Source organism: Bos taurus, chromosome 1 (assembly GCF_002263795.3).
Source record: "Bos taurus isolate L1 Dominette 01449 registration number 42190680 breed Hereford chromosome 1, ARS-UCD2.0, whole genome shotgun sequence".
NCBI lineage: Eukaryota > Metazoa > Chordata > Mammalia > Artiodactyla > Bovidae > Bos > Bos taurus.
Window position 1 is genome coordinate 86026916 of NC_037328.1, and position 144179 is coordinate 86171094.

Here is a 144179-nt window from a genome sequence, read left to right on the forward strand (position 1 = left end):
AATCTGCCTGCAATGCAGGAGACCCAGGTTTGATCCCTGGATCAGGAAGATCCCCTGGAGAAGAGCATGGCAACCCCCCCTCCAGTATTCTTGCCTGGAGAAGTCCATGGATAGAGGAATATGGAGGGCTACAATCCATGGGGTCACAAAGAGTTGGACATGACTGAGTGACTGAGCACCTGTAAGAAAACAATTATTCAGCATTATATGCCTAGTCTAAATGATGTTGCTTACTTTAGCTTGTGATCAAGATATTGCCTCTAGTTGACTGACTTGTGTCCTTTTATCTGGTTAATTGACAACTGTGATCACCAGTTTATCCAGATTAACAACAAAATAAATAACTGCAGTTAGTTGCTTTATTAATTTCCTTAAGTGGTTGTACATATTAAAATGGATACCTATAACTATCTAAGGTAAACAATCAATGTCAGCTTCTGCTATTATAATTTTATTGTTCCTTGCACCCTGGCAAACCAAGTAGCAAAATAATATTATTATTAAGTAAACGATCTGAAAAACCAGGAAAGTAAAATTGAGATATATCAAGAGAAGAGCTAGTATTAAGATCATGCTTCTCAGCCTAGACTGCAAAGTGCCACAGGAGCTATCTTATCCACTGATGTTTTCCCAGAGATTTGCATGTAAAAAGTGCTGAGTGATTCAGTTCAGTTCAGTCACTAAGTTGTATCCTACTCTTTACAACCCCATGGACTGCAGCATGCCAGGCTTCCCTGTCCATCACCAGCTCCTGGAGTTTACTCACACTCATGTCCATTGAGTCGGTGATGCTATCCAACCATCTCATCCTCTGTTGCCTCCTTCTCCTCCCCTTTCAATCTTTCCTAGCATCAGGGTCTTTTCCAATGAGTCAGTTCTTTGCATCAGGTGGCCAAAGTATTGGAGTTTCAGCTTCAGCATCAGTCCTTCCAATGAATATTCAGGACTGATTTCCTTTAGGATGGACTGGTTGGATCCTCCCAGTCCAAGGGACTCTCAAGAGTCTTCTCCAACACCACAGTTCAAAAGCATCAATTCTTCAGTGCTCAGCTTTCTTTATAGTCCAACTCTTACATCCATACATGACTACTGGAAAAACCATGGCTTTAACTAGATGGACCTTTGTTGGTAACGAAATGTCTCTGCTTTTTAAAATGCTGTCTAGGTTGGTCATAGCTTTTCTTCCAAGGAGCAAGCGTCTTTTAATTTCATGGCTGCAGAGACCATCTATACTGATTTTGGAGCCCAAGAAAATAAAGTCTCTCACTGTTTCCATTGTTTCCCCATCTATTTGCCATGAAATGATGGGACTGGATGCCATGATTTTAGTTTTCTGAATGTTGAGTTTTAAGCCAACTTTTTCACTCTTCTTTTTCACTTTCATCAAGAGGCTCTTTAGTTTTTCTTTGCTTTCTGCCATAAGTGTGGTGTCATCTGTGTATCTGAGGTTATTGATATTTCTCCCAGCTACAATGTTTAATAAATGAAAACAATATTCTATGTCTAATTACCAGTTCCACTTATGGTGCTCATGGCCATATTAATGGTTCAGGATCTGAGTAGAGGTAGAAGACCTACCTATCAGAAAATTAAAGGCTTGGAAGAGTTGTTGGGAAATAAGCTATGTTCTTGCTGGGAGATCATTTAAATAATTTATGCATTCATTTAATAAATACCGTTTGAGTACTCTCTGTGTTCAGATACCGTAATAGATGTTGCAGGGGATAAAGTACACAAGATATGATTTATACTCTCAAGAATCTTTAGTTCAATAGAGAAGATACTTGTATACCAACAATTTTTATACAAGGCTAGGCATGGTAAGTGGTATACATAACACAAATGAAATTGTACAGAACTTTAGAGAGAGCAGAGACCACTCTAGACCACAGATTGGCTAACTATGGTCCATGAACCAGATTTACCCTGAGGCCTATTTTTAAATGGACAGTGAGCTAAGGATAGTTTTCACATTTCAATAAAACAGGAAAGAATACAGAAGCTGTATATGACAAAGCCTAGAATTCTACCATTACTTTACATAAAAAGTTTGTGGATGCCTATTGCAGACAAATGAACAAAGAAAACTTCACGGAAGGCACATTTAGTCTGGGCTTTCAACTGACAGACACAGCTGGGATGGGGGAAGGGCACTCGGAATGGAGGGAATTACTTTTACTCAAGTCCAAGGGGCAGTGGACTGCAGGACATATCTGGAGAATAATGGTGACAAGTCCATTTGGCAGGACTGTGAGTTTTATAAATGAAGAAGTGGAGGAGTCTGGAAGGGTTGTTTGTGATGAGTGGACTTTGGTACCTGACTATTCATTTACTGAGGACATCACAGTAGCCAGAAGAATTTTATGCAGTTTTTGCAATGGCCTCTTTTCAAGAATTTTAATGATGGAAATGATTATTTTTCATAGTAGAGCACTACCATAATGTAACTTCTATGACAGTTAACCAGAGTGGAATCTCATTTTTCACTCCAGCTACCAAAGAACTCATGACAGCAATGCATATTCTCTGAACTATAGCCAAGGTCACACTGAAACTCCCAACTAGTTGCTTAAAGACACCTTGCTTTATTATTTCTCATCTCCTCCACCAGCTAGCTCCCTGAAAGTGTAATTTAAAATGGGATTTCAGAAAGACCCAGTGTAGCTTTGTTTCACATGACACTATGCTATTAATGCATGACACTATATTATTAATAATATTCACCAACAAGTCTCAGACCCACTATTTCACCCTCATTTAGTGGCAATCTCCAGCAATCAAATAATTGCACTTGTCTGTCTGGCCCAAGCACAAGACGCGCTTACACAGACTGTTCTGTTGGTCAGTTCCATTTGCTGACAGCTCAGCAGGAAGGGTTCGCTTTATTCAACACATAAAGCTGCTGCATACAAGTGGAAATCTGGATAGGGAAGGGAGTAAAGAACTGAGAAAGGCAATGGAAAAAGATGTGCAACAATGGAATGAAATAGAGGGTTGGCTGGGAAATCTCCATTATCTAGTTTTTACCCCAATTTCCAACTTTCCCCTGAAATCCTGAGTGCCTCAATTTTCTTCCCTACAGCCTGAGAAGATAGCAGAGTCTTTATCCAGAAATACATGCCATTACTCCAGTCAAACATATTGCAATTCTTCAGTCCTCCCCTCCACTTACATTCTCTGGACTTTATTAATTAGGACAATGGTTCATGTAATTAGAAAGGAAAGTAGGAAGTCAGACTAAAACAGAAGCAGTGAGGAAAAAATAAAGCAAGATAAAGAAAAAGGAAAGAAAATCACAGGAGAAATAGTTATAAATTATTTTATAACAGGCACAAGGGAGGGTGGGATCACCTGACTTGGATGCAGATGAATCCAACGGGAGGAAAGGGTGGCTGGACTTCAGCCTTCTGATTTTCCAGCATCCCCTCCACTTCCCACTGCCCTAGGCCCTCACATTCCTACCCAGACCTGTCCTCCATCTCACTTACTCTAAACTATCTCCTTTCTTCCATCCATTCTGTACCAGCATTAGAACATTCCTTTTACTAGTTACAACAGCAAAAGAGACTCTTAAAACACTTCATGAAGGAGTCTGTTGATCACAGCTCAGTATGATAATTATACTAAGAATATTGACTTCCAAACAGGGGAAAACAGGAGGAATTCCCAGTGGTATATTGTCAGATCATGGTAGGATCACTGGAGATAAACAGGAAGAGGATAAAAAGGGATAGAATGAAGGAGAAGGGAAAGGAACTAAATATTTACTGAGTGCTATTTAGTTTTACATACAGCAATGTATGAGCAGCTGTCTACAAGAGAAAGTGAAAGTGAGGCTCTCAGTCGCGTCCTACTCTTTGTGACCCTATGGACTATACCATCCATGGAATTCTCCAGGCCAGAAGGAGTGGGTAGCCTTTCCCTTCTCCAGGGGATCTGCTCAACCCAGGGTTCGAATCCAGGTCTCCCACATTGCAGGCGGATTCTTTACCAGCTGAGCCACGAGGGAAGCCCATCTACAAGAGAATCATGGGTTAAATGGCTGCTAGTCAGGAACTTGGACTCCATTGACCCAGATGTGAGTAAACTCCTAAAGGGTGGTAAGGAAATACAGGAAAAGGCAATTCTATGACCCTCTTATGACCCCAAACATTATATACATCTGGAAAGCGGACAATAAGGGTATGCAATTACTGGACACTATCAGGGCTTTGGAAAAGTTAGTCTACCATTTTGAAGCTCAGTTTCTTCATTTATAAAACAAAGCTGTTGTGGGGAAAATGATCTCTATATTTTCTTCTCATTCTTAAATTAGATGATTCAATGAATTTGGTCCAATTTTTTCCCTCTGTAAGATCATTTCTATAGCAGGTAAACATGCTTTTATTTCTTCCATCTGAAAAAAAAACAAAAGCAGAGAAGCATGCTTCTCTCTCTGAGTACTGTCATATTTCTCTAATTCCCTTTTCAGCAAAAATCCTTGGAAGAGATGTCTTATGATCCATATCTCCACTCTTTCTCAGTCAGACTTTTGTCCCCATCATGTTGCAGAAACTCTTCTCATAAGTATCACCAATGATGTCTAGTAGTCAATTCTCAGTTGTTTTTTATTGTGGCTATTAGCAGCATTGCAATGGCAACCCACCCCAGTACTCTTGCCTGGAAAATTGCATGGGAGGAGCTTCATAGACTGCAGTCCATGGGGTCGCTAAGAGTTGGACACGACTGAGTGGCTTCACTTTCACTTTTCACTTTCATGCAATGGAGAAGGAAATGGCAACCCACTCCAGTGTTCCTGCCTGGAGAATCCCAGAGATGGGGGAGCCTGGTGGGCTGCCATCTATGGGGTCGCACAGAGTTGGACACGACTGAAGTGACTTAGCAGCAGCAGCAGCATTTTATACAGTTCCTCCAATGAACAATGTCTTCACTAGGCTTCCAGGACACCACACTCACCTGTTTCTGGTTAACCATTTTCAGTCTAATTTTCTGGCTTTTCCTCATCTCCCAAAATTTCAAATATGAAAGATATCAAAACAGCGCTTATCCCTCTTCTTTTCTCTCCACTCATCCAATGGATGATTTCATTTGTTTCATGGTCTTAAAGATCATCTATGGACTGATGACTCTCAGATCTCTCTCCTGACACAGGACTTGCATATCCAAATGCCTACCTAAAACTTTTTGGATATCTAGTTGATATTTCAAACTTAACACAACAAAATCTCCCACCCCCTACTTGCTCTTCCTGAAGTGTCTCCAGTCCCATTAAGTGGCAACTTCAGCCTTCCAACAACCCAAGCCTACTGCTTGGGAATCATTCTTGAATCCTTTATTTCTCTCACATACTACATCTCATTCATCAGAAAATCCTATCAGTTCTTCCTTCAAAATATCAGCAGGAGTCCAGCCACTTTCTTCCACTTCCACTGCTACTATCATTTCCTGCTTGACTGTAGCAATCTCTTATAACAGTCACCATTCATGCTGGAAAGAGATGGCATCCCCCAATGGAGTAACTAAAGAAATTTTAATTAGGGACTGTTAACCAGGATACAGACAGGATTAAGGGAAATTAGCAAATAATGATCAAGTGCTTAGTGTCCAGCATGGCTTTGGGGGCCAATGGAATCATTATTACCCTTAGCCATACCTGAAAGAAGAAGGAGTGGGAGTAATTACCTAAAGACACACACAACAGGAACTGTACTCTTCAGTGGACAAACTCAGCCAGCCTTTGGCAACCACCAGAAAGGAAGAGGGAGAAATGAAGACCATGAACTCACTCTCCTCCTGCTTTCTGATCTGCTGATCAGACATAACTAAACCCCAAGCTAGAAGACAAGGGAGTCCATTGATGTAGTTCATTAACTTCAGCCTCCTAGCCTCCTATGCTTCTCTGGGAAACAGAGCAGAACAGAAAACAATAGAGAGAGGTCTTGGGGGGTGGGGAACAAATGTATTTGGCAAAATATCCTCATCTGCAAAACAGAAATAAATATTACTGTTATGAAGTGAAATAATCAACACGAAGCATTTAGCACAATGTCTGGCACATGGTTTTTGGGAAAGAAGAAATTTTATATGCCTGGCATTAATTTCCAAAGGTGGATTTTCATGGAGGGATGTTTCCCAAACTTCAGATTATGACCAATTAGTGGACTGCAAACTTAATGGGTTTTCTGGACTTTTTTTTTTTTTTGAATAGGAAAGACAAGCATACATCTCAGGAAGCAAATGCAAGTACTATCTCAAAAACATCAATTTCCATTAAGTTCAATTTAAATTCACATTAAATTCAATGTGTGTGTGTGCACATGCACATTCAAGTATGTATTTGTTTCCTAGAGTCACAAGCTAAAATATATTTCTTACTATTAATAAGAGTTATGGTCAAAAAGTGTTTGAAAGTCACAATTCAAGACTACTTCTAGATACTCCCTCTAATCTCTCACTTATTCCTCCCCCAAAAGTGACTTACTTGGTCAACAAATTTGAGAGGAGAAATTGAGTAGATGTGCTTGAGACTTTTCTCACTATCTGGTAATTCCAAGCCCCCTCTACTGTCTTCTCTTATTCTCTATGGTAGCCTAAATAATAACCCCCAAAGATACCAAGTCCTAAAACCTGGAACCTGTGAATATTACCTTATATGACAAAATCTTTGCAGCTATGATTAACTTAAGGATCTTAAAATGGGGATATTATCCTGAATTTATACAGGTGGGGCCTACATGCAATTATATGTATACTTTAAAGGGGAGGCTGTGAAGATTCAGAGAGGAGAAAGGCAACATAAAGACAGAATAGAAAGGGATTTCAAGATACAGACCTTTCTTGAAGTTATGCAGTCACAAGTCAAGGTATACTAGCAGATACCACAGGCTAGAAGAAACAAACAGTGATTACTCATTTATTTATCAGTCAGTAGACTTTTTAAAAAATTGCTTTTAAGGGTTCTTCCCATGCCCTTAGTGTGCTTGCACTCATGAGTGAAGTGTCATGAGAATTGGGAAGAACTTTGCACTCTGACTTCCCTCTGACCTTCTTTAGTAATAATAATAGCTACACACTGAGCAATAAGTATGTATAGAATACACAATATACATCTCTATCCTTACAGAAATTTGGCAAGATAGCCATCATACTCTTGTTTTACAAATGAGAAAAATGAAGAATCAGGAATAACTAGCCCAAATACACATAAATAGTAAGTGACAAAGACAGATTGTGCCTCTAGTTTGATTTGCATCCAAAAACAGCTATCTGCACTTCAAGTGTCTCCCTATGTTGTCCACCCCTGGTTTCCTAAGTCTAGGCTTGTGTTCCTCAAGCAAGCTACATATCATAGCTTGTATATACCAAAACCATATGTTAACAGGAAGTTTTAAACATAGGAACTTTAAACTTTTTTCAGGCCAATTTGATCCCAAGGTCTTATGTCTTACTTATCTTTTGTAGTTGTTGGGTTAAGAACTAGACTTTAAAAAGGCAAAAAAGGAAGATGTACACTTAACACTAGGATCTCAGTTTTGGATAGTTTGTTAACAATAAATTTCATTACAGTTTAGGGTTGCCTTGGGGATCCAAATACAGAATCTTTTTACAGAGGAGGAAAACAAAGCCAACAAATTCACATATTTGTCTAATAACCAAAGAGCTCATCAAAGCAGAATTTTATTGCAATGTAAACAGACTTCTGATACTTTCTAAGTTCTAAGTGAGAATTAATTCCAAATTTATTTTCATTATACAAACAACACACTGCAAAATTTTCATTATTGTCTCCATTGTTTTTCTCTTCTCCTTTTATGTATAGATATATGATACCCTGTAAGGCAAAACCAAACATTACTTTTTATTTTGAAAAAGGGAGTAATCTTAAATAGCATTTTTCAGTTGAGGTGATCCTGAGATCCCATGATCAGAATATTAACTGTCCTTAAGTGGTAATTCCATTCCACAAAACCAAACCCCAAACATTCACACAAGTTCCCGTCAAGTCACGTATTTAAATAAAATTATTAAAAAAAAAAAAAAGAATGTCACAGAACAACCCCCAAAACAATATGGCTTGCTCCTTTGATTTTCTAGAACATCTTTTTGCTATACTGTATCGCCACATTTATTTGGCTTTATGGTGGAATCGTAATGGCAGGAATACGGATATTCATTACTTTTGACAGTTACAAAATAAATGCCAAGTGGAGGTGCTAAGATGTAAAGAAAGAAAAACGTTCAGAGTGAAGCTACACAGTATTTGCTCATGCTCTTCTATACCAAAACCCTTCCCTTAGGAATTCCCAAATACTCTAGGCCCAGGGGCAAAGAACAAAACGGGGCCAGACTTGAAGGACAAAACGCCGAGAAGCCCCACCTTTGAACCCAATAAGGAGGTGACCCGCCCACCCACCAACCAATCCAAAGTCGCGTTCTCCACCGCCCACTGCATGAGCGACCTTTTCCTTCCCGTCCGCTGGCCCACTTTTACGACAGTTTTCCGACCTAGTTTACGGCCGCCACTGCCGTATTTCCTGGGGCGCCCTTGCCTAGGTGGTTTGTAAGTGCTGGTAGTGGCTGAATCACTTTGTGATTAAGGCATAAACTTGGTAGGCTGGGATGAACCGCGCTCCTGGTGGAAGCAGGGGAACCAAGCAGGTGCCATGGTGAGTTCGGCCTTCCGGCCTCTTGGGCGATCTCAGGCCCAGTTCTCAACCTCTGCTCAAGGTCTGGGAGGAGAGGAGCCGTTGTCTCCCTAATGCGACTCTGAGCTGGGGGTGTAGCGCCTGGGGGAGTCACCCTCTCTAGGACACAAAGCTGTTGGCTCACCGCTCTCGGGCCTTTGTGCCTGCCGTCCCTAGGGCTTGGAGATAAATGGAAACGCATTTGATTATACCTGCTGTTCCCCTCCATCTCCTCGCAGTCGTTTATCTACATTGCACTGTCTTCCCCCTTTTCTCTTGCTGACTGACATACTTCTCGATTCCTATACATATTTGGCCGAAGGCGCTATGAAAAGCTAATCTCTTTGTTAAGCTCACGTTTAACGTTGAATCAGAATTTACGGGAACCCTCTGTAAAGTTCTTTCTCTGGCAGAAACTTTATTTCCATTCCTCTTGATTGAATTTAAATGTGACTTAACTTTCCCTGTGGTGAAGTAGAAGTTTTCAAGGGGCAGGAAATCATCCATTGTTGTAAAAGTAAATAAGCAAATCGACTTGCTTTTTTTTCCTCCCGTAGTGAAAGCCGCATACCTTTACAATGCATTGGATGTAAAATTTGCAGGATCCTTGGGCAGAGTATTTTCATCCTCACAGTTGTTTGTCCCGTTGAAATAAAACTTGTAGTGAGTTGAAATCGGAGAATGGGCATGATAGGATAAGGGTGAGAATGAGAGAAATAAATACTTATTCTGCTTCCCTTTACCAGGCCAGTACAGTGGTAGCAGTTGGACTGACCATTGCTGCTGCAGGATTTGCAGGTTTGTTTATGGTTTGGGGATAGAACTGAAGTAGGAGACGTTGAGGACTTTTTAATTATTTTTTTGCTTTTGTTTTTAGGTCGTTATGCTTTGCAAGCCATGAAGCATATGGAGCCTCAAGTAAAACAAGTTTTTCAAAGTCTACCAAAAACTGTAAGACTTATTTAGCACTTTTGCTAATTCTTTGCTGTGTATGAAGCCTAGAGCCAGACATCCATGGCATTCTAAGTGATTGCTTTAGACCCCCTCTCTTGCTTCCTACAGGAGAGGTTTAGAAGTTCTGAGCTTTGTAATGGGGCTAAAGAATCAAATGTTATATATGATGAATTTGGGGAAGAGATGTTAACAGTTCTAGTATCATGAAAGGTAATGTCACTTTATTGTTCATATATGATTACCTTCAGCATCATCTGCTCTGATCACAAACACAGAAGGATCTAGGAATCTGAAGTGACCCATGGTTACTGTGTGGACGTAGCACTCCATAACAGCTTACTTGGATAACACAGCAGTTAATTGGGCTCTGGGGTATGACTGAATGTGATAATACCCTCTGTGGTCAAAATTCAGAGTGAATATGATTTTGACAGTCTGTAGAGAATTGCCTTTTATTGTTGTGATTGAGTTACATAATGGGTAGGCTTTACCAATATAATTTCTGGTGCATCGAGGTCAATGGACCCAGTAGCCTGATTTTCTTAGTACTATCTTAAAGTCTTGTTTTAGTAGCTGCCTTGAACCTCAAAATATCCTTGAACAACTTGCTCAAAAGATCTCCAGATCCTATAAAGCACTTATTCTAAAACATTTAGTCAGTCTGAGATCAGGTTTTTATTTGAACATGGCTAGCTTGGAATACCTATATGCAGGTCAGGAAGCAACAGTTAGAACTGTAAATGGAACAACAGACTGGTTCCAAATAGGAAAAGGAGTACCTCAAGGCTGTATATTGTCACCCTGCTTATTTAACTTATATGCAGAGTACATCATGAGAAACGCTGGGCTGGAAGCACAAGCTGGAATCAAGATTGCCAGGAGAAATATCAATAACCTCAGATATGCAGATGACACCACCCTTATGGCAGAAAGTGAAGAGAAACTCAAAAGCCTCTTGATGAAAGTGAAAGTGGAGAGTGAAAAAGTTGGCTTAAAGCTCAACATTCACAAAACTAAGATCATGGCATCTGGTCTTGTCACTTCATAGCAAATAGATGGGGAAACAGTGGAGACAGTGTCAGACTTTATTTTTGGGGGCTCCAAAATCACTGCAGATGGTGATTGCAGCCATGAAATTAAAAGAGGCTTACTCCTTGGAAGGAAAGTTATGACCAACCTAGACAGCATTTAAAAAGCCAGAGACATTACTTTGTCAACAAAGGTGTGTCTAGTCAAGGCTATGGTTTTTCCCGTGGTCATGTATGGATGTGAGAGTTGGACTGTGAAGGAAGCTGAGCACCAAAGAATTGATGCTTTTGAACTGTGGTGTTGGAGAAGACTCTTTTGAGAGTCCCTTGGACTGCAAGGAGATCCAACCAGTCCATCCTAAAGATCAGTCCTGGGTGTTCATTGGAAGGGCTGAAACTCCAATACTTCAGCCACCCCATGTGAAGAGTTGACTCATTTGAAAAGACCCTGATGCTGGGAGGGATTGGGGGCAGGAGAAGGGGATGACAGAGGATGAGATGGCTGGATGGCATCACCGACTCGATGGACATGAGTTTAGGTGAACTCCGGGAGTTGGTGATGGACAGGGAGGCCTGGCGTGCTGCAATTAATTTAATTCATGGGGTCGCAGAGTCGGACACGACTGAGCAACTGAACTGAACTGAGCTTGGAATAATCTTCCCTTCACTCCCAGAAGAACTGGGTTTGCGGCACTGTTATTTTGTCTTCTTTGACCTTTTAGGTTGTCTGGCGAGGTGGGAGGTTGGAAATGGATGTTCATTAAAATACCATAGAAATTACTCTTAAAAGTTTTCTGCTGGTTCTGTGAACATTTACAGACATTTTTAAGCAACTTTCAGTTTGATAATCTTTTCCTACAAATGCATTTCCTCTTTCAGGCCTTCAGTGGTGGCTATTACAGAGGTGGGTTTGAACCCAAAATGACAAAACGGGAAGCAGCATTAATACTAGGTGTAAGGTAAAATAATTTATTACATTTTTAATATTTTTCTTTCAAATTTAGAGCTGTAAGCAAATGTAAGAAAGATCTTTTATTAGGAGTTATTATTTTTGGCCACACTGTGTGGTATGTGGGATCTTAAGTTTCTTAACTAGGGATCAAACCCATGCCCCCTGCAGTGGAAGCAGGGTCTTAAACACTGGACTGCCAGGGACTTCCATCTATTATATACATTTTTTAAACCTTAACATTCCCTACAAAAGTCTAAAGAGAAGGCCCACTGACACAGAAGTACTTTTTAACTCACTGGAGGTAGGTTTTTCAACAGATCATCAGTACTCAATGTTGTTCTCTATAACTGAGTGACAAATTTTGTGGTGAAAATTCTTTCATTTCCAGATACTTAAACATGCTTTCCAGTAACAGGATTGTTGTCATAAATAAGTTTCAAGTTCAACTCAATTTTTGAGAATATCTTATTTTTCTAAGCTCTGTTTAGTTCTGTGATTCAGAATAGTCATCTTCCTTGTGATAAAGAAGAGGCTCCTAAGTAGCTTTTCATACTGTTTTATTGACTTAATCCAGTTGCACAGTTTTCAACTTACCTTTATAGTTTAATGTGACCCAGAACTAGTCTAAAGTAAACAATACCTTTTACTTTTTTAAATTAGCCCTACTGCCAATAAAGCCAAAATAAGAGATGCTCATCGGCGAATTATGCTTTTAAATCACCCAGACAAGGGTAAGTATCATTAGAGTTGTTAAAACATTTTGTTGGGGTGACTACTTGTTATTAATGGGATAATTTTATAGCTAAATCTTGGTTGTTGTAAGGAAAATGCTTCGATTTGTTTGTGAGCAGTCTCCCAAGCTGGGTCTACTTGCTGTTTTGGTATCTTAAAAGAATAAATACTGAGTAGAAAATTTACTTATAGACTAATAAGCAGATTTAGTAACTACTGTCATTTGGAAGTAGTGATAAGCATTAACCATGTTTTCACACCAGCAGTTGTGATGTGTCTTAAACACTGCTAATTACTTTTTGGGGTGGGGCGTGAGGGGTGTCTACATTCTTAGGGAAAATGTTGAATTTCAGTTAATGAAACTAACAACCCCTCCCCCCCTGCCCCCATCCATTTAGACTTCTTAAACTAGTGGTTACCTAGAGAACTATAGGATATATTTATTAGTTTCAGATACACTTCTAAGCAGCCTAGGCTCTGTTGAAAGATCAAATGGAATACCAAAATATAGACCACAAAATCCATTACTCAGTGTTTAAGTCCTTTTACTTTCATGTGAGAGGTCTCTCATTAAGTTTTGGCTTTAACTGGGGTGGTAAATATTTGTATTTGACTTCATAACATCTTCTACAGAACTTAGCTGGTATTAACTGTATACTTGCCTGGAAAATCCCCATGGACAGAGGGGCCTGGAGGGCTACAATCCATGGGATCACGGAGTCAGACACGACTGAGTGACTAAGGGCACACCAGAGAGCTTCTGATTGCTTAGGGTCTAGGATGGAACCCATATATTTTGCCTCTTAACTAAGCTTACTGATTGCTTGATGGTTTGGGGCCACACTTTTTTGAGACTTACTCAAATCACAGCTCCAGTTTAGTGGGAAAGCAGCTGTAGGTGATACCATGAAGGGATTGTTGATAACTGGAAAAAGAACTAGAGTGAGGTCTTCCAACAAAGCTCAGAAGTCTCTGACAATTTCATGATTTTATAACAACACAATAAATCAGTGTTCATTTATGAAAAAGGTAACTTACAAACTATTTCAAAGTCACATGAGAATTTTTAAAAATCTCATTTAAGCTTTTTCAAAAGGTGCCATTGTATGTGTGTATAAATCTCCCTCATCATTTCCCACTGATCAAATATATTAACTGTGTTTTTAGTCATCTGGTTCCAATGCCATAGCTATTTTTTAAAAAAATCAAAACTTCCATTTCTGCTCATTTCATCTTAGAGTTCTTGAAACAAGGTAATAGCTTTTCACCAGGCAGAAATTGAAAAATCCAGTATTATAACTATTCCTTTTTTCTTTCTTCCTATAGGAGGATCTCCTTATATAGCAGCCAAAATCAATGAAGCTAAAGATTTGCTAGAAGGTCAAGCTAAAAAATGAAGTAAATGTATGATGACTTAAGTTCTTATTCTCTTATGCGTTCCAGCTTTTTATAATAAAATGCCTCAAACCTACAAATTTTAGAAGTTATTTAGCACAAGCTAAGTCAAAGCGTTGGTATAAATCTGTTTATACTTGAGGATTTTAAATCAGATTATAGATTACTTGTAGATTATAGCTAAATACATACCATTTAAGTGTTGTTCACTACTCATTTGACAAATAATTTGGTACCTATTTCAAGACAAAGTGAACAGTCTCTGCCCTAAAGGAATCCCCAATCTAATGGAAGACTGATAATTAAAATGTGATAAATACGATGGTATTAGCACAGGTTATTGGAGAAGGAAATAGCAACCCACTCCAGTGTTCTTGCCTGGAGAATGCCAGGGACGGGGGAGCCTGGTGGGCTGCCGTCTATGGGGTCGCACAGCGTCGGACACGACTGAAGCGACTTAGCAGCAGCAGCAGCACAGGTTGTTTTAGTAGGGACTCGTCTCACTGGGAGGGAAGGCTGTTCAAGGTACAGAGGACTCCCTACTCACTTAGAGCCCTGAATTTTAAAGTGAGTTTAGCCACAACTTTAACCTAAGAAACTGATACAAGGTATGTTATTTACCTCTTTGTCAGTGATAAATCTGAATTGTTTCAGATTTCATACATTAAAAACCGTTAACAGCATGATAAAGATTTGAGAGTACATGTTTTGTTTTTAATGAAGTATGTGCATTTTATTTAGGTAGCCCCTTAAAGAGACTATTTATAAATTGGTTATTTACATCATCAAGTTAAACATTTGTTAAAACACAGTAGGCAGAGCACTACTTTGTAGATACCAGGTGACTCATTTTTCACAGCCTACTGGGAAATCACAGGTGATTTTGGAGGTATGAACTTGAAAATAAGAAATCTGCTAATAATGAGATTACTAGCCTTTTATTTCAATCTTCCGGACTAATCAAAAATTGTTTATGAACAAGAGTTTAGTATCAACTAAAAAGCAAATTTTTCAGATACAGAAAATACGCCCAAAGGCAATCACGCAGTAAGTTTAAAAAGGAAAAATTCATATGGTAGGTATACTTGAGTGTTTAATGCAAAAAATAGCATACCTGTTTTAAGAGAGGTATTAAGACAATGGAATCCACTTTAAAATCTACTAAGGAGCACAACAGAGCACATTTTTCTTTGACAATGATCAGTTTTTCTTTTTCTCTAGGCTTAACTTTTAAGCATCTATTCATTTAAAGCTGTTAGACTTACCATTTTTCTTGGGTAAAAAAGTCATGAATTTGAGGGCTCTAGGTCATGATAATTTTTACAAAATACTGTGTATCGTTACTATTTACTACTATGATGTGCTAGCACTGTGCTAAGCATTTCCCCTCTATCTCCACAGTAGTTACTATTAACGTACATTTTACAAGTTCAGCGAGGTTAAGAAACTTGCCCAAAGCAACATGCTGGGTCAAGAAAGCTGATCTTTTGCAAACCCAAAGATCTACGCTGTTAACCTCTACACTGTACCTTTCACAAATATGATAACCCAGGGATGTTTTCCTTGGTGGTCTGGTACTTGTCTTTACACTTAAACCTTGGGGCCTTTTATCGGTTGCTCCTTTCAGATGTAGACACTTAAAAGGGAGAAGATTATGGTTGAATATAGGACTAGGGAATAGGAGATACAGGTTTCAAGTCAAAACTTCTGCTATCAATACAGGCAACTTTGAGCAAGGAATCTATATGCCTAGAGCTCTGCTTCCTTATGTGTTGGCGGCTGGGGGGGATGACAAATTGTGACGATTTCTCCACATTTTGTGGAGGGGAAAATGAGAAACTCTGCTGAGTTGCACAGCCACTCAAACTATAAGCCCAGAATATGTTCTCCAGCTTACTACGTTTACTTATAATTTAGTTCTCTATGTATTAGTCCTTAAAAGATGCCTATTTACAGCCATAATATTTAGAACTAGCATACCAGAGGTTGTTTTCCTACTGAGCCCCTTCCCTTTTGCCTTCACTGGGCCTCTGGGTTGTATTAAGATGAGTCCTAACTGCTTCATAAGCTTTATAAACCTGCCTTGCTGGTGATGAAAGTAGGCTATAATGGGTGGTCCTGAAGTTAAATCTATTCCAACCCATAAGAGTTTTAAACAAATTCTCTTGCTTTCAAGTATTTTACAAATGATGGGAACCCCTATGGAAGCATTTAATACAAGTCATGCAGACCAAAACCATTCAAGAAATAATTGATAACCTGTGGGAAAATAGATGGAACACAAGTCCGTATCTATATACTGTGATGTTTGGTTTTATATTTTTCTCTGCAGTTCTTCATTTCTTCTGCTCTAAATTACAACAAGAAGGGTAAAAGGCAACTAGATGTAAAATGAGAAGTGGAAGAAACTACCATCTTAACACAAGGGTAAAAACCTAAACATGTTGGACTATTACACATTATAAAGCTTTATAACATTCAGCACACTAGAAATTTTATGTCCTACTTTAAAGACCTTGTATCAGAAGTCATTTAAATTAATCCAGACAGAATGCCTTCATTTAAGAGATAAGTTTAAACATTTTAGGCTAAAATACTGAGTTTAACTGTTTCAATGAGAATTTATAAGGCATCTTTCTATTGGTAACAACCTGTTAACAGTTTTTTTGCACTTCAGAAGTGTGTCTTGCAGTCATATTTTACTCAGCATAAATGATTCCCCCCAAACATGTTAATTCCAAAGAAAATTAAGCAACTGGCTCCAGAACTTCAAAGGACATAACATGATAGAAAAAAAAATCTATACATCTGAGGTTAAAATTAAAATGCTAGAATATATTTTTAGTTAAAGGATCCTGGGCTGAGAGAACCTTCAGTACCGGGAAACTTAACCTTAAGCTCTGCTATTTGTTGTTGGCACTGTTGTTCAGTGCTGTGTATCTGCTGAGTCAGCTGTTGCCTTAGCAACAGGATATAGGAAGAGCTTCTCTCCACCTAATATTCCCGGCCCGATGACAAGGTCACATAGTCCAGTATTAAGATATGATCTTGAACAAGTTAACACTTGCTGTGGCCTTAGTGGTGTTTTAGTTAATGGAATTTCAAGTGAAGTGTTTACGTGACTTTCTTTACAGCCTGCAAACAGCAAGGTGAAAAATGAAGCTCAAAGACGTTGCCATACGAGCTCCAGGCAACAGTGAAGCATAAATTAGTTCATCTAGAAAAACTATGGAATAATTTTTATAACGAGAATTGTCTCTAACCTAGAAAATGAGTAGCTACATTTGACAATCCAAGTAAAATAAGGTACAAAATACCAAAACATCCAGAAAATACCCCTGTAATTTCACTCTCCACCCCCCACAAAATACCACTCATTAAAACACAAACTTGAGAAACTGCTAACTAGTATACTTAACAGTGGAGCTTTGACATTAAGAATATTAGTAAAAAATAATTTTGCCCTTTATTTTTAGATTGCATACAACATAGCTGGAAATGCCTGGGATAGATACATATATAAAAACAAACACATTTTAATTCAGCATACTCTTTTAGAGTACATAGGACTATAGTTAAGTGTCACACAGTATCTGACATATGACTAGAACCAAGTTATATTAGAAAGGCCCTTATAGGATCTAGTTGGATAAAACAGAATATAGAAAAGGGTAGTACAACTAAGATAGTCACTCCCAATTCTGTACTTCAGTACCTGAAACATTAATATAGAAGATACAGATGAATCTGAATCTAAAGTGATCCACTGATAAACCATTTTTTATAAAACTGTATCTCCCTTATAGAGTATGCACCTCCCTCATCCAGTAATTAGGGGTTTTCTGGATGATTAGACTCAGAAAAGATTCACTGCTTGGATGTCCAGAGTAAATGATTATACCTTAAAATGTATTATTATTAGGCTGAACCATAAGAAACTGTTGCTTTTGTGGGTCAGAAGTCAGCTCTTGGCAATTTCCTATGTTTCAGCATAACCGACATTTTCAACTAGCAGCTGAATACAGTTTCAAATTACCACCACTTGCAAAAAGTTTTACTATAGCAGACTGCAGTTATTGCTTTATTCCAACAGTCCTCTGAAATTAAACCCAAATGTTATCATAGGTTAATCATGGGTTATAATGACTATTACACATTCAAGCATCCTTAATAAGAAACTAAAACTTAAAAATAAGGGGTCAGAAAATTCAGTATATCAGATATCCTTATAAAGGGTACAAGGGATCCAAACTGTAAATAGCAAAGATAGGAAGACTGAATGAGACTTTACAATGAACACTCTACTTGCTACCTTCTGGAATATTGCTTAAACGCATAGATCCAGTTCAAATCAAAGTTCCTGGAAACTTAGAAAACATAAGTAATTTTCCTTTGCTCATTTCCAGTAACAATCATTTGACGTAGGACTTACTGCATTATATAACTAGTTTTCCATCCACCTGTCTTTAGTTAATTAATGTCACTGTAGGCATAGCCTATAAGAATACTGACTAGTTGGTTTCAACCTCAAAAGTCAATCTGTTTATAGCAATATTAAATTAACATACCAACTTTGCAGACCATTCTCAGGTTAAACACCAAACTTATAGCAAACAGCAGCTACAAAAATACTTCCAAGGTGATGGGTCTTAGCCACAAAAAAATGGCTGACCAGAAAAAAAGAGTAAAACACCAGCTTAGTGTTTTCCTGTTTAATTTTTTTGCTTACCTGTATATATCTATACTTGCTTTTTAAAGAGTATTTACTTAAGCAATCTCCCTCAGCCTTGTCCTAAGCAGTGTCTCAGTGGTTTGAACTCACTATAATATTCTTTCTCTCATCTTCACATCAAAATACAGTAACTACTTAAGAGTTTTATGTATCCCTACTATAATTTTACCAACGATGACTGACCTGTCAACAGAAACTCCAATACCATTTTGCAAAACAGTTTTAGGCCTAAGGCATCCCAAGTTTCATGAAATGATCATTTTTACCCCCCATGTAATCTCTCCTTTTGATTTTGTGTTTTAGTTCAAATATCATATACAATTTTGTATATATATGCTAGAACAGTATTTAACCTGCAGAGAACCTTTAGAATTGGTGGGGGGATGGGAGGGGGTCATGGCAGCTGGCAAGTTCTCCCATAGCAACATTTCAGGTAACTAATAGCCAAAAAAGATGCACCTCTCTCAAAGTTTGGAAGGCTACCTCTATAAAGAATAGTTACCTTTGGGGACTGGGCTTTTCACTTCTAAATCTGAGCATATGCTATTTAAAAAAAAAAAAGCCTATCATGATGCTGTAGTATGTATTCTTAAAGGATACTGGGATTAGTCATTTGTAAAAAATGAAATCTTAATATTTATATCCTAGAATATGGTTGTCAGTTCTAAAAAAACTCCTTGGGCTAACCCCACTTTTAAGATGATTTTGTGTTTCCAGAACAAGGAGGATTTTCATGAATATATTCTACTACCTGGAAGAAAATGAAAAATTATTTTCTTTTTGCCATATTTACCAATTTGGAGATTACTGAAAATTCCCATACCTTATAGTTAATTTATAATTCTATTCTCTTCTATTAAAGAGAAGAATAATAAAGCCAAAAATGTTACTTGTTTTTCAAGTCCAAAGACTGCACTGTTCACACTACACCTTACTTTAAAATTTTCCATTATTAGGGTTTTAGGAAAAAGCATTTGATATTTTCACAGCTTAACCTCACCAGTAATAAATTTGAGGGCTAAGGTTTATATACACTGACCTAGCAAATATTTTTAGCTACACCCTGAATTATCCTTCAGTTGTAAAATCACTGAAGTTTTTTTTTATGCACATAACAAATTAACATAAGTTATGCACATAAAAATACTTCTCAGATCCCAAGTGAACAAAAGGGCTCCCTCTTCTTGCTCAGTAGTCTTTATATAATATTGTGGAGCAAAACCCTCCAACAAATCCACAATTATTATCAGCTTGCAAACTTTTACTTTGTGTAAAAGTTTGTATAGTCCTAACATTAAGCCATCTGGACAAAATATTTACAAAAAATCCAATCATTAATATGAGAACCTTTAAAATTATTTCCTTGAAAGCCAAAAATCAGTGACATTCCTTAAAAACTGTTCATTATACTTTATAAAAATAACAAAGAATCAAAGGCAAAAGTAAAACTCTGGATTTTACCCCAATGCCTTCCAAAAGTTGCCTATGACTAGAATTTTGTTACAAAGACTTTCCTAATATCAAATCTCTGAGACCAATTCCCTAAACCATTCTATTCTAACATACTAAATTTTTAAGTACTAAGACTTCAGAGGACTCATTACAAAATGACCAACTAATATTTTAATACTATTTATGAACAAGTATAAATGCATCTTAAAAAGCAATCAGAATACTACTCTAGGCCTTTGGGTAGGTCCAACTACTTTTCAACAGTTGGTTTAAAAAGTAGAAAGTTAAAAATCAGCAAATGGAAGATCAAAAGTTTATTTACTACCTGCATACAAAAACATATTGCACATCAAACAATCAAAACCAAAAAGAAAAAAAAAAAAAGAGAAAAAAAAAAAAAGAAAAAAGGGAGAAAGAAGAAAAGATACTCTACTGAAGACTAACATGTAGTTTATACAGAATAAACCTTCTGGAAATTGATCTTTTCAGTAGTTCAGGTTATGTCTGAATGGACATGACTAATTCAGCTTAGTGTTTTAACTAAAGCTATGTTTGATTTTTTAAATACTGTACACTTTAATAAATAAACCAAACAAAGCCTCAATGTAGAACAGTCACTGCCAATAACACCCAGTGTCCCTGCAGATGAGTGTTTAACAAATGTATTCCAGTGGTCTGCAGATTTTCCTCTACAATACAGCATTTTAAAAACACATTAAAACAGACCAGTTTCCAGACTAAAACTAATGAAGAAATTACAATTCAGTGCAAAATATCTTAGACTGCATTTCATTCTAGTTTTCCTCAGGTGAAGAAGTGGTTGCATATTATTAAAAATGTAACAAAAGCAGCTAATGCTTTCATAAAGAATATTAGGTTAGGGATCCCACCCCACCCACCTCCCCCCCCAATCTCTGCCATATTTTGAAAACAAAATAACATTTCCTATAGCCAGCAACTTTTTTTAATGTTACATATACTATTCTCAAGGCACATCTGATGATATATAACACAGTAGGTGTCAAAGTATGTTTAACATATGATTTCTTCAGGATCCCTCCCCTTTCTGAATTCCAAATGGAGGAACTGAAAGTGCGATGGAAAGACTGGCGATCCATATTCTATCTTTGGCAAGCTTGTACAAGCACTATTGTAAAATGTAATGTAAAAGAACTGTAAACTAGGAACTTCTTCAGTTTATGAAACACCATTCAGGACTGCTGCGTCTTGAGTATTTTCTTCTTTTAAGGTATTAATCTTTTCTTCTCCTGGAGTACGCTGTAGCTTAGAAATTTCATCGCCAGAAGCACTAGTTGGGCCATTTATTGCCTTTTCTGAAGGACCATGCTCTTCAATCACATCTTTTGCCTGCCAAAGGGAGACAACTTTTTCAACTTCTTTATAAATAAAATCTATAACTGAGGAGGAAAATAACTACATAAACATCAATTAGCTAATAAATAATTTTAGTTTCACATACCACAATGATCTGAATTAAAACATTCTTAAAATTAAAAAAGAAAAAAAAAAACCAAACCCCAATGTATTCCACCTCTCTGGGTCTTTCAACTCTTTATCTCTAGTAGCTAGCAGTACATAAGCCACAGGAAGAATCTGTACCTGTTTATTGAAAACTTGCACCTAATTTCATTTTAACCACTGGAAAACTCACCATATAAAAAGACATAAACAGTTAATACCCTAAGTAAGGCAAACAACCACCTATTTACTCACCTTTTTTGGAAACTCAAATTTACGTATCAAATCCCTTAAAATATTTCAAAGAATTAAAACAAAGGTCTTTATCCACCACTTGAAGAGGGTCTATTCAGCCTGTTGCTCCCCAAATTAAGGTTAACATTCTCTATGCCCAATATCTTTTACAAATGCTATTTCTAGTTCTAACTGAAAAATATTTCAGGCTCAAGCATGCATATCTTCAGTTACCTGGGGCCAAAAACAAAATCAAGAGTAGTCTTTAACTAAAATATTACTGGTCTAGTTGGGGAAACAATTGATCATACAAGTTAAGAAGTAAAAAATAAAACTAAACCATAACAAAAACAAAACCAAAAAAGCCAAAACCTACAGGTTAAATTCTCCTTACCATTTCTTTCTTGTTTTTAGCCAAAGTTTCCCTTGGGAGGTTTCTTTGTCTGCTCTGAGACTCAGCTCTAGAAATATAATCTGCAACTGTGACTGTTGAAGATGAGAAAAAAATTACAGGTGTTGAAAAAATATTTCTAAAGTTTATTTATGGATAAAGAGTAATTTTACTTTTAAAATAGACTAATGGTGGGTTACCCAATTTCAAAATTTTCTTAAGATGGGTACCACCTCCAACCAAAAATGAAATTTGAAAAATATGCCTGTGGTTTGGTGCTGACTATAGAATATTTCAAGCTGGATATAGAGGACGCCTAGATTAAAGTCCTCTTTCACAAGAATCCAGCCATTTGCTTCTGGTTAGTCTATAGTTGTGGGATAAGTTTGATATAAAATTCCACAACTAAGAATAGGAAATGCCACATTCTAAGCCCAGATAGTGTTTGCACTTATCAGTGGGGGGAGGAGGGGGAGAGAAAGGGTAAATTGGGTGCAGATCATGGTGTAGCATGCGTCAATATGAAATTTTCATCAAACATGTAATATTTAATAGTTCTTTTTTTTTTTAAAGCATAGTAAGATTTCCAAGTGTGTTTTATGGTTCCTTTTTAGTATTTCACACTAGAAACTGTTCTGAGTAATATAAAAAAATTCAAGCAAACTAAAGATTTGTCCACCATCTTAAAATGTGGACAATGATCATGGTGGAAAATGTCCACCACTAATTCAGTAACTATCCCCTTTTCACATTTTGCCAATCTTTTAAGGGACTGGCCTATTTGCAATGGTGGTAGGGATTGGGGAAAAGAAGGGAAAGGACTAACCAAAACTAACACCCTACCAGCAACCCAATGGCAACAAACTACCTCTGGTCTGCTGGGACTGGCCTCATTTTAAACCTCAGAACTTTCTCTTCAAGGACTTGCAACTTAGAATTCACTGATTTGAAGAAATATCAAAATAATCAGTCTCTTCCTTTCAAAGAATTTGTTTTCTCTCAGAAACTGATGAAGAAAAATCCCTGATTATGTAAAATATGGTATAAATTATGGGAGCAAGTAAATTATGTAAGAATTAAAACTTCGATAAACTTAATATAAGTCACTACATACACTGGAGAACTAATCCATCAAGTTCAAATTATATAAATCATTTTAATATAAGACTGGACTGTATTTACATTTCTCTTAGTTATGCATTAAAATGCTAACACCTTTATAAGATTCACGAGTTTCTAGAATTATTATATGAATCTTTTTAAATCTCAAGGAAACAACTTAATTCAGAACTAATAAACATCTTTAGAAACACCACTAAAAGATGTTTCATGTCTTAGACTGTTTCCCTCTATAAGAAACTCAATATGCTCATTTTGGAGTTTTATAAATCATTATTTAAATTCACTGTAAATGAATCTATGAATAAATTTAACAGTTTCCGAAATTGGGGAGAGGGATCAAACCCACTTCTTTATTATGTCTACATATATGGAAGCACAAGCATCCTAGAAAGTATTGTAGTTTGGAGAGCACCATAATGAATTCATACTGTTTCCATGGTTCAGGCTTCAGTGACACCAGGAAGAACTCAGCTACCTGGAAACCTTGATGCACAGGCGCACACACTGCTAAATCTGAACTTATGGTAATTCTTAGAACGTTCACCCACTATGCAGACACAGAACTTTGATACAGTTTATCAATTAATAGGCACTTAGCTGGAAAGGTAAAAACCAGTGCCCATCCTCCACCAAACAGAGGTAAATTAAAAATAACCTTAGTTGATTCAGAGAAAAACCTGTTTATAGCCAGATAATAGTCTGTTTATATGCCTCATAATGCAAGCCACTTAAAAGTTCAAAACAGATAAGCACTTATATAGGAAAAAAAATTGAAGCAATTTGTGTGGCATAATTTGGTCTCCAAAATTTCCTCTAAGGGATCCAAAATTAATCAGTTGTATACCAGTACACTGTTGCACTTTGCTAAGTATAGTAAATACTCACTGCTTAATACTAAAGGCAACAAGAAATTTTAAGTAAGTAAGAACAAATTAAATAACTATTTATTTCCAAGAATGCTGACATTAACTTTTAGATACCCTAGAACTGCTGCCAGAGCCAAAGGAGAAAATGACATGTTTGTTCCACCTATCCTATTTTCTGGGTGTGTGGGTATGTGTGTGTGTTGGGGCAGGCTGAGAAAGGCAATGAGTTCTAAAGAGGAAATCAGTACTTCCAAAGAACAGAGTAAAAACAGGAATAAATGCAGTAGAGAACACAAATCACTGTCAAATTATTTAAAACTCCAATTACTCAAGTTCTGATTAATACCATGCAGAAATCCCTTCCTCTTCTTTATCAAAGCCTTTCATGTTATTCTCTTTATATCCTTTGACTTAGTAATGAACCACCATCTACCTAGTTACTAAATTATGTTTTAATTTATCCTATCTCAAGCCCATACTAGTAACTTAGATTTCTTTATTTATAAAGTATGGCCAGAAACTGGTATTCACTGCTATGCCAGCTTCAAAAACACAAACTAAATACAATCTCTTCATCCCAAAGATATTTCTAACACTAAAGAGAGAGAAAAGAAGATAAAAATAAGAAACATTTCCTCAAAACCTATTGTGACAGTATTTAATTTCTTTTAAATTTACAACTATCGCTAAAACATGAACTTTTTTTTTCCCCTAAGAATGGGAACTAATCCCCTTAATCAGTTTTCTCACATGTCTCAATAACCACTAAATTTAAAATACTAAATAAAGATACTAGAATTTATATTCTTTATTTGGGGGAAAACACAAGAATTTGCTTTGGAAAGAATGCAAAATTGATTAGTTTAACAAAAGGGATTTATTTCTGGTGCACACAATTTCTCCACTGTGAATATACATGTGATTCTCTGTACACAAGAAATGGAATTATGTTCAAGATAGTATAGACACAGCAAACACGTTTCTTTTAAGTTACTAAAAACTGTATCTACTTAAATTAACATTCTAAAACTAAGTAAGTACTATTAATTTGAATAGTTAGTAGGTGTAAGGGAAAAGGCATCACACTACAATAAACAAAAACATAACATGCATTCCTCTTAATAGGAAAAAGACACTTTCAAGTATTTTTCTCATTTGTACTTTTTAAACTGTGGGTACTAGAACCCCCACAAAAATGAGGTGCTGAATCCAGATACAGTAGCAGGCACCATGCAAAAGCTGTCCAGTTTTGCCAATCATCCAAAATCACAAGCTACAACATAGTCCCTGGGATGGCAGGTCCCAACTCAAATGTGCAGAATCTGCCAAGTGGACAAAATAATGGTCTTTTCAACAGTATTTTCATGTAAAAAAATTGAGACACAACATTAGTGCAATTAGACAGGTTACATTACGGTGTGAAGGAAGAATGCATTTTCTTAATAGTAGTCTTATTAGTTGAGAAAACAATTTATGCAATGCACATCTTGAATGTATATACACACATGTGTACATGTAAGTATAATATATTTAGAAAGCAGACACATGACATTTTTTTTTCATGCTTATGACCTGGTGGTGTCAACAGGTCCACTCAAGTTACCTGGCTGTCTATCTTCTGCCTGACCCCTGAAACGACGCCTGCGGCTACGATTGCGTCGCTGGGGTTTTTTTTCACTATCATCTGTAATTGCAAAGTTCACCATGAAACTATTCTGACAAAAACAATGCAAAAAACAAAGCAAAAAAAAAAAATTTCTTGCCTTCAAAGATTTAAGGGGAAAGAACTTTTTAATTAAACAGGAAAGATAAAACAATACATGCTATTCACAGGAAAAACACTTTTGTAGTTTTAAACATTCCTACTAGATCAACAGATGGAATTATCATCCAGAAATTAAGAGGGTTTTTGACTCTTGATAAACAAACTCTAAGACTTAATTTATCATTCAGGAATAAAATTTTCCTCTCCAACAGAGTTTAGTTTTTACCAAAGTTAATGACATTTTAGCACTTTGGAAATCAATGCCTACAAAGTATACACACTTTCATTAGTGTCATTTATAATACTTAAAGAGGCAAGACGAAAGCCCAATTCTGGCTTAGAAGATTGAGAGTATTAAGTGCCCTGCAGTTTGAATATCTGTATTGTTTTAATGGCATCAAAGGGCACTTTAATAAACCCTCCCAGTTTCAAACAGTTTGGCTATACAAATCTGAAAACTAGACATTTAAGACAGACACAAAGCCATCTACCTACTTGAACACTAGGAAAAATTCAATTTGTGAATTGCATATTTTTTTAAAGGCATCATATATTAACAATAGTATACAGTAATATAAATCTTTTCCCTAAATGCTTACATACCTAGCCCATTTTCATTAACTGAAGCTGTATCGGATTCAGTCATCCCATCCATCAGAACAGCATCTTCATCAGTCCTTCGTCTACGAGACCGCCTACGACGGTTAGTACTGTGATGAGATTCGCTGGCATCAGTGTCTGCAGTCTGATCTGATTCTGTATTATCAAGTAAGCTGTATGGATTGCTGTCTGGATCTTTGAGCACTAAATGCATGTCAGAGGCAAGAAATATTTGTTTAAGAGAGCTGCAGTTATTAGGAATGTTTTGACCTACATTGAACTATATCAATTAATAATAAACTTCAATTTTCCCCCAATAAAAATACATCCTCTGTCTTCAGACAAAATGTTTTCTGTATCACTATTTTACCTGAAAAATAACAAATATGAAAAAACTTTAAATGGTGATGAAAAATTATAACAGAAAATGAGTGAACACCTTGGCTTTCTACCATTTCTCTTTGACTTGTCTTAAAAACATATTAGGAACTAGTATACATGTTACTTTTTACATTCACATACCTAGCTAATTCTGTACAGAGGCTAAAGAAATAAAAATGAAAACAAATATTCAGCTAATATATTTCCAAATAATACTCAACATCTGCACTCTATAATAGAAATTTATTATTACAAACTGAAGCAAGCAAAAGTCTATACAAAAAAAGGCAAACTAAAAAGTTTGAAATTCTAACTGGTTATAGGAAAATGTGGAAATGAATGCTGACTAGTACTCCCATCTCCAGAAAGAAAGAGTACAGGTGGGATATGGTAGGGTAAGAGTGGGAAAGGAAAGGTTTGTAAGACATAAATTATAGGGGAAAAAATACCCATCTTACCTATGTGCATTATTGCTTCCAGCAATCAAATTATAGAAGAAATTCACCTAATCACGATTTTTCCTAAGTTTCCTTTGGTAACAGCTAGCAAGCTAGCATCTTTGCAAAAGACACTAAGTTTATCCATTAATCATAAACACTAGGTAAAGTACATTTACTTTGAAATTCAGCAAACTGTAATGTTAAACCTTGGTAACAGTGAGCAATGTTCTAAAATATAAAAACTATTTCCCTAAAAGTCTATAAAATGAACTCAGGACTTAAAGATTATCACTAGAACTAAAGAGTACTTTTTTAAAAGTTCTTTAAAAAATGTGATTTGATTCACTTTTTAAAAAAAATTAAGAGTGGTTTTCCTACAAATGCCATGCAATAACTGTTATGGTTATATCCCTGATATAATCTAATCCTTGACAATCTTTCCCCAACTCATTATGCTAAGCAAGAACATTCTGTCAACTCCTACACCACCACTTAAGTTATAGCATTTAAATTTTCAATGAGTAAAAGGTTTCTTATAGTATCTCAAATCTCAGTCTTCTAGACACTCTTTACAGGTGAATTCCTCAAACAATAAAACATTTTTAAAAAAGGTGATTTCACAGTTTTTTCCTGTTCCAAAGTGGAGTAGCAACAAATGCTTTTCAGTTGTATACAAAAGGTATTTAGATCTCTCTATACATTAGAATTATCTGGGTCTCTCTGGGAAACAGAAATATATAACCCAAAAAATTCTAGAGGGGGAAAAAAATTCTAATTACCTAAGTGTCCAAAGTCTGAACATCTGACCAATGAAGCAGAGAAATCAGCTCCAACTAAAATTACTCTGATCTGAATATTCTGGCTAAACTTTCACTAATAGACACTCTATAGTGCCTTTCCTTATGTTGTAGTTGCGTGTGTGTGTGTGTGCATGCATATATATATATATATTCTACTGTTTTCCTGAGACAGTTAAGCAAAAAGAGAAACTTCCAAAAACGGGGGGTGGGGATCCTGGGAAATGAATTAACTTTTATGAAATTATACTGTTTACAAAGAAAAGATTCTGACAGAGTATATAAAAGACTACCAGAACTGATGGAAGATTTGCCACCACGTGGTCCACCACGACCTCGACCCCCTGAAACACTTCTGCCTCTTCCTCCTGGGCGTCTCCTGCTGTCACGCTGATGCCGACTCTCTCGATCATCTTCTCCCGCCAGAGACCAATCACTCAGCTCATCTTTACGTTCAGATTCAGTTTCGGATGGGTTAGACAGCTCAGAGTTTGTACCTTGGGAAAGAAGAGAACATAAGCATACTATATTTCTATTTTAAAAAAGGAGTGAAATTTTTCAAAGAATTTCTTGCAAATCATTGTTTAAATAACACTGATATATGAAAATGCATTTAATACAGAAAATATGTTTAAAAAATTTTTCCCACTTTTATGTCTTTAACAAATTGCTAGTATAATAAAAAAAAAAAAAAAAAAAACACTATCCAAGTATTTAAAAGCCAATTTAATGATATTTAGAAAAATAAGTAACAACTGTATATTCTATTATATCACTTGATTCTAAGGAGCATTTTTTTCCCCACATTTAACAGCTCTGAAATCAGGATATTTCTTACAATTGATTATCTCATAAACTGGGAGTGCATTTTTAGTGACTGTACATAAAATTTATCTCTTTTGCAAAATAATGTCTTAAGTTAGAACAACACAATGTTTCAAATCACTGGACAAATTTTAGGTTGCTCTGGGTAAAGAAAACTTCAACATGACAATAAGAGATGAAGCCATTACCAGTGAGACAAAAATTCAGCATAACTTTGAAAGTTAACTACAGACTATTTCTAACATCCCAATGACTGAATTTAATACTTTTGAAAAATGTAAACACCACAAAGATTCTATAAAAGCCTACAATATCATATAATATCACAATTTATGTGTCAGATTTATATGACCCAATCACTAACATACTCATTTCCACTTCTCTGTTAGTTCTGGGATGGCACTTTTTTATCCTTTCATCGTAGAGATATCCTATGCTTTTCAGAAGTTCATTTTACACCACTTGGCTTTTACAAAAGACTTACACTAGTATCTGTTTTCACAAACCAAAAGAAATCCAAAGAGGATTTTCAGTTTTAAGGGAAAAAAGGGCACGAAGAGAAAATAGCCTTCAGTATTCGCTTTGCAGCAAGCCACTGCAATTAAAAGAGGCAGCAAGCAGAGCAAGCAGTGAGAGCAGCATCTCCCAGCTCCTGCTTCAAGAACTAAACTCAGCATCTCAGCATTAAGCCGACATAGCTTTGAACCACATTGGTGAGCATCTATGCTTTATTTTATTTCCTGCATCTATTAGCAAGATGTGTCCTAAAGTAATTGCTTCTTCACTTTATGCCATTTCAGCTTACAAAAGGTCTTCCAGGAAAACTACTTTCTGATAATGTGGGAAACTATATGTGCAAATCTATCTCCATAAAATTAAAAGCCCAGTTCAATGTCTGTAGCTTCAGACCAATTTAACGGAAAACAGACATCTCCCCTCATTTCCTTAAAATTAATGTAAAATTAATAAAGTATTGTCATGTGTTGTTTTCTTTTTCCAATGTGGATTTACTTCCACATTGCTTTACAGTAAAGGGGAGCTCTCTTATACCTCTAAATGCCCACGGAAGCCTAGGAATGCACATATCAATTTTCTCCTGATAAATTAATTTACCACATGATTATGAAGTTCTTATGCTAAACTCTCAAATATGAACAATTTCAAGATAAACTAAAAATACCCTATATTTAACTCCATAGTCATTTAATGATAAAAGCAAAATACAAGAGCTCTTCAAGGACTAAAATGTAAAGTTGAACAAAGCCTACCAACTTCCTTTCTCCTTTAAAGAGGACTCTTCTATCCGTCTTTTTTTTCCATATACCATATAGATGTAGCTAGTAATGAGTGGATTAATTTAAGAAAAATGTAGCAAGTTTCTAGTACCGACATTTGCATCTTTGTTAAGATGAGTCTCATATTAGAAAATGAATCAAAACACTTATTCTTCCAAAGGATAAGAAAGAATTTTGTTAACTGATGTCATGGTTTGGAGGAATAAGGGTAATGTATCATTTCATGAGTAGTTTAAAACAAAACAAACAAAAAAGCCTTGGGAATTATAAAAACTTCTGTTGAATTTATTTACAAACCTACATACCCTGCCTGAAAACATTACCAAATTTTGAGGTTAGATGAGTATCTCATTTTAAAAGGTTTTAACAAAAGTTCCTATCAAATTATCTTTAAAAATACAGTGTAGTATTTAACTCAATATCATGAGCAAAAAAATTTTCATAGTTTTAATTTAAATCTAGCATTCAAGATACTTATAGAAGGTATCTAAAATCATAAATAGGTTTCAGGAGATAAACACAACTATTAATGTCAAAAAAAAAAAAAAAGGCTAATGAACTGCTAAGTTCTCCATTTTCTTCATACTAAACATTTCTGAGATGGCAAAAGGAACTTTGCAAATGCAATTAAGGTTAAGGAAACAGGTTTGGGGATTATTCTAGACTATTCAGGTAAGGCCAATTTAATCACATGAATATTAAAAAAAGAGAACCATTCTCAACTATGGAGAACCAGAGAGGTGGCTGAATAAGGACTCTTTGTAATCTGTTGTTGTTTAGTTGTTAAGTCAAGTCCGGTTCTTTTGTGACCCCATGGACTGTAGCCCACCAGGCTCCTCTGTCCATGGGATTTCTTAGGCAAGAACAATGGAGTGAGTTGGCACTTCCTTCTCCAGGGGATGTTCCTGACCAAAGGATTGAACCCATGTCTCCTGACCTGGCAGGAGAATTCTTCACCACTGAGCCACCAGGAAAGCCCATCTACCTGTAATTATTGGCTTTTTAAGATGAAGGAAGGAGGACCTAAGCCGAGGCTGGAAGTACCAAGGGAACAGATTTTTTCCTAGAGCCTCCAAAAGGGAATATAGACATGCCAACACAGATTTCAGCCCAGTGACATTCATGTCAGATTTCTGACCTATAGAACCATAAGACAACAGTACTGTTAAAGGCTTTGAATTTTTAATTTGCTGTATAATCAACAGAAAACTAATAATCTGTTGAAGTCATCACAATCATTCCAATCTCAATTTTGTAAAATATAAATTCTTGAATCCAGAAATTAGGGAGGGGGCTACAAGAAATAATGATCCATAAAACCAATCCAATTCGTAATGGCTCCAACAAATGAAAATTGTTTTCAACAGAATATTAAATCAGATTTCCCTAAAACTTCTAAAATCACCTTATGAAAATGGTTCACATTCTTTTAAATGAACATGTATGCTGAACTTAACATTAACAGCTGAAGTACCACATTTTATCAAATCTGCCATGCCATCCATTGTAAGTCACAATATTTTTTGTGCCACTTAAGAAAATCCTGCCAATTACAGTTCTAAGACAGCATCCATTATAAAACACATTGTAAGTTCAGAGATGTTAAATTCAGAAAATGTTTCTTATATAGATTATATATATATGCACCACCTAAAAAATCTTCTGCCATTAAGTAGACAAGAACATCTATAACCAAATTCAAATAATTTTTATTTCTCTGGAGCCCATTTAAGTTCAACAGCTATTTCAGAAAATACAATGTTACTAGTTCAAAAAGACTCAGAGGTAAGAGTGCCATCTACTGAACAATTTGCATAGCATTCTTTAATCAAAATGTTATTCCTCTACCTTCTCATTTAAATTTATTATCTACTGTCAACAAAAGCATTTTGCCAAAGAGGGAGCTCTCATCAATAAGCTGACTTCCCAGAGGCTTATAAAATTCTTGGATGAATTCATCAACCAAAAAAACAAATCTGATTATTTGCACTAGTAATGTGTACATCTAAAATCATTCAGTATGTACTTAATCTCTATTTAATTACTATTTTGTATTAAATGTTTTGAGGACCGCAATTCTCAATCCTTCACATACCAAACACATTAACTGGAATTTTTCTTTTCAGGTTTCAATACAAGGTTAACTTTAAAATAATGAAAAAGCAGGAAGGGAAAATTACCATTCAACTCTACAACAAATGAAATATAGTACCAAACTGACTCTGACATCGTTAGATGATCCTTCAAACATGAAATATGGATGTGGAATCTGTACACTATAAGCTTTCATGTATTTCTGTTTTCCCTAAATGCCTTCTATTCTGGAAAAGGCTTATGAAATATTTTCCCAAAGCAGTTTGGATGAGCATAGGGGAGTAGAGAAGAGAGAAGAGGAGAGAGAAGGGAACGCAAAAATCAGGTCACTGCTAAGATCCAAGTCCAAATGCAGAAAAATGGAACAACTCCAAAGCTGAAGAAGAAGTAAGAAATTTAGGATTAGAAAATTGTTGACCATCACCATCCACTGGCCCCTTCCTACATGGGTTAAGTCCGATCTTCAAAGTGAAATGTATTTTAGAAAAATAATGTTCATTTATGTTAATTAAGTTCTAACTTTTAAAGCCCTCATATTATTGAAATCCTGTATTTCACAAAATAACTGCAGATGTGAGATATTAATATTCAAAACTACTAAGTGAACCAATATAGTATATTTTAAAAACTAGTACAGATTTGCTACATATAAACACAGCACAGTGACTAGTGTATTTTTTACTTTTCCTTTTCCTAAAGGGTAAGCAAAAGGTAAATCCTAGTAGTATTACCACCATCACCAGGTTTTTACTGGAAAATGTATATAATTGTACAAGGTAACTATCTGAGAAAACCAGTTGTATATATATTTAAATATTTAGAATAAACATGATTATGAGCTATAAATGTAACAAAAACATGTTTCATTTCATTACATAGCTACTTGAACACTACAAATCTTGTACAGTCATTAATATAAAATACAGTCACTACTATTAAAACGTGTACCTTAGAACTGTCTCCTACCCTCAAAACCAAGATAAAGTGATGAACTGAACAACAATAACCAAAATGTACTGGAGCACCTAAACTACAACTACTACCAAAAAGAAAAAATTTTTTTACCATAACCGGAGGTGTAATTAGGGCCCCGACGACCTCTGCCTCTTCCACTATAAGACCTAGAACCTTGTACAGAAGAGACGGTACTTTCATCAGTGGCATATCCTTTCTCTTTTTCAGGCCCTCTGGTGGAAGAAGGTCTGAAACCCATACCAATCTGTCGAAGTTGTTCATCAATCTGTAGTCGTTCCATTCTTAGCTGTTCTACTTCCTATAATGAAAATGAAAAAGGATAAATCTTACATGTATTTCTTTTTTCTTCTTAAAGCCTAGAGTTGAGCTATAGTCTGGTCCTACCACTGAACGCAGCTGTGATCTTGGGCAGTTATTTGGCAATGTAGACTGTATTCCTAGTGAACATAATTTACAAGGTCAATTCAACAAGCATTTACTAAATGCCTTAGCATCATGTGCCAACCATGCTAAGTACTACAGGTATACATATAAAAAAGACAAGGACTCTTCTCCTTCAGGGGAATGTTTACAGATGAGCATTAAAATAACCTAGGGGATGGTTAATAGACAACTGCTGAAATAATAGCTAATTATCAGACCTAGTCTTTAAGGAGTATCAAACTCTGCTAAATGAGGTAAAGTACCACCTATGACAGGTATTACTAATAAACTACTTCCCTATCAAAATAGTGACAACTGAGTTGTGGCCTAGCTGAACTGGTAGACTTGGTCATTCAGAGATTGAGGTCATTACAGAATGTGAAAGTAAGGTGTCTATGGAGAAAGCTCTTGGCTAAAAAGCAGCAGAGTACTGCAAAGACAAGTTTTTCAAAGAAAGGAAGGACTTAATCAAGGGTGCTTTGAAAATATTAACATAACAACGATCTGAGTGACTAAAAGGAAAACATAACTAGAGACAGCAGTTCAAGTACCATAAACAACAAAAACACAGCAGGAATAAAAAGAATAAAAAATGACAATTCCAACTTATAATAATTTATAGGGCATTTCTTTTCCAAAACCTTTTCTCTTTATTAACCCAGATAGACTAAACAACAATGGTTAAGAGTTATCAAATGATATATATGGAGGTAGTTCATGTGATTCACCAGTAACCATCAGGTGTCAACTCTGCTAAGTGCTACAGGTATACAATATAAAAAAGACATGGACTCATCTCCTTCAAGGGAACGTTTATAGATGAGCATTAGTAACCAAGAAAGTCCACATCATTCCCGGTTCTCTCTCCTATTTGCAACAAATGTTAAGAGTGGCCATGTCTTAAACAGAAGGAAAGAAATATAAACGTTCAGTGGGAAAGAGAAAAATGTACATGAGGCCAATCATTTTACAATGGCAAAGGACCTTTTAATATTCTCACACAGAAAGGAAAAAAAAGGGAAATATGAAGCTGAATTAACAAAAATTAAGATTTAAAAATTTACAATACTAATATAAAATTAAAGTTTAATGTGAGAAGGAACATGATATAAATATGAACACTATACAAACCTTTAGATAAGCAATATGATACTCTAAAAGCACTTGCACATTTCCAATGCTTTCTTTAGTGCCAACAAATACAAATGGAACCATTCCCTGTAAGAAAACACAACATCCCAGTATTTAGTATTTATGTCCTCTAATTCAAGCAAATCTTTTAAATAAATAAACCAACTTTCAAAGAAATTTTCCATCAAACTGGAATGAATTTACAGATTAGATGTATTTTTAGTAGTGCTTGCCTTAAAAACATAATAAAACACATTGGGCAGGTTATCCCTGTAATATATGCTCATATAGCAAAACTTTCAACATCTGTAGGTTGGAAGTACTTCGTGACCATTAACAGAAGTATCATGTACAAACTTTCACAGTGTAAAATAAAGAAATTACTGATATGGGCAAATAGTCACCTTAAGTTATTAAACCAAATGAAAGGATTAACCCTGACCTGTTTTACTTAGTTGAATTTCAAAAGGTGGTTTTAAAAAGTGAGAAGGAAGGGAAGTAAGATACCTAAATGATATGTTTTTTTTTTTTCTTTAAAGAAATAAACTTTCAGCTTCCTACTAGCTAAAGAAAATGAACAGTCTAAGGAAACTCACCCAATCACTTTCAATGTCCTTCACTTTCTTGATTTTATAGAATCATTCCTAACAGTTATTTAAATAACCTGGCTTAAGAACTTTGGGTTCTAAATACAGAAATAAGTGTGGCTTAACTTTTTATTCTATATAGGAAACCACTATGTGACTTATTTTCAAAATAATTTTTAAAAAATTTAATTAGTGAATTTTAGTATGGGAAATTAAAAAGAAGAAAGGCACTAGGGCAGGTGCTAAAGCTACAGTACAGAGTACAGCTATCATGGAGCTGAAAGCTGCAGTGACTCTAGAAGAAGTAATTCCAACTACGAAGGTATGAACAAGGGACTCTACCTTAAGCTTAGGAAGTGAGAAAGCCTTGAGCTATCTTCAAGAATTCATATGCAGAAAACACAGGATGCAAAGTGAACAAAAGATAGGAGGAGAAAAAAAAGAGCTAGAAAGTTTTAATTCATAATGTAATTCTGGGACTATATTACTTACAGTCATTTTAAAGAAATATCCCAATTCTACAGTTGAGAAAAAAATGTGCTCAAAGTCATAAAATCAGCAATTAACCCAACACATTTCGTATCCAGTTACTTAATTCCAAATAATATCCACTTGTTAACTGCCATAATCTATGTTAAAGAAAAAGGTAAAAAGAATCACAATCTCAGAAAAGATATCAAACGCTCCTGTAATAATTTCACTGTAAAGTATTTGTGGAGGTGATGGAATTCCAGCTGAGCTATTTCAAATCCTAAAAGATGATGCTGTTAAATATGCCAGCAAAATTTGGAAAACTCAGCAGTGGCCACAGGACTGGCAAATGTCAGTTCTCATTTCTATCCCAAAGAAAGGCAATGCCAAAGAATGTTCAAACTATCGCACAATAGAAAAGGCAGAGGAACCAGAGATCAAATTGCCAACATGCGCTGGATAATTGAAAAAGCAAGAGAGTTCCAGAAAAACATCTATTTCTGCTTTATTGACTATGCCAAAGCCTTTGACTGCGTGGATCACAATAAACTGTGGAAAATTCTGAAAAAGATGGGAATACCAGACCACCTGACCAGCCTCTTGAGAAACCTATATACAGGTCAGGAAGCAACAGTTAGAACTGGACATGGAACAACAGACTGGTTCCAAATAGGAAAAGGAGTACGTCAAGGCTGTATATTGTCACCCTGCTTATTTAACTTCTATGCAGAGTACATCATGAGAAATGCTGGGCTGCAAGAAGCACAAGCTGGAATCAAGATTGCCAGGAGAAATATCAATAACCTCAGATATGCAGATGACACCACCCTTATGGCAGAAAGTGAAGAGGAACTCAAAAGCCTCTTGATGAAAGTGAAAGTGGAGAGTGAAAAAGTTGGCTTAAAGCTCAACATTCAGAAAACAAACATCATGGCATCCGGTCCCATCACTTCATGGGAAATAGATGGGGAAACAGTGGCAGACTTTATTTTTCTGGGCTCCAAAATCACTGCAGATGGTGACTGCAGCCATGAAATTACAAGACGCTTACTCCTTGGAAGGAAAGTTATGACCAACCTAGATAGATAGCACATTCAAAAGCAGAGACATTACTTTACCAACAAAGGTTTGTCTAGTCAAGGCTATGGTTTTTCCTGTGGTCATGTATGGATGTGAGCTGGACTGTGAAGAAGGCTGAGCGCCAAAGAATTGATGCTTTTGAACTGTGGTGTTGGAGAAGACTCTTGAGAGTCCCTTGGACTGCAAGGAGATCCAACCAGTCCATTCTGAAGGAGATCAGCCCTGGGATTTCTTTGGAAGGAATGATGCTAAAGCTGAAACTCCAGTACTTTGGCCACCTCATGTGAAGAGTTGACTCATTGGAAAAGACTCTGATGCTGGGAGGGATTGGGGGCAGGAGGAGAAGGGGACGACAGAGGATGAGATGGCTGGATGGCATCACTGACTCGATGGACGTGAGTCTGGGTGAACTCCAGGAGTTGGTGATGGACAGAGAGGCCTGGTGTGCTGCGATTCATGGGGTCGCAAAGAGTCGGACACGACTGAGCGACTGAACTGAACTGAACACATTAGCAAAGTAATGCTCAAAATCCTCCAAGCAAGGCTTAAACAGTACGTGAAACCAAGAACTACCAAATAGATGTTCAAACTGGATTTAGAAAAAGGCAGAAGAACCAGAGATCAAATTGCCAACATCTATTGGGTCACTAAAAAAAGCAAGAGAATTCCAGAAAAACATCTACTGCTTCACTGACTACTCTAAAGCCTTTGACTGTGTGGATCACAATAAACTGTGGAAAATTCTTCAAGAGATGGGAATACCAGGCCACCTGACCTGCCTCCTGATAAATCTGTATGCAGGTCAAAAAGCAAGTTAGAACCAGACATGGAACAATGGACTGGTTCAAAATTGGTAAAGGAATACGTCAAGGCTGTGTACTGTCACCCTGCTTATTTAACTTATATGCAGAATACATCGTGTGAAATGCCGGGCTGGATGAAGTATAAGCTGGAATCAAGATTGCCAGGAGAAATATCAATAACCTCATATATGCAGATAACACCACTCTTACGGCAGAAAGTGAAGAGGAACTTTCAGAAAGTGAAGAGCCTCCTGATGAAAGTGAAAGACGAGAGTGAAAAAGCTGGCTTAAAACTCAATATTCAAAAAACTAAGATCATGGCATCTGGTCCCATCACTTCATGGCAAATAGATGGGGAAACGATTTTAACAGCAAGAGATTTTATTTCTTGGGCTGCAAAATCAATGCAGATGGTGACTGCAGCCATGAAATTAAAAGATGCTTGCTCCTTGGAAGAAAAGCTATGACCAACCTAGACAGCATATTAAAAAGCAGAGACATTACTTTGTCAACAAAGGTCCGTCTTGTCAAAGCTATGGTTTTTCCAGTAGTCATGTATGGATCTGAGAGTTGGACTATAAAGAAAACTGGCACTGAAGAATTGATGCTTTTAAAATGTGGTGTTGGAGAAGACTCTTGACAGTCCCTTAGACTGCAAGGAGATCCAATCAGTCCATCCTGAAGGAAATCAGACCTGAATATTCATTGAAAGGACTGATGCTGAATGTAGAACTCCAATACTTTGGCCACCTGATGCGAAGAACTGACTCATCGGAAAATATGCTGATGCTGGGAAAGACTGAAGGCAGGAGAAGGGGAGGAACAGAAGATGAGATGGTTGGATGGCATCAACCAACTCAGTGGACATGAGTCTGAGCAAGCTCTGGGAGTTGGTGATGGATGGACAGGGAAGCCTGGCATGCTGCAGTCCATGGGGTCGCAAAGAGTCAGACGCGACTAGTCGAACTGACCCCACATAAGCTCTATCAACTTTGAGATTTATTTTCACGTTCAATGCTTTGAAAATTAAAATGTTCTGTTTATTTAGGCTTTTGACTTTTCTTTAAAATATCAAAAGATATAGCAAAACAATACATGCATACCTACACAGCGACCAGATTAAAACCGAGCAGCATTGGTTTCTTTTATAGAAAGGCACAGTGTGCCCTCCCCTTCCTCTTTTTTAATCCCAATCTGTTTGATAATTTACATAATCTACTTGGCGTCTTTTAGCATTTAAATTTCTTAATTCTGGCACAGAAATGGGAGGTAAAAATGACCAAAACTACAAAGTAAAGTGTACTAATTTATGAAGGACATCCTGAAAGAATCAGCTTGCAACAAGGTGGTAAATACTAGAAAGCAGCTAGGAATAAGTCAAGCTAAGGGAAGACTAGATATTACTACCAAGCTAAGATATTTATAATTGAGTCATTTAATGACCTTGCTCAGTAAACACCTTAATATTCAGACCAATTTTATCCAGGACTTATAAGCCAAACTGTTATTGTTGTTTAGTTGTTAAGTCATGTCCAACTGTTCTGCAACCCCATGGGCTGTAGTCCACCGGGCTCCTCTGTCCATTAGGATTTCCCAGGCAAAACTACTGGAATTGTTTGTCATTTCCTCCTCTGGGGCTTTTCCCAACCCAGGAATCAAACCTGCATATCCTGCATTGGCAGGCAGGTTCTTTACGACTGAATCACCAGGGAAGCCTTGTATGCCAAATGGGTCACCATTATTTTACACGTTAAATATATCAACAGAGATGGTGTCAATAGTATGACACCCTTGATTTTAATGGGGTCGTCACCAACCCTCCAGGTGGGTATGGTGTTTGCTTAATACGAAGTTAAAATTACTTAAGGTTTACATCAATTTTTAAAGCTGTGTAGGATGTAATCACGGAGAAGGCAATGGCACCCCACTCCAGTACTTTTGCCTAGAAAATCCCATGGACGGAGGAGCCTGGTAGGCTGTAGTCCATGGGGTCGCTAGAGTCGGACACGACTGAGCAACTTCACTTTCACTTTTCACTTTCACGCACTGGAGAACGAAATGGCAACCTACTCCAGGACAATCCCAGGAACGGGGAAGCCTGGTGGGCTACAGTCCACGGGGTCGCTGGAGTCGGACACGACTGAGCGACTTCACTTTCACTTTTCACTTTCATGCATTGGAGAAGGAAATGGCAACCCACTCCAGTGTTCTTGCCTGGAGAATCCCAGGGACGGGGAAGCCTAGTGGGCTGCTGTCTATGGGGTCCCACAGAGTCAGACATGACTGAAGCGACTTAGCAGCAGCAGCAGGATGTAATCAATCTACAAGTACTCATTTGCAAAACAGTCATTTGTTTTTCCTCATTCGTTTTTATCACCACATTCTTGATTCTAAAAGAATCAAGGAAATGTTGTCTTTCACTGGGACCTTTACAACATCCAGTATATGGTGTGAGGCTGTTTATCTTAGCAAATGTCTTCAGTTTCCTCCATGTGCCTCTTTAAAAAAAAAAAAACTTACTTTGTCCAATAAGCAAACAAACTCCCCAGTTACCCACTGTGCAAAACTGAAGAAGTTGTGAATGTACTGTTTTCTGGGAGATAATTTTGGGGGTGGGAGAGGGGGAAGTCTTTGCCTTATATTCAGACATATAACTATATAGAGTTGACCACTACAGCCACAAAGGTTAGTGATGCTTAAAGTGGTGGATAAGAAGTTTAAAAAAAAAAAAAAAGCACAGTGGACAAGACATTAACATGTAGCAAAAAAACTGAAAACAAATTTCAGAAAGTTGGCATCAGCTGCTGCTGCTAAGCCACTTCAGTTGTGTCCGACTCTGTATGACCCCATAGACAGCAGCCCACCCGGATCCTCTGTCCCTGGGATTCTCCAGGCAAGACTACTGGAGTGGGTTCCCAGTTCCTTCTCCAATGCATGCACGCATGCTAAGTCACTTCAGTTGTGTCCGACTCTGTGTGACCCTATGGACAGCAGCCCACCAGGCTCCTCTGTCCATGGGAGTCTCTAAGCAAGAATACTGAAGGGGGTTGCCACTTCCTTCTCCAAAGGCATCAGAATGACCAGCAATGTTAAAGCTTAAAGATTTCATTTAAGAAATGGTCAGAGCTTACAAAAAAAAAAAAGTCAAAAAACCTTTATTAAGAATTCCTTTACAGCCAACTGTTTTGTTTAGAGTACCAAATTCTTTATACTCTAAGTACAAAAAAAAGAAAAAAGAAAAAAAAAAGAACTGATAAGATTATCAAACTAGAGTCTTTTTTAAATCAAAAATTGGCCTTTTTACTGAAGCACTGAGAAACAGACCTTTAAAAAAAAAATTTTACTGCAGAGGCAGAGTAGTTCACTGGATGTAACTTTCTTAAAACAATTTTCAAAATATAAAAGAATTGGGGGGGGGTGGACACAGGCAAATTATGTTTTAAATACTTACATCTTCTCTAGGTAGTTTATTTTCATTGTCTCCTTCAATTCTCACCCGAACCACACCAGATTTGTCTACTATTTCTTGAATAACTTTGCCATTTTTCCCAATTACTTTTCCTTTAATAAGAGAAAACATATATAATAATAAATTAAAAACCAACACTGCTATCATTTCAACATCAGCCCAAATAATTTATGACTTGCTATCAAATTATAAAAACCAAGCAAAACTGCATCTTTTTATTCTCAATTAACTCACCCTAACGACAATTGAGAAACATATCTTTGGTATGAAACCTCCTTCTCTTCAGTATGGCTAAGGTTGCTACTATTAACTGAGATCAATAACTCTACTCACATGTAAGATATTTTCAAAGTCCAACTATTTTTTAATATGTTCTATACCATTTTTATATTTTTAAAATATCAAGTCCAACCCATTTATTCCAAAAGCTTGAATTATAGAAATAAAGGCAAAAAGAAAACTTTTATTTTGGCATTAATTACATCAATTTGTTTATATTTATGACATATTACATATGTTATTATTAAAACAACTAACAATGTCATCAACCTGGCTTTTATTTTCAAGGTCCTACTTAAAAGACAACTGTGACTTGAAGATTCTTTTTAAATGAATATTCTCTTCACTGAAATAAAATATTTACCTTTAACAAGTATTACATTTTACACCTATAAGTGTTTAAAGTACTTTAGAACTATACAACTACATACAAAATATATATGGGTTGCTGTCTTCTTCCTAGATATGAAATACTGTGAAATGACAAAGAATTCAAATTATTTACCTTCTCCACACTTAACTTGTTAAGTCTGTCAAATAACAGAGTATCTGACAATTAGAGAAACTAAAAGGAGGATATGAAGATGCTCTTCACCTAGGGAACTCACTTTTTACAAAGCTAATATACACCCATAAAATAACAAAGCAATACTGGGTAGTGTTACTTGGTAACAGAAGTAAATGTTCCAGTAACCATTACTATAAATAGATGTATACTAAGTTAACAGTAACATCTTACTTGTTATTAAGTTCAAATCCTCAGTTAAAATGTTACACTATACCAGCAATCTATTTGCACAATAAATTAATTTTGGCTGAAACAGGTTATAATGTAAGTTCCTCCTACTGTATGCTTGACAGAACAGCTTCCAATAAAGAATAAATAAGGGGGGAGGGCGACAAACAAGGGAATAATGGCAACAGTAAGCCAGTCAATACAACAGACGCTATTATAGGATTTTCAAACCTCCTTGCCCAATAACCCTAAATTTAAAGCAGCAGCGACTGAACAAGAGAAAAAACAAAATAGAGTAGGACAGGGAATTCACATGTTGCATGTCTTCTCAGAGCAGCCCTAGCAGCAGCATATAAAAGCAACCTTCATGTTAACACAGTGAAGCTCAAGCAGCAACTCCATCCTTGACCCTGCTAAAAATAAGCAAATATCTTTTCGAAAAAAACAAAAATCAGATTGTTACATCATACCCCCTCCCCAAAATCTCTGCCCCTTACTTCTTGTGAACTATACCAGTGGTGAGTGAATATCCATCACCCTTCTGGGGTCTGTGGCAAGGACCTACCTGCAAGTTTTATTTAGTCCCACCAGAGACCGTCAATATTTTAACTGATCATTTCCACAGTTTAAATTCCAAAGCATATTGACAAACTGAAGCAGACCTGTGGTATAATTTGAGCACTGAGCATAAATGCTGAAGGGACAGAGTAGAGAAGTGATTAAGGAAGGCTTCCAGGAGCTGAAGTTTCAATTCATTTTCAAATCAATGTTCACATAATACTTTTGATTTGGGAGGGGTGGGAATGGTCAACAAGTCTAGAACTCTTGGAACCTGAATATATGTGAGAATTCTCTCTGAAACTTACCCACCAAGTAGTCCTCATTTCCTTTTACTTCTCAGTCCTCTTTTTCTCTTTCACTTTGACTAAGAATGTACTATTTTTCAAAAGACTGCTTCACCCAGAAAACATTTTAGAGAAAGATGTAGTGCTACTATAAATAGACAGCACTCAACTCAGGTCTTTATACTACTTCTGAGTATTTAACCAATGTATAACAGTTGCTGCTAATATTTATTTTCTAAATAGTAAACAAATAACCCAAATAAAGCCAAACAAGCCAGGGTAGAGGAAAACAAGAGACATGTTAGATTCTCACATCACTGAACAGATAAACAAAGAGAAGAATCTGAGAACTATAAATATATCCAATTTCCTATTTCTCAAATATGAGAAATTTTTATTTAAGGTTAACACTACCACAAACTCTGTAAGACCAATGCTATCTTCTACAGAATTGTTGGATTGGAAAGAACCATGACTCCCTTGGACACACTCACCTCCAAATGATTTTTACAAGTGAAGAAATCTAAGTTAAATTATGTTCTGTGAAAGCAGCAACCAAAATGTTAGTACTGATAGCTGTCAATAATGGGAGCATTATATAAACAATCAAGGGGATCATTTTCAAAAGCATCGTTCTTGCCAAAGGATTTCCCTTGACAGAAATGAGTATTTGGTAACATTTTGTATCTTACCATTTATTTAAATTATATAAAATTCATAAGACTTATATTTAATTTTAACCTCTTAACTCATCATCTCCAGCCACTCAGTACACAGTGACTGCTAACAATACATGTTAACAAGTGGAGCTAAATTAGTAGTATATCATAGACATCCAAATGTTTAGGCAGAAGTGAAAAGCTTTTTCTATAGTTGAATACCAACAGACTGTCCAAATTCTTGTAGTGTACGCTATTATCGCAAATACACTACTTGTTATTGGCCAAAACAAACATTTTTAATAGCACAAGTGTGCTGTTGTTTTTTAATTTTCACCTATTAATGTTTCAGACTCTGACAAGTAAAATGTATATAGAATCTTTTCCTAAAGGTAGACAAGGTGTACTTATATATAAATGGAGCCCAAGGGGCTCAATTTCATTATAGTCAAAAAACTAAGGAGACTCAACACATGACCAAAAGTCATAAAAAAATCATCCCCCTAGAAAATGTCATTACTTTGTGTTGATGCTTATATTAAATATAGAATCACTAAGTATAATTTAACATGTGACCAAGATTTCTCTGTTTCAGACTGCATCTTAAAGGATAGATCACACAGATATAGAGAATATTATTAACAAAGCTATTAAACAACTGATCTCTTAAGTTATAATGCTCATTAACTGCAGCTTCAAAAGCAAAACCTGTTGTCACTTAACTTAGAACCCACAGGCACAGCAGTTTTCATCAAAAGTGTCAAAAACTTAATAGTGAAACCTCCCCTAATATCATCACCATCCTTCTCTTCTGCCCACGACTTCTTATGACTTCTTATCCTTATTCGAGGTTTTTGCAACAACTATCACTTCTCAAACCCTACTGTGTAGAAGTTTATTACCCTATTGTTAGTCCACTCAAACTTTTTCTTCTGCACCAAACAAAAGAAAACAATTACCACAAATACCTTCTCAAAAAAGTACTACAATTTTGATGGATGTATGAAAGATAAAAAGACACCAAGCAAATGAAAATATTAAGAAAGAAGCGAAGGGGATGAAAAAGCTTAAGAAAAACTGTAATGCCAAACTGTTATTAAAAAAAAAAAATTCCACATAACTTAGAAGGTAAATGTTATCAGGAAAGGCTAATTTTTAATTAAGTCATCATATGTAATTAAATAACATTTAACTTAACATTTAGTAGAAGTACTTACCAACAAGATTCCTAGGAACCTGAATAAAATCCTCCACAAATTCCAAGAAACCTCTAGCCTTTTTTACAGCATCAGCACTCTGCGGAGTAGGGTGGGGGAACAAACATGAAATTCAATCTTGAAGAAACCCACAATCCACAACAAAAATACAAGAAAGAAAAAAGAAACTGAACTGTCATGCTCCAGTACAAGATTCTGCTCAGACGACCAAAGTGCTATTTCAAGTCAAGTATTCATAAAGTACTTTTCCAAAAAAAAAGAGTAATCATTAAAGAGCTAGGGCAAAAAGGCTTTTACAATCAAAATGTTAGACATCTTTACAGTCCCTAAGACATCTAAAACTGTCTAAACATTAAGCTCCTGAGAAAACTGAGAGAGTTTAACTTACTTATGTTAGCGAAATTTTAACCCCATCCTAAATACATCTGGCCCACACTTCTATGCTGGTTTCTCCAGGTGAATTTAAAAAAAAAAAGAACTGTTTATACTGTATGTGCTGTCTGCATTGTTTTCTCCTTCTCAATGTAAGAAACGATTTAAAAGGCTGTTTTTGTAGGGATGCATTTTAAAAATTACCTACTAATATGATCATTAAAATTCCTAAGCTCTAACAGTTAAAATTTAAAAAAACTAGAAGACGGGGGGGAAGGTCAGGTTGTGTTCTGTAAAAGGAATTTATAGTTCTCAGTAACAATTAACTTCCACTTTTAATGTTTGTCCTTTAATAACCATAAAGCAAGTATGTTGTGTGCTCAATACATCATACATAGCAAAAATTTAAACTCCATATTCAATCTTCATAAACTGTTATGGTAAGCACTGTTATTTTCATTTTACAATGTGGAAAACTATGCAGGGGAACTGCCTAACTTTCTCCAAGTCTTCTCAAAGTGGTAGAGACAAAATTCCAATTCCAGTAATATGGCTCTTAAAGCCTTTCATCTTAATCACTTTGGTATATTGCCTACTTCTAAAGGTTTCAAAAGTAAAAATCAGACCTCCAGTCACATTCACTATATGACTTAAATGAAAAGTCGAGACTTAAAATTATCACACCCAAAAACTCATCTATTTTACTCTAATGTGAAGGATGGTCTTAATGAAGGAAAGCTTGTTTTATTTTTCAGATTATGTTCATGCCCACACAACTGTCACAATTAACCAGTGACAAAATATTTAAAATTCAAGGTCTACAAAAGGTATTATATACTATTTACACAGCTGCCAGTACCTGACATAATAAACACTCAAAAGATACTTGAATAAATTATTTGTAACGCACATAAAGCTGAGAAATTCAGAAGCAGTTGATTAAGGAACTTTGGAAAACAGTACACATTAAATATCCAATAATCTTTCAAGGCCCTGTAATTATATATATTAGCATATTATAATATATATACTAATACAGTATCTTTAATCAACCTACATGTAATGATACTAGACTTGCAATTTTAAACTATTCCACCCAGAAACTAAAATTCCAGACAACCGTTAATATGCTATAGTAAAATTACCCAAGGTGGGGGACAAGCAGCATACCTCTCCGTAGATTCTAAATGTTCCAGTATCTTCATCTAGCTCAATAGCTGTAACTCCAGGAACCTTTCTAGCTTGCTGTATGTTACTACCATGTGTTCCTATCGCCAGGCCCATCAAATCTTCTCTCACAACAAATTCCTCATGAAAAGCTGCTGCAAGTTGCTTTGTGCACTAGTAAAAGAGGCAAATTAGTATTATAAAAGATAAAAAAAAATTTTATACACCCATGTTCATAGCATTATTTACAATAGTCAAGAGGAGGAAGCAACCCAAAGGTCCACTGAATGATGAATGGATAAACAAAATGTGATATATGCATACAATCAGAATTATTCAGCCCTAAAAAGGAAATTCTGATACATGCTACAACATGGACAAACATTGAGAACATTATGCTTAGTGAAATAAGCCAGTCACAAAAAGATAAATACCATATGATTCCACTTACAAAAAGGTTATCTAAAGTAGTCAAATTTGTAAAAACAAAGTAGAATGGTGATGGCCTGGAGCTGGGGGAAAGGGAAATAGGAAGTCGTTTAAATGGACACACAGATTCAAAGATGAAAATGTTCTGAAGATTGATTGATCAACAGTGTGAATATATTGCTCAATACTATGAAATGCACACTTAGAAATGGTCAGGATGGTAAATGTTATGTTTATTCTACTACAATTTAAAAAAAGAAAAAAGAAAAGGGAAAAAAGAAAAAAGGTAGTTCACTTGGTCATGTAATGAAAGGGGGAAGTCTGATCATTCTATTTAATCATGGTCACAGAAAACAGTAATTCTAAAACAATTTTCCAGAACTACTCACACAGGGAGCTCTCCAACTCAAATGATTCCTATCTCAAAACTTATTCACGTATCACTTGTTTGGAAGTTTGAAATTAGTTAAGGGCACTCATGTACTTGTTATAAAGGTAAACAAACCTCAATTTCCCTAAGACTGTGTGTGGGAGCACATGTATGTATGGGAGGGAGTAGGGGCAACAAATCACCTAATGTGGCAGTGAAAAGTAGAAGAAAACAGGAGTACCTCAGGACAGAACAGAGAGAAGCAATGACAGGCTCTTTTTTAAAACTACAACCCATGTGACCTCCTCTCTTCTTACCCAAGAGTTGTTATACTAATGAACTAGTTACTGAGAAAGTGCATTGACTGATAGCTCACAGGACAATAAAAAAAACAGAGTAAAGAACTAGCAATAAAGTTCTGCTGGAAATCCCTAGCGAGTTTTTAAGCTCTTTGGCACCATTCAGGTATTTAGCAGCTAAAAGGCTATGTCTGATAAAAGTAACAGAGAAAAGTAACTCTAAGGACACAATAATTTCAGTTATTAGCCACAAAACAGTTCCCAAGTTGCCTTACCTAACAGTCATATAGTTTCAGCCATAGAACTTGAATAATATACTCAGGAAACTAAATGAGAAGCACAAAAAATCTTTTACATGTGAACCCACTTACTTCTAAATGCTTAGTGGCCTCTTCATTTCGGGACATAAGCATCAATTTTGTACGAATACTTCGCAAATGCATGTCACTCAAAATATTTACTCTCTTCACAGTTGCTTCACTGGCAGACTATAAACAAATAAGTTACTCATTCAAAAACTTAAACCCTTTTTTTAATACAAACACAACCTTCCAAATAAAGCCTCCCTTGATTTTCATCTACTGTATTCTCCTCACCTAACATGCACTGCTTCCCACAAGTAATCTTACTTGCTTTCTTAATTTCCATATTACTTAGATCTGCTCTTCAAATTATAATGGGGGGAGGAGGGATATAGAATCCCAGATCCCATATGTTAAGAATTTTATGATGTAAAGAATGCTGTATTCAGATTTTTCCTCCTTTCTCCAGGAAAGATTTACAAATTAACAAATTTGTAACTGCAAAATTTTTTTTATTCCACATTGTATTCTAATAAAGTCACCATAAAACAAGTTATCTTTTATCTTTGAAATATTTAATTATAAAATATGTACAATGTACAGTTTAATAAAGTGAAAAGTGTTAGTCACTCAGTCCTGTCTGACTCTTTGCAAACCCCATAGACTGCAGCCTGCCAGGAGCCTCTGTCCGTGGAATTCTCCAGGCAAGAATACTGGAGTGGGTTTCTCCAGGCAAGAATACTGGAGTCGGTTGCCATTCCCTTCACCAGTGGATCTTCCCCACCCAATGCTGGGTCTCCTGCATTGTAGGCAGATTCACAATATTCATGCTATACCTTAAAATATGGAGTTATCTTACCAGTATCATTAGCTGTGTTGTTTCTGGATGGTAAAAAATTCTGCATGCTCCTACGGCTTTCTTAAAATCTTTATGTGCATTTTCATTAGCACACCTAAGGAGAGAGTAATTCACGTGTAAGACCTAAACAACAGGTTAAATTTAGAGGGCAATTATAATGAAAAGTCTTGTATTTCATACTGACACCACCCACTGAAAACTTTTGTCTGTTAAAAACATTTTCTATCAAAGTTTTAATCGGGTGTTTGGGGTAAAAAAAGATTTTTGTAGCACTGAAAAATCCCCTTAATTCACAAAGCAATTCAACAGTAAACAAAATTACTCACGCCTCTCTCAAATCCTCAGGAACATCCACTGTGCATTTAAAGAAGGTATTTTTTTTGACAGTTTTATTTTGATTGACAGGCCGAAGTCGTTCAAATGTGACTATTTCATTGTAAGTGGCATCACAAGCAGCATATTCAATGACATAAAACTAAAAGACAACAAAACACTTTAAAAATCCCATCCGAACAAAAATAATGAGCTTTAAATGAAGTTCTAATTACTTTGCTTGGATTAAGCAGTAGACCCTCCCCCTTGTGGCACAAGTACTAAGCACAGCTTAGTTACATCAACCTGATTTGCCTAAACTCGATTAGAGGTTCTTACAAGAAAGAACTCTGGTGGTCCTCACATGCTTGCAAAATACCTCTGGAGATACCTCTGGAGAGCAGCTTTGGTGTTTGCAAATCCAGAACACAAACAGAAATTAATGATCTGATGAATTTTTGAAATACATGATTATTTCTGAAACAGGCTTTTTAACAACAAAACTAAAAGTTGGAGTAACAGTTACAGAAACCAGGAGTCAACATATTTCCTTGAAAATTAATCACAAAGCAAGTTTTAACATAACTTACTTCTCCTTTCATCATTCGAACTTTAGCCAACCACCATCCACATGGTTCTTGATCATTTGCTCTTGAATATACCTGACAGGAAAATTAAAAAAAAGTGCCCTTATTCATTTATCCCAAAAGATTAACACTGTAAATAATGACTTTTTATAAGTGCAAAATTATGTTAAATTCAAGAATCAAAAAATGTTACTGTGAAAAAGATGAAACTGCTACATAAGTGTAATGTAATAAGAACTATATATGCATAAGGCAGAGGAATCAGAGATCCAATTGCCAATATTCACTGGATCACAGAAGCAGCAAGAGAATTCCAGAAAAACATCTACCTCTGTTTCATTGACTATGCTAAAGCCTTTGACTGTGTGGATCATAACAAATTGTGGAAAACGCTTAAAGAGATGGGAATACCACACAATGTTATCTGTCTCCTGAGAAACCTGTATGTAGGTCAAGAAACAACAGGTAGAACCTTCTATGGAACTGACTGGTTCAAAATTGGGAAAGGAGTACAACAAGGCTGTTTATTGTCACCCTGTTTGTTTAACTTATATGTAGAGCACATCATGCAAAATGCTGGGCTGGATGAGTTACAAGCTGAAATCAAGATTGCCAGGAGAAATAACAACAACCTCAGATATGCAGATGATATCAATTTAGTGGGAGAAAGCAAAGAGGAACTAAAGAGCCTCTTGATGAGGGTTAAAGAGTAGAGTGAAAAAGGCAGCTTAAAATTCAATATTAAAGAAGCTAAGTCAAGGCATCCAGTCCCATCGCTTCATGGCAAATAGAAGGGAAAAGGTGGAAGCAGTGACAGATTTCCTCTTCTTGAGCTCTAAAATCACTGCAGATGGTGACTGCAACCATGAAATTACAAGACAATTGCGTCTCGGTAGGAAAGCTATGGGAGAAGGCAATGGCAACCCAATCCAGTGTTCTTTCTTGCCTGGAGCATCCCAGGGATGGCGGAGCCTGGTGGCAACCTACTCCTGCCTGGAAAATCCCATGGACACGGGACCCTGGTAGGCTGCAGTCCATGGGGTCCCGAAGAGTTGGGACACGACTGAGTGACTTCACTTTCCCTTTTCACTTTCATGCATTGGAGAAGGAAATGGCGACCCACTCCAGTGTTCTTTCTTGCCTGGAGAATCCCAGGGATGGCGCAGCCTGGTGGGCTGCCGTCTATGGGGTTGCACAGAGTCGGACATGACTGAAGCGAATTAGCAGCAGCAACAGGAAAGCTATGACAAATCTAGACAGCATATTAAAAAAGCAGAGACATCACTTTGCTGACAAAGATCTGTTTAGTCAAGGCCATGGTTTTTACAGTCGTCATCTATGAATGTGAGAGCTGGACCAAAGGCTGAGCACTGAAGAACTGATACTTTCGAACTGTGGTGTTGGAGAAGATGTTCTTGAGAGTCCCGTGGACAGCAAAGAGATCAAACTAGTCAATTTTAAAGGAAACCAGACCTGAATACTCATTGGAAAGACTGATGCTCAAGTCCCAATATTTTGGCCACCTGATGCAAAGAGCCAACTTAATGGAAAAGACCCTGATACTGGGAAAAATTGAAGGCAGAAGGAGAAGGCAGCAAAAGAGAATGAGATGACTGGCTGGCATCACTGATTCAGTGGACATGAGTTTTAAGCAAACTCTGGGAGATGGTGAGGGACAGGGAAGACTGGCATGCTGCAACCCATGGGGTCACACAACTTGGTGACTGAATAACAACGTATATGCTTCAATTTTACTACTGAAAAATAGAATTGAACCTGTGTGGGCAATTTGGTGCCCTGAAAATTGAACTTCAAATTCAATTTCAAAGTCTAGTCTAGTGAAAGTGTCAGTCACTCAGTTTTGTCCAACTCTTTGTGACACCATGAACTGTAGTCCGACAGGCTCCTCTGTCCACAAATTCTCCAGGCAAAAATACTGGAGTGGGTAGCCATTCCCTTTTCCAGCGGATCTTCTAAACCCAAGGATTATACCCAGGTCTCCTGTATCGCAGACAGATATTTTACCATCTGACCCACCAGGGAAGCCCCAAATTTATGAGTGTCTAATAAACATAAATGTCTCTGCTTTTGAATATGCTATCTAGGTTGGTCATAACTTTCCTTCCAAGGAGTAAGCGTCTTGTAATTTCATGGCTGCAGTCACCATCTGCAGTGATTTTGGAGCCCCCCAAAATAAAGTCTGACACTGTTTCCACTGTTTCCCTATCTATTTCCCATGAAGTGGTGGGACCGGATGCCATGATCTTCGTTTTCTGAATGTTGAGTTTTAAGCCAACTTTGTCACTCTCTTCTTTCACTTCTATCAAGAGGCTCTTTAGTTCTTCTTCACTTTCTGCCATAAGGGTAGTATCATCTGCATATCTGAGGTTATTGATATTTCTCCTGGCAATCTTGATTCCAGCTTGTGCTTCCTCCTGCCCAATGTTTCTCACGATGTATTATGCATAGAAGTTAAATAAGGAGGGTGACAATATACAGCCTTGACGTACTCCTTTTCCTATTTGGAACCAGTCTGTTGTTCCATGTCCAGTTCTAACTGTTGCTTCCTGACCTGCATATAGGTTTCTCAAGAGGCAGGTCAGGTGGTCTGGTTTTTCCATCTCTTTCAGAGTTTTCCACAGTTTATTGTGATCCACACAGTCAAAGGCTTTGGCACAGTCAATAAAGCAGAAATAGATGTTTTTCTGGAACTCTCTTGCTTTTTCCATGATCCAGCAGATGTTGGCAATTTGATCTCTAGGTTCATCTAGTCAAGGCTATGGTTTTTCCTGTGGTCAGGTATGGATGTGAGAGTTGGACTGTGAAGAAGGCTGAGTGCCAAAGAATTGATGCTTTTGAACTGTGGTGTTGGAGAAGACTCTTGAGAGTCCCTTGGACTGCAAGGAGATCATTCTGAAGGAGATCAGCCCTGGGATTTCTTTGAAAGGAATGATGCTAAAGCTGAAACTCCAGTACTTTGGCCACCTCATGTGAAGAGTTGACTCATTGGAAAAGACTCTGATGCTGGGAGGGACTGGGGGCAAGAGGAGAAGGGGACGACAGAGGATGAAATTGGCTGGATGGCATCACTGACTCGATGGACGTGAGTCTGGGTGAACTCCGGAGTTGGTGATGGACAGGGAGGCCTGGTGTGCTGCGATTCATGGGGTTGCAAAGAGTCGGACACGACTGAGCGACTGAACTGAACTAATAAACATATATAAGTATTATTATAAAGAAATGTTTCTCACAGACAGTTTCACATAGTGTAAAGCACACATCTTTAAGCTTATGTCAACATGGTTCATCTTTGAGCATGGCATTCTGATGCTTTACGTATCAGAAGTGAGGATAAGCTAGAACTTTAATAAGACGTATTTTAAATCTGATATCAGTGTTGATAAAATGCTGAAATTAAGAATTGTTTTTAGAAAGTACAGGCTGTATATTGTCAACCTGATTTTTAACTTCTATGCAGAGTACCTCATGAGAAACCCTGGGCTGGAGGAAGTACAAGCTGGAATCAGGATTGCCGGGAAAAATATCAATAACCTCAGATATGCAGATGACACCACCCTTAAGGCACAAAGTGAAGAAGAACTAAAAAGCCTCTTGATGAAAGTGAAAGTGGAGAGTGAAAAAGTTGGCTTAAACTCAACATTCAGAAAACTGAGATCATGGCATCCGGTTCCATCACTTCATGGCAAATAGATGGGCTAACAGTGGAAACAGTGAGAAAGTTTATTTTTCTGGGCTCCAAAATCACTGCAGATGTTGATTGCAGCCATGAAATAACAAGACGCTTACTCCTTGGAAGGAAAGTTATGACCAACCTAGACAGAGACATTACTTTGCCACCAAAGGTCCATCTAGTCAAGACTATGGTTTTTTCAGTAGTCATGTATGGATGTGAGAATTGAACTATAAAGAAAGCTGAGTGGCCAAGAATTGATGCTTCTGAACTGTGGTGCTGGAGAAGACTCTTGAGAGTCCCTTGGACTGCAAGGGGATCCAACCAGGCCATCCTAAAGGAGATCAGTCCTGAGTGTTCAATGGAAGGACTGATGGTGAAGCTGAAACTCCAATACTTTGGCCACCTGATGCAGAGAGCTGACTCATTTGAAAAGACCCTGATGCTGGGAAAGATTGAAGGTGGGAGGAGAAGGGGATGAGAGAGGATGAGATGGTGGGATGGCATCACCGACACAATGGACATAGGTTTGGGTGGACTCTGGGAGTTGGTGATGGACAGGGAGGCCTGGCATACTGCGGTTCATGGGGTCACAAAAAGTCGGACACGACTGAGTGACTAAACTGAACTGAAACCCTATTTTTAAATTCCTTCAAGGTATCACATTTAAATCCCTTGCTAAGGAACTTAGATGTACTAAAAGTCTATAATTAGTCATTCAGTTGTGTCTGACTCTTTGTGATCCCATGAACTGTAGCCCATCAGGCTCCTCCCTTCATGGGGATTCTCCAGCCAAGAATACTACAGTGGGTTGCCAAGCCCTCCTCCAGGGGATCTTCCCACCCCAGCTCTCCCACATTGCAGATTCTTTACCATCTGAGCCACCAAGGTCCGCTGCTGCTAAGTCGCTTCAGTCGTGTACGTCTCTGCACGACCCCATAGACAGCAGCCCACCAGGCTCCCCCGTCCCTGGGATTCTCCAGGCAAGAACACTGGTGTGGGTTGCCATTTCCTTCTCCAACCAAGGTCTAGCTAACAACAAAAATATTACGAATGGCATCCCACTCCAGTATTCTTGCCAGGAAAATCCCATGGACATAGGAGCCTGGTAGGCTGCAGTTCATGGGGTAGCGAAGAGTGGGACACGACTGAGCGATTTCACTTTCACTTTTCACTTTCATGCATTGGAGAAGGAAATGGCAACCCACTCCAGTGTTCTTGCCTGGAGAATCCCAGGGACAGGAGAGCCTGGTGGGCTGCCGTCTATGGGGTCGCACAGAGTCGGACATGACTGAAGTGACTTGGCAGCAGCAGCAGAGTAAGTTATCTTACAAAACCACTTATTCAAAAACAAAACAAAACAAAAAAAACCCTGCTATCTTATATACTCTACAATTATCAAGTGTTTCAAAATATAACAGATTAGAAAAGTTTCCATTGAGGATTAGAGCTGTTTCTTATGACACAGCAGCGTGATATATTTTAAATACATGGAAAACGACGTGCAGAAGGGAAGGCTGGGAAAAGATGACCAAGAAACACCTACAAAATATTGATTAAAGTAAGGCTGCCCCTACACAGGTAGGTGGAGATATTTACCCATCAATACATGTTAACAGCCATTTGTGAAACAATGCAAACAATTACTGATAGGCAAACAGTTTCGGAAAAGTCTGAAGCCTGTATCAAGATGATATGAAAGTAACCTTGGAAGTGGTGGAATTACTGGAACTAAAAATAAATAAGCCAAAATTTCATGTTCAACTTTAATGTATACCATGTTTAGAGAAAAGCTATGAGAGGAAAAAAGCGTATTTACCACAAAGCTTCAGTGAACTCAATTTTAGCTTTTGCATTTCTTATATATCTGTTTCATGACTATCCTTTCTTACAGATCTTCCAAAAAGATAAGAAACTTCACCTTTCTTTAGAATAGAATAACTCATTGCAGTTACTGTATGTATTCAGGGGAAAAAATGAAAGTCAAAGTGTTAGTTGAGTCGTCTCCAACTCTTTATGACTTCGTGGTCTGTAGCCTGCCAGGCTCCTCTCACGGAATTCTCAAGAAGGCAAGAAAATTTCCTTCTCCAGGGGATCTTCCCAACCCAGGGACTGAATCTAGGTCTCCTGCATTGCAGGCAGATGTTTTACCACTAGCGCCACCTGGGAAGTCCCTTCTTACAGATCTTCCAAAAAAATAAGACACTTCACCTTTTTTCAGAATGGAATAAAACTCACCGCAGTTATTATATGTATCCAGTGAACCCTTACATAAATCTAAGCTAGAGTCCAGGAACCTTATTTTTCGTATATCCTAAATATTCAATACTTTGCTATCCTGACTAGAAAGGAAATGATGATAAAGAAATGCACAAAATGCAATGGATTAGTCAATCCAATTGGTTATATGAACTGGTGTAATTATAGCACAAAGATGACAATACTAGGGCTTCCCTGGTGGCTCAGCAGTAAAGAATCTGCCTGCCAATGCAGGAGACAAGGGTTTGACCCCTGGTCTGGGAAGATCCCCCACACGCCATGGAGCAACTAAGCCTGTGTGTTTCAACTACTGAGCGCACCTGCTGCAACTGCTGAGGCCTGTGTGCCTGGAGCCTGTGCTCCACGAGAGAAGCCACTGCAATGAGAAGCCCATGCACCATAACTAGAGAGTAGCCCCCTGCTCACGACAACTAGAGAAAAGCCCAAGCAGCAATGAAGACCGAGCACAACCAAAAAATAAGTAAGTAATTTTTTAAAATGACAATACTCAAGTCCAGTGATCCCCAACCTTTTGGGACCAGGGATGGGTCTCGTGGAAGACAATTTTCCACAGACTGGGGATAAGGGGAAAGGTTTTGGATGATTCAAGTGCATTACATTTATTGTGCACTTAATTATTATTACATCAACTCCACCTCAGATTACCAGGCATTAAATCCCAGAGGTTGGGGACCCCCGTGCTCTAGTCAATAAAATTAGAAGCCATTAAAAATTCCAAAATACAACTGACCCTTGAACAACAAAAGGGTTAGGGGCTCATTCATCCTCTATGGGGTTGAAAATCAAGTGTTAACATAGCCAGCCCTCTATATACAGTTCCACATCTGCAAACTCAACCAACCACTGATCATGTAGTACTACCGTATTTTCTATGAAAATATGAAAACAATCTGAGTGGAATTCCCTGATGGTCCAGGAGTTAGGACTTTACACTTTCAGTGTCAAGGACCCAGGGAGTTCAATCTCTGGTCAGGGAACTAAGATCACACAAGATGCTGGAGGCAGGGTGGGCAGGGGTAGAGTGGATGTGTGTAGGGTGTGTGTGTGGGGTGGGGGGAGTATCTGTAGAATCTGAGTTTAAACAGACTCATGCAGATTAAACCCATGTTGTTTAAGTGTCAACTGCATTCTAACCTAAAAGCATTGATGCATTCTGATAATTCCAGGGTAAGATGAAACAGAAGATAAACTAGAACTTACAGAGACAGGCTTTAAATTTGGTATCAGTACTTATTACAAGATGTGTATGTTCTGGGTTTATACATGATAGCTGATAAGCAGTAAATAATACACAGAAAACTTTGCTCATTTTAGGTATGTGTGTGCTAAGACACTTCAGTCACATCTGACTCTGTGACCCTATGGACTGTAGCCTGCCAGGCTCCTCTGTCCAAGGGATTCTCCAGGCAATGTTACTGGAGTGGGTTGCCATGCCCTCCTTCAGAGGATTTTCCTGGCCCAGGGATCAAACCCAAGTCTCTTCTCCTGCATTGGCAGGCTGGTTCTTTACCACTACAGCCACCAGGGAAGACCCACTGTCTTAAACCCTATGTTTAAATGCTTATTAAAATACCTAATAATGGTGATCTTCACCACCCTTTTATTCTTACTTCTGTAAATTTATATGTAAAATGACTTTAAAATACAAAAAATTTTTTTAAATGGTCCATTAGACCCAAATGGTAAATTATGACTATTTCCCCTAGTATGAAAATTAAAAAAACAAAAAGAAAACCTTGAGAACAACAAGTGCCCTTTCCAACTACTACCTTAGAAAGGCAGTTCAGCTAAACAGACTAATGTTTTTTCTCTCTTGTTGGTCTATAGTGGATGGCTGCCTCAAGCTTGAATGCTGAAAAATGGGTCTTAAAAACATCTGTTCTATTTTCACCAAAGAATAACTGTCTAGAATGACTTCCTATGTAATTTTACCTACAAAAAAAGAGAATAAATCATTGTGGACTGCCTTGCAGCTTTCTCATTACATTTTATTCATCTCTGTAAACTTCAATAACAACTGTATCCCTGAAAGACAAAGCCACTCTCATAAAGCCAAATGAAACTAAGTTCCTGGGGTCTGAATCAAGGTGCTATGAATTTGCCTCCATTTTAGTACTGTGAGTCAAAGCACATCCTTCACAAAATGAACACTGTACTCAACACAATAAAAACTCATTTTAAAACCTCAGCATTAAAAACGTGTCCTAGTGTACAATGGCACCCCACTTCAGTACTTTTGCCTGGAAAATTCCATGGACGGAGGAGCCTGGTAGGCTGCAGTCCATGGGGTCGCTAAGAGTCAGACACGACTGAGCAAATTCACTTTCACTTTTCACTTTCATGCATTGGAGAAGGAAATGGCAACCCACTCCAGTGTTCTTGCCTGGAGAATCCCAGGGATGGGGAGCCTGATGGGCTGCTGTCTGTGGGGTCACACAGAGCCGGACACGACTGAAGCGATTTAGCAGCAGTGTACCATGCCCAAAATGCTGATTACTGGATTTATTTATGACTATGTTGTTGGAGTAAGAGCACCTCATAGAAATTCTCTTACTTCAGATTTCAATTCACTTAAATCTCCAAACTATCTCAAAGAAGCATTTCACACTCTAAGGCAATGGCCCTCATTTCTCTAATATTTTAAGTTTCTTCAAATCTAAGAAAGAGTGTTAGAAAGCATTAGACTAAGGGGTGCCCATGAGACATCTAAAAACATAATAGTAACCACAGTGAAGAAGGTTATAATATCATGGAATAATAAAATTCCCAAAGTCTATACTATACAGTTCAGTACTCTTTCTACCAGATTAATTGAAGTCAACCCTTGCTGCTGCTGCTAAGTCACTTCAGTCGTGTCCGACTCTGTTCGACACCATGGACCGCAGCCTACCAGGCTTCTCCGTCCATGGGATTCTCCAGGCAAGAACACTGGAGTGGGTTGCCATTTCCTTCTCCAATGCATGAAAGTGAAAAGTGAAAGTGAAGTCGTTCAGTTGTGTCTGACTCTTAGCAACCCTATGGACTGCAGCCTACCAGGCTCCTCCGTCCATGGGATTTCTGGGCAACAGTACTGGAGTGGGGTGCCATTGCCTTCTCTCCAAGTCAACCCTTATTGGCCTCCAAATTCTAGCACATAACCAAATTATGACTTAAACAGCATTCCATTCCGGATCCTAATGTGATCAACTTTTCATTCATGTTAATAATGTTCAATAAGGCCTTTCAAAGTTATAACCAAATAGAAATACTGTGAAAACCTAAATAGAGAATTTTTTACCAGTTTTTATCAAGTTCTAAATGATGTCAAGCATTAATTTGAATACTTAATCATAATGACCTATTTTACAACTACATGAAAAACATTTGTTCACTACTGTTCACATCTATTTCATCTCATTACAATCTATGAATAGAAAATATACATTAGGAAATCAAGCTTAACATCTAGAAAACACTAAGGTGCTTATTTACTTACACAACAAACAGTATTATCTCATTAGCATTCGTGGCTGATACTTTAACAAATCATTTCCCCCAAAGAAAAAGATGTAAGTTATAAAGAATATATTCATTCATCCTTTAACATATGAGATTTCCAACCACAAGGACTAACAATGCTGACTTGGTATTATGAGAAAGACTGATTCTAACTACACACAGCTATAATTTTCAAAGTGGTTCCAAGAACCAAACTGACACATTTTTAAAAGTAAGATGTAGGACTTCTCCTGGTGGTCCAGTGGTTAAGAATCCACCTGCCAATCAAGTGGACAGGTTTGATTCCTAGTCCTGGAAGATTCCACATGCCTTGGGAGCCTGTGTGCCAAAACAACTGAGTCCTGCACTCCACAGCCCTCAGAGTGCAACTACAGAAGCCTGCCTGCCCTAGAGCCGGTGCACCTCAACAAGAGAAACCACTACAATGAGAAGCTCGAACACTGCAACTAGAAAGTAGCCCTTGCTTACTTCAACTAGAGAAAGTCTACGTGCTGCAACGATGACCCAACATAGACAAAAACAAAAAAGAGAAATACATTTTAAAACTTTTAGAAAGGCAAAATGTAAATTATACATGTATATTGTACTTTTTTATATAAGTAAAATATTAACTTTAAAATTACAGTAAAAAAATTGTACAGTAAAGGGACTTCCCTGGAAATCCAGTGGCTTATGTATGACTCAGTGTTTACACTACAGCAGTGTAGGCTGGATCCCTGGTTAGGGATCTAAGACTCCACATGCCACATGGTAAGGTAAGGGAGTATCCTATCAAATTATTCTTATTCCTTTTACCAAATCTTTCAAGGGACTTATCATAAGATTATAACTAAATTATAAAGATGTAGAACCATAATGTCTATCTGCCATAAAAGATGGAAGAAAATGTATATGTCACAAGAATATAAACCTGTTAATCTGTATTTCAACCAGATTTCACAATTCCAAAAGAAAAAAAAGTTTTAAAATATCAAATATGTTAAACTCAAGAGGAAAAACTTGTCTTATAAAATTACAGACTAGCTTGAAATGTCAGGCTTCCTATGTAACATGTTTGCTGCTGCTGCTAAGTAGCTTCAATCATGTCTGACTCTCTGTGACCCCATAGACGGCAGCCCACCAGGCTCCCCCGTCCCTGGGATTCTCCAGGCAAGAATACTGGAGTGGGTTGCCATTTCCTTCTCCAATGCATGAAAGTGAAAAGTGAAAGTGAAGTCACTCAGTCATGTCCGACTCTTAGCGACCCCATGGACTGCAGCCCACAAGACTCCTCCATCCATGGGATTTTCCAGACAAGAGTACTGGAGTGGGGTGCCATCGCCTTCTCCGTAACATGTTTATGTGTCATTAACTTGCTAAATAAGATAATAAAAACAAAGCATCTCACACGTGAACTCACTGGGAAAACATTTTTTCTACTGGCTTTTCAATATGCCAGATTATTATGCCATATATCCAGTTTAAGAGAACCTAAGGAACTCCTCATTTTCCCATCATCTCCAACTTTATCAGCTGAGAATTATTTTTTGGCAATGTTTTTTTTTTTTGCCACGCCACATGGCTTACGGGGTATCTCAGCTCCCTGATCAAGAATCAAACTCAGGTCCTCAGCAGTGAAAGTGCAGAGTCTTAACCACTGGACCACCAAGGAATTACCAATTTTCTTAGCAATCTTTAGTTAGCAAAATCAACTGTTATGCGAATACTTAATCAAAAAAATTAATTATGAAACTAAAAAGATTTTAAAATATACACCATTACTGTTTAAGAAATCAGATACAAAGCCACTAATTAGGTTTAAAAAAAAAACTTTGAATCTTAAGACTTCAAAACCAACTTTCTAGTACAGGCCATATAGTGTCTTCTTGAAGCCATTCCTGGACACGCTAACTTATGTTTTATAATATCATGTAAATCTCACAGGCTGGCTGAAAAGGCAAATCTCAAGGAACCAAACACGTTTGTAAAGTGGTAAAATTTTAGAGTAAGCCAGGTGAAATTGTGACTTGACCAATAAGAATGGAAAGTTCAGATGGCTGAATTTTTTTAAAACAAAAGTATAGCTGATTTACAATACTGTGCGTCAGATGTACAGCAGTGATTCAGTTTTGTGTATATATATATACACACACACACTTTTTTTTTCAGATTCTTTGTCATCATAGGTTATTACAAAATACTGAATATAGTTTCCTATACTATACAGTAAGTCCTAGTTGTTTATTTTATAGATAGTAGTGTGTATATCGGAGAAGGCAATGGCACCCCACTCCAATACTCTTGCCTTGAAAATTCCATGGATGGAGGGGCCTGGTGGGCTGCAGTCCATGGGGTCACTAAGAGTCGGACACGACTGAGCAACTTCACTTTCACTTTTCACTTTCATGCATTGGAGAAAGAAATGGCAACCCACTCCAGTGTTCTTGCCTGGAGAATCCTAGGGACGGGGGAGCCTGGTGGGCTGCCATCTATGGGGTCACACAGAGTTGGACACGACCGAAGTGACTCAGCAGCAGCAGCAGCAGCAGTGTGTATATGTTAATCCCAAATTCCTAATTTATCCTGTCCTCCTTCCCAATTGGTAACCCTAAGTTTTGTATGTCTGCAAGTCTGTTTCATAAATAAGTTCATTTATGGCATATTTTAGATTCCACATACAAGTGATATCAAATGTGGAATTCCCTGGTGGTCTAGTTTAAGACTCTGCACTTCCAATTCAGATGGCATGGGTTCAATCCCTGGTTGGGAAACTAAGATCCCACATGCTGTGCAGCACAGCCAAAAAATTAAAAGAATTTTTTTAAGTGATATAAAATATTTGTCTTTGGCTTACTTCACTAAGTACTATAACGTCTAAGTTCATCTATGTTGCTGCAAATAGCATTATTTCATTCCTTTTTATAACTAATACCCCGCTGTATGTACATACATACTGAAGTGTGCACAAATACACACGCATATATATAATCCCATTATCTTCTTTATCTACTCACCTATCAATAGACACTTAGGCTGCTTCCACGTCATGGCTATTATAGTGTTGCTATGAACAATGAAGTGCCTATTATCTTCTCAAATTAGTTTTCTCCAAATATAAGTCCAGGAGTGGGACTACTGTATCGTATGGTAGTTCTATTTTCAATTTTTAAAAGAGCCTCCATAGGGGCTGCACCAATGTGAATTCCCACCAACATGCAGTAAGGTCCCCTTTTCTCCATACCCTCTATTTCTTCTTGATGTGTGCTCAGTCATGCTAGACTCTTTGCAATCCCATGGACTACACCGGCCAGGCTCCTCTGTCCGTAGGATTCTCCAGGCAAGAATACTGGAGTGCGTTGCCATTTCCTTCTCCAGGAAATCATTGCAACCCAGGGATCGAACCCAAGGCTCTTATGTCTCCTGAATTGGTAGGCAGGTTAAAACTAGTGCCACCTGGGAAGCCCATACCCTCTTCAGTATTTATCTGTAAACTTTTGATGATGGTCATTCTGACCAGTAATGAGGTGATATCTCATTGTAATATCTCATTGTAATTGTGATTTGCATTTCTCTAATAATTAGCCACACATGATGGTGTGGGAACTCACCTAGAGCCAAATACCCTGGAACGTGAAGTCAAATGCACCTTAGGAAGTATTACTATGATCAGTTAGTGGAGGTGATGGAATTCCAGCTGAGCTATTTCAAATCTTAAAAGGTTATGCTGTTAAAAGTGATGCACTCAATATGCCAGCAAATTTGGAAAACTCAGCAGTGGCCACAGGACTGGAAGAGGTCACTTTTCATTCCAATCCCAAAGAAAGGAAATGTCAAAGAATGTTCAAACTATTGTACAATTGCGCTCATTTAACATGCTAACAAGGTATTGCTCAATTCCTTCAAGCAAGGCTTCAGAATGACATGAAATGAGAACATCCAGATGTACTGGAGAGCTTTCAGATGGATTTAGACAAGGCAGAGGAACCAGAAATCAAACTGCCAACATCTGCTGAATCACAGAAAAAGCAAGCAAATTCCAGAAAAACGTCTACTTCTGCTTCACTGATTATGCTAAACCCTTTGACTGTGCAGATCACAACAAACTGTGGAGAAGTCTTAAAAGAGACAGGAATACCAGAACACCTATCTGCCTCCTGACAAACCAGTATGCAGAAGCAACAGTTAGAAGTCGACATGGAACAATGGACTGGTTCAAAATTGGGAAAGGAGTATGTCAAGGCTGTATATATACTGTCACCCTGGTTATTTAAATTCTATGCCGAATAAATCATGTGAAACACCGGGCTACATGAATCACAAGCTAGAATCAAGATTGCCAGGAGAAATATCAACAAGCTCAGATACGAAGATGATACCACCCTAATGGCACAAAGCAAAGAGGAACTAAAGAGCCTCTTGATGAGGGTGAAGGAGGAGAGAGGAAAAGCTGGCCTAAAACTCAACATTCAAAAAACTAAAATCATGAATCCAGTCCCACCACTCCATGGCAAACAGGGACAGGCTTTATTTTCTCGGGCTCCAAAATCACTGTGGATGGCAACTGCAGCCATGAAATTAAAAGACACTTGCTCTTTGGAAGAAATGCTATGACAAACCTACACAGCGTATTAAAAAGCAGAGACATCACTTTGCTGACAAAGGTCCATCTAGTCAAGCTATGGCTTTTCCAGCAGTCATGTATGGATATGAGAGTTGGACCGTTAAGAAGGCTGAGTGCCTAAGAAATGATGCTTTTGAATTGTGGTGCTGGAGAATGAGAGGGTAACAGGCAGGAAGGTCAGGGGTCTCCAAACGGAGAAAATAGGCTACAAGTGTCAGACATTTTTTTTATTGGAGAAGGCGATGGCACCCCACTCCAGTACTCTTGCCTGGAAAATCCCATGGATGGAGGAGCCTGATGGGCTGCAGTCCATGGGGTCGCAAAGAGTCGGACACGACTGAGGGACTTCACTTCACTTTCCACTTTCATGCATTGGAGAAGGAAATGGCAACCCACTCCAGTGTTCTTGCCTGGAGAATCCCAGGGACGGGTGAGCCTGGTGGGCTGCCGTGTATGGGGTCACACAGAGTCGGACACGACTGAAGCGACTTAGCAGTAGCAGCAAGCCGCAGGAAGAAACAAACTAGTGTTACATTTTTTTCCCCTTCTCTATACAAATTTAAAAAGAGGTTTCTCTTAAAACTGTGTTGCCATAATGACAATTGGTTCCACCTGAACTTAACTTTTCTCAAACCTTGAGCTAACCAATGCATTTTTCTTATGGAAATATTTCGTCTCAAACTATGTTAATGTACCATGCATTTACCTCAGACTCTATTTTCAAGTTGGTTCCAACTAAAGGCTCAGAACCATCATGACAAACCAGTATGTTATACTCATACATTGTTCTCCTAATCTATGTTAATAAAACTATATATTTGTATGGGGATCTGCCTTTCTTCAAGATTCATGTCAACCATTTTATGGCCTGGCATGACAAGATTATCTCAAAATGCATCTTGTGGGTGAGGGGCCTGGTGCCATTCTGAGTTTTAAGACATTTCCTTTCTTTAATTAGCAGACTGCTAATAGCTACATAACATCCAGCTTAAGACTATCAGGGGGGGTACTCTTTCTGCCCCATTCTGATGTCTCTGTCAGAAGCTTTCTCTCTTTTACACTTTAATAAAACCTTATTACACAAAAGCTCAGAGAGATCAAGCCTCATCTCTGGCCCCGGACTGAATTCTTCTCCTCCAGAGGCCAAGAATCCTGGCGTCCTTCGTGGTTTAGCAATAACCTTTCAAGAAGACTATTGAGAGTCCCTTGCACAGCAACACAATCAAACCAGTCAATCCTAAAGGAAATCAACTCTGAATATTCATTGGAAGGACTCACTGGGAAAGACCCTTAATGCTTGGAAAGACTGAAGGCAGCAGGAGAAGGAGACAACAGAGGATGAGATGGTGGCATCACTGACTCAATGGACATGAGTTTAAGCAAACTCTGGGAGATGGTGAGGGACAGGGAAGCCTGGTGTGCTGCAGTCCATGGGGTCACAAAGAGTCGGACACAACTTACCAACTGAACCACCAACATCATTCCAATGGCAGAAAGTGAAGAGGAAATAAAGAGCCTCTTGATGAGGTCAAAGAGGAGAGTGAAAAAGCTGGCTTAAAACTCAACATTCAAAAAACTAAGATCATGGCATCTGGTCTCATCGCTTCAATGGCAAATAGATGGGGAAAAAGCACACAGTGCCAGATTGTATTTTCTTAGACTCCAAAATCACTGCAGATGGTGACTGCAGCCATGAACTTAAAAGATGCTTGCTCCTTGAAAAAAATCTATGACAAACCTAGACAGTGTATTAAAAAGCAGAGACATCACTTTGCAGACAAAGGTCAGTATAGTCAAAGCTATGGTTTTTCCAGTAGTTATACACGGATATGCTAGTTGGACCAAAGGCTGAGCACTGAAGAATTGAGTCTTTCAAACTGTGGTGCTGGAGAAGACCCTTGAGTGTCCCTTGCAAAGCAAATAGATCAAGCCCAGTCAATCCTAAAGAAAATGAACCCTGAATATTCATTGGAAGGACTGATGCTGAACTTGAAGCTCTAATACTTTGGCTACCTGATGCAAAGAGCCAACTCACTGGAGAAGATCCTGATGCTGGGAAATACTGAAGGCAAGAGAAGAGGGTGACCGAAGATGAAATGGTTTGATGGCATCACCAACTCAATGGACATGAGTTTGAGCAAACTCTGGAAGATAGTGAAGGGCAGGGAAGCCTGGCGTGCTGCAGTCCACAAGTTCACAAAGAGTCAGACACAACTTAGCAACTGAACAACAACAATAATAATTAGCTGAGGTGAGTATCTCTATGTTGCCCATCGGTATGTCTTTTGGAGAAATGTCTTTTTAGGTCTCTGTCATACAGCTAGATTTTAGATAAATGCCTGAATAGCTAATGAAAAACTCCCTCCTGTATCATTTCTGTTCTAAGTCAATTAATGATGGCCAAATCAAAGTCATCTTTCTGTTCTTCAAAAAGAAATGGTTCCTAGAGCTGTAAAAGTAAGAGTTGGTAATTTGGCACAAAACTGACAACACCCTGCGAATATAGCACGATATATCAGAATAACATATAGGACAAAAACTTAACCTGGTAACCAACTTCCTAACCATCAAGCTATAGGAAACTTGGAAAGGTTAGGAAAGATATTCATAGAATTTCAAAGAGGCCCTCAAGAAACTGTTCTTTGAAACTGATATAAGTGTTTAAAAAGTCAGTTAGTTATATATTTCATGGTTAATGTCAGCTGTTGTTGTTTGGTCACTAAGTCGTGTCTGACTCTTTTGAGACCCCGTGTACTGTGGTCCACCAGAGGGTCCTCTGTCCATAGGACTTCCCAGGCAAGAATACTGGAGTAGGTTGCTGTCTCCTTTTCCAGGGGCTCTGCCCACCCAGGGATCGAACTTATATCTCCTGCATTAGCAGGAAGATTCTTTACCACTGAGACACCAAGGAAGCCCAGTGTCAGCTGTTTTCACTGCTACTATAGTACTGACAACTAGCAGAAAGACAATAGTGGCCAAAAGAAATGATACAAATCAGCTTATTTATAAAACAGAAACGTAGACTTAGAAAAGGAAGATGGGTGGAAGGGGTAGTTACAGAATTTGGGATGGACAGGCATACACGAGTATATTTAAAACAGATAACCAACAAGAACCTACTGTATAGCATAGGGAACTCTGCTTAATGTTATGTGCCAGTCTGGATGGGAGGGGAGTTTGGGGGAGAATGGATACATGTATATGTAAGGCTGAGCTGCTCTTCTGTACACCTGAAACTATCACAAGTGTTAACTGGTTATATTCCAATATAAAATAAAAAGTTTAAAAAAAAAACCCTAAATGCTCTTTAAAAAAAGGAAAAAAAAGGGGCCACATCTGTGGAACTACTAAAATGGGTTATCTTGGAGGCCACACTGGGGAAACTGGCAGACCTGAATAAGTGAAGAAATAAGTTCTTAATGGCAAAAGTCACTAAGCACAGACGGCCTGGGAGAAAACACAATATACAACAGATAGCAGCTTACCCATAAAATGTAAACATATTTGACATAAAAAACTACATGGATCAAGAAGTAAAAACAGACAATAAACAGAACAAGCAGCTAATAGTCATAAAACTAAAAGACACTGTGTATCACTAGCATTCAAGGTTCAGAAAATATAAAAGACTTCTTCCTTCTACCATGTTTATGAAATCTTACATATTAGATTAATATTAATCCAGTCAGTCAATCTATGAGGAGCAAACATCTTGAGCATTAGCAAACTTATGAAGTGGTCATTCAAGAATCATTTCTGGAGGACAAAATGGTACATTTTGGTACTATCAATAACCAAGATTTAATACTATCATAAGAAGATAATTTACATAAGAACACTAAATGTGGATTTGAGGTGGGGGCGGGAGGGGGAAATAAAAGCAAAAAAACTGAGTAATTTCAATGTTTTCTAATTATAATACATCTGTACCACCCAATACCATGGGGTGATGAGGAAAATAAGGTTAAATCTGTATGTGCAGATAGGAAAATGTCTATGATATATTAATTAACTGAATACAAAAATTTATAAATAAGGTATAGTCCCAATTTTTATAACTTAAAAAAAACACATATTCTTTATAAATGCAAGGAAAAAAACTTGAAGAGACTCAACTTTGGTAAATGAGATTTAAGCTGGGATAGGCAGATAAGCACACCAACATGCCTACAATAAGAGGGAAGTTCACTTGTTACCTTAAGGAATTCTGTACCATTTCACTTTTTATATGAAGCTTTGTGACTCTGAATTTAAAAGAGGCAGAGCTTACGTAAAGTTATATGGCTCAAAATATAAAGTACTAATAACCATAGTCCTTAAACATTGCATATCCTAAGGATAAATTCCTAAACTCATGGTGGCAAAAACTAAAAATAAATAAATAAATCCACAGGTGGCAAGATTAATTTTAAACTTTTTCCTTATATGAATTTTCAAAAATTAAAGTTACATCTTAATTCCAGACTACCATTCTCATATTTTTAAGGAACAAATTTTCCGAAGACTGAACCATAAAACAAAGTGAAATAAAACACCCTGTAATCATTAATTTCCAAATCACTTAATAAAGTTTTGTATACAACTGGCTGGGAAGTAGCGGGGCCCAAGCCATAAAAATGGTCCAGCAACTGGACATGATCTTCCAAGACTGAGGAAAGCACACTTGTAACAGCAATACCCTCAGCATTCCGTCAAGTTTTCCCTTTAACCTGAGCCTTTACACTACCAATAACTGAACAACAATTTTTTTAAATACGAAAAGCACTACTCACAGAACTGATGGCCACACATGTGGCACCCTGACACAATGAAGTTATAACCTGCTTTGAAAAAAGTGTTAGTCGCTCAATCGTGTCTAACTCCATGGATTGTAGCCCGCCAGGCTCCTTTGTCCATGGGATTTTCCAGGCAAGAATACTAGAGTGGGTTGCCATTTCCTTCTCTAGGGATGCTCCCGACCCAGGGATTGAACCCAGGTCTTCCACATTGCAGGAAGTTCTTTACCATCTAAGCCACCGAGGGAAGCCCATAATATACTTTGCTTTTAGCAAAAGCAGAAGAATGCATGCTTAGTCGCTCAGTTGTGTCCAGCTCTTTGCGATCCCATGGGCAGTAATCTGCCAGCTCCTCTGGCCATGGGATTCTCCAGGCAAGAATACTGGAGTGGGTTGAAATTTCCTACTCCAGGGGAGCAGAAGAATTAGATCAAGTAATTAAAATCTAGGCAGAATTTCAGAATGTGAATTAGGGGTTAAAGTCCTACAATCTGACTTTCCAACATAACATCTACAATTAACTCAAAAGAAAATTTACCATTTAAAAAATTATGAAGCATAAAAGTGGCAAGTAACTAAATTAGCTCATATTCAAAGCACTCAGGACAATGTGTGGCACAAAGTACGTACTGTTAAGTGTTTATAAAAACATTTAAACAGCTGTTTCATCACTAAAGATTGACCTGTGTCCCCAGTTCTCCCACCCTAGCCTACATAAACTAGGCACAAATGACATCTGAAAATCTTTCAACACTATCAAGACAACTGTTTATGAGAAATACAGTTAGCATATTTGAGCTCCTTGGAGGTATCAATTTCTTGAAAAATCAAAAATCAAATTTTCTCTCTCCAACAAATTCATACTTCTATTTCACAATTATTTCAAAATTTCTGTTACATAAGAGCAGACATATTAATCAAAAATAAATATGTACTGAAGACATTCAGGAGCTACTAATTGTGACAAAAACAAGATACAAAGAAATACAATTTTTATTTTTTAAAAGAGAGGAAAGGAAGAGCCTGGGAATATGTAAACCATGAAATATAGGATTTTATCTCTAGGAAGTGATTTTTGCTTTTTTCCCTTTTAAATCTTTCTGAATATCATAATATTCAAAAAGGCAGTATGCTTATTATAACATTTCACATTGTTACATATGAACTATATTAATGATCACTATAATAAAGGATAAATACTAACATTTTACAAAAATACTGAGGAAAATACTGAAGACAAAATAATTAGCAAAAAAAAAAAGGAAAATAATGACCAACATCATATAGTTCTCTCTACCAGATTCTGTGGAAAACAACTCAAATGCACTATCATCTTTAATTCTCAAATTATTTTTATTCTAGTGGTTAAAAAAAACAAACTTGACCAGGGCTATAAAGCTAAAAACAGGAGCATTGAGACATTAATCCCAGTTCCGTCTTCCAAAACTCAAGTACTGCTACATTACACAGCCATTACCAATAGGAAGAATAGAGAAAAGGAATTTAGACTTATTCTCTATCAGCTAACAGATTTTCCTACAAGAATATCTATTTGAAACAAAAAAAATAGGTACACAAGAAAATAAACTTATAAATACATACCTCTACTTCATCTCCTTCACTAATTTCTTTTTTTATATCAGGTGGTGGTGGTAATCTAACTTCATTGAATGGAACCTGGCGTTCTGGTTGCCAACTGAAGGATTAGAAAATGAATGAACTTTAATATATACTATTCTAATACTCCTTAATATAGAAGCTATATAGTCTATGCTTAGCACTGTAAATTTTTCAAATCAATCATTTAGCTTCCCCCCCCCCCCCCAAAAAAAACCACCTCAGCAGACTGTTGAGCTAGAACAGATTTTGCATAGCTCTTGATGAAGTTCATAGGTAATTAACGTCATTGATAATAATTACATACTACCTTCCTAATCATTCATCCTAAGGTGACAGCACATACATCATTCTGCAAATGAAAAAGGCTAAGCTCACAGTAATGACTCAGATTTAAAATAATGTCATTCTACACTGCTACACTGTGATCAATTTACTGCAAACATTTTTACAACTAAATGACCTGTCAAAGGAACACAATTCCAAAGATTATAAAATATAAACTGCGTAATTCCTTTTTAGTGTACATGTTCACAGAAATACAGAAAACTAGTCAATATTATTCTGAACAGTAAACTACAAAAAGATTTATTTTTCTTACAATTTCTTTTCTACAATGAACCCATACACTTAAAACTTAGAAAAAATTATTTTAATCTTTGTAGTAAATACAAATGTATTAAAACTACTGCTTTAGCTGTGCTTTTTGTGTGCTATATTTTATAACTAAGTTGATAAAATTAAAATGCTTTCCTATTTTAGGTTCTAATAAATCATTCATATGCCTGGGAGGTACAACAGCACATAATATATTCCTACGACTTCTAAGAGTCGGACATGACTGAGCAACTGAACTGAACTGAACCGATGGGCTTCTATATGCCAACAATGCGCAAAAAAGAGACAAGTAAAAGATATTGGAGTGCTTTCTTTTCATCTTTACTGTCTAAATAACAGGTGCTCAAAGACAGGAATCATCTCAACGCTTGTTTCTACATGAAACAGCTGTTGGGCAGATAGCTCTTCAGGCAGTTCCAGAAACAGCTTAAAAGGGAAAGCTGCCCAATTCTTTTCTGACCTTCAATTATACAGTGCTTCTTTATAATCCTTCCTAACCAAGCTCAGCACACATCTTTGACATTTTTAGCACAACTTTATCTAACCTTTACAATATCTATAAAACTGTTTATTATTCTTTAAGACTAATCAAGCAATTTAAGGCAGCCTAATACATTTATTTTATTAAAAGGGCATTTGGAAGGCCTTATACAGTGTCATTTAAAAATTCTGGGTTTTAAGAAGTATGCATGTTATAATTACATTCATGCCGTCTTTTTTTGCAAAAACTGATTCATGTTCACATGTGATTTGGCAATGAAAGGAGTCTTGGAAAAAAGTGACAAGTGAATGGTGAGCAAAAAACCAGGTGAAGTCATCAAAAACCAAAAATCATTTTAACTCAAAAAGATAATCAAACCAAAGAACCCCCCACCCAAAAGCACATTCATTTTCTGACTGCAAGAGGAATACCCAAAAGCAGCAGTTTGGTACTACCAATCTTCAAAATTAGGATCTCTATCAATAAAAAATAACTTACTTGTTCTCAAAAACAACTGTGAGGGAGTCTTCATGAACATCTTTGATAAATCCCTGTAAAAAAAATTAAAAGGAAATAAATATTCAATTAAATGTTACATTAACTCTAAACCACTATATTAGAGATACAAAGACAATATGGAATACTGATAACAACTCAGCTTGGAATAGGCTGATCAGGTTTTGCTTTCCATCTCCATCATTTATGAGTTGTGTTGACCCTGCAAATTACTTAACCTCTCTTTCATGATCACAACAGATATTAAATGACACTGTATTACTGTCAATCAGAATTGCAATATTGTCAACCTTTGCCAAATGCTCACATACTCTGAACCACTAGGCACTTAAATTTTTTTCTAAAATATCTTTATCACACTATACTCCATAATATACAGTATCAACTAGCTAAATAAATACACACACAAACTTGTAGTACTTATTTAAAACATGTCCTCATCAATTTCCAAAAATATTTAAACACTATGTGTCAGATATTATTTTAAGCAAATTAGCAAATTAAAGACTAAGAAACAAACTGACAGTGGAGAAACCAAAAGCAAATACATCAGCACTACCACCTCGGAAAATCTTTGGAACTAAAGAAAGTCTTAAGAGAGGAGAAAGTAACAGATGAGGCTGAAAATCATTTTACTTTCTTTAATAATGCAGGATGATCAATCACAAAATGTGTAAGTCATGTATCTAGTCTCTCAATGCCCTCCTCCCACATTTGCTACTCAATTGCATGATTCCGTAATTTGGCCTGGATCGCTCTTCAGCTCCAAATGCCTGTGATCAATTGAGTGCAATGGGGTATTTCAATGCATATATCTTCATGCAAAGCCTAAAACTCAAAGATACTTTACAGAGTGCAGTAGTAGCTCCTGACGTGCAATTCTAAAGACTGTTCTCCTCTCAAAGCTAGAGATGCCATTCAGTTCAAGCTGTGATTTTTCTAATCACACTACAAAAATGACTTCTCGGCCAGTCTCTACTTCTACTAGTTTATCTGCACATCTACTTTCAGCAATCATTTTGGTCACCAGCAAATCTCTATTATACTCTTGCCATTTGTAAGGTAAAGAATTTGTAAGGTAAGGAATATTTTCAAAAGCTGAGAATTACCAAATTCATGAATATTAGAGAGTAAGACGTATCTTTCCATAGGAGATTAGCCAAACTTTCACTAATGCCTTCTAGTACTTAACAAACAAAAATAAAAGAGTTTGAAATGTTCCATTAATCTTTATCATTTCTATATAATTTGTATATTGGGTAAGTTCAACCAGAGCTCCAAATCATTGGAAAATTCTACTATTATAAGAAAAATCTTTTCCTATCTAAAAATCAGTGCTTATACCTCTCCCCACTCCTACTTTACATACGCCACAAACATCAGCATCAGTTTTGAGTGCACACATTTTTAACACTTACAGGAAAAAGGGTAACTCTGGAACCTACTCTTCTTGCTAGTTATCTTTCAGGTATGAGATTAAATAAATTAAAAACTTGATACCCAAGTAAAGTGTATGTGGACTGTAATGAACAATTAAAGGACATGTTCTAATCCCTATACCCTAGATTCTTGGGATAAAGAACTTCTAATGGCCAGATCTCTATAAAATTGACACACTGATACAGAACACAGTAAACACTTCTCAATTCACGAGAACAACGGTGTTCCCTAGATACTCAAAGAGATGGCAGGTTAGGTCTCTGCCAAAATGAGAGTCAGGAGATGCCAAATAACAATGGCAACATTTTCCTGCACACGACTTTATGACTAAGTATCCATAACTTCTCTCTTCCTTGTTAGTCCAACCTTTGGGGACTTGGTCTCTCTTCCTATTCATACGCATCTGGCCCAGAACCCTATTTCTCAGAATACTCTGACGTTTCCTTTTCTTCTCTTCACGTATATACAAACGCAGAAGATTCCAAGCCATCATAAAATGATCCCTTAACTTGTTCATTCATACAGCCGGGTATATATTTACAGCTGAATCTCTTAATTACAATTTAAAATAATCATAGATAAGTGACAAGGCACTTTAACATATTTAAAGTATAATCAAAACGCTTTAGAAAGCCATCCCTAAAAAAGCATTATACAGTAAAATAAATTAAAAACTTGATACCTGATCAAGTATCAACTTGATACTTGATGAAAAAAGCATTATACAGTAAAAACTCAGGAATGCCAAAAATTATATGTAAACCAGGACTAAGGGAGAGATGAAGGGAACAGGAGGACTATCTGAGCACTTGAACTAATTGAAGAACTGTTTTTTTCAAAGGCAATTCAAAATAAAATAACCTAAAATAAAAATTTAAAAGACAACTCAAAGATTCAGTAAGGTCCCAAGTTAACCAAAATTAATTTTCCTTTCTAGCTAAAAATAAACAGCTGAAAAATAAAACAGACAAAAAAAATACTCTGCTAACAACAGCAAAGTCCTAGAAATACCCTCAACACAAAAACTGCACACAACCTATGTGCTGACATGTGTAAAACTTAATTGATGAATTAGAATATTTAGGAAAATGTTAACCACATCTCATTTTTACATCTTGATATTTTAAACTTGTCAATGTACACTTAAATGGAATTCCACTGAAACACTAAGGACAGTAATTCTGTTGAGGGAAAAAGAAGTTGAACTTTAATAACAAACAAGAAAGCATTCAAAAGGACAACTTTTAAATGACAGTAGGGAAAAACAAGGAAACACTATCCGTACCAGATACTAAAATTTATTTTAAAGCTACAGTAATAAAGACCAAAGAAAGACAAGGTATTTGGTAATTTTTAGGTGGGAGCTTAAATAGCCGGTAGAAAGAACACGGTGCGGGCTCCAAATATCTGCCTAACTGAAACACACATTTTTCAAGTTACAGAACACTACCGCTGAAAAACAGGTTTTTCAATTTGATGAGGGTAATCATAAGGGTGACACCACCCTTACAGCAGAAAGCGAAGAGGAAATAAAGAGCCTCTTGATGAAAGTTGAAGAGGAGAGTGAAAACCTGGCTTAAAATGCAACATTTAGAAAACAAAGATCATGGCATCCAGTCTCATCACTTCATGGCAAATAGACGGGGAAACAATGGAAACCATGAGAGACTTTTATTTTCTTGGGCTCCAAAATAACTACATATGGTGGCTACAGCCATGAAATTAAAAGACACCTGCTCCTTGGAAGAAAAGCTATGACCAACCTAGACAGTATCTTAAAAGGCAGAGCTTGCCAACAAAGGTCCATCTAGTCAAAGCTATGGTTTTTCCAGTAGTCACGTATGGATGAGAGAGCTGAACCATAAAGAAAGAAAGCTGAGCGCCGAGGAATAGATGCTTTTGAACTGTGGTGTTGGAGAAGACTCTTGCCAGTCCCTTGGACTGCAAGGAGATCCAACCAGTCCATCCTAAAGGAAATCAGTCCTGAATATTCACTGGAAAGACTGATGCTGAAGCTGAAACTCCAATACTTTGGCCACCTGATGCGAAGAACTGACTCATTGGAAAAGACCCTGATGCTGGGAAAGATTGCAGGCGGGAGGAGAAGGGGACAACAGAGGATGAGATGGTTGGATGGCATCACTGACTCAATAGACATGAGTTTGAGCAAGCTCCGGGAGTTGGTGATGGACAGGGAAGCCTGGTGTGCTATGGACCATGGGGTCGCAAACAGACACGACTGAGCGACTGAACTGAATCATAGGGGGGAAAATCCTATAGTTTAAGCAACAATGAACACGGTATGAATGAATTTCAGGAATTGAAAGGTTGAGGTTATATAGTCAAAAATCAGAACAGATGCATTACGGACCCTGGCTATGGGAAAGCCACTATGAAAATAAGCAGACCTTCCACATCCCACAATTTCTTTTAAAGACCTTCCAGATGCCTCATTCTCACTGTAGAGAAAGGGAAGCTGAAACTACACACATATATACAGCCCCCAAGTTTTACTCCCTAGAAGATTATAAACGCTGAACCTCAAATTTCATCTTCAGACTTCCTGGTGGTCCAGGGGCTAAGACTCTGCTCTCCCAATGGAGGGGGCCTGAATGTAATCCCTGGTCAGGAAACTAGATCCCATATGCTGAAACTAAAGACTCCACAAAATATTTATTTTTTAAAATAAGTATTAAAAAAATCTCATCTTCTGTCTGGAACACTTTCCATTAAATCCTTATAAATTAAATGACAGAACACTTTTACTAATTCATATTTTTAAACTCCAAAAAGTCAAGTCTGATAACAATACCATTTTGAAGAAATAAGGCACCTTTCCTAAAAAACCTATTTAAAGTCCCAGAACAAAACATCAAAATCTAATTTAGCTACCTTGTCTAAAATACTGATTAATTTATCAGAGGCTCTGCTTGAGTGATGGCTTAGAAATCTACAGAGATCCGTAAATCCCTTTGAAAACATTCCCACTAAATTCATTAGCAACACATCATACTAGTCTAAAAAAATTTCTTGGCCTGCAAGGTGTCATTTCAAATTCACATGCTACTTAGGTTTCTCAAAAATGCTGTAATGACCTCCTATTACTGCAATTCTTTACAACACAAAAATGACTTATAAGGAGGGAAACAGAAACTTTAAAAAGCATTTAGGGTCTTCCCTGGTGGCTCTGTGGTAAAGAATCCACCTGCCAATACAGGAGACACTGGTTCGATCCCTGGTCCAGGAAGATCCCAGATGCCATGGAGCAATTAAGCCCGTGTGCCACAACTACTGAGCTTGTGCTCTAAAGCCAGGGAGCTGAAACTAGTGAAGCCCAAGTGTCCCAGAGTCCACAAGAGAAGTCACCACCACAATCAGAAGCCCTGATGCTGCAATGAAGACTCAGCACAGCCTCCCCCTAAAATAAGTCAATCGATCAATAAATTTAAAAAATCTTAATACTCAGCAAACTACTAACAGAAGTCTTACAGCTTGAATCCTTAAAACAAGATATAAGTGGAAGCCCATACCCCAAAATCCGAGACTTACACCCTAAAGCTGTTAACTCTTAAACTTCAAAATTCTTGTTAGAAGCATTTACTGATGATCAAATACTGAGCAAAAAAGGCCATCAAGAAACAGAATAATCTTCATAAATGGAAACTATATTTTTTCCTTAATATTTATTTGGCAGGGTCAGTTCTTTGAGGCAGCACACAAGATCTTCACTATAGCATTTGGAATCTTTAGCTGTGGCATGTGGAATCTGGTTCCCTGACCAGGGACAGAACCCCAAGTGCAGAGTCTTAAGCCACTAGACCATCAGAGAAGACCACCACAGAAATCTATGTTTTTAATGACTCTAATCCCAAGTGTCTGAGGAGGCCTTACAAATAGCTGTGAAAAGAAGAGAAGCGAAAAGCAAAGGAGAAAAGGAAAGATATAAGCATCTGAATGCAGAATTCCAAAGAATAGCAAGAAGAGATAAGAAAGCCTTCCTCAGCGATCAATGCAAAGAAATAGAGGAAAACAACAGAATGGGAAAGACAAGATATCTCTTCAAGAAAATCAGAGATACCAAGGGAACATTTCATGCAAAGATGGGCTCGATAAAGGACAGAAATGGTATGGACTTAACAGAGGCAGAAGATATTAAGAAGAGATGGCAAGAATACACAGAAGAACTGTACAAAAAAGATCTTCACGACCCAGATAATCACAATGGTGTGATCACTGACCTAGAGCCAGACATCCTGGAATGTGAAGTCAAGTGGGCCTTAGAAAGCATCACTATGACAAAGCTAGTGGAGGTGATGGAATTCCAGTTGAGCTATTCCAAATCCTGAAAGATGATGCTGTAAAAGTATTGCACTCAATATGCCAGCAAATTTGGAAAACTCAGCAGTGGCCACAGGACTGGAAAAGGTCAATTTTCATTCCAATCCCAAAGAAAGGCAATGCCAAAGAATGCTCGAAATACCGCACCAATTACACTCATCTCACACACTAGTAAAGTAATGCTCAAAATTCTCCAAACCAGGCTTCAGCACTACATGAACCGTGAACTTCCAGATGGTCAACCTGGTTTTAGAAAAGGCAGAGGAACCAGGGATCAAATTGCCAACATCTGCTGGATCATGGAAAGAGCAAGAGAGTTCCAGAAAAACATCAATTTCTGCTTTATTGACTATGCCAAAGCCTTTGACTGTGTGGATCACAATAAACTGTGGAAAATTCTGAAAGAGATCGGAATACCAGACCACCTGACCTGCCTCTTGAGAAATCTGTATGCAGGTCAAGAAGCAACAGTTAGAACTGGACATGGAACAACAGACTGGTCCCAAATAGGAAAAGGAGTACGTCAAGGCTGTATATTGTCACCCTGCTTATTTAACTTCTATGCAGAGTACATCATGAGGAACGCTGGGTTGGAAGAAGCACAAGCTTGAATCAAGAATGCCAGGAAAATATCAATAACCTCAGATATGCAGATGACACCACCCTTATGGCAGAAAGTGAAGGGGAACTAAAGAGCCTCTTGATGAAAGTGAAAGAGGAGAGTGACAAAGTTGGCTTAAAGCTCAACATTCAGAAAACTTAGATCATGGCATCTGGTCCCATCACTTCATGGGAAATAGATGGGGAAACAGTGGCAGACTGTATTTTTTTGGGCTCCAAAATCACTGCAGATGGTGACTGCAGCCATGAAATTACAAGATGCTTACTCCTTGGAAGGAAAGTTATGACCAACCTAGACAGCATATTCAAAAGCAGAGACATTACTTTGCCAACAAAGGTCCATCTAGTCAAGGCTATGGTTTTTCCAGTTGTCATGTATGGATGTGAGAGTTGGACTGTGAAGAAGGCTGAGTGCCAAAGAATTGATGCTCTTGAACTGTGTTATTGGAGAAGACTCTTGAGAGTCCCTTGGACTGCAAGGAGATCCAACCAGTCCATTCTAAAGGAGATCTGGCCTGGGTATTCTTTGGAAGGACTGATGCTAAAGCTGAAACTCCAGTACTTTGGCCACGTCATGCGAAGAGTTGACTCATTGGAAAAGACTCTGATGCTGGGAGGGATTGGGGGCAGGAGGAGAAGGGGACGACAGAGGATAAGATGGTTGGATGGCATCATCAACTCAATGGATATGGGTTTCTGTGGACTCCAGGAGTCGGTGATGGACAGGGAGGCCTGGCGGGCTGCAGTTCATGGGGTCACAAAAAGTCGGACACGACTGAGGGACTGAACTGAACTAGGACATTACAACTGATGGCTCAATTACTGAAGCAAATTTGTGATAAAATATTCCATTTCTAAATAAATAAATGTTGTATTTCTGAACATAAATTGACAAAGAACAGACCTGTGGTTTCCAAGGGGGAGTAGAGTGGAGGAGGAATGGATCAGGAATTTGACATTAGCTATGCACACTATTATATACAGGACAGAAAAACAACAAGGTCTTATAGTATAACACAGGGAACTATATTCTATATCCTGTAATAAATCATAAAGGGAAAGAATATGAAAAAAATATATATGCAAACCAAATCACTTACACTTAGCTGTACAACAGAAACACAACACATTGTAAATCATCTATACTTCAATAAAATATTTTAAAAATAAACTAAAATAAATTATCAATATATTAAGGTGGACAGGCTTCAGTTTGTTAGATCATATAGGGCCTTTCCTCTGACTGGGTAAACTCTCCCTTTTCCAAACCTCCACAGTTAAAGTTCACTGCTGCAGATAAATGTAATTATAAAAATATAACCCCTGAGAAAGGAAAAGGTTAATAGCATAATTTATGCAAAATTTGACCTCAGGTTTTTGTTTTTAAAAAACTGACAAAATGGATGATCACTTGTTAGTCTTTGATCAATTATCAGTTTAGTGATTCTCTGGCCCCAGTCTACCTTCCCAGCTCATCAATTCTAACATTCTGAGTCCCTAAAATCAGGATGCTTCCTAGAATTGATGGCATCTTAAAATAGCAAACAGCTGAATGGCTGCCAGGATATAAATGTCACTGTTAAGCATGCTCAAACTTGGTTTGCTTGCAATTTTCTGTGGCACTTGACTGCAACCCCTTGATAATTCAATCTGCAAACCAATGAAGTACCATTTTAGGAAGGATTTAGGTTTCTTACCAGAAGGTTGTTATGTTGACACCTTCTGATAAAAATCAAGAAAGCACCAGCATCAAAACCTGCAGAGTGAGTGAAAATTCTTGGAAGAAAATCCTGGAGATAATAGAGGAGAGCTCTTTTAACATATGCTTGCAACATCAATGCTCTCCGTGGCTCTGAGGAAAATATTGTAAGAAGAAACACGATCATCTGAACATAAAGATGTCACAGCCAATTTATTTTGCTTGTACTTTCCTTTTTATGAATCCAAGTGTTCAAAGATAATCTTTCAGTAACTATACAAGAGTTCTAAAAGATAAAACTATGACTACTCATAGATCAATTGGCAACATTTGTTCTTAGTGCCTCTTATAACTGATGCCATTCTAAAGAAATCGTATAACTCTTCCACTGATTTCCCAAATCTACTTACAGAAAAAAAACCCATTCTCTAGACTCTAAGACCCAAATTTCAACTATACACACATCTTCACCCATGGCTTACTTTTGTACCTAAAAACATATCAATAGTTAGAATCATCTGCTGTCCTATTTTTGCACTTTACACTTGTATGATCCATTTTACAGAATTAAAAGAAAAAAAAAGTGAATACAGCAAACTATTTCTTAATCAGGGTTCTAAGAGAATATAATATAGTTCAATCACTAAGGTATTCATTGTGTGTAATGAACTAACTCCTCACCCAGGCATATAGAAAAATACTAGCTATGCACAATCCTTGGAAAAACTGAAAAAAACAGCGTTTCTCTGTTTTATAATTCAGATGAGAAACTCTATTAGGTTGAGGAAATTGACTTAGGGACTCCCAAACCTAGGTGGTGATATTTACCTAAACAATTTTACACATAAGGGTCTCATTCAATCTGCAAACTGAAGGAGCTGAAACTTCAATTAAGGTCATTTCCAGGCACTCAAAGACATGCCAGAAGTACTTAAAACTACTCCTCCCCAACAAAATACCAGATATTCTTTCTAGAATTCTTAATTCAAGTAATTTATAAAGAATTTACAATGAACACCTTTATGTTTCTGGACTGTGTATATTGGTAACAGATACAGAGAGAACTCCTTATTAGAGAAAAGAAAAAAAAACTTAAGTGTGTAGTATTACTGGTTTTACTGTTAAGATTGGTCTCAGATCCATTACTTATTATGTGGTAGGTAAAACCAGAGAGGGACCAAAGCAGTAAGGTAAGGAAAATAAGACTCCTAACTGGCTTTATCTGCCCAGAAGCAAGTCACAATATCCTCCTTTACGGACTTTTTATGGTATTCCCAGAGCACCCTAGAGACTTTTGGGAACAATTTTCAGAAGGTTCTATCAACACTGAACGGGACCCATCTCTCCGAAATGCTGGACATGTTCCTCTCCTCCCAATCCCAGACAGTACCTAATTTCCGTATGTGCAAAAATAGAAAAAAATCTTTTTAAAACAGAGATTATGTAACACATGGTGCTAGCACAACTGCCTATGAATAGTCAAAATAAGTTTTAATGTAGTAAACATGAAATAAATGAATAAAACACTACAAGCAAATCTAAGGAATTATATGTATAACCTGGACACTGGCTGTCTTAACCAGGCTGGACACATGGAAGTCTTAACAGGGAAATAGTTCGGTACATAAAAAATAGAACTTTTCTATGGACAGGGATACCATAAAGTTAACAGATTAACAGACGAAGAAGGGTTACTCTTACAATGAGTCCTTAGTTCAGTTCAGTCGCTCAGTCGTATCTGACTGTTTGCGACCCCATGAACTGCAGCACACCAGGCCTCCCTGTGCATCACCAGTTACTCAAACTCATGTCCATTGAGTCGGTGATGCCATCCAACCATCTCATCCTCTGTTGTCCCCTTCTCCTTCTGCCTTCAACCTTTCCCAGCATCAGGGTCTGGAATGAGTCAGCTCTTCGCATCAGGTGTCCAAAGTATTGGAGTTTCAGCTTCAACATCAGTCCTTCCAATGAATATTCAGGACTGATTTCCTTTAGGATGGACTAGTGGGATCTCCTTGCAGTCCAAGGGACTGGCAAGAGTCTTCTCCAACACCACAGTTCAAAAGCATCAAGTCTCTGGCTCTCAGCTTTCTTTATAGTCCAACTCTCACATCCACACATGACAACTGGAAAAACCATAGCCTTAACTAGATGGACCTTTGTTGGCAAAGTAATGTCTCTGCTTTTGAATATGCTGTCTAGGTTGGTCATAACTTTCCTTCCAAGGAGTAAGCATCTTGTAATTTCATGGCTGCAGTCACCATCTGCAGTGATTTTGGAGCCCAAAAAAATACAGTCTGCCACTGTTTCCCCATCTATTTCCCATGAAGTGATGGGACCAGATGCCATGATCTTCGTTTTCTGAATGTTGAGCTTTAAGCCAACTTTGTCACTCTCCTCTTTCACTTTCATCAAGAGGCTCTTTAGTTCCCCTTCACTTTCTGCCATAAGGGTGGTGTCATCTGCATATCTGAGATTATTGATATTTCTCCTGGCAATCTTGATTCCAGCTTGTGCTTCTTCCAGCCCAGCGTTTCTCATGATGTACTCTGCATAGAAGTTAAATAAGCAGGGTGACAATATACAGCCTTGACGTACTCCTTTTCCTATTTGGAACCAGTCTGTTGTTCCATGTCCAGTTCTAACTGTTGCTTCTTGACCTGCATACAGATTTCTCAAGAGGCAGGTCAGGTGGTCTGGTATTCCGATCTCTTTCAGAATTTTCCACAGTTTATTGTGATCCACACAGTCAAAGGCTTTGGCATAGTCAATAAAGCAGAAATAGATGTTTTTCTGGAACTCTCTTGCTTTTTCCATGATTCAGCGGATGTTGGCAATTTGATCTCTGGTTCCTCTGCCTTTTCTAAAACCAGCTTGAACATCTGGAAGTTCATGGTTCACATACTGCTGAAGCCTGGCTTGGAGAATTTTGAGCATTACTTTGCTAGCGTGTGAGATGAGTGCAATTGTGCGGTATTTCGAGCATTCTTTGGCATTGCCTTTCTTTGGGATTGGAATGAAAACTGACCTTTTCCAGTTCTGTGGCCACTGCTGAGTTTTCCAAATTTGCTGGCATATTGAATGCAGCACTTTCACAGCATCATCTTTTAGGATTTGAAATAGCTCAACTGGAATTCCATCATCTCCACTAGCTTTGTTTGTAGTGATGCTTTCTAAGGCCCACTTGACTTCACATTCCAGGATGTCTGGCTATAGGTGAGTGATCACACCATCTAGATTATCTGGGTCGTGAAGATCTTTTTTGTACAGTTCGTCTATGTATTCTTGCCACCTCTTCTTAATATCTTCTGCCTCTGTTAGGTCCATACCATTTCGGTCCTTTACTAAGCCCATCTTTGCATGAAATGTTTCCTTCGTATCTCTAATTTTCTTGAAGAGCTCTCTAGTCTTTCCCATTGTATTTTTTTCCTCTATTTCTTTGCATTCATCACTGAGGAAGGCTTTGTCTCTCCTTGCTATTCTTTGGAACTCTGCATTCAAATGGGTATTTCTTTCCTTTTCTCCCTTGATTTTCGCTTCTCTTTTCTTTCACAGCTATTTGTAAGGCCTTCTCAGACAGTCATTTTACTTTTTTGCATTTCTTTTTCTTGGGGACAATGAGTCCTAGGAAATCTCAATAAGTGAAAAAGGATATCCCAGAAGTAAAAGGGAGAAAAACAAGCAATATATGGAAAAGCAAATCCAAATGGCCAGCAAACATTAAAATTCACAAGTACGGATTTGCAAATCCAAGTTGCAATCAAATAATCCTTTACACCCAGTAAACTGGCAAAAATGAAGGACTATAACAAAGTCTATTTCTGGCAAGAATGTAGCGAGGCTGGGATTCACTGACTGAGAAAATACTAAAAAAAAAAAAAAAAAGCCTTTTGGAATGTAATCTGTTAACAAGAGTTAACTGATAAATTTCCCTTCCATCAAGCTATCTTATTACTCTTTGAAACCTATCCAAGAAAACATACATGGAATGGCATGTATGTTTGAAACAAAGTGTTTATTAACTAGGGATGGCTGGATTTCATGGTAATTATGTGAAACATGTAACCATTAAAAAATAAATTACATTCCCAGAGAAAATGGCCAAGATGTTAGATTATCTTATTTTTATCCAGCAGTACTGAGAAACAGCTACAATTGTATCTGAATTTGTATCTATTACATTCTGCTGCTGCTGCTAAGTGGCTTCAGTCCTGTCTGACTCTGTGGGACCCCATAGACGGAAGCCCACCAGGCTCCCCTGTCCCTGGGATTCTCCAGGCAAATCTGGCATGATGTCTACTTGGCTATGAACAGGCTACCTAAATGATGGATTGTGGATGGACAGAGTGAAGGGAATCCAAATATGCAGGGCAGGGGTGGGAGCGGAGCGGTGGGGGCAGGGGGGAGTGGCAGGGATTTAATTATAATAAAACAAGTCTGTATATGCTCAATAAAACTATACATTTGCATATGCATGTATAAATCTTTTTAAAGAGTTGAAATATAGCTTTAATACTGTCAGTCAGCACTTTTTCCAGACAGCACATATATATACATAACCACTCTCCACATCTTTTTAATTTTTCCATCTCAAGAGACCTCAAATCCACATTCTAGGTAATAAACTTGTTTGTTTAATTTTTACATACAACACCTAAAAGATCTGAGTTGTAATTTGATCCCAGTAACAAGCACATTCAAGTGTGCAATTGCAATCAAAAATTTTCTTAACTTCAAACAATATACTTTTATTTAAAGGATCTACAAGTTTTGAGAAATAGTGTATTAAAAAGCAGAGACATCACTTTGCCAATAATGGTCAGTACTGTTAAAACTATGGTTTTTCCAGTAGTCATGTACGGATGTGTGACTTGGACCACAAAGAAGGCTGAGCACAGAAGAATTGATGCTTTCAACTGATGCTTTCAAATTGGTGCTGGAGAAGACTCTTGAGAGTCCTCTGGACTTCAAGGAGATCAAACCAGTCAATCCTAGAAGAAATCAACCCTGAATATTCACTGCAAGGACTGATGTTGAAGCTGAACCTCCAGTACTTTGGCCACCTGCCGCAACAGTCAGCTCACTGGAAAAGACAATGATGCTGGGAAAGACTGAAGGTAACATGAGAAGGGGGCAGCAGATGATGAGATGGTAGACAGCATTGCCAACTAAATGAACATAAATCTGAGCAAACTCCAGGAGACAGCAGAGGACAAAGCCTGGCATACTATAGTACATGGGTTTGCAAAGAGTTAGACACAACTTTGCTACTGAACATGAACAACATCTACATCTGAAAATTATTACAAATCAATGGACACATGCTATATAAATAAAGTCCACAGATTTACTAATTACATGATGCATTACAGAAATTATTGCATCATTATGCATCAGGTTCTATTAAGGAAAAAAGTTACTCAAAGCAAGCCTTCAGCATCCATTAGAACTGCTTAACTGTTAACTGCTCTGAATGAAAAATGGCAATGAAAATGTGAGGATTTCATAAAAATACATAAATATCTACTAATACTCACATACTAGTAATGTTCTAGGCTTATTAATTACACAGGTTTATAATATCCAACAGTTTCTGAAATGGAAAGACTTGCAGGTTTCAAATGGCCACACTAAACTATAATGACTTAGTTTTTGCCAAGAGTTGAAGTTCACTTTAGTCCTATATTTTCCCTGTTGGCTCACACAGTAAAGTCTGCCTGCAATGCAAGAGACCAGGGTTCGATCCCTTGGTTGGGAAGATCTCCTGGAGAAGGAAATGGCAACCCACTCCAGCAATCTTGCCTGGAGAGTCCCACAGACAGAAGAGCCTGGTGAGCCCCAGTCCATGGGGTTGCAAAGACTTTGACACAACTGAGCAACTAAAACTTCACTTCAAAAGTTCTGAGACAGTATCTTAACTTGAATCAATGCATTAAAAAAATTTTTTTAAGTTCAGTTTGAAACAAAACTCAGAAATAATGAAGTTAGTTTTGTATATATGTTGTTTATGGACTTTCCTGGTGGCTCAGACAGTAAAGCGTTTGCCTACAATGCGGGAGACCCAGGTTCAATCCCTGGGTTGGGAAGATCTCCTGGAGAAGAAAACGGCAACCCACTCCAGTATTCTTGCCTGAAAAATCCCATGGACAGAGAAGCCTGGTAGGCTACAGTCCATGCGGTCGCAAAGAGTTGGACACGACTGAGCGACTTCACTTTCTTTTCATTGTGTTTATATAAAGATTAAAAAGTCAGAGTGTCCAAAAACCAAGAACAACTGATTCATTTGTTCATTCAACAAATATTTACTGACAGTCTAATAACATACTATTTATATATATATATCAAGTCACTAGAAAACATGGCTTGAAAACAACCTGAAAAACTATTAAAGCAAAAAGCAATGAATCAAGAAAGAAGTTTTCTTCTGGGGGAGGTGGAGGGCAGCACTGTGCAGCCTATGGGAATCTTAGTTTCTGGTCCAGGGATCAAACCCCTGCCCCTTGCACTGGGAGAGCGTTGTCTTAACCACTGGACTGCCAAGAAGTCAAGAAGTTTTACCACTATTAATTAACAGAATAAGAAAGGCACAAAGACAAGAACCTGAAAGATGAAATTCCTGATTCTGAAGAAATACTGACAGGAAATGCCATGTAGCTTTGTCAACAATAACTATAAATATCAGTTATCAGTGGGGGAGACCTCTATTCACACTCCCAAAAAACCTAAGCAAAAAATGCTGAGGCCAGAATATGGAAGACAAGTTATAACAACTGATATTTAACTTAGATTTAATTTTGGTTCCATTTTTCATGGCTTCTCAGCCTCTTTAATGTCAGGAAAAATAAACTGAAGAGACTACTGTACATATAAATATATGTTCAGATTAACAAAAGTAATGCTTTGCATTGCTTAATTTTGTTTTGTTCAAGTTCTTCTTTATGAAGATTTGGTTCAAGAAAACTTCGTACAAACATCACAACAGAACTTACTACTATTAGCTAAACATTTGCCAAAGAATTTTTTTCAAGCCTTTGATAACTACCATGCAAATATTACCAAGAGGTGCCACATCTTAACAAAATTTGAACAGGAAGTTTCATTATATATATATACATGCATTTCAAACATTTCCCCAAATACCTAACATAACCAATAATATAAAGCTAACAACTGAGGATGTATAAATCATAACTATCCAGCACAAATTATAATCTGAGCCATCATCTAGTTTTTAAACCTCTAAGTATATTTAAGTAAAATGTTTCTTTCAAATGTAATCAGTATTTTAAAACAATGGAGTTCCAGGTGGTGCAAGCGGTAAAGAATCTGCCTGCCAATGCAGGAGAGAAAAGAGATGCAGGTTCGATCCTTGGGTCAGGATAATCCCCTGGAGAAGGACATGACAACCCACTCCAGCACTCTTGCCTGGAGAATCCCATGGACAGAAGAGCCTGGCAGGCTGCAGTCCATGGGATCGCAGTGTCAGACAAGACTGAAACAACTCAGCACGCACACATATGGGAGTCTTGCATTCCTTTTTTTCATATTAGTATGACTTTTCCAATTAAAGCACATGTCAATTCAGACTACATTTCAGCCCCATGGATAGTGCTTACCAAATTGGAAAGGGCAGATTTTTGTAATAGTAAGACACAGTTCAAATCATTTCTCCAAGAATCCTCCCAATGCAGTCCTCTTGACTCCCACTGTATTCACCAGAATAATTTATAATTTAACAATAATTTGGTAAGCCATATATTCATACTTAAAAATCGTATAAGGGCTAAAGAGATCAGGCTCTCTGGGAGTCAGAAACATCAATCTGAATCTTGAATCAGCCTATTCATTTTATGGATATATTCACTTAGCCTCAGTTTCCTTAACTGCGGTAACACCATCTCTTTCACTGTGATTGAGAGGAGTAAATAAGATAATTTCAGGTAAAGTACCTGCACAGTATAACAGTCTGAAAAAAACTCAGTCTTGTCAGACTTTTTACAACCCCATGAACTGTAGCCTGCCAGGCTCTTCTATCCATGAAATTCTCTAGGCAAGAATACTGGAGTGTGTCGCCATGCCCTCCTCCAGGGGCTTTTCCCAACCCAGGGATTGAACCTGGGTCTCCAGCATTGCAGGCAAATTCTTTACTGTCTGAGCCACAAGTGCTCAATAAATTGCTGCTATTGTTAGAGCTAGATAGAACCTCAGTGAACTAAAGACCTAGTAGATTCCACCACTTGATGAACTGTCAAAAAAAAATCCAAGTGCCTCATACTGCAGATGAAAAATCTAAGGCTTCACAACTAGCCAGTACAAGATTTAGGGGTCAATCATAGAAAGTATACTGCAGTTCAACTACAAAAAAGCAAGTTTGCTACATCCTTAACATTGTGGTAGAGAACTCAGTTCCTGAATTATTATCCAGTCAAAACGTATAAGCCTCAAAGAATACACAGTAAGTAACAAACATTACTTTGTTCGTATAGTCAAAGCTATGGTTTTTCCTGTAGTCGTGTACAGATGTGAGAGCTGGGAAATAAAAAAGGCCGAGTGCAGAAGACTCTTGAGAGTCCCTTGGACAGCAAAGAGATCAAACCAGTTAATCCTAAAAGAAATCAACACTGAATATTCATGGGAAGGACTGATGCTGAAGCTAAAGCTCCAATACTCTGGCCACCTGATTCGAAGAGCCAACTCACTGTAAAAAGACCCTGATGGGAAAAGATGGAAGGCAGGAAAAAAGGATGACAGAGGACGAGATGGTTGGATGGCAGTGCAGACTCAATGGATGCGAGTTTGAGCAAACTCCTTGAAATAATGAAGGACAGGGAAGGCTGCAGTCCACGGGGTCACAAAGATTGGACACGATTAAGCAGACTGAACAACAACAACAAAAAACAACGGTGCTTCCCTAATGGCTCAGACTGTAAAAGACTCTGCAATGCAGGAGACCAGCATTCAATCCCTGGGTAGGGAAGATCCTTGGGAGAAGGGAATGGCTACCCATTACAGTATTCCTGCCTGGGAAACCCCTGGAGACAGAGAAGCCTGGTGGACTAGTTCATGGGGTCACAGAGTTGGACACGACTGAGCAACTAACACTACTACTACCACTTAGTTCAGTTCAGTCGCTCAGTCGTGTCCAACTCTTTGCGACCCCATGAATCCGAGCACGCCAGGCCTCCCTGTCCTTCACCAACTCCCAGAGTTCACCCAAACTCATGTCCATCGAGTAGGTGATGCCATCTAGGCATCTCATCCTCTGTCGTCCCCTTCTCCTCCTGCCCCCAATCCCTCCCAGCATCAGAGTCTTTTCCAATTAGTCAACTCTTCGCATGAGGTGGCCAAAGTATTAGAGTTTCAGCTTTAGCATCAGTCCTTCCAAAGAACACCCAGGACTGATCTCCTTTAGAATGGACTGGTTGGATCTCCTTGCAGTCCAAGGTTAATGGACAATAGTAATAAACAATAGTAAATTATTATTTTACTTGCACAATACCCACAAATATCTGATGATGTATAGAAAAAAATATGGAAAAATATGTTTTCTGTAAGTAAAGCCAAGGTCTTGACATTGTCTCTAGATAGGGAAGATCAAGGCTTACTTTTTTGCTTTTGTGTTTTCAGATTTTTCATTAATTACACATTGTTCTTGTAATACAAAAACAAAACTTCATGGGAAAATTAATTTTAAAAAATTAAGTGGTCTTTTCACTTAATTAAATCCTAGTTCTTTTTAAAAAACTTCATTTTAAAACATTTACAACTAAAAATAGCTTCAAAATATCTTAAACTATGTTTTAACCTAATAGTGTCCATATTATAGTACAGCAACCATCTTCTCAATTACTAATCTCCACAAAGAAATCAACAATCTTCTATACCAACTTTGAAAAGTAAGCACATTTTCAAAATACAACTCTTTTACTATAAGTCTATTGGCCATCATCGTTAGCAATAATAAATCCGGTGTATCATTTAATTACTCTCAAATTTCAATATTAAGCTAAAGCAAAAAGCAAATTTTGGAAATATCATGGTACTTTAAAATGTTTTGTAGTTGATCAATTACATAGTCAAAAGCAGAAATTACAGAGCTTTAAAAGTAATTCTATCTTCTAAAGAGATGAACTGAAAATTCCTTCAGCCATCTTAGAGACCACACCTTTCCATGGAATACCATGGAAACTTTCCTCTCCAAGTGCAAGAAATTGAGTGACTTACTTTCAACTTCTATTTAAAATTATATTCTGCCCACGGCTATGCAAGCTGCAGTGCTATTACAAAGCTTAAAATCATATACATCAGTTAAAAAGCATTTTAATGACTCCAAATGGGTACAAGGCTTTTTGAGGGGGTAACGAAAATGTTCTAAAATAAAACTGTGGTAATGGTTACACAATTCCGTAAATATACTATCAATACTATCAGAGAATGTAAATTCTATCTGAAAGCTTTAAAAAAAATAAATAATAATAAAAGCATCTTAAATGGCACAGTAGTATAAACCCTATGACGCTGCGCTCCAGATAAAAAAAGGCTATAAAAAAAAGTTTTGTATATAAAATTACAACCCCTATCAAGTGATTAATTACCATATTTCCTATTTTTTCAATCCCTATAGTTACCTAGCTTCAAACAAGAGTTAAGTTATCTCTTTGACAACCATAGATCTACTGTTTTTAAGTAAAAAGAGCTGGATGCAAAAGAAAGTATTTGTGTAAATATTTAGGGGAGGAAAAAAAACTATCCTATTTTAGATTCCATCTTCAGCTTTTCACTGGTTCCAACTAATTTCTGAAATGAAGTTTCAGTTCCAGTAAAAACCTTTAATCAATGTCTACAGAGCACTGCCTCAACCATGATGATACTGGCCACTAACCCCATGACTTTGAAACTCTTCAATGGTAATTCACATTCACAGTCAAGTGTGTGGTGGGAGGGCAGGGCAAAGGGGGAAAATGACAGGAAAATCAGAACCACCAGTATATTGAAAACCACCGCTGAAAGAAAAAAAATACACCAAAATGTTAACTATTATTCTAGCTTTTTCTGATAGTTTCTAAAATCCCTCACTGACCATGTATTACTTTTTAAATTTGAAAAAATTACTTCCACGTTAAACTAAAGAACCCAAACTCAAAACAGCATTCTGTATGATTCTATGTTTAGGACATTATGGAAAAGGGAAAGCTATGGGGACAGAAACCACCCTAGATTCCAGGGGTGAGGAGAGAGGATGACTACAAAGGGACAAGATAGAAATTTAGGGGATGATGGAATTATTCTATCCCTTTAACCTACTGGTAGTGATTACACACTACACAGTGTTACACGTTACACAGTGTTCTTGCCTGGAGAATCCCAGGGACGGGGAAGCCTGGTGGGCTCCTGTCTATGGGGTCGCACAGAGTCGGACACGACTGAAGTGACTTAGCAGCAGTGATTACACAGCTGGGCTTCCCTTGTGGCTCAAAGGTTAAAGCATCTGCCTCCAATGCGGGAGACCCCGGTTCAATCCCTGGGTCGGGAAGATCCCCTGGAGAAGGAAATGGTAACCCACTCCAGTATTCTTGCCTGGGGAATCCCATGGACAAAGGAGCCTGGCAGGCTACAGTCCACGGGGTCGCAAAGAGTCGGACACGACTGGGTGACTTCACTTCACTTCACACAACTGTTAGCATTTATCAAAGCTTACATATCATCAAAGAAGATGTTTTTAAAAACATGCATTTTACTATAAGCAAATTAATCTAAAAAAATTTATGAAGCTACAATTAATAAAGTGCTTATGCGGTGAGACAGTTTTTTCCAAGTGGACAGTTTCATGGGATAAAAACATTACAAACTACTGAACTACTTCAAACGTCTTACTTTACACAAAACAATATAGGACCAGGGATATTTGGTCAACAGTGCATTGCTAGATAACCTTAAATAAGCTGAAGTATGTAGAGACCTAAAATTCCTATTTAACTTCAAATGTAGGGCTCCTTCCACTTAATCATCCTTACTCTTCCAGAGTTCTGAGGACCATAGCTTCCACAAAGTACAAGTGGATTATTGCAGGACATAAAATTGAAAACATTCAACTGCTACCTCAGTAGATTCAAATGTGGCTAGGGTCCTTCCCAACCTCTGCCAAAGAAACCACCTTACTACACTTTGTTAGCAAAATAGGTGTAATGGACTCAAAAAGTCTAAGAATCAAGCAGATTTTGTAGAGTATGGATAGGTATCATCGATAAACTAGAGTTCCAAAACAAAGACCAAAGCAAAACAATAAAAATAAAAAACTAAAACTATGCAAAACCAACGTAAGATGGTAAACAATCTTTACTAAAACTTGCAAACTGTCGACATTATTGAACCTTTTAAATTTTTTTAAAATGTAAACGTTTAGCAGATGAACATAAAATATACTTGCATAAAAAGAAATGGTGTTGTATCATCTATTATCGACATGCTGAAAATAATTTGTTAAAGCAAAACAATCTTTCCTGTGTTTCGATATGCCAGGAAAAAATGCGTATCTCCACTACACAAAAATTCAACACCCAAATGGTGAGAATAATGCAAAACTGATGAACCTCATCTACCCTTGACAGTAAAGTATGATAAGCCCACCCTTTCTGCAGTGTGCCACAACTGTTATCTGCAGTCTTTCAAAGAAGGCAACCATTAGAACAGGCTAATGAAGTACCTACTCAAATTTTACTCAGGGCTTTTGTATGACAAAAAGTTGTAAACCTAGACTGATAATGGAACTACTCACCAATTAGGACTCCTTTCCACTAGTCACTGTTTTCACTTTATGTTAACCACCTAAGGAGATTTAAACTTGTAAAAAGCTTAAAGAGATCCTTTAGACGCCAACAGTGAGTGATTCTCCACTATGCTATAACCACGTGACAGCTAAACCAATTTCACACAGCTAATTAGAAAACTAGAAAAGGAAAACACTAAAAATAGGAATTACGACCACCAAGTAAGAGAAAATTCCGTGCAAGATACGAGGTACGCTGAAACTAAACTCAGAATACATTCTGCGTACTCACAATACTACTCCTGTATTAGGAGAAGGCCCTTCATAAAAATAGCCAGGACTCTCAAACATTTGAGATGCTGGCTTAGTGAGATTGACTGACAGACAACAGCTGGGAAGAATTTTGTATTGATCTTGTAACATCGCGGCATTACTTTGGGAGAAAGGGAGAATCGGGAGAAGGGACTGTTATAATGGCAAGACTAAACTTGTAAGGATTTCATTTTCAACTATGTGACCCCTACACTGGAAGCCCCTAATAAATTCCTCTACTCTCGAATTCCTCTTCCGTTTTCCAGACTCGATCCCACAATAATGCACCTCCTTTTCCCGAAGAAAAACAAAAAACGTGTGTGTGTGTGTGTGTTGGGGTGGGGGGGAGGGAGGGAGTGAATCAACACCCTCCAAAAACACTGGATAACTGAAAGACAAACTAGTTACCTCCCCACCTGTGTCTTCGTAATCCCTCTCACATTTTAAATCTTAAAGCCTAGAACTCTCGCCTTTTCTTCCGTAATAGAGGGGCTAAGGCGCCGCCCAAATTCCCAGGCAAAAAAAATGAAATATTTCTACCCGCCACATTTCAAGGTTTTCTAGTTTTCTCTTCGATCCTCGTCTTCAATCCTGCACTCGCTCTCTATTCAGACTCTTAACTTTATTAGCCCAAAACCCTAGTACAAAGGTGAATTCCTAAGATTCCGCAAGGCACCCCCCAAGGGGGTGGGGAGGGGTCGTCGCCGCGGGCCGAGGCGCTCTCGCTCGGCCCAGTCCGAGGGGCGGGGGAGTGGCTGTGACCACACAATCCCACCACCTCCTTTTCACGACTCCCCCCACCTCTCGGCGCTCGGGCCTGCTCCCAGGAAGCTCCCTGCGGCCATTCGGCTTCTCCTCACCGGCCCGCGAACGGCCACACTAGCATCCAAGAAAAAGGTTCATAAGTAGGAATACGCAAGAGATGTCCGACGTGTTGTTTCAAAACATAACGGAGCCCGGGCCCCCGAGACCGTTAAACCGCGGGTGGAGGGGGGAGAAGCGATGAACCCAGTGGCCTCACGCTTTGTCCTGGCCGCCTTTTTCGACCCCAAACCCCACTGTGTTGAACCACCAACCCTCCCCCAAACCGACCCGAGCCCCCAGAAGAGCCAACAAAGCAGCAAAAGGCTCGGTACCTTGTAGAAAGCCCCGTTGGAGCCGCGAACCTCCACCGTCAGCTCCGCCATGTTGGAACCGCAAAGGCCGCTGGGAAGAGATTCTAGAAACTTTCCAACCAGAAGGGAGGAGGGGGGAGGGGCGTGAAGGAGGCGGGGGGAGGGGCGGGGAAAACAGGGCGGGACTGGGATCCCCGCCCCACACCCCTAGGGTCTCACCGTGCCGCCCCCGGCTCTCCCAGTGGGATCCCTCCGTTCCTTACATCACTAGCCCCCAGCTCCGCCCGCCGTCGCCAACGCCCCGTTCGCCTCCCGACACAATCGCCCGACCTTTGGTGACCCGCCCTACGTCTCCGCCCCTAAGTGCCGGGTGCTTGCCCGCCCCAGCCAGTCGGGGCCTCCTGCTGCCCGGGAGTGAACTGCCCCGCACAGCTTGCCCCACGCATCTGCGTTCCGCCAGGCTGGGCGCCTTGCCCTGAAACTTCCTTGAGGTGCTGGAAGCCCTGGAGTAGCTTCCTTATCTGGTGAAAAGCGACTCTGGTGGCTTCAGTTGCACACTAGCACAAACTTTAGGGGAAAGAGGGAACCTAAAAGTGTACATACTATGTGCTGTAAATTCTGTAGCCTCGCTTTCTTAAAAAAAAAAAAAAAAAAAATTTTATATTGGTGGCTTCCTCCTGACTCCCAATTCCTCAGTTACACACCTCCTCACACAGTTCAGTCCAGCCCTCTCCCCACCTGTTAACCACTTTCAGTTTATTCAATCCGACTCTTTACGACCCCGTGGACTGCAGCACGCCAGGCTTCTCTTGTCCATCACGAATTCTGCTGTTTAAAAAGTTAAACTAAGTATTTCCAGTTCAACTTAGATGTATTCATAACCCGGGAGGTAATACCATTGTTAGAAGTAATCATGAAAACAATAGAGCTGTAGAGCACGATTTTCCCCTACTGCAGTGCGTGGGAACTTCCACACACAGGATCAAAGCAGAACCAATTCGTATGGCTTTTCTACCAGAAAATCCCATGGACAGAGAAGCCTGGTAGGCTACAGTCCATGGGGTCGCAAAGAGTCGGACACGACTGAGCGACTTCACTGTACTTTCTACCAGAACCTACAGCAATACCGTTAAGTGTTATAATGGAGATACTTTGAATATTTAACAATACTGAAACTTTTTCCGAAAGCAAGGCCTTTGGAAATAGTACTGGAAGTATTCTTTTCTGTGTGTTGTATTACCGTTTTGACAGGAAAACCCTAGAAAAGGATGCTTTGCTGGCACACTACCCTCTTAAGGAAAAGCCCACGGGCCTAGCCCTGGCCTTTGTGAGCAAGGGAGTCCTTTAAAATGCACATAAAATTCCAAATTTATGGACATTTCTAAGTGCTCCATATTGCTATGGATGGAATGTTCTTTTTAAAATGTTCATCATTGTGAGGAAAACACAAGCACACTAATACATCAATGAGTAACAGCCACCATTTATTAAGGGCTTCATGTGTGTATGACACTTTTTATAATCATTTTGCTATGATCCTTCAGAATTAAAATATCCTAGTTTCCTTCCCCCCCACAGCTTTATTGAAGTATAAATCACATACCATAAAATTCATCCATTTAAGGTGTACAATTAAATGTACAATTCAGTTTTTAGTACATTTACATAATTGTGTAATCATCAACCACAATCAATTTTAGAACATTTTCACCATCCCCCCCCAAAACCCTCGTATCTGTTGACATTCCCCATTGCACCCTGTTGTAGCCACGTGTTCGGATAAACAAACTCACTTGGACAATGCAGATAGTGGAGTGCGGTTTATTACACCTGCAGGCCCAAGCCAGAGTCTCCTCTAAGCCAAGGACCCCGACCAGTCTTTGTGAAAGCCTTATATACCCTAAATGTATGAGGTTCCCTGAAACTAGTCTGAACAAAGGAAAAAGAAAGATACAATCAAAGTTAACCCATGATTCATATGCCTTAAGCCTAGGTAGTTAGTTAAGAGTGGACAATTATCAGTAGGCTTGTGGTCATACCCCAGTGAGCATAATAGAATGTATGATTCTATTTGGTTACACATATAATTAGGGTATTCTTTTAGGCATGGAGAGCCCTGGGGCTCTTCCCTGTGGGGGCCTGGTTTTCCAGTTGGTATGTCATTTCCATAGGTACTGGACATATAGCTCAAAGTCCACAGTCTGGCCCAAGATGGAGTCCTGCTTTCAGACAGAGCCTGTTCTGTTTCTTCCTTCAACCCCAATCCCCAAAACCCTAAGCAACCACTAATCTACTTTCTTCCTTTTTTCTTCCTTCTTCTTTCCTTGGCCTTCACATTTGTTCCTGAATGTCAGTCACTTTGGGTAGGGCTATAAAAGTTCCATCTGGACTAAAGTCAAGTTATTTTAATTTTGAAGAATAAAGATTGTTCCTCTTCAGGCCTTGGATGCTAAAAACATTTTGAGTTTGGACACCCCCAACCCATCTCCACTAACTCCTGCTATTAATAGATAGAACTATGACTTTCATTAAACAACAGAGATTTATAGCAACCAGTCATATATCTAAGATCACATAAGATCTGAATTAGCAGAACTGGAATTTAAGTCACACCTCTTTCCATTTCCAAAACTCATATCATAACTCTTGTTTGTTGTCGGCATGTTATGTTCATAGTGGAATAGTACACAAGCTTTAAAATTTTGATATAGATCTATATTCATCATTTTGAAAAGACAATCATTATTAAAAGGAAAAGAATTACATCTAAATAAAACCGGGAAATAAGTAAAATTTTTAAAAATTTTTTACAAAGGAAAAGTCATAAAACAGCAAGCATGCTGCTGCTGCTGAGTCACATCAGTCGTGTCCGACTCTGTGTGACCCCATAGATGGCAGCCCACCAGGGTCCACCGCCCCTGGGATTCTCCAGGCAAGAACACCGGAGTAGGTTGCCATTTCCCTCTCCAATGCATGAAAGTGAAAAGTGAAAGTGAAGTCACTCAGTCATGCCCAACTCAGCGACCCCATGGACTGAAGCCCACCGGGCTCCTCCATCAACGGGACTTTCCAGGCAAGAGTACTGGAGTGGGTTGCCATTGCGTTCTCTGAAAACAGCAAGCATGCTGCTGCTGCTAAGTCGATTCAGTCATGTCTGACTCTGTATGACCCCATAGAGGGCAGCCCACCAAGCTCCCCCGTCCCTGGGATTCTCCAGGCAAGAACACTGGAGTGGGTTGCCATTTCCTTCTCCAATGCATGAAAGTGAAAAGTGAAAGTGAAGTCACTCAGTCGTGTCTGACTCCTAGCAACCCCATGGACTACAGCCTACCGGGCTCCTCTGTCCATGGGACTTCCCAGGCAAGAGTACTGGAGTGGGGTGCCATTGCCTTCTCCTAATGAATGTGCTCATGTGTGTATGTGTATATATATGGTGATGGTGCTGGAGAAGACCCTTGAAAATCCCTTGGACTGCAAGGAGATCAAACCAGGCAATCCTAAAGGAAATCAACTCTTAATATTCTTTGGAAGGACTGAAGGTGAAGTTCCACTATATGGCCACCTGATGCAAAGAGCTAACTCATTGGGAAAGGACCCCAATGCTGGAAAAGATTGAGGGCAGGAGGAAAAGGGAGAGATACAGGATGATATAGTTGGATGGCATCATTGGCTCAATAGACGTGAATTTGAGCAAACTCCAAGAGCTAGTGCAGGACAGGGAAGCCTGGCGTGCTGCAGTCCATGAGGTTGCAAAAAGTCAGACACAACTTAGCGACTGAACAACAACAAATGCACTGTTGTGTTGTTTAGTCCATAGTGAAGTGAAGTCGCTCAGTCGTGTCCGACTCTTCGCGATCCCCTGGACTGCAGCCTACCAGGCTCCTCCGTCCATGGGATTTTCAAGGCAAGAGTACTGGAGTGGGGTGCCATTGCCTTCTCTGTCATTACTCCCAGACATAACCAATTAGATCATATCTTCTTCTTTTCAATAAGCAGTCAGCACTCCTCAAATAAGGCAGAACATTGATTTCCAGGTACTTATCTCTGTATGCTATTTATCCAAATAGATTTACATTGGAACTGAGCACTTTAGAAATGTATTAATAGCAAAAATATATTAAACACTCATAATTGGACCATGTATGCCTTTCCTTGTCTTCCATATAGATATACTTACTCATTCATTAATTCACTTATAGTAATACCATCCAGACATATGAATATTAATAGCCTGAGAACAAAATCCTGAGCATTAACTTCTGTTGTATAGGCATTAACTAGGTCTCTGACCTCAGAGGTACAGGATTTAACCAAATCATTTATTCACACACATCTCAGATATGCATTGGTTCAAACTTTGCATCTTTCCATTCATGCGTACCTTTGTTTACTGATCCCCTAATTAAGTCACTAATAATAATAAAGTCAATGTGTAAAATTTAAAAAAACCCTGAAAACAATATCCTAGAATATTACTAAGGTCTATCTATAGGCTTATTTTTCATAAAACTAAGATGTTACGTCTTTTTTGCAGCAGATCACAACATTATACACAAAGATTATCAGCTTACTTGCTTCATGTCAATCCCATATTTATACTTTATCTACTATGCCTGTCCTTCCTTCACTTAATTTTTCCATGTTTTAAAGATGGTACATATGGTAGCCAGCCTCCAAGATGGCACCCAAGGATTCCTGGTTCCTAGTACTTGTAGCCTTGCAGTCTCCTCCCATATTAAGTCACGCCTGGCCTCTGTACCCAATAAAATAGTTGACAGGCTGACAGTGTATGACCTCTGACTCTTAATTATACGTACATTGAGCTTTCTGCCTCCCTTTCTCTTGTATTGATTGCTCTTGGGGAACTCAGCTGTCATGCTGTAAGGACACTCACAGCATGACAGTAGGGACTCACAGTCCTGAGGAGAGGTCCATGTATAAAGAAACCGTGGTCTCCCTGCCAACGACCAGCATGAACTTTCTAGTCCTCTGAGTAACTCATGGAGGCAGATTCTCTAGCCCAAGCGTTCACATATCTGCAATCCTACCTGACATCTTGACTGCAACCTCACAAAAGACCCTAAACCAAAACTGCCCATTAATTCTCTCTAGATTCCTGCCCCATAGAAAATGTGATGCATAACAAACATTTACTGCTGTTTTCAGTTGCTCAGTTGTAGGGTAATTTGTTACACAATAAAAAAACTGATACAATACAATGATCAACCACCAAGTGTCATATCTCACAATGAGGACATTGATACTATATTCTCTCATCCTATTTACTCCCCTTTCAAGGAGTTATGACCTAGCTCTTTATCACTAATGAAAGGTTTAAATTAACCATGGTAAAAATAAAATATAATGTTAAAAACACTGAAGATGAATAAAAGTTCTCCATCATTTTTAATGGACCTCAGGTTACTCATAAAACTTGGTTAATTACCACTTTTGGCCCTGCATGGCATCCTTTGGTCTTCCCCAGTGGCTCTGTTTAGTCCATAAGTCGTGTTCAACTCTTTTGCAACCCCATGTACTGTACCCCAGGAGGCTCCTCTGTCCAAAATCATGTCTCCTGCATTGGCAGATGGGTTCTTTACCACTATATATATATATATATATATATATATGTATATATATGTATATATATGTGTGTATATTTATATAGGAGACTTGGGTTCGATCCCTGGGTTGGAAAGATCCCCTGGAGGAGAACATGGCAACCCACTCCAGTATTCTTGCCTGGAGACTCCCCATGGACAGAGGAGCCTGGCAGGCTCAGGTCCATGGTGTTACAGAGTCAGACACAACTGAGTGGCAAAGCATAGCACAGAACATATACAAACATGTATCAGTTCAGTTCAGTCGCTCAGTTGTGTCCAACTTTTTGCAACCCCATCAATCACAGCACACCAGGCCTCCCTGCCCATCACCAACTACTGGAGTCCACCCAAACCCATGTCCATTGAGCCCGTGATGCCATCCAACCATCTCACGCTCTGTCATCCCCTTCTCCTCCTGCCCTCATTCTGTCCCAGGATCAGGGTCTTTTCAAATGAGTCAGCTCTTCACATCAGGTGGCCAAAGGATTGGAGTTTCAGCTTCAGCATCAGTCCTTCCAATGAATATTCAGGACTGATTTACTTTAGGATGGACTGGTTGGATCTCCTTGCAGTCCAAGGGACTCTCAAGAGTCTTCTCCAACACCACAGTTCAAAAGCATCAATTCTTGGGCGCTCAGCTTTCTTTATAGTCCAACTCTCTCATCCATACACGACCACAGGAAAAACCATAGCCTTGACTAGATGGACCTTTGTTGACAAAGTAATGTCTCTGCTTTTCAATATGCTGTCTAGGTTGGTCATAACTTTCCTTCCAAGGAGTAAGCGTCTTTTAATTTCATGGCTTCAGTCACCATCTACAGTGATTTTGGAGCCCAGAAAAATAAAGTCTGACACTGTTTCCACTGTTTCCCCATCTATTTGCCATGAAGTGATGGGACCAGATGCCATGATCTAAGTTTTCTGAATGTTGAGCTTTAAGCCAACTTTGTCACTCTCCACTTTCACTTTCATCAAGAGGCTTTTTAGTTCCCCTTCACTTTCTGCCATAAGGGTGGTGTCATCTGCATATCTGAGGTTATTGATATTTCTCCTGGCAATCTTGATTCCAGCTTGTGCTTCATCCAGCCCAGTGTTTCTCATGATGTACTCTGCATATAAGTTAAATAAGCAGGGTGACAATATACAGGCTTGACGTACTCCTTTTCCTATTTGGAACCAGTCTGTTGTTCCATGTCCAGTTCTAACTGTTGCTTCCTGACCTGCATATAGGTTTCTCAAGAGGCACGTCAGGTGGTCTGGAATTCCTCTCTCTTTCAGAATTTTCCACAGTTTATTGTGATCCACACAGTCAAAGGCTTTGGCATAGTCAATAAAGCAGAAATAGATGTTTTTCTGGAACTCTCTTGCTTTTTCCATGATCCAGTGGATGTTGGCAATCTGATCTCTGGTTCCTCTGCCTTTTCTAAAACCAGCTTGAACATCAGGAAGTTCACGATTCATGTATTGCTGAAGCCTGGCTTGTAGAATTTTGAGCATTACTTTACTAGCCTCTGAGATGAGTGCAATTGTGGGGTAGTTTGAGCATTCTTTGGCATTGCCTTTCTTTGGAATTAAAGAGTAGTAATTAAAACAACTTTATCCATAAAATTGATTAATATGTGCCCGTTAAAAGGAATGGGATAGAGTTACAGTTCCCAAATTGTGCCAACAACAGACACCAGGACATGACAGTGAATTCACAGAAGTGCCTGAATATACGTTACATTTTTGGATAAGCATAGTAATGTTTAACACCTGTTGGACTTTGTGCACACTGCTATCCCAAGGTAGTTTAATTTCAATATTAAGTTATGCTACATTCCATTTGGTGATTCTATATCTTTCAAACATGAGTTTTTAGCAATTCCTGTAACAATAAAGCAAAAATAAATATAGAACAGGAAATGAGGGTGGTGATGTCCACTGTGATTCCAGGAGAGGTGTGTAGTGACCACTGTGGATGCATATCCCATTAGCAAGAAATTGGATTATTCAAGAGTGAGGTTAAAGTATTTTTTCTATTAGTTTACACTTTATTTTCCACCTATGTATTGAATTGTTATGACGTAAATGCTTCCTAAGTTTTGACATCTTACTACTTAATAACAGAATCATTAGGTATTTATTTAGGCAGTGTAGTGAGCACTGAGTTACTGAGAATGCTATGAACCAAGAATGCTTGGAAAGTTTTGAGGAAAAGAGTACGTCTATATTTGCAAAGATGAAAAGCTCTTTTACATATATTGTTAAGAGAAATAAGCTGCAGAATAGTGTGTTTGTGGGAGAGGGGAGAATTGGTTTCTTATGTTTTACTTTTATGTGCATATACTACCTTTTGTAATTTTTTTAAATTGTTATTTTTAAAATAAAGTAACATCCTCCCCCACAAAAAAATGATCAAAATATCAATCACCAAGATCCTTACTTGGGTATGGTAAGGTATTTCAAATTTGTATTATTTTTCTCTTGCTTCATAAAAAACAAATTACCACAGATTTAGAGTTTTAAAGCAGCATTTTTTCTCCCGTCAGATTATGTATTCTACCACACCTTCCCTCCTGTGCGTAGATCTTCTCCATCACTGAAGCCTTAAAAGACTGAGGGTTCCCCAAAAGGAAGGAATTTGTATCCAGACTGCCCTCTGACTCAAGACTACCACATCAACTACTGTCAAGACTTCCAGCTTGAGGGGTGGGAAAATGTCTTTGGTTATTCAAAAGAAGACTTAACACCAGAGTATATGCTAATGAATTTGGCAATAAGGACCTCATTATCTGAACCACAGTCAGCTCCTGGTCTTGTTTTTGCTGACTGTATAGAGCTTCTCCATCTTTGGCTGCAAAGAATATAATCAGTCTGGTTTCGGTGTTGACCATCTGGTGATGTCCATGTGCAGAGTCTTCTCTTGTGTTGTTGGAAGAGGGTGTTTGCTATGACCACTGTGTTCTCTTGGCAAAACCCTATTAGCCTTTGCCCTGCTTCATTCCATATTCCAAGGCCAAATTTGCCTGTTACTCCAGGTGTTTCTTGATTTCCTACTTTTGCATTCCAGTCCCCTATAATGAAAAGGACATCTTTTTTGGGTGTTAGTTCTAAAAGGTCTTGTAGGTCTTTATAGAACCGTTCAACTTCAGTTTCTTCAGCGTTACGGGTTGGGGCATAGACTTGGATTACCGTGATATTGAATGGTTTGCCTTGGAAACGAACAGAGATCATTCTGTCCTTTTTGAGATTGCATCCAAGTACTGCATTTTGGACTCTTTTGTTGACCATGATGGCTACCTCATTTCTTCTAAGGGATTCCTGCCCGCAGTAGTAGATATAATGGTCATCGGAGTTAAATTCACCCATTCCAGTCCATTTAGTTCGCTGATTCCTAGAATGTCGACGTTCACTCTTGCCATCTCCTGTTTGACCACTTCCAATTTGCCCTAATTCATGGACCTGACTTTCCAGGTTCCTATGCAATATTGCTTCTTACAGCATCGGATCTTGCTTCTGTCTCCAGTCACATCCACAACTGGGTATTGTTTTTGCTTTGGCTCCATCCCTTCATTCTTTCTGGAGTTATTTCTCCACTGATCTCCAGTAGCATATTGGGCACCTACTGACCTGGGGAGTTCCTCTTTCAGTATCCTATCATTTTGCCTTTTCATACTGTTCATGGGGTTCTCAAGGCAAGAATACTTAAGTGGTTTGCCATTCCCTTCTCCAGTGGACCACATTCTGTCAGATTCTCCACCATGACCCGCCCGTCTTGGGTGGCCCCCGGGCATGGCTTAGTTTCATTGAGTTAGACGAGGCTGTGGTCCTAGTGTGGTTAGATTGACTAGTTTTCTGTGATTATGGTTTCAGTGTGTCTGCCCTCTGATGCCCTCTTGCAACACCTACTGTCTTACTTGGGTTTCTCTTAACTTGGACGTGGGGTATCTCTTCACGGCTGCTCCAGCAAAGTGCAGCCACTGCTCACCTTGGATGAGGGGTATCTCCTCACTGCTGCCCCTCCTGACCTTGAACGTGGAATTCAAGGTCAGGAGAGGCGGTGGTGAGATTTAGTTCAGGGGGGCGGTGATGAGGAGACTTAATTTCAATTTAATTCAGACTTAAATTTGAAAAAAAGTAGGGAAAACCACTAGACCTTTCAAGTATGACCTAAATTAAATCCCTTATGATTATACAGTGGAAGTGAGAAATAGATTGAAGGGACTAGATCTGATAGAGTGCCTGATGAACTATGGAATGAGGTTCGTGACATTGTACAGGAGACAGGGGTAAAGACCATCCCCATGGAAAAAAAATTCAAAAAAGCAAAATGGCTGTCTGGGGAGGCCTTACAAATGAAAAGAAGAGAAGTGAAAAGCAAAGGAGAAAAGGAAAGATATAAGCATCTGAATGCAGAGTTCCAAAGAATAGCAAGAAGAGATAAGAAAGCCTTCCTCAGCGATCAATGCAAAGAAATAGAGGAAAACAACAGAATGGGAAAACTAGAGATCTCTTCAAGAAAATTAGAGATACCAAGGGAACATTTCATGCAAAGATGGGCTCAAAAAAGGGCAGAAATGGTGTGGACCTAACAGAAGCAGAAGATATTAAGAAGAAGTGGCAAGAATACACAGAAGAACTGTCCAAAAAAGATCTTCATGACAAAGATAGTCACAATGGTGTGATCTCTCACCTAGAGCCAGACATCCTGGAATGTGAAGTCAAGTGGGCCTTAGAAAGCATCACTACAAACAAAGCTAGTGGATGATGGAATTCCAGGTGAGCTATTTCAAATCCTGAAAGATGATGCTGTGAAAGGGCTGCATTCAATATGCCAGCAAATTTGGAAAACACAGCAGTGGCCACAGGACTGTGGTCAGTTTTCATTTAAATCCCAAAGAAAAACAATGGCAAAGAATGCTCAAACTACCCCACAATTGCACTCATCTCACATGCTAGTAAATAAATGCTCAAAATTCTCCAAGCCAGGCTTCAGCAATATGTGAACTGTGAACTTCCAGATGGTCAAGCTGGTTTTAGAAAAGGCAGAGGAACCAGAGATCAAATTGCCAACATCCACTGGATCATGGAAAAAGCAAGAGAGTTCCAGAAAAACATCTACTTCTGCTTTATTGACTATGCCAAAGCCTTTGACTGTGTGGATCACAATAAACTGTGGAAAATTCTGAAAGAGATGGAAATACCAGACCACCTGACGTGCCTCTTGAGAAACCTATATGCAGGTCAGGAAGCAACAGTTAGAACTGGACATGGAACAACAGACTGGTTCCAAATAGGAAAAGGAGTACGTCAAGCCTGTATATTGTCACCCTGCTTATTTAACTTCTATGCAGAGTACATCATGAGAAACACTGGGCTGGATGAAGCACAAGCTGGAATCAAGATTGCCAGGAGAAATATCAATAACCTCAGATATGCAGATGACACCACCCTTATGGCAGAAAGTGAAGGGGAACTAAAAAGCCTCTTGATGAAAGTGAAAGAGGAGAGTGACAAAGTTGGCTTAAAGCTCAACATTCAGAAAACTTAGATCATGGCATCTGGTCCCATCACTTCATGGCAAATAGATGGGGAAACAGTGGAAACAGTGTCAGGCTTTATTTTTCCGGGCTCCAAAATCACTGCAGATGGTGACTGAAGCCATGAAATTAAAAGACGCTTACTCCTCGCAAGGAAAGTTATGACCAATATCAGTTCAGTTCAGTTGCTCAGTTGTGTCTGACTCCTGCGACCCCATGAATCGCAGCACGCCATGCCTCTCTGTCCATCACCAACACCAACCTAGATAGCATATTGAAAAGCAGAGACATTACTTTGCCAACAAAGGTCCGTCTAGTCAAGGCTATGGTTTTTCCAGTGGTCGTGTATGGATGTGAGAGTTGGACTGTGAAGAAAGCTGAGCGCTGAAGAATTGATGCTTTTGAACTGTGGTGTTGGAGAAGACTCTTGAGAGTCCCTTGGACTGCAAGGAGATCCAACCAGTCCATTCTGAAGGAGATCAGCCCTGGGATTTCTTTGGAAGAAATGATGCTAAAGCTGAAACTCCAGTACTTTGGCCACCTCATGCGATGAGTTGACTCATTGGAAAAGATTTTGATACTGGGAGGGATTGGGGGCAGGAGGAAGAGGGGACGACAGAGGATGAGATGGCTGGATGGCATCACCGACTCAATGGATGTGAGTTTGAGTGAACTCCAGGAGTTGGTGATGGACAGGGAGGCCTGGCGTGCTGCGATTCTTGGGGTCGAAAAGAGTCCGACGGGACTGAGGGACTGAAGTGAACTGAACTAATATGCTAATGAGGTGATTTTTACCTGGTGCTCCTAGATAGCCTCAGGATAGGGCTGGTTTCCAGAAAGACCAAGGAACAATAACAGAAGGTTAGGGTTTTCAGCCCCAGCTCAAACTCTGGGAAGGAGAAAGGACAGAGAGGGAGGCTGGAAATTAAAGCTGTTTAAAAACTCTTGAACAAGGGCATTTGATGATTATCCTGGTTGGTGAACACATCCCACCTGCTGGAAGAGTGGAGCATCTTAGTTCCCTAAGAACTTTTTACCTCTTCATGTGGCTATTCATCTGTAATATACTTCATAAGAAACTGGTTGTAGTTCAGTCACTCAGTCATGTCTGACTCTTTGTAACATCATGGAATGCAGCACGCCAGGCTTCCCTCCCTGTCCTTCACCATCTCCCGGTGAGTTTGTGATGCCATCCAACCATCTCGTCCTTTGTCATCCCCTTTTCCTCCTGCCTTCAGTCTTACCCAGAATCGGGGTCTTTTCTGATGAGTCAGCTTTTTGCATCAGGTGGCCAAAGTATCGGGGCTTTGGCTTTAGCATCAGTCCTTCCAATGAATATTAAGGATTGAGTTCCTTTAGGATTGACTGGTTTGATCTCCTTGCAGTCCAAGGGACTCTCAAGAGTCTTCTCCAACACCACAGTTCAAAAGCATCCATTCTTCAGTGCTCAGCCTTCTTTATGGTCCAACTCTCACATCCATACATGACCACTGGAAAAACCATAGCCTTGACTAGACGGACCTTTGTTGACAAAGTAATGTCTCTGCTTTCTAATATACTGTCTAGATTGGTCATAGCTTTTCTTCCAAGGAGCAAGTGTCTTTTAATTTCATGGCTGCAGTCACCATCTGCAGTGATTTTGGAACCCAAGAAAATAAAGTCTCTCACTGTTTCCATTGTTTCCCCAGCTATTTGCCATGAAGTGATGGGACCAGATGCCATGATCTTTGTTTTTGAAGGTTGAGTTTTAAGCCAGCCTTTTCACTCTTTTCTTTGACCTTCATCAAGAGACTCTTTAGTTCCTCTTCACTTTCTGCCATTAGGGTGGTGTCATCTGCATATCTGAGGTTATTAATATTTCTCCAGACAATCTTGATTTCAGTTTGTGCTTCATACAGTCTGGCATCTCACATGATTTACTCTGCACATAAGTTAAATAAGCAGGGTGACAATATACAGCCTTGATGTACACCTTTCCCAATTTTGAACCAGTTCATTGTTCCATGTCTGGTTCTAACTGTTGCTTCTTGACCTGAATACAGGTTTCGCAAATTGGTAAACATAAGTAAATGTTTCTGTGAGCTGCTCTAGTGAATTAATAAAACTTGAGGAAGAGGCTGTTGGAATCTCCAATTTACAGGCTGATCTGAAGCACAGCTGACAACCTAGACTTGGAGACTGGCATCTGAAGTGAGGGCAGACTTGTGGAACTGAGTCTTTAACCTATGGGATCTGATGCTATCTCCAGGTAGTGTCAGAATTGAGTTAAATTTGCAGGACATGCAGTCTCTACTCACTTAGAATTGGAGAATTGTTGGTGTTGGAAAAAACATCTGAGAGAGTAACCTGTTTTACTAAAAAAATCTATCAGCATTTAAATGTCAATCATACTTTAAATGAATAAATCAGGTCCATTGGGTTGCAAAAGTGAAAGTGAAGTTGCTCACTCATGTCCAGCTCTTTTCTACCCCATGGACTATAGCCTACCAGGCTCCTCCATCCTTGGGACTTTCCAGGCAGGAATACTGGAGTGGGTTGCCGTTTCCTTCTCCAGGAGATATTCCCAACCCAGGGATTGAACCTGGGTCTCCTGCATTGTAGGCAGACGCTTTACCATCTGAGCCACCAGGGAAGTCCCTGGGGTTGCAAAGACTTGGACAAAATTTAGAGACTGAACAATAGCAATGCATCTTTAAAATACTTTCATAGTCACATCTATACTTGTGTTTGATTAAACAACTGGGCACAATAGCTTAGCCAACTTGACAGATAAAATTAACCATTATAGTCTCTGACCTTTAGACTCCCTTTTAAAGGGCTCACCTGATTAGGTTAGGCCCACCCAGGATAATCTTTTTTTTATTAATTTTGACGTCAATTTCTTCAAAACCTTAACTGCATCTTCAAAACTTTACCTTTGCCATATTCTATTGGTTAGCAGTAAGTTATTGGTTCAACCCACACAAAAACATGGAGAACCAGGGAACAAGAATTATGAAGGCCATCTTAGAATTCTGCCTGTGTGCCTGTGTGTGTGTGTGTGTGTGTGTGTGTGTGTGTATGCTCAGTCGTGTCTGACTCTTTTTTGACCCTATGGACTGTGGCCTGCCAGGCTCCTCTATCCTTGGGATTTCCCAGGCAAGAATACTGAAGTGGGTTGTCATTTCCTTCTCCAGGGGATCTTCCCAATCCAGAGATTGAACCCATGTCTGTTGCATCTCCTGCATTGGCAGGCAGATTCTTTACTGCTAGCACCACCTGGGAAGCTCCTAATTTTGCCTGCTGCTGCTGCAGCATTAAATGGATGAAACATCTCAAGAGAAGGAATAAAGAAACACAAGCAAAGCACATGGATGGAACTTTAAAGTATGAAGAAGAGAAGCCAGTGAAAGGGACAAAAGAATAGTAAACAAGGACTGGAAAAGAATTTTAGTGACTCAGAGTTATAGAGATCAAAGAAGGAAGAAAAGCAAGAAAGTGGGGATCTCAGTTTTGTGATACACAAGAAAAAGGACCAATGACCATAGAAAGATAATATGCACATATATAATTTAAAATCTTCTAGTAGCCACATTTTTAAAAAGTAAAAAGAAATAAATGAAATTATTTTAAGAATATATTATTTATCCCAATTTCAAAAGTAAATTAAAAAATGTCAATACATGGTATAAAAATTATTGAGAATTTAACATTCTTCTTATCTTTTGCCATCTTTTAAATTTATTGTGTATTTTACACTTGCAACACATCTCAATTTGGTTGCTATATTTCAAGTGCTTAATAGCCATACATGAATACTGGCTTCCTTACTGGACAACTCAGGGTCAGAGAATGTAAATATGCCCCAGGCTACACAGTAAAGACAGGAATAGGTTATGGAAGCCAGTAACCAAAGTGCAAGTGGAAATAAGATAACCTAAATGGATTATCTGAACCTCAGATAAAACGTGGGATGAGAGTGGCAGTTAAAGGTCCTCGAAATGACATTGGGGAGTAAGGAGCATATCTCTGTCATGTCTAATACACTAGGAGGAAAATAAGAAATGAGGATGAGGCCACTGTGAAAGGGTCAGGGGAAGGTAGTCCTATTGGAAGAGTTATATTTGAGTCATGTTGAAGGAAATATTTGATTATGAGGAGCAGTGTTGCTGCTAAGTCACTCAGTCGTGTCCGACTCTGTGCGACCCCATAGATGGCAGCCCAGCAGGTTCCTCCGTCCCTGGGACTCTCCAGGCAAGAATACTGGAGTGGGTTGCCATTTCCTTCTCCAATGAGGAACAGTAGTATGGAAATAAAGATCAACCAAATTAAAACTAGCAAAGGCTATTTATGCAGAACTTGCTATAAAGAGGAGTTAGCCACTATCACTTGCATTTTGGCAGAAACTCAAAGCAGGCAAAGGAGTGGGGAAAACTTTGTAGTGGAAAAAAGGAAAGGTTTCAGGTATTCCTTGAATGGAGGCTGTTAGTGTGGAGAAGTTGCAGACTGGCTAACTAGAAATGGGACATCCTATGCAATTAGTTGCTGCTGCTGCTGCTAAGTCGCTTCAGTCATGTCCGACTCTGTGTGACCCCAGAGACAGCAGCCCACCAGGCTTCCCCGTCTCTGGGATTCTCCAGGCAAGAACACTGGAGTGGGTTGCCATTTCCTTCTCCAATGCATGAAAGTGAAAAGTGAAAGGGAAGTTGCTCAGTCGTTCCCGACTCTTAGTGACCCCATGGACTGCAGCCTACCAGGCTGCTCTGTCCATGGATTTTCCAGGCAAGAGTACTGGAGTGGGGTGCTATTGCCTTCTCCGAATTCTGCCTACTACAAAGTAAAGAGAGCAGAACCTAGTGGTGACTCTCAGAATCTGTGAAGCAGTTTTTACAAGCCAACCTCTCTCCAGACTATTTCTCTCATTTATTCATTCATTCGTTTATCCATTCATTCATGTGCAAGAAAACCAAGCACATAGTAAACAGTATTGACTGCTGTCATTTTTATTTTTTATGGTTTAAACAATTATTGATAGTATATGCCCAGTGCTAGGTCTAATATATACCACGTACTCAACAAATGATTGTGATGGTGTCAGATAATCAACAAACCATTGCAAGTTTAGAAGTAGGGACATCACCTGATCACCTTTGGGTTTTAGAAAGAGAATTTTTATCAGTAAAGAGGAAGATTTAAAAATCATAGTACAGAAGGCAGAAACCAGTTAAGTCTATTGCAAGCATAGAGGAGAGATAAGTAGAGCCTGAACTAAGTCAATGAAAGTGGAGAAAAAGAGATAGAACTGAGATATTTAAAATGTTGAAGAAATGGAAACTAGTGGCTAGACCTGATGAGCAATGAGCAGAAACTCAGGATAAACTTACTTAGATAATTGGATACATAATTATGCCATTAATTTAAAACATAAGGGAAGATCCCTGAGGGAGATAAGAAGTTCTGTTGGAGAAATAATTGCTTTGGAGGGGTCTTCAAATATTCAGTGAAGATTTTAGTAGAAGTCTACAGTAGAAATTAAGTTTCAGGAGACTCCAGTGAATATTTAGCATTTAAGGAAAGCTGATGAGATTTCCTAGGTAAGGTTTTTAAGACAAATTTTAATAAGAATAAATGTAATTTATCAATGGGACTATTTGGGAAAAGAGGCTATAGACCACAGGAGAATATATTATCCTATTAATATAGACTAAACAATGCAATGCAGGAGACACAGGAGACGAGGGTTCAACCCCTGGGTCAGGAAGATCCCCTGGAGAAGGAAAATGGCAACCCTTTCTGGTATTCTTGCCAAAAATATCCCATGGACAGAGGACTCTGGTGGGTTACAGTCCATGGGGTCACAAAGAATCAGACACAACTGAGCGACTAAGCAGCAGCAAGTATTTAATAATAATATCAATACAATAGGAAATGAAGTGTCTGACTAATATAAACTAGACATATATTCCCCTACAGCAATGATTTATTTCTGCTTCTGCACATTAGCAGGCTTAGTATTCAAAATATTATGGGTGGGCTCTAAATATGAATGAATGCATTCGATAGGACAGGGCTTCCCCGGTGGCTGAAGCAGTAAAGAATCCACCTGCAATGCAGGATACACAGGTTTGATCCCTGAATCTGGGAAGATCCCTTGGAGAAGGAAATGGCAACCCACTCCGGTATTCTTAATCGGGAAATCCCGTGGACACCAGAGCCTGGTGGGCTACAGTCCATAAGGTTGCAGAGTGGGACAAGACTGAGCAAGCGCACACATAGGCCATGCAACAGAAATAATAACAATAAATACCTAATCTATGTAACAACATGGAAAATGCTTAACAAGATATGAATAAAAACTAAAGTAGGATGTAAAAGTCAATCTGCACAGTGATTACAACTATGTAAAACATGCACAAATAGATACGAATAAAATGAGCTTAAACAAATGAAAAAAGTTTGTTAGGGTGATTGGAATGTTGCTTTTTTCTCTGCATTTAATTGCAGTTAGATTCATTCCCTGGTGGCTCACATGGTAAAGAATTCACCTGCAGTGTGGGAGACCTGGGTTCGATTCCTGGGTTGCGAAGATCCTCTGGAGAAGGGAACTGGCTACCCACTCCAGTATTCTGGCCTGGAGGATTCCATGGACAGAGGAGCCTGGCAGGCTACAGTTCATGGGGTTGCAAGGAGTCGGACACAACGAGTGACTTTAACTTTCACTTTACATTCTATAAGTAAACTGTGAAAGCATATCGGACCAGAAGGCAAGAGAACTCTCCATGCAGGCCCAATTTTATTGTGATGTCAATTCACCTCTCTGAGGGAGTACTGCTGTGCTGAAACCCAAAAAAGTTGATTCCAGATTTAATCAGGTAGAAAGAAGACAGTAGTAAAGGGGACAATATACTAGTCAGAGAAAAAAAGATTGTGTGAAGGCCCCAAGGGCAGAATGACTGGAGCACAGAGTACAGGGAAGATGTGGCAAGACATGAACTTTGCTAGAGATCCCAAGCAAACAACCAAGGGCTTTAAATTTTATATGAAGGACAATGGGAACCTATTAAAGGTAGAATAAACAAAGATGTGGCTCGCACAAGACTAGAAGCTCAGAAACTAGCACACAGTTTCATCAAAATGTATTACTATATGATGTTCCACATTCATTTTATATTTTTCTATAGCCCTGTCTAAGAATAACAATATTTTTCAAAAATGTTTTTTGATTCATTGTTTGTCCCCAGATTTAGCCAATGACAACCTCTTCAAGTGGGCTTGTGAGTTCTTTTAGTATGGCTCATCAATGTTTGAGCAAAATGTACTTTCTTGCACAGTTGTTCTAGCTTCACTTTATGCTTTCCAGTGGTGGTAGAATCAGCTATTTCTCCAAGGAACCCTGGCTCCTTTTATTAGGGAATTGCACTTAAAAATTGAGGTCTGGGTGGTAAAAATATATCTTATCATTTTATTTATTTCAGTTCAGTTCAGCTGCTCAGTCGTATCCAACTCTTTCTGATCCCATGGGCTGCAGCACGCCAGGCTTCCCTGTCCATTGCCAACTCCCAGAGCTTGCTCAAACTCATGTCCATTGTGTAGGTGATGCCATCCAACCATCTCATCCTCTGTCGTCCACTTATCCTCCTGCCTTCAGTCTTTCCCAGAGTCAGGGTCTTTTTCAACGAGTCAGTTCTTTGCATCAGGTGGCCAAAGTATTGGAGTTTCATCTTCAACATCAGTCCTTCCAGAGAATATTTAGGATTATTTCCTTTAGGATTGACTGGTTTGATCTCCTTGCAGTCCAAGGGACTCTCAAGAGTCTTCTCCAACACCAGAGTTCAAAAACATCAATTCTTTGGCACATAGCTTTCTTTCTTTCTTATTTAAAAAAAAAAAAAAGTATATTTGGAGGCATTGCATGGGCTGTGGGATCTTATTTCCACAACCAGTGGTTGAACTCGTACCTCTTGCAGTGAAAGCACAGAGTCTTTAACACTAGGCTGCCACAGAATTTCCAAATTCTTTTAAAATACAAAATTTCATCAAAGATAGTTTTAGAGACTAAATTTGTTTTTAATACTGCAGAATTTTATTCTTAGGCATAAAAGATGAGCTAGGATGCTATGGACTCCAAAAAGTTTCTTTTTCGGCTTTGGAAGTTCTGAAAACTAGAAGTTAGCTTGTTGTAAACATGGACTTGACCTTAGACTTTCATTGTAGCTTAGTATTGTAGCAAAGACTTTGAGAAACACATGCAATTATTTGTATCAACTTTAACCTATTTTCCCATAACTATTAAAGAAGAAAAACACAACTACCTTCTAACAGTGTGCTTTCCTCCCATCAACACAGGCTAAAGCTTCTTAACATTTAAATAAATCCTTAGTACAAAGTACTTTAGTCTATTCCTTATTACTTTGTTTTACAGTTTTAAAAATGTTAATAATGATCCGGTGAATTGATTCTATGATCTGACAATGAATCAGATACTGAGCAATTTTTTAGAAGTACAAAGTGCCCATGATGATTTCAAATAATTGAGTTTCATATTTAAAATATTGATTCTAACAGTAATACTCTTCTCGAGTTTATTAATAATGGCTGCGTACTCATTACATGCCAGACACTATACTCAGCACCTTTATGTATATTGCTTCATTCAATCCTCTCATTAGCCCTTAGAGGTGGCAATTATTATTTTTCATTTTAAAAAAACAGAAAACTACAGCTCAGAGATGTTAATTAAAACCGTCTAACAAAATGAAGGATCAAGTTAGACTTTAAAATCAGTCTTTCTGATTCTAAAGTTTATGCCCTTAACTGCTGTATTACAACATCTTAGTAGTATTAGCAAGCTAATTAAGGTGGAATGTGCATAAGAGTTAGATGATAAGAGTTGCCTAAAGAAGATGGTGATGGAAGTCAGCTTATGAGTAGAAAAATGATGTGATAACTTGAGGTTAAAATAGGAATCTAAACTTGAGAACCATATCTTGTCTATTGACCTTCTGAACATTCTTCCACTTTTCTTAATCACCACTGGTGCTACCAGACCTCAGACTTTCAGTCCTGGACTCTCCTCAGAACACATAGGATACCCTCTCTTTCTTTTTAAAAATTATATAGCCTCTCTTTTAAAAAAATTGATTAATTTTATTTTTGGCTGTGCTGGTCTTTGTTGCTGCTCTCAGGCTTTCTCTAGTTGTGGTGAGTGGGGGCTACCCTTCATTGTGGTGCACAGGCTTCTCATTGCTGTGGCTTCTTTTGTGGAGGAGCATGGGCTCTAGGGTGCATGGGCTTCAGCAGTTGTGGCACATGAGCTTAGTTGCCCTGCAGCATGTGAAATCTTCCCGGATCAGGGATAAAAACCATGTGCCTTGCGTTGGTAGGCAGATTCTTAACCACTGGACCTCCAAGGAAGCCCAGATATCTCCTCTTAAACTTTTCTTTTCCAAGATTTTATCTAATTTGAAGAATCAATTAGTTCTCAAGGAATTTTAGAAAACTGCTGTGCTCCACTTCCACCTATAATCATTTCCCCTTTCCTGTGGACAACTGCTTTTAATTTTTTAGCTTATTATTTTGCTATCTTTTATATTTCTAAATCATATGTGGGCATTATCTTTTGACTTCTCTCTGTTGAAGAGGAGGCCTTGGGTCTCTTCTTTTTCCTGCCTCACCTACAACATGCATCCTTTCTGTTGTTTTTCCTTCCATTTAATCTTGTTGAAATTTAGCTTATATCAATTATCTATTTATCTACTCATATATTCAGAGCTGAGACACAAGATAACGAGGATTTAAGGGTGACTTTATACTTTTCCTAGAGTTTAATTTTTTTAATTTAATATTCTGACTACTTATCAGCAATTCAATTCCAAAGTCTCTCCCAGAGATGCTTTTACCTTCTCTAAACTAGACTGGTTATACTCTTGACCAGATACACAGCTATCATCCTGAGATCTCCCTTCATCAACATCCTGGAGATTCATTTCACCTCTCTTCTGTATTAGTGTTCCTTGTTTACCTCAATTGCTTCCTCAGAAAGGATGCAAGGAAGTAAATATTTCTATGTTTTAAAGTATTTTTATTCTACATCATAGCTGATGACAGTTTGGCTGGCTATAAATTTCTAAACTGGAAATCATTTGCTTTCAGACATTTGAAGTGCATTGCTCAAGTATCTATTTGTTTCCAATGCTGCTACTGAAAAATCTAAAGAAACCCTAAGCCCCTATCTTTTGTGTGGGGTCTTTTTTTTAACTGGAGAAGGGAATGGCAAACCACTTCAGTATTCTTGCCTTGAGAACCCCATGAAGAGCATGAAAAGGCAAAAAGAAGGACACTGAAAGAGGAACTCCCCAGGTCGCTCGGTCCCAATATGCTACTGGAGATCGGTGGAGGAATAACTCCAGAAAGAATGAAGGGATGGAGCCAAAGCAAGAACAATACCCAGCTGTGGATACGACTGGTGACAGAAGCAAGGTCTGATGCTGTAAGAGCAATATTGCATAGGAACCCGAAATGTTAGGTCCATGAATCAGGGCAAATTGGATGTGACCAAACAGGAGATGGCAAGAGTGAATGTTGACATTCTAGGAATCAGTGAACTAAGATGGACTGGAATGGGTGAATTTAACTCAGACAACCATTATATCTACTACTGTGGGCAGGAGTCCCTTAGACGAAATGGAGTACCCATCATGGTCAACAACAGTCCAAAATGCAGTACTTGGATGCAATCTCAAAAACGACAGAACGATTTCTGTTCATTTCCAAGGCAAACCATTCAATATCATAGTAATCCAAGTCTATGCCCCGACCAGTAACACCAAAGAAGCTGAAGTTGAATGGTTCTATGAAGACCTACAAGACCTTTTAGAACTAACACCCAAAAAAGATGTCCTTTTCATTATAGGGGACTGGAATGCAAAAGTAGGAAGTCAAGAAATACCTGGAGTAACAGGCAAATTTGACCTTGGATACAGAATGAAGTAGGGCAAAGGCTAATAGAATTTGCCAAGAGAACGCCCTGGTCATAGCAAACACCCTCTTCCAACAACACAAGAGAAGACTCTATACATGGACATCACGAGATGGTCAACACCAAAATCAGATTGATTATATTCTTTGCAGCCAAAAATGGAGAAGCTTTATACAGTCAGCAAAAATAAGACCGGGAGCTGACTGTGACTCAGATCATGAACTCCTTATTGCCCAATTCAGACTTAAATTGAAGAAAGTGGGGAAAATCACTAGACCCTTCAGGTATGACCTAAATCAAATTCCTTATGATTATACAGTGGAAGTGAGAAATAGATTTAAGGGACTAGATGTGATAGACAGATTGCCTGATGAACTATGGACCGAGGTTTGTGATACAGTACAGGAGACAAGGATAAAGACCATCCCCAAGAAATAGAAATGCAAAAAAGCAAAATACCTGTCTGAGGAGGCCTTACAAATAGCTGTGAAAAGAAGAGAAGCTAAACGCAAAGGAAAAAAGGAAAGATATACCCGTTTGAATGCAGAGTTCCAAAGAATAGCAAGGAGAGATAAGAAAGCCTTCCTCAGTGATCAATGCAAAGAAATAGAGGAAAAGAATTCAATGGGAAAGACTAGAGATCTCTTCAAGAAAATTAGACATACCAAGGGAACATTTCATGCAAAGATGGGCTCAATAAAGAAAAAAAATGGTATAGACCTAATAGAAGCAGAAGATATTAAGAAGAGATGGCAAGAATACACAGAACTATACAAAAAAGATCTTCATGACCCATGTAATCATGATGGTGTGATCACTCACCTAGAGCCAGACATCCTGGAATGTGAAGTCAAGTAGGCTTTAGGAAGTATCACTACAAACAAAGCTAAGTGGAGGTAATGGAATTCCAGTTGAGCTATTTGAAATCCTAAAAGATAATGCTGTGAAAGTGCTGAACTCAATCGCCAGCAAATTTGGAAAATTCAGCAGTGGCCACAGGACTAGAAAAGTCCAATCCCAAAGAAAGGCAATGCCAAAGAATGTTCAAACTACCACACAATTGTACTCATCTCACATGCTAGCAAAGTAATGCTCAAAACTCTCCAAACCAGGCTTCAGCAACACATGAACCATGAACTTCTAGATGTTCAAGCTGGTTTTAGAAAAGGCAGAGGAACCAGAGATCAAATTGCCAACATCCGCTGGATCATGGAAAAAAGAAGAGAGTTCCAGAAAAACATCTATTTCTGCTTTATTGACTATACCAGAGCCTTTGACTGTATGGATCACAGTAAACTGTGGAAAATTCTGAAAGAGATGGGAATACCAGACCCCCTGACCTGCCTCTTGAGAAACCTATAGGCAGGTCAGGAAGCAACAGTTAGAACTGGACATGGAACAACAGACTTGTTCCAAATGGGAAAAGGAGTACGTCAAGACTGTATATTGTCACCCTGCTTATTTACCTTATATGCAGAGTACATCATGAGAAACGCTGGGCTGGATGAAGCACAAGCTGGAATCAAGATTGCCAGGAGAAATATCAATAACCTCAGATATGCAGATGACACCACCCTAATGGCAGAAAGTGAAGAAGAACTAAAGAGCCTCTTGATGAAAGTGAAAGAGGAGAGTGAAAAAGTTGGCTTAAAGCTCAACATTCAGAAAACGAGGAACATGGCATCTGGTCCCATTACTTCATGGCAGATAGATGGAATAACAGTGGAAACAGTGTCAGACTTTATTTTTCTGGGCTCCAAAATCACTGCAGATGGTGATTGCAGCCATGGAATTAAAAGACGCTTACTCCTTGGAAGGAAACTTATGACCAACCTAGACAGCATATTAAAAAACAGAGACATTACTTTGTCAACAAAGGTCCATCTAGTCAAGGCTATGGTTTTTCCAGTGGTCATGTATGGATGTGAGAGTTGGACTATAAAGAAAGCTGAGCACTGAAGAATTGATGCTTTTGAACCATGGTGTTGGAGAAGACTCTTGAGAGTCCCTTGGACTGCAAGGAGATCCAACCAGTCCATCCTAAAGGAGATCAGTCCTGGGTGTTCATTGGAAGGACTGATGTTGAAGCTGAAACTCCAATACCTTGGCCACCTGATGCGAAGAGCTGACTCATTTGAAAAGACACTGATATTGGGAAATATTGAGGGCAGGAGGAGAAGGGGACAACAGAGGATGAGATGGTTAGATGCATCACCGACTCAATGGACATGAGTTTGGTTAAACTCTGGGAGTTGGTGATGGACAGGGAGGCCTGGTCTGCTGTGGTTCATGGGGTCGCAAAGAGTCAGACACGACTGAGCGACTGAACTTAACTGATTGTTTTAACTATTTTTGTCTCAAATATTCTGGAATTTTATGATGATGTACTTTGATGTGACTCTATTTATATCTATGGATGCACAGAAGGTATTGTGTGTCTTTCTTTTTAGGTCATGTTCCTGAATTAATTCATGACACTCTCTCCTTTTTCTCTGTTCTTGCTCTTAGAATTAATACAATGCTTACTATTTGGATGTGGTATCTCCTAAACTTGTATTCTAATTTTCTTATATTTTGTCTCCTAGTGCACATTTCTTAATGTTTTTGCTCTATTTTCTGGAAGATTTCTCCAACTTCTCTATTGTGTTTTTCATTTTTACTATCATACTTTTCAATTTCAGAGGCTCTTTCTAATTTTCTAAAATAAATAAATTATATAATTGCCTTAGCCCATTTGTGGTATAATAAAATATTACAGACCGAGTGGCTTATAAGAAACAAATTTATTTCTCACTATTCTGGAAGCTAGGATGTCCAAGACCATGGTGCTGACGAATTTGGTGTCTGGTGAGGGCCCACTTTCTCATAGACAACTGTTTTTTCACTGTAACCTCTTGTGGGGACAAGGGCATGGAATCCCTCTGGGACCTCTTTTATAAGGGCATTACTCCCATTCATGAGGGCTTAGTTTCAGGATCTAGTCATTCCCCAATGCATGTATGCAATATATGTAATATAGTATATATATATATATGTTTTTACATTCTTCAGATAAATATACATATATATGCAAACATAAACATTTCTGTTATGTTTGGCCATATTAATATATTATTAAGTAATGATCTTTTGTAAGTTTGTCCACGTTGCATCGTCTCTGTATCTTTCAAGTTAACCTACCTTACTGTTCCAACAGATGTTTTACCTATTTGCTTATGGCCTTGGTCACTGACTTCTTTAAAAAGGGCTCATTTACACTCTCAGTGAAGCTGAAGCAAGATCATATCATACAATCCCTGTACAGTTTCTATTTTCCTTGGAAGGTATATGTAACAGAGGCAATACAGCCTTTTTTGTATACATCTAGGTTCAGGGTTTTCAAAACTAAACAAGAAACAGGAAATTGCTTAGGGATGGGTGATATAAACTGTAAGGAAAAGCAAGGGAATATTTAGCAGAGATGTCAGGATAGCAGTTCTTGGGATGGGTGAGAGAAAGATTTTCAACCTGGGAGGGATCAGAAAAGAGCTTCTAAAACACTAATGATGTTTATGTTTTAGGTTAATGGCCTTCTCAGTGTTCATTCTATTGTTACTTTTATTCTCTAGATTGACTTATTTTTACATGCTTTATGAATGTATGATACATCTGAAATTTTTAAAGATGATGTGCAAACTTAAAACATGATAGGCATTTGCAGTTTTACTGTAAAATTCCCTGTATTTTGAATTTAACCGCTTTTGTTAATTTTGACTATACTATTTATAATAAGGCATTTTGAAAGATAACTGCAGATGATGTATACTTTGAATTAGTTTTGAAAAGGTTTGGGATATAACTACTTTGTAACACATGTGAAATTTAATAATATTTTTTTTTCCAATTTCCAATATAAAGGAAATTTTGAAGCCCAAAAGATGGAAATACATATCTTTTAAACATTTTACTATCCAATACTCTCAAGAGTTAGTAAGACAGGAGAGAGAATTGATTTTATAAAATATTTTTAAAACAGGCCATATCATTTCTAATGATATGAAATGTGCATCAAAGAAAATTATTCTAAAACTCTATAAAGCATGACAGTATCAGAGTTCTGGTCAATTATGATAAGAGGAATTGGTTAGAACCCATATAATCTGCATGTGAATTTGATTAAAATTGTTTTGCTTCAAATCTATCCTTGGTGATGTAAAGAGGAAGATACTCCTAAATAAACATGTAGATGCAGTTGAATCAAAATGGGAAATAAGATATCCACTTTAACTGAGGGTAGATAAGAAGATTTTTCGTTTTCTTAGGTTCAATGAATTTTTTATCTGGTTTAACTGTTCTCGTTTTTTGCTTTTCTTATGAACTCACTTATTCATTCTGCTCCCTGTGAATAAGTTAACAACTTTTAAAAAGGAGTTGCAGTAATACTAATGGTACCTTGATATTAAGAAGTCTTAAAATCAGGGGATGTACAGGGTGTAATGGATTCTGTCCACTGAATAAAGCTGATTTTTATTCATAAGTAGGTTTTTTTCCCTCCCTCTGCCAGGCATTATTAGATATACTGATTAATATAATCTAACCAAATATAAATTTGTATAGAGTAAAAGATAGGATTTTTGAAAATTCTAGTGTGACATTAAGAGTAACTGATACTTATAATTTTTTATTCACTCATCAATTAAACGTTTCTAGAATATATACAACATGTTAACTATTTGCTAAGTGCTAGCTATGTAAAGAACAAGAAAATACATGGTCAATTTCTTTCAATGTCATATTCTTTTTTTTCCCCATTTTTATTTCAATAAACATTTTTAAATGTTTACAATGTCGTGTTGTTTCTGCCATACAACAATGCAAATCGGCCATAATTACACATATGGGCATACGTTGAGTAAAACTTTAAAATTCTGTGGATTCTCCATCCTCTGGGGAGAAAAGTGAAAAAAGGATATAATTCTTGAATCTTCAATTTCCATTGAATTCTTTATGTATTTACTAACTACATTGTACATAGCTTTAATATGAAAATAGTAACCATGATACTGTTATTCATAGATGATATTGTTGCTGAGTGGCTCAGCATTCATAATGAGAAAGAACAAATAATATATAACTTCACTTAGGAAATGGCTTGAGAACTTATTATTAATATACCCAAGCAGTCTTGATATTTTATTATAATTTTGTTTCCTGAAAGTCACTTACAGATGTATTTTATTTCTTCTTCTGATCTTGCTTTGCAAATTCTTCTTCTACCATGACAGGAAAATAGAAACATTTTTTTCTTCTCTACTAAGAATTATCTTCTTGGGGAAAAGGTTGTCCTTGGTAAGGTGACATTTTGGGGGAATAATACATAATTAATTGATAGCAACTCAACAAGTGTACTAACTCTGACTTTCATCTTCTCAATAATCCCTCATTCAAAGACATTGGTTTTCCAGGTAAACATACTGTGAGGCATTTTAATGATACTGTTTTGTTATTATTATTATTATTGCATCTTCCATGCAAAAATTTTTTTTTACATATCACACAGCTTACAGGTTCTTAAGTTCCCCCACAAGGGATGGAATCTATGCCCCGTGCAATGGAAGTGCAGACTCTTAACTACTTCATGAGAATGTTGTGAGACAAAAACACCTTAATACTTAATAATTATAATTCAATCCTATCTCATGAAGATACATATTCTTTGTACATCATGAACTCTTTGGGAGAAGAATTTTATATTAATCAAATGTCTAATTTAAACACCTAGCAAAATGCCTGGCCTGGCATATAGTATATAGCCAATTTTTTTCATTTGATTGAATGGTACTAACAATGGTAACGGGTCTCATAAATAACAAGTTGGAGACCTATTATAACTGGATATTTCATTTAAATGCTTCTTTTTAGTTATCATTACTTTCATTTTTCTTTAGTTACATAGATGTCAAGATGGTCAGTATATACTGGATATTAGTGTACAGTATGTTTTGAGGCTTTCAATTATGTTGGTTCAATTGAATTGTGAAGCTGTTACACAAAAGGTAAATGAGTACCTCCCTTCAAGAAATTACAATCTAATTGAAAATGTACAAATGCCTTTACAAAAAGGACTAAGAGAATTTTGAAAACAACAAATAAATGTAATGTATTAGAGGGCTCCCAAATTGCAGATTGCAGAATTTTAAAAATTAAACAGTTCAGTTCAGTTCAGTTGCTCAGTCGTGTCCGACTCTTTGTGACCCCATGAATTGCAGTATGCCAGGCCTCCCTGTCAATCACCAACTCCCAGAGTTCACTCAGACTCATGTCCATTGAGTCAGTGATGCCATCCAGCCATCTCATCCTCTGTCGTCCCCTTCTCCTCCTGCTCCTAATCCCTCCCAGCATCAGAATCTTTTCCAATGTACTGGAGTTTCAGCTTTAGCATCATTCCTTCCAAAGAAATCCCAGGGCTGATCTCCTTCAGAATGGACTGGTTGGATCTTTTTGCAGTCCAAGGGACTCTCAAGAGTCTTCTCCAATAACACAGTTCAAAAGCATCAATTCTTCAGCGCTCAGCCTTCTTCACAGTCCAACTCTCACATCCATACATGACCACTGGAAACACCATAGCCTTGACTAGATGGACCTTTGTTGGCAAAGTAATGTCTCTGCTTTTGAATATGCTATCTAGATTGGTCATAACTTTCCTTCCAAGGAGTAAGTGTCTTTTAATTTCATGGCTGCAGTCACCATCTGCAGTGATTTTGGAGTCCCAAAAAATAAAGTCTGACACTGTTTCCACTGTTTCCCCATCTATTTCCCATGAAGTGATGGGATTGGGGTATAGCTGATTATTATCGCCAGTTCAGGCTTAAATTGAAGAAAGTAGGGAAAACCACTGGGCCATTCAGGTATGACCTAAATCAAATCCCTTACGACTATACAGTGGAAGTGAGAAATAGATTCAAAGGATTAGATCTGATAGAGTGCCTGAAGAAATATGGACGGATGTTCGTGACATTGTACAGGAGACAGGAATCAAGATCATCCCCAAGAAAAAGAAATGCAAAAAAGCAAAATGGCTGACTGAGGAGGACTTACAAATAGCTGTGAAAAGAAGAGAAGTAAAAAGCAATGGAGAAAAGGAAAGATACATCCATTTGAATGCAGAGTTTCAAAGAATGACAAGGAAAAACAAGAAAGCCTTCCTCAGTGATCAGGGCAAAGAAATAGAGGCAAACGATAGAATGAGGAAGACGAGATCTCTTCAAGATAGAGATACCAAGGGACCATTTCATGCAAAGATGGGCTCAATAAAGAAAAGAAATGGTACGGACTTAACAGAAGTAGAAGATATTAAGAAGAGGTGGCAAGAATACACAGAAGAACTATACGAAAAAGATCTTCATGACCCAGATAATCATAATGGTATGATCACTCACCTAGAGCCAGATATCCTGGAATGTGAAGTCAAGTGGGCCTTAGGAAGTATCACTATGAACAAAGCTGGTGGAGGTAATGGAATTCCAGTTGAGCTATTTCAAATCCTGAAAGATGATGCTGTAAAAGTATTGCACTCAATATGCCAGCAAGTTTGGGAAACTCAGCAATGGCCACAGGACTGGAAAAGGTCAGTTTTCATTCCAATCCCAAAGAAAGGCAATGCCAAAGAATGTTCGAACTACTGCACAATTGCACTCATCTCATACACTAGCAAAGTAATGCTCAATATTCTCCAAGCCAGGCTTCAACAGTATGTGAACCCTGAACTTCCAGATGTTCAAGCTGGTTTTAGAAAAGGCAGAGGAACCAGAGATCAAATTGCCAACATTCGCTGGATCATTGAAAAACCAAGAGAATTCCAGAAAAACATCTATTTCTGCTTTGTTGACTATGCCAAAGCCTTTGACTCACAATAAACTGTGAAAAATTCTGAAAGAGATGGGAATACCAGACCATCTGATCTGCCTCTTGAGAAATCTGTATGCAGGTCAGAAAGCAACAGTTAGAACTGGACATGGAACAACAGACTGGTTCCAAATAGGAAAAGAAGTACATCAAGGCTATATGTTGTCACCATGCTTATTTAACTTGTATGCAGAGTTCAGTTCAGTTCAGTCACTCAGTCGTGTCCGACTCTTTGCGACCCCATGAATCGCAGCATGCCAGGCCTCCCTGTCAATCACCAACTCACGGAGTTCACTCAAACTCACGTCCATCTAGTCGATGATGCCATCCAGCCATCTCATCCTCTGTCGTCCCTTTTCCTCCTGCCCCCAATCCCTCCCAGCATCAGAGTCTTTTCCAATGAGTCAACTCTTCGCATGAGGTGGCCAAAGTACTGGAGTTTCAGCTTTAGCATCATTCCTTCCAAAGAAATCCCACGGCTGATCTCCTTTAGAATGGACTGGTTGGATCTCCTTGCAATCCAAGGGACTCTCAAGAGTCTTCTCCAACACCACAGTTCAAAAGCATCAAGTCTTCAGCACTCAGCCTTCTTCACTGGGCTAGAAGAAACACAAGCTGGAATCAAGATTGCCAGGAGAAATACCAATAACCTCAGATATGCAGATGACACCACCCTTATGGCAGAAAGTGAAGAAGAACTAAAAAGCTTCTTGAGGAAAGTGAAAGAGGAGAGTGAAAAAGTTGGCTTAAATCTCAACATTCAGAAAACGAAGATCATGGCATCTGGTCCCATCACTTCATGGCAAATAGATGGGGAAACAGTGGTAACAGTGACAGACTTTATTTTGGGGGGCTCTAAAATATCCAAAGATAGTGACCGCAGCTAAGAAATTAAAAGACACTTACCCCTTGGAAGAAAAGTTCTGACCAACCTAGACAGCACATTAGAAAGCAGAGATATTACACTGATGACAAAGGTCCGTCTAGTCAAAGCTATGGTTTTTCCAGTGGTCATGTATGGATGTAAGAGTTGGACTGTGAAGAAAGCTGAGTGCCAAAGAATTGATGCTTTTGAACTGTGTAATTGGAGAAGATTCTTGAGACTCCCTTGGACTGCAAGGAGATCCAACCAGTCCATCCTAAAGGATATTAGTCCTGAATATTCATTGGAAGGCCTGATGTTGAAGCTGAAACTCCAATACTTTGGCCACCTGATGTGAAGAACTGACTCATTTGAAAAGACTGTGATGCTGGTGAAGATTGAAGGCAGGAGGAGAAGGAGACGACAGAGGATGAGATGGTTGGATGGCGTCACCGACTCAATGGACATGAGTTTGGGTAAACTCCGGGAGGTGGTGATGGATAGGGAGGCCTGGTGTCGTGGGGTCACAAAGAGTCGGACATGACTGAGTGACCGAACTGGGCTGAACTGAACTGAGAACTGATTAACAATGTTGTGGTAATTTCAGGTAAACAGAAGGGACTCAGACATACATATACATGTATCCATTCTCCCTCAAACTCCCCTCCCATCCAGGCTGCCACATAATATTGAGTAGAGTTCCATGTGCTATACAGAAAGTCCTTGTTGGTTATCCAGTTTATATAGAACAGTGTGTAGAAATCCATTCCAAACTCCCTGACTACCCCTTCCCCCAGCAACCATAAGTTCATTCTCTAAGTCTGTAAGTCTCTTTCATTTGATCAAGTGGGATTCATCCCAGGGATTCAGCACCTTTATTTTTTTTAATATATTTTTTAATTGGAAGAAAATTGCCTTACAGTGTTGTGCTGTTTCCTCTGTACAACAATATGAAGTTTCCACATAACGTAGGGAGCTCAGTGCCCTTATTCTTAAGCTTTGTGTGATACAGTCTGCCTGATGCTAGTGTAGTCTGGGGACCATGGCTACTCTCAAAATTGTGTTTTATAGTACCAGGACCTAGCCATCAGACCTAAGAGACTCCAGACTGCCCCTTTTTGACTCAGTAGTAGCATATATAACATATACACACTGCATAAACTTAGAAATGATATGCATGAAATAAATAATAAATTAATCACACACAGATAAAATATTTAATGTAATTGCAATTTGTGCATTGGAATTACATGAATACTGACAGGATAATACATGGAAAGCTACTTCTTATATTAGCAAAAATGAAAGGGTTTGGAAGACAAAGAAATGCCGCTTAGCTCCAGTAGATGCACTGCTTCTTTTCACAATTTGGACCTTTTGCTGGTTGTCTTTTGTTTGCCTCTCTAGGCTCTCTCCACTCTTCTTTAGCTAGCTTTGTGCCTTAGGAGGCTGACTTACACAGACTGCATCACAGGCTTTTTTGCCTTTCAGCTTTGGGTCGGGGCTGGGCTTCTCAGGTGGCATAGTGTTAAAAGAACCTGCCTGCCAATGCAGGAGAAGTGACAGATGCCGGTTTGATCCCTGGGCTGGGAAGATCCTCTGAAGGAGGAAATGGCAACCCACTCCAGTATTCATGCCTGGAGAATCCTGCAGACAGTGGAGCCTGGCAGGGTACATTCCACTGGATCGCAAAGAGTTGGATATGAGCGACTAAGCACAGCACACAGTAGGAGATGGTAAGAGGGCAGAGAGCTATGAGACCTGGTTCCACCATCCTACCTCTTCTGTTTGCATCCATTGACTAAAGACCAGAGTACCTGTCAGATGGTCCTCTTCACAGAGCTTTCTGCGTCTCTAGGTAAAGGAAGCCACAAATCCACCCCCAGCCCAAACCTTCCACCCTTAGCAGCTCAACCCCTATTGTACTATCTCACATAGTTTCCCTATATCCTGATGATACTTCGGAAATAGTCTCTTTTTAAAAAGTCTCCTCAAGTTACCCAATTAGAGAATGCCATATATTTCCTTCCAATACCTAAATGATAAAACCGTTTAGGATAGCTGTTATTCACCGTTACTATAAGGAATTGAAAATAAGTAAGGCAAAATATCTAGAATGTCCTTGATATATTTTTCCCAATACAATGAAGCAGTATTTATTGTTTACTTGTCTTTCTCCATTCATATTGAAAAAGGAAAGGAAGAAGGGAGATGGGGTAAAAAAACAAAAGCATGAAAATAGGAAATTAACAGTAGAAACAAAAGCAAATTAAGCCCAATCAGATGGGTAGCAGAGTACAGTAAGCACTGAGTTCTAAAATCGCCAATACTGACTGGACCACACAGCTACTCACCAACTGTGTGACACTGAGAAAGTTAATTTCTCTTATCTCTAAGCAATTGAATAACATTTCCTACGTGATATTACTGCTCTGAGGATTGAATTACTGCTTTGAGGATTGAGGGAAAATATTTGTATCAATTCTTGGAAAATTTACGTCTTCATTAATTCAGACTTAAACTGAAGAAAGTAGGGAAAACCACTAGACCACTCAGGTATGACCTAAATCAAATCCCTTATGATTATACAGTGGAAGTGAAAAATAGATTTAAGGGCCTAGATCTGATAGAGTGCCTGATGAACTACGGAATGAGGTTCGTGACATTGTACAGGAGACAGGGATCAAGACCATCCCCATGGAAAAGAAATGCAAAAAAGCAAAATGGCTGTCTGGGGAGGCCTTACAAATAGCTGTAAAAAGAAGAGAAGCAAAAAGCAAAGGAGAAAAGGACAGATATAAGCATCTGAATGCAGAGTTCCAAAGAACAGCAAGAAGAGATAAGAAAGACTTCCTCAGGGATCAATGCAAAGAAATAGAGGAAAACAACAGAATGGGAAAGACTAGAGATCTCTTTAAGAAAATTAGAGATACCAAGGGAACATTTCATGCAAAGATGGGCTCAAAAAAGGGCAGAAATGCTATGGACCTAACAGAAGCAGAAAATATTAAGAAGAGGTGGCAAGAATACACAGAAGAACTGTCCAAGAAAGATCTTCACGACCCAGATAATCATGATGGTGTGATCACTGACCTAGAGCCAGATATCCTGGAATGTGAAGTCAAGTGGGCCTTAGAAAGCATCACTATGAACAAAGCTAGTGGAGGTGATGGAATTCCAGTTGAGCTATTTCAAATCCTAAAAGATGATGCTGTGAAAGGGTTGCATTCAATATGCCAGCAAATTTGGAAAACTCAGCAGTGGCCACAGGACTGGAAAAGGTCAGTTTTCATTCCAATCCCAAAGAAAGGCAATGCCAAAGAATGTTCAAACTACTGCACAATTGCGCTCATCTCACATGCTAGTAAAGTAATGCTCAAAATTCTCCAAGCCAGGCTTCAGCAATATGTGAACTGTGAACTTCCTGATGTTCAAGCTGGTTTTCGAAAAGGCAGAGGAACCAGGGATCAAATTGCCAACATCTGCTTGATCATGGAAAAAGCAAGAGAGTTCCAGAAAAACATCTATTTCTGCTTTATTGACTATGTCAAAGCCTTTGACTGTGTGGATCACAATAAACTGTGGAAAATTCTGAAAGAGATGGGAATACCAGACCACCTGACCTGCCTCTTGAGAAACCTATATGCAGGTCAGGAAGCAACAGTTAGAACTGGACATGGAACAACAGTCTGGTTCCAAATAGGAAAAGGAGTTCGTTAAGGCTGTATATTATCACCCTGCTTATTTAACTTATATGCAGAGTACATCATGAGAAACGCTGGACTGGAAGAAACACAAGCTGGAATCAAGATTGCCAGGAGAAATATCAATAACCTCAGATATGCAGATGACACCACCCTTATGGCAGAAAGTGAAGAGGAACTCAAAAGCCTCTTGATGAAAGTGAAAGAGGAGAGTGAAAAAGTTGACTTAAAGCTCAACATTCAGAAAACGAAGATCATGGCATCCGGTCCCACCACTTCATGGGAAATACATGGGGAAACAGTGAAAACAGTGTCATTTTATTTTTTTGGGCTCCAAAATCACTGCAGATGGTGACTGCAGCCATGAAATTAAAAGACGCTTACCCCTTGGAAGGAAAGTTATGACCAACGTAGATAGCATGTTGAAAAGCAGAGACATTACTTTGCCAACAAAGGTCTGTCTAGTCAAGGCTGTGGTTTTTCCTGTGGTCGTGTATGGATGTGAGAGTTGGACTGTGAAGAAAGCTGAGCGCTGAAGAATTGATGCTTTTGAACTGTGATGTTGGAGAAGACTCTTCAGAGTCCCTTGGACTGCAAGGAGATCCAACCAGTCCATTCTGAAGGAGATCAGCCCTGGGATTTCTTTGGAAGGAATGATGCTAAAGCTGAAACTCCAGTACTTTGGCCACCTCATGCGAAGAGTTGACTCATTGGAAAAGACTCTGATGCTGGCAAGAGGAGAAGGGGATGACAGAGGGTGAGATGGCTGGATGGCATCACTGACTCGATGGACGTGAGTCTGAGTGAACTCCGGGAGATGGTGATGGACAGGGAGGCCTGGCGTGCTGCGACTCATGGGGTCGCAGATTCGGACACAACTGAGCGACTGAACTGAACTGAACTGAATTCTCACTTATTTCTTGTTTACTTTCCCTTAGCCTTTATTGAAGGCTACTAAACAACAGGCAACTACTTTGGGTATATTTTCACTGACATGGAATTAGTTTAGTACTGAAATAGAATTAACACCTACTCTTCCTGATTCCTAACACCTCAGCATAAATAATCTTTCCAAACTGTCCAATTAATTTGTGCTTCATAAATTTAGAATTCTAAGCAGGAGTTCATGATATTCAATATCAATTTAGTTCATATTTCATAAAACTGAACTTCTGTATTGAGGAGGTGAAAGCAAAAATGTAACTTAACAATAAAAGATCATAGAGATTTAAAAAAATATCTACCATTTCTTGGATGATTATTTGATTTCACCAAGAAATTTTTAGAAGAATCATGTGAAAAAGAATTAAGAATATTTTGATTCATTTAATAATATATAATTCATCTCATTCACAGGAAAACATTTGAAAATAACAATATTAAATACATTAAGAAATTAATAAGAAATCATTCTCCACTGGTGTTATTTTGTTTGTTTCCTTATTCACTAGTTAAATAAATGAAGAAAAAGTATGTAATACAATATATAAAGAACATATGTGATATATAGTATATGCAATATAGTGTATATGAATGTAATATATACATGTATATATTTCAGAATCTAAAATTAACAGAATTAAAGTTGAATGACTATATGATATAGAATTTACCTTCATAAGTACAGTAGCTCTTTATAACATAATTTACTGTATTCAGTAGGGATATAGCTATGATTGCTTCAGGTGAGTACTTGGAAACTAGTGTTTTTTTCAGTATGATGTATATATAGCATTTTGAAAACTTTGTTGTAACATCCAAGATCAAATTTTAAAATACTGTATCATGTAGCAAAGAAAATCTTCAAGTATAAACTTAAGAACATTTAAAAATTAAACCTGAATTAAACCACATGATGAATAGTGTATTGTTCACATATATGTCTGGAAGATATTTGAAACATTTATAAAGATTAGTACCTTTTAAATATGGAACAATATAAGTTATCTTTTTGATAATGGATGATATTAAGTCAGAAATATGAGTCACCCTTGAAAGAAGCGAATCAGTTTTTAATTAAAGGGAGATTCTCAAGCAGTCATGTGACCCCCTGGTTTATTTAGCTGCAGTGCAGTAAATTCCCCTGCTCCGGAATATTTATAATACCTTTCAACACTAGCTGACCATTAGGTGTAAGATTCAAAGCCCTGATGCAGACTGTTTTTTGTTACACTCTAATTTCCTTTAAAGGCTTCCTCCTCTTTCTGTCATCTGTATACTCAAGTTATAAAAAATAAAAAGTCTCTCAAAAGTACTACAAAAACCATATCTGAATACAAATATAAACACTAACCCTTATTCTTGGTTTACTTTGTTTTGTGATTCATGCTTTAGATACTTTTTGAAATCATAAGACATGGCTGGTATTGGAGATAAATATAGTTTACATACTGTAATATCATCTGTCCCCAAGGTCTGTTTTTATTTTTTGTTTTGTCCCTTTTTCCACCTTCACATAAGTCTTTTGTTTTCACAGTCATTAAAAACAAATAAGCAAATCCACCTTAATGTAACTTAACGTTGCTTGAGAAAGCAGTTCCCTATAGTTTTTTCTTTGAATGAAACTTAAAGATTCCTCAGCTGTTTTTTGAACTATAATGTAACAGAAGCTGAATATAAGTTTCATGGCAACAGGAATTTTTATTTTGTTTACTAGTATATTGCAAATACCTTGCAGTAGAACTTCAATAAATGTTTGTTGACTATCATATGTTTTGGATAGAACACATACAAACAATACAAAAATGTTTAAATTAAAAAATAAGTCTTTCCTTCCATAATCCTGATTCCCAAAGGTAACTACTATTAAGTGGTGTGTGTTCTGGTAGACTTTTTCCATGTTTATCTACTTTTTTCAGAGCTTAGTGATGGTGTCTATTTTTATATGTTAATTAGCTATTTATATTTCTTATTCTGTTTATATACTTTGCTCTTTCTTTTCCTCTTAGGAAAAATGATAAAAAGAACAAGACTCTGCACTATTGCTGTACGGCATCAGCTACAGTGTATTTCTATTTTCAGTCACTGCATTGTTATTTTAAGATCATTTGGTGGATTAAGTCACACCCCAGAAATTTCCAGAAAGCTAATTCTGATTTGTTACTAAAATGTTATGCGAGCTTAGGAAAGTTATTCAACATCTCTCTGCCTTTTACTTTTGTCTACAAAATGGAAGCAGCCAAGAGGTTCATGGTGAAATTTGGCAAACTGTGGTCAAAGAAAATGAATAATGAATGGAACCTCCATCTCTCACAGTCCCAATCTCATGCCAAGAATGAGCAGGAATCAATAAATTGCATATGCTGCAAAATTAAGAGCCAATAATAGCACTCACTTATTTTTTTCCTTTGTCATTAATAAAGCCATGTTAAACTCATACTTCAAAAATTTGATAACACTGATAACAAAAATCTCGATAACGCTGTCATCATACAATCAAAATTTGAGAAAGCATCTATGATTTAGAAATGATATGAAATGCTTGTGACAACTACCTAAGATTATTTAGAGTGGAATCAGAATTAAAATGAATTCTTTTCTGGATTGAAAATTCTTCCTAATTTAAAGCACCTTTGCAGATACAAATGCAAACCTTAATCTAATTCATTACATTTCAAAAAATCTTTGGTCAGAGTTTGAAGAGATTGCTCTGGATATTAGTACAAAAGTGCTAAGAGAGTATAATTAAGATTTCTAAAAAGACTCAACAAGAGAGACTTAATCCAGATTTATAGCCTTCTAAGAAATCTGTTTACAAAGTCTCCAAATGTTTTCGTCCTTTAGTACGGTTAAGTTAAATTCAACATGACTGGATGTTTTGTTTAGCAAAGTTCTTTACTTATACAAGGAATGTTATCTAAATCTGCACTTGTGTGTTCAAAGTCACTTCGGTAGTATTGGACTCTTTGCGACCCTATGGATTGCAGCCTACCAAGCTCTTCTGTCCATGGGATTCTCCAAGTGAGAATACTGGAATGGGTTGCCATGCCCTGCTCCAGGGAATCTTCTCCACCTAAGGATGGAACCTGAGTCTCACCTCCTGTGTTGGCAGGCGGGTTCTTTACCACTAGTGCCACCTGGGAACTCCTAACTGCACTTGACTGACATCTAACCTGGCCTTTGTGCTAACTGGAATAACTTCGTGTGGGGCTCTTGCACTACCAAATCACAGAAGGTTTTTACAACCAGCTGCCTGGAAAGACCTAGGACACAGCAGTAAACAAGCTGAAGAACTGCTGAAAAGAATATTGGAATTAAAATTAAAATGTGTCTTTTGTAACTGTTAGGACCCCAGGGAATTTTTCATCATGCATTTTGTCTTAGGGGCTTTACGAAGTTGGGAAAACTAGTTATTGAATTTTAATACCTGAAATCCACACCTAAAAAGAGCAGATCATGACCCCACAGAAGTCTAAAAATACCCTCTGATGCCTTCAGACCTTGATTCTGTTACAATATTCTTCTTAGGTTGCTAAACTAAGAATTACTGCTAATGCAGACAGCAATATGTGAGGGACACTTGGTGTTGGTTTGTTGACCCATGAACCTCAGGAATATTTGATACCTTATGTAAAACTTATCAAATTTCTGCTTCCTTTCTGCTGAATGAGAAAAATCTATTTATAGACTACATGATAACATGAAAAGCATGGCACAGGTTTCTTTCAGGCAATAAAAATATAATGCAATTCTTTCCTTATAATGAAAAACAAATAGCTTGACAAGTATAATTCTGTAGCTGCTTAAAAGAGAACCGCTTTTTAAAAACTGATCTTTTAGTCTTCTGATGGTGAAAATTAGAAACACCTCTTAGTATTAATAGTTGTCTGTATGTAATAATTATTACACAAATATACCTCAGTGGGTAATGGAAATACCAAGACATGGGAGATGTATTCTAACATATTTAATAAATGGCTAGTGATATTGACAAGTATGAGAAGGAGAGGGAGGGAGGCAAGAAAAGAAGGAAAAAAGAAATTTGGTCTATTAGGCCATGCCTAAAGTCAGCTTGCATTCTCAATTAGGTTAGTCAGCTCATGAACTTGTCTGTTGCAGTTCCATTTTGAGACATGAGGCATTTATTAAGTGTACTATTTTAGGTAATGTCCATACAGGCAGTAACCTATTTGTTCAAATGATATATCATTACACCCTGTTTTAGATAATTCTTTACATGCAGTTGAAGCAAGAACTTTATGCAGGCATATGGGAGTGAGTTAAAGGATATTTTATTGTTCCTGGTATATACTGTCTCCATTTTTAAATATGCTACAGAAAAATATGAATAAAGAAATGTTTATGGTTCACTGAAATATAGTAACAATTGAAAATTGGAAGGAATCTAAATATCAGTTACTGCTGCTGCTGCTGCTAAGTCGCTTCAGTCGTGTCCAACTCTGTGAGATCCATAGACAGCAACTCCACAGACCTCATAGACGGCTCCCCGTCCTTGGGATTCTTCGGGCAAGAACACTGGAGTGGGTTGCCATTTCCTTCTCCAATGAATGAAAGTGAAAAGTAAAAGTGAAGTCGCTCAGTCATGTCTGACTCTTAGTGACCCCGTGGACTGCAGCCTACCAGGCTCCTCCATCCATGGGATTTTCTAGGCAAGAGTACTGGAGTGGGATGCCATTGCTTTATCCATATCAGTTACTAGATATGGAAATTACATGTACTCCATTATTGAATATTATGTTGTTGTTAACATGAGCTCTGTATTGTTTAGTCAAGTTGTGTCCAACTCTTTTGCGATTCCATGGGCTGCAGCCTGCCAGGCTACTCTGTCTATGGGATTTTCTGCAAGAATACTGTAGTGGGTTACCATTTCCTTCTCCAGGGAATCTTCCTAATCCAGGGTTCGAACCTGCGTCTCCTTCACTGCAGACGGATGCTTTACGACTGAGCCACCTGGGAAGCCCAAGCCCTGTATACTGACTTGGAAATTTTTTTCAAAATAAATTATTAAGTAAAAATGCAAACCGCAGAATAGTATATTCATGATGACTACATTTATATAAAATATTTAAAGTTATATGTGTGTATGTATGCAAATAGTTGTAAAAAGGAAAGGAACTTGGAGATTGTTTGAATCTTTCATAATAGAATACATTCATGTGTTACTTATGAAATTAAACAGACGTCTGAAAATAGCAGTTATATTTGGGTTCAAATTGGCTCATTGTGTGTTTAGCGTGCAGCTGGGTACAAAATTAGTGCTCTTTGTTCTAGTTCTTTTCGTTTCTTGTCAGTTTTTAAGGGAAATATATTACAGTTACTGCTTAAAACACATGGGCATTACATCTAATTTTCAAAATACAGTGAAAATAAAATCTGTCAATCTCAGAAAAAACTCAAGAAGGTTTTAGAATAAAAATCTGGGAACTCTGCCCTTAGTTTATTTTTAGATAAGGTTCTCAAGACTTTTAAAAATAATTCATTACTATAATTTTTATTCATAATCACGATCAACTTATTAGTTTTCTCAATATTCTCTGAGGACTTGAAGGCAATAAGCTTAGGGTTTCCAAAACAGGACCACTGAAATTTCCTGAAGAGAAATCAAACATAGAATCAGCCACTCCCTGTCCATAAATGAACCATACCACGAAGAGAAAAAAGTTAACATATCAATATTATCAGTAAAAGTGCCTTTGGTTCCAGATAACATAAATGAAAACTCAATTAACTTAAATAATAAGGAAAATTCATAATTTCACAGAGGACGACATCTGTCAGAGAAGGTTGCCTGGGAAGGTAATTGGTCTCCTGAAGAGAATCTGACAAGCAGACTGTTGTTTCTAGTCACAATTAAGGGTAGATCAGTAGCTGTAAATACAGAAAGAAAGGTGCATGTCATGGTTGCTGCAGTTGGAGGGGTCTAACAGGTTAGTGACTAAAGGACTCAGAAAGCCATCTTTATGAATAGGGAGTTCCCTGGTGATCCAAGGGTTAGGATTCTGTGCTGTCACTGCTGTGGCCTAGATTCTATCCCTGGCTGGGGACCTGAGATCCTGCAAGCTGCATCGTGCTGTAAAGTGTGGCCAAATTTTAAAAAACAAGCAAACAAAAGACTCAGTTTTAAGTATCCACCAAACCAGAGAATGCAGACTTCTTTTTTCTTTTATTCTGGCCACGCCATATGGCTTGCAGGATCTTAGTTCCCTGACCAAGGATTGAAACCTCACCCTCGGTAGTGAAGTGCCGAGTCCTGACCACTGGACACCAGGGAATTCTCCTCAGTATTTTATTATTTTTGATGTTACTATAAGGAAATTTTAAAATTAATTTTGCTTTGGGTTTTCATTGCTGGTGCATATAATTGAATTTTGTATATTGATCTTGAATCTTGCAAACTTGTAGAGTTTGTTTAATGATTCTTGTAGTTTTTTGGTGTATTTGTTAAAATTTTTTACATATAAGAGTATATCAACTTCAAATGCAGAGTTTTGCCCGTCCTTTCTTATCCGGATGTCCTTTATTCCCTTTCCCTTTATTCCCAATTGTCATGGCTACATCCTACATTATGTATGAGGTTGAATAGAAATGAAAGAGCAGATACATTGCTTATTCCTGATCTTAGGGAAAAGAATCCAGTCTTCAGTCTTTCACCATCTAGTTGATATTGTGTGTGTGCTCAATCACTCAGTCTTGTCTGACCCTCTGCGACCCCATGGACTATATCCCACCAGGCTTCTCTATCCATGGGATTCTCCAGGCAAGAATACTGGAGTGGGTTGCCATTTCCTTCTCCAGGGGATCTTCTGGCCCAGGGATCAAATCCACATCTCTAGTTGTACTTTATCTGGTTGAGGAAGTTCTCATCTGTTTCTAGTTTGTTGAGCAATTTTGCCACAGAGGTTGGCAAAACTCAAATGCTGTTTCTGCATAATTGAAGTACATCCTTGCTTCATTGTATATGCATTTTATTTTTTATTTTTTATTTTTTTGTATATGCATTTTAAACTTTGCTAGATAATGTTAAACTGCTCTTCTCAAGCTCTAACAATTTATATCCTTAAAAGAAAATTTGAAACTTCCTGTTTCTTCATTAAGAACAATGATTATTATTATGGTCCTTTATTTATTGTCAATTTAATGGATGAAAAATGCTATTTCCTTATTTTACTTTGCGTGTTTCTGATAACTAGTAAAGTTGAGGATGCTTTAATAATTTGAAGTTTATGGATGTCTATAATGTTTCTTGTGAATTATCATAATATCAATATCCTTTGATTATTTTTATATAGCTTCATTTTTCTTGTTAATTTGTGGAAGCCCCTTATACTCATTTCATATCATTTATGAATATTATAGATATTTTTCCAAGTTCATAAAAAGATAATTCTGGAGCATATAAGAATTATTAATCTTACCTTAATCACTGCATTAACATTACTTTTTACATAAGATCTTATATTAACAGTATGTAAAACAGTGACTCCCTTTAGGTCTTAAAAAAAAAAAGACATGCTTTCTATCACGTCTTTGACACATTTAAAATTATGTTCTCAAATTCTACTGATGCTTTTTGCTAGAGAACTGATCATAAAGGAACTAAAAATTTCTGTATGTTAAAAACTATCATTGTAACTATGCCTTATAATTTTCCATAATTACTTCTGTTCTCTTTCAATTCTATACTAACCTACTTTGCCTGAGTAGAATTGAAATTTCCAAAGGAAATTGGTAGTTTGTATCTTTCAAGGAGTTTTAATATTTCATCTAAATTGTTGAATTTCATGGAATAAAGTTGTTCATAATATTCCCTTATTATTCTTTTAGTATCTGCTTTTACTAGTATCTGAAGTTTATTCACCTCTCATTCTTGATCTTTCATTTGTGTCTTTCTCATTTTTCCTGATCAGTCTCACTATATGTTTGTCAATTTTATAGACATTCACACATAGCCAGCTTTTGTTTTTATTGATTATTCTCTAATGTTTTTTTTGTTTCCTATATTATTAATTTCTGCTGTGGTCTTATTATTTCCTTTGTTCTGATTACTATGATTTGATCTTGTTTTCCCAGTTCCTAATGGTTGAAGCTAAGATCATTTATTTGAGAGCTCTTATCTAGGGTAGGTGTTTAATGCTAAAAATTCCCCTCTAAAAACTGCTTAAGGTGTATTTCATAAATTTTGCAATACTCTACTCATATTATGTCAGTTGCAAAGACTTTATAATTTCCCTATTGATTTCTTTGACCCATTGGTTATTTAGAAGCATGTTTTTTAGTTTCCAAATTTATATTCAGAGAACATACTTTAAATGATTTTAATTCATTCAAAATTTTTAATTTTGTTTTATGACCCAGGATACACAGTCTAGCTTTGTTAATATTTCAGATTCACTAAAGAAAATGTGCATTCTGCTGTTGTGTTTGTTCAATAAATGTCAATTAGGCCAAACTGGTTAATAGTGTTGTTCAACTTCTCTATATGTTTGCTGATTTCTTGTCTACTTGTCAGTTATTGAGAGAGGGTAATTGAAATCTCTGAAATCTAATGGCAAGCTTTTTTCACCTTGAAGTTCACCATTTTAGCTTCATGTATTTTAATGTGCTGGCACTATGTATACACATATTTAGAATTATTCTGTCTTCTTAATGAATTGATCCCTTTATGGTTACAAAATGACCCTCTTTATCCTTGGAAACTTTATTTACTCTGAAATTTACTTTGTCTGATATTAATATAGTCTCTACAGCTTTTTCATTAGTGTTAGCATGGCATATTTTTCCTTTTCTTTAATATGAAACCTATTTGTAATTTTGCTTTTAAGTGAGTTTAGAATATTGTTGAGTCTTCTTATTTTATCCAGTGTGACCATCTCTGTCTTTTAGTTGGGATGTTTAAATTATCTACATTAAGTGTGAGTATTGAAAAGTTTGTGTTTAAATCTGTCATCTTACTATTTGTTTTCTATTTGTGCCAACTGTTCATTGTTTATTTTTTCTGTTTTTCTGCCTTATTTTAGAGTAACTGAACATTTTTTTTTTCATTTTTATTTTATTTATTTAATATTTATTTTATTTCTTTGTTGGTTTATTAGCTGTAATATAGTGATTGTTTTAGAGTTTGCATGTTTACAGCATACATATTTAAGACATCATAATCTGTCTTAAGTGATATTAAATTACCTCTCATAGTATAACAACTTTGTAATAATATACTTCCATGTGTTTCAAGTGTTTGTACTATTATTGTCATATATTTTACTTATACATATTTTGTGAAACCCAAGACATTATTATTTTGCTTTAAACAATCAATTATCTTTCAAAGGGATTTAAATAATAAAAGAAGATATCTTTCTAATTATCTATATAGTTACCATTTCTGGTATTTTTCATTCCTTTGTGTAGTTCTAGATTTCAGTGTGCTATCATTTTCCTTCTGATTGAAGGACTTTAACATTTTTTTTAATAGTGCAGTCTTGCTAGCTTGTAATGAATTCTTTCAGCCTTTGTATATCTGAAATAGTTTTTATCTTACCTTCATTTTTGTGACTTAGCAGCAGCAGCATTTTTGTCAGACATTTTTGCTGAGTTTAGAAATCTAGGTAAACAGTTTAGTTTTTTCAGTATTTTAAAAGTGCTCCTATCTTCCAGCTTCCACTGTTTCCAGTGAGAAATCTGTAGTCTTTGTTTCTGTGTACATAATGTGTCTTTTTCCTCTGGTTGTTTTTAAGGTTTTCTCTTTATCAATGATTTTAAGAAATTTGTTTATAATATGTCTTGCTATAGTTTTCATTGTGTCTCTTGTTCTCATAGTTTACTGGGAATCTTAGATTCATGGTTTTGCAATATTTATCAAATTTGGGAAATTTTTAGCCATTATTTCTTCAAAAGTTTTTTCTGACCTCCCATCTATCTTTTCCTTTGGGGACTTCAGTTACACTTAGGTTAGGCTGCTTGAAACTCTTCTGCAGACTGGATGTTCTGTTACTTTTTTTTACACCCTCCCCCTTATCCTTTGTATTTTTCATTTGGCTAGTTTCTATTTCCACATTATTTCATTAACTAACTTTTTCTTCTGCAATGTATTCCTCTAGTTAATTCCATCAAGTGTATTTTTTATTTCAGATGTTGTCCTTTTTCATCTTTAGATATTCAATTTGTGTCTTAAAAAATCTTTCATATCTTTATATGTTCAGTCTTTCCTCTAACTTAATGAAATTGTGGAATATAGTTATCAGTTCAGTTCAGTTCAGTCGCTCAGTCGTGTCCGACTCTTTGCGACCCCATGAATCACAGCACGCCAGGCCTCCCTGTCCATCACCATCTCCCGGAATTCACTCAGACTCACGTCCATGGAGTCGGTGACGCCATTCAGCCATCTCATCCTCTGTCGCCCCCTTCTCCTCCTGCCCCCAATCCCTCCCAGCATCAGAGTCTTTTCCAATGAGTCAACTCTGCGCATGAGGTGGCCAAAGTACTGGAGTTTCAGCTTTAGCATCATTCCTTCCAGAGAACACCCAGGGCTGATCTCCTTTAGAATGGACTGGTTGGATCTCCTTGCAGTCCAAGGGACTCTCAAGAGTCTTCTCCAAAACCATGGTTCAAAAGCATCAATTCTTCGGTGCTCAGCTTTCTTCACAGTCTAACTCTCACATCCATACATGACCACTGGAAAAACCACAGCCTTGACTAGACGGACCTTTGTTGACAAAGTAATGTCTCTGCTTTTGAATATGCTATCCAGGTTGGTCATAAGTTTTCTTCCAAGGAGTAAGCGTCTTTTAATTTCATGGCTGCAATCACCATCTTCGGTGATTTTGGAGCCCCCCAAAATAAAGTCTGACACTGTTTCCACTGTTTCCCCATCTATTTGCCATGAAGTGATGGGACCAGATGCCATGATCTTCGTTTTCTGAATGTTGAGCTTTAAGCCAACTTTTTCACTCTCCACTTTCACTTTCATCAAGAGGCTTTTTAGTTCCTCTTCACTTTCTACCATAAGGGTGGTGTCATCTGCATATCTGAGGTTATTGATATTTCTCCTGGCAATCTTGATTCCAGCTTGTGCTTCTTCCAGCCCAGCGTTCCTCATGATGTACTCTGCATAGAAGTTAAATAAGCAGGGTGACAATATACAGGCTTGACGTACTCCTTTTCCTATTTGGAACCAGTCTGTTGTTCCACGTCCAGTTCTAACTGTTGCTTCCTGACCTGCATATAGGTTTCTCAAGAGGCATATCAGATGGTCTGGTATTCCCATCTCTTTCAGAATTTTCCAGTTTATTGTGATCCACACAGTCAAAGGCTTTGGCATAGTCAATAAAGCAGAAATAGATGTTTTTCTGAAACTCCCTTCTTTTTTCCATGATCCAGCGAATGTTGGCAATTTGATCTCTGGTTCCTCTGCCTTTTCTAAAACCAGCTTGAACATCTGGAATTTCACGGTTCACGTGTTGCTGAAGCCTGGCTTGGAGATTTTGAGCATTACTTTACTAGCGCGTGCTGCTGCTGCTGCTGCTGCTGCATCGCTTTAGTCATGTCCGATCCTGTGCGACCCCATAGACAGCAGCCCACCAGGCTTCCCGCCCCTGGGATTCTCCAGGCAAGAACACTGGAGTGGGTTGCCATTTCCTTCTCCAATACATGAAAGTAAAAAGTGAAAGTGAAGTCGCTCAGTTGCGCCTGACTCTAGCGACCCCATGGACTGCAGCCCACCAGGCTCCCCCAACCATGGGATTTTCCAGGCAAAAGCACTGGAGCGCAATTGTGTGGTAGTTTGAGCAGTCTCTGACATTGCCTTTCTTTGGGATTGGAATGAAAACTGACCTTTTCCAGTCCTGTGGCCACTGCTGAGTTTTCCAAATTTGCTGGCATATTGAGTGCAGCACTTTCACAGCATCATCTTTCAGGATTTGAAATATGTTATAGTATTGGGTATAATACAGACTTTAATGTCCTTATCTACTAATTATATCATCTATGTCATTTCTAGATCAGTTTCTATTGTATTTTCTCGCCAGTCTTATATAAGGTCTGAGGATTATCGAATGTTTTTTCCCTCAGTCTCTAGTAGTTTTCTTAATGTATGTACTGATCAGTACTCAGCTCCAGGTGGAACCTGTATAGACCTCTGAAATTCTCTCAATGCAGATTTCTCCTCTCTGGGACTCTGCTTTGTAAACTGTAGTTCTTTTGGTCATTCAAAAGCCCCACTTTAATTCTTCAAGTCAGGAAGACAGACTACTTGAGTATTTCTCCCTACGTCACAACCTGGAAACTTTCTCAAGGCAGTAAGCTGGGTAAATGTAAAACTCATTTTATTGTTTTCTGACTCAGAGTTCACTATTCTTTCTCGCCTAATGCTCAACATCTTTAAAACTATCATTTAATATATTTTGTCAGAGTTTTGGTTATTTCAGAAGGGAGGGTATATCTGGTTTTATTTATTCCAGAACCAGATATACCTTGGTATATCTGTCCAGAAGCAGACATCCCTTATACTGTTTAGTTGCTACCAAGTTAAAACTTCAGCTATCCTCTCCTGTGTAATTCATCTTCCTCAAAGTAATCTCAGTTCTAGGAATTCCTGTTATCTTCCTTCCCACCACATTAAATTACCTACTCATTCTTTCTTTGTGTTGCATATTAGTTAACTCATTAAAGGACCAGTGCTCATGAAGTAATGAATCTCTTATTCTAAGCAATTTTTCAAAAATTAAAAAAAAAAACTCCTTTTTTGCTTATAATAATAAAAATGCTCAGTCTAAGGAGAATGTGTTAAGAAGAACTTGAAGGGACTTTCCTGACAGTCCCATGTTTAAGACTCAACTTCCACTGCAAAGGTATGGGTTTGACCCCTGGTTGGGGAATTAAGATCCTGCATGCCCTGCAATGCCGGGAAAAAAAAAAAAATCACCTGTTGTCAGTTTATTCCAGGGTTTTTTCAATATATTTTAATGGAATCATGTAAATATGCAATTCTGCATTCTGCTTGTTCCACCCAGCATTTTAGTGAGCTTTTGCTCTACTAGTAAAACTTCTCTGAGAAGCAATTTAAGTGATGCATAGTATTTCATTTCACTATAATCAGATGTTTAGATAGTTTCCAATGTTTACTATTATATATAATGCTATGCAAATATTTTTCTGTATCTCTGATTATTTTTAGAGTAAGGTCTCGAAATGGAATTACTAAACCCAAAGATACAAACCTGTTTAAGACTTTTAGTGAATATTACCATTTTTACCTCCAGAAACATTATATCATTTACACTTCCACCAGTAGTGTGTGAAATTATCTCTCATCATCTTCTTATTTTCCTTGCATATCAAAATAGTAGGGGTTTCCTAGAGAGAGGAAAAAGCTTATTCACAAGGAATTATTTGAATGATAGAAATTTATGTGCTGTAGTTGATAGTACCTCTTAAGGCTTCTAAGTACAGTTGTGCAGTTTGTACACTGTACAGAAGCACCTGGCTGGGGGGCCAGAGGAGGTTAAAATCCATTTCATGCTCTGCTTTCCAAATGGAGTCCCCACAGGGCTTTTTCTAATTCAAAGGACCTGTAAAGTCTGTTGGTGGCCCTGATAGCTACCATTTATCCCTGTAATTACTACGTGTCTGACATGTGCTGAGGATTTTAAATTTATTATCACATTTAATCCTCATAACAACCCTGTGTTGAAAGTATTATCATTTCATTTTAGAAATGAAAAAACTGAGGATTAAAGAATTTATATAATCTGATCTAAATGTCCAGAATTTACACAGAATTTATAGGTATTGTAGTTTGAATTCAAATTAGATTTGTTTGATTCCAAACCTAGTGCTATTTTGACAACGACTAATGTTTAGTTAAGTGGGCCATCAAGCTTTCATCAAATGTCTCTGATAGGTCTTTTAGGCAGGTAAAATGATCACAGTTTACCAGTCACTAAGAAAAATAACACAACAATAGCATGATTGCTTGAAAACATTTGTACTCTGGGGGAAAAAATTCGCTACTTTCGTTACCCAATATGCATACAGATAAATAGTTTGAGTAATATTAATATTAGGTGATACACATTTATGAAAGTAGGTAATCTAGGAAAAGCATATTCTCACTGCAGATTACCATCTTCCATTGTATTTTATAGTGAGACCACTTATAGTATAGTGCTTGTTCACATCCCTCACAGAATATTATGGCCACAGCAATTTTAGTAAAGGGCTGTGGGAGAAAGCTTTATGAACAATATAAAGACTTGGTAGGAGAATGATTCATTTAATATCCTAACTTTTTTTAGTGATAGTCATGTTGGACTATTACTGTAATCATTAGTGAAAGCAGTGATGACTAGAGTTACTCAATCTAAGGAGAAAATTTGGCAGGGCCTAATATGCCTGTCTTGTAATCTCCATTAAATCTTGTTTGGCTCTCAGTTAATGCAAGACATTACCTGGAGGAAGCAAGTCCTGGAGTGGAATATCATACTCTTTCATATGTCATTTATCTTTTATGAGTTCTAGTCTAGCCAATGGAGTGTGACTCAGAGGTCATGTTGCTGCTACCTAAATACTCTATTCATTGATATTTGACCTTTGGCAAAGAGGTAGGTTTTCCATAGATACTATTCTCTAATGAACTCTGGTTGTAAATATCTCCCTGTTCTCCTTGGCAATAATAATTCCTACCTGTTGGGAGCTCCAGTTGACTCTGAAGTAATCATCTTATGAAAGGTAGAAATC

At 38.0% G+C, this 144179-nt stretch overlaps 2 protein-coding genes and 1 non-coding gene across 9 annotated transcripts; 1 reads left to right on the forward strand and 2 right to left on the reverse strand.

Moving 5' to 3' along the window:
* Positions 1–8551: 8551 nt before the first annotated feature.
* Positions 8552–13821, forward strand: DNAJC19 (DnaJ heat shock protein family (Hsp40) member C19). The gene is given in 6 exon segments (NM_001034458.1): positions 8552–8666; positions 9431–9482; positions 9562–9635; positions 11546–11625; positions 12279–12349; positions 13677–13821. Coding segments are annotated over 6 exon segments (351 nt in total). The 5' UTR covers positions 8552–8663; the 3' UTR covers positions 13748–13821.
* Positions 13822–14667: 846 nt separating this feature from the next.
* On the reverse strand, positions 14668–94048 carry FXR1 (FMR1 autosomal homolog 1). 7 transcript variants are annotated; one of them, XM_005201602.5, is made up of 18 exons: positions 93979–94048; positions 71649–71701; positions 70037–70130; positions 49594–49665; positions 49018–49166; positions 48692–48785; positions 47902–48018; positions 46436–46606; positions 44894–44972; positions 41140–41249; positions 34748–34834; positions 33434–33491; positions 33284–33346; positions 28298–28501; positions 26390–26590; positions 25625–25705; positions 22037–22128; positions 14668–21297 (listed from the first exon to the last, which is right to left on the reverse strand). In XM_005201602.5, exons 1-18 carry the CDS (start codon positions 94027–94029, stop codon positions 21127–21129), a joined length of 1947 nt encoding a protein of 648 aa, XP_005201659.1. In that variant the 5' UTR covers positions 94030–94048; the 3' UTR covers positions 14668–21126.
* Positions 94049–107642: 13594 nt separating this feature from the next.
* TRNAC-ACA (transfer RNA cysteine (anticodon ACA)) lies at positions 107643–107714 on the reverse strand. Its single transcript has one exon. It is a non-coding gene; the product is annotated as a tRNA-Cys (tRNA).
* Between the last annotated feature and the right edge of the window lie 36465 nt (positions 107715–144179).

Coding starts and splice junctions, on each gene's coding strand:
- FXR1 (XM_005201600.5), bottom strand. CDS start 94,029: ATGGCGGAGCTGACGGTGGAGGTTCGCGGCTCCAACGGGGCTTTCTAC. Junction 44,973..46,435: donor CATTTAGAATCTACGGAGAG/GTATGCTGCTTG, acceptor CCTACTCCGCAG/AGTGCTGATGCTGTAAAAAA. Junction 25,706..26,389: donor AGTTAATGAAAATGGGCTAG/GTATGTAAGCAT, acceptor TTGCAATTACAG/ATGATAGTGAAAAAAAACCC.